The following is a 144,179-nucleotide window of genomic DNA, read 5'->3' as shown; positions in this document are numbered from 1 at the left end:
AGACACACCCATTGAACTAAAAATGAATGATAAATTGTGTGATATCCATTCTCTGTGAAAACATAACATTAAGAAATGCCCATCACTATTAAAAAACATGGGGTAAGTAACAGATAAAAAAAAGAAAATTTTTGGTTGGTGTATTCATTAAAGTAAAATAAAATTCATACGCAGTTTGAAATTTAAAGAATCATTAATATGTTCCTTTCAAACTACTCTTAATTCAGATCATGTATGATTGTCTTTTCAGAATCAGAATCAGAAAATTTTATTAATCCTGAAGGAAATTACTTATGTTACCACTTAACAACAGACAAGGGACATGATACACTAAGAGCAAGTATAAAGTAATCATGTAAATATAAATAAAGCATAATAAATTTAAGTATCAAACTAGAGTGCAGAATGTTGCACCTTAAGTTAATATTGCACATTCTGAGAACAAATAAGGTTATTCTTATGTGAAGAGAAGACAATTTATTGCACAAGAGCAGATAGTATGTTACACATTTCAAGTACTTGAAAAATGTACCTGGATATTCAAAAAAGAAAAAGGGTAACAGCTTAAAGTGTGGGCGAGTGACCGGAAAAGGAGTTATAGAGTCCGATGGCTGTGGGGAGGAAGGATCTTCTGTGACGTTCAGTGGAGCACTTGATGCTAGTCAGTCTACTGCTGAAAACGCTCCTCGGTCCAACCACAACACTATGAAGTGGGTGACTAGTATTTTCAATAACAGACCAAAGCCTAGATAACATTCTCTGATCTGCCACAGTTTCCAAGCTGTCTTGTTTTTCTCCTACCACAGAGGAAGCCTTCTGAATTAGTCTGTTTAGTCTCCTGATGTCTGCCACTTTAATGCTGCTCCTCCAGCATGCCACAGCAAAGAAAAAGGCACTGGCAACCACACTGTCATAGAATATCGGCAACATAGTGCTTTTACCCTATAAATACTACTTTTACAAAGAAATGCATTATAAATACAAATTAGTGTGTTGCTTTTAACTTCATATTTTTGATTGTGCATTGTAAAGTGTATTTTTATTTTTCTGAATTACTAAAAATAAAGGAATTCTTGATTATAAAGTAAAGAAGCCATGATTTACTTAAGTATAATTTCATTGTCAAATCTTTAAAGTTTTTGTCTTCAAGCTGAATCCTTGCAGTATCTGAGCCCTGAGTGTGTGCACACCGAACACGGCCAATACTTCAATCTTCTGATCGCACTCAAACACAAACTTGCACCCAGCAGAGCAACTGTGGGGTCCTAAACGACAAACCAAACACTATGTGTCTGTGTGTGTGTGCGCGCTGAGGTCTTCTGTAAGGGTGGTCCCTCAGCATGGTGCATTGAGAATTAAGATGGCTCATTAGGTAGGCCTGTCACATCACCTAACAACAGCAAAAAGTGTTTTTTCTGCTCCCAGATGGTGGCACTTTTGCCAAGTACTATTCATGTTTGAGAAGGAGGGCATCTCCACCTCCAAACCTTCTTCCTGACAGAAAGAATATTCCGGACAGAGAGGTCATCATTCACCTCGGAGATGGAAGTGCTGTCTGTCTCTCTGGCAATGCCACATACCTTATTCTGATCAATCATGATGGACATCTTCATGCAGCTTTAAAACCTCTAGCCTTATTTATTGATTATCAGCCAATTATCTGCCAAAAATCATACCAAAATTTATATTTCAGGTTATCAAATATTTATGATTTTTACGCATAGACATACTGCTGCTTTGCTGGAGAACTCACTCCAAAGATGTATGGGAGGCTAACTGGCCTTGACCAGTGTTATCTTTCATTTCTCCTTTAATTTTATTTAGGCCAGAGCAGGAGGAAACTAAACTCTTAAGTTGTATAAATTGAAAGAGTTTACTTTATTAAGGCACAATTGCCATTGTTTTCCAGTAATGATGATAACCAAGCATATGAATGTCCATAGTAAAATATGCATTATAGACTGATAAACTTAATATTCTTTTATACAGTATTTATATGAAGGATTTTAAGACTACAATCTCTGTAGCTTCCTGATTCAATAAAAAGCAAAGCGTTTTGATAAAGTTAAGATTTTACCAGCTTTCTGAAAAATAAATAGAAAACAATAATAAACTTTTCCACTAGGTGGCATAAAATCTCCAGCTAATGAAATCAGTTGAAAAAACAGCCTTTGTTTTCTTTTTTTTTTTGATTTACTTTATTAATCCCAGAGGGGAAATTGTCTTTTCGCATAACCTTTGGGGGTCAGAGCACAGAGTCAACCATTGTGCAGCACCCCTGTAGCAATTTTCCCGTTAAGGGCCTTTCTCAAGGGCCCATCAGAGTAGGACCCCTTCTGGCAGTAGTGGGATTTGAACCAGCAACATTCTGGATACCAGCGCAGGTCCTTATTTTATGCATCTCATTTCTACAGATATGATGAAATAAGTGAGGAGTTCCTTCTGAGGTTTCTTGCAGTCTGTCCCAGCTCCATGTGCTCTCTCTTCTCTGTAGTTTATCACAGGCTACGTGAGGAAAGGATCCTTCACATAGTAACACGCTGAAGACCCCATTTGAAGGGGTGAGGGATGAACGAGATTTACATTGAAATCATTGTGTTTTAGAGTACTGTATTCAAAGTGTAGCCTAAATGAAATTTCGATGCAAGTACACAAGTCCAGCAATTGCAATAAAGAATAATTTAAATTTATAAAATAAAAGTAACAAACAGGTAATAAATGTTTCAGAAAAGTTTAGAGTGAGTTTCAAATGTGTCTGTCTAGTTGCTATGTCTCTGTTATCCAACAGATGGCACAGCACAAACATTAGCATTGCCTTTACAAATCCCATACCAAACACCATATAACAGAGATACAGCAACCAGACGGACACACTGCACTGCAAACATTAACACTGAATACGTACAACAGAGAGTAACTGCCAGACAGACAGAAATCAGCTCATCCACCTTAATAAAAGGACAAGTGTCCGTGTGTGTGTCTGTGTATCTTTGTGTCTGTCTAGCTGCTGTATTTATGATATATGTTACTTGGTATGGGATTTGTAAAAGCAGTGATAATGTTTGTGATGTACCATCTGTTGGAATGACAAACGCAATTAATTTTACTACTTCATGCATTAGAAAATACATTCCAATAGCTAATATACTGCAAACATTTACACTATGGTCTAAATTGATTACCCAGGCTTCAATCTGTCTTATATGGTTAGCACAGCTAGTTCCCATATAAAAAAATAAGACTTCCGCCCATCCAGTGTCCATACCACGATTTCCAAAAGTATCTGATGAAAAAAGGCAAGTGGCTGATATAAGATAATAAAACGCGTAGCGTTTACAACAGGGATGGAATGTTTAATATCTGATGAAGAAAGGCAACAAAATGCATAAAGAAAGAGAGATGTAAAGCATACACAGTGAAGAGAGGTTCATAAATGCACAATGTGGTCAAAACAGATAGACTTAACATTAAGCTTCATTTAATAAATGGGTAATATTTGAGTAATAACAGTAAATGAAGAAAGTTAATATGGTAAAATGCCACAATGCAGTACACAGTAAAAGTTCACAAAGAAATAACAGTACACTTCAGGGAGAGGTTCAGTAGCCCAACTGCTAAATGCTGGCTTTCTAAGCTAACAATTAGCGTTCAAGTCCCATTGTGGAAAAAATTTTTCTTTAAAGTGTCATCTTCTTAATAATTAGGTTTTTAGCAATCGTAAACCTTAGTACTTTATCAAAGCAGGGTCTTTTTAAAAGTGTAAGTTTCAATGTGATACATATGGAGTCCCTTAAGTGACATTATAATTGGAGGAAAAATGTTAATGGAAGAAATAATATTTTTTTGACAAAACTTTTTTCTCTCGTAAGAGTACTTCTGGCTGACTCACAATCACTTGGTCATTCCCAAAGTAGAGAGCACAATCAACGAACAACTAGACCAAAACAGAAGCAGGTAAGCACAGCATCCAGTTGACTGAAATCTTCTTCTTGTTCTTTTGGCTGCTCCCATTAGGGGTCGCCACAGCAGATCATCTTCTTCCATATCTTCCTGTCCTCGTCATCTTGTTCTGTCACACCCACCACCTGCATGTCCTCTCTCACCACATCCATAATCCTCCTCTTAGGCCTTCCTCTTTTCCTTTTGCCTGGCAGCTCCATCCTTAGCATATACTCAGCATCTCTCCTCTGCACATGTCCAAACCAACACCATCTCGCCTCTCTGACTTTGTCTCTCAACCGTCCAACTTGAGCTGACCCTCTAATGTACTCATTTCTACTCCTGTCCATCCTCGTCACACCCAGTGCAAATATTTGCATCTTTAACTCTGCCATCTCCAGCTCTGTCTCCTGTTTTCTGGTCAGTGCCACCGTCTCCAACCCATATAACACAGCTGGTCTCACTGCCGTCCTGTAAACCCTCCGTTTCACTCTTGCTGATACCCGACTGTCATAAATTACTCCTGATACTATCCAGTTTACTGAAATACTGCTTGATATTTCCAGGTTCCCACAATTCTTTGTGTAAGGGAGTGCTTCCTGACGTCTGCCTTAAATGCTCTTCACCCATAAACTTAAAGAATGTTGCTGGATCTCCTTTATCAATGCCTTTGATGATTTTAAAGACCTGAATTAAGTCCCCATGCAATCTCCTCTGCTTGTCACTAAACAGGTTTAATTCTCTGAGTCTGTCAGAGTAGGACACTAACCCCTCATGTCCTGGGATGCACTTCATTGCTCTTCTCTGCACAGCTTCAAGTGCGACTATGTCTTTCTTCTGGCATGCTTACGATGCTACAGTGCATCAAACCACAGGCTGTACTCCATTTTTCCTTAAGTTTGGTTGCGTTCCAAGTCTACCAGTGGATGTCATGTTCAAACAAGTTTTACAGGATCATGATGTATTTGATTATAGTACTTATGCAAAATCTTTATTCTCTGATTTGCAAAATGCAACTAATACTGATTGGTGGCATTCATTTCCTGAGCAACATTATCAAACACAACGGCACAACAGAAGGATGAAAGGTGCCTACCTCAGAGTTGATAATTGAGTGCTTGGAGCTCACAAGAATGAGCAGGGCAAGAGAAAACTACCTGACAAATGGGAAAAGCACGGCATGCAAAATCGTGGATGGAAATCCCCAAACTCATCTTTACAAGATTGAAAATGAAGCGGGGCATGAGAAATGAGTAGATAGCAACTTGCTAATGGATGTGAGCTTTTCCTCAGTAAAGCTCTCAGAGGCATATCCCAAAGTGTCTGAGAATCATATAGTAATTACATGCTCATGCGGGTCTTTTGGAGAATGCACATACAGTTCTTTGTCAGACGGTAACTTTAACTCTATTAATGGTAAGGCAGATCAGATCAGCCACAAAGGTACAGGAGATGTTCTTCAGATGCCAATGCCTGGAGCTCTAGTTTGTCGCTTACCTGTACCTATAGAGTTGTCTGATGTCCAATTTCATGCCTCAGCTCTCTCATCTGACAAGTTGAATCTATGCAGAGACTTAAGCAATCCTCTGATACTTTGAGTGTAGAAGCAGCCACTCCAATTATACAGCGCGGTTCGCCAGTATTTCCACATTCTCCTTCAGGCGTAGAGCCACACTCACATGCTACTCACACATTTTTGCCCCTGGTTCTATTAGTTCTTTTAGAATAAAAACTAGCAGGGTGGTTAAATCTGTCTATCGACTTATTGCAACCATGATCTGTAGGGCAGGTGTTATTGGGGACAACGCTTGTCAATTGCAAAGTATTGCGCCGGCACCCAATGCTCTATGGGGATCTTCAATCCCGCAAATGTAAAGTTTTTAAGATAGTGGTAACACCAGTTTTGACATATGGAGCCGAGGCGTGGGAAGTAAAGGGAGAGCAGGAGAAGATGTTAGAGGTGGCAGAAATGAAAATGTTGAGATGGATGTGTGGAGTTACAAAAATGGACAGAATAAGAAATGAGACAAGCAGAGATACAACAAAAGTGGCAGGGATAACTCAGAAAGTACAGGAAAGGTGATTGAAGTGGTTTGGACATGTGATGATGACAGACAAAGAATATGTGGGCAAAAGAGTGATGGGAATGGAAGTACAGGGGAAGAGAAAGTGAGGAAGGCCAAAGTGGAGGTGGATGGATAAAGTAACAGAAGATCGGAAGGAAAAGAGTCTGACTGGGGAGGAGGTGCAGGACTGGGCTCTATGGGCTCTAGGTTGAACAAGCGCATCAACCCTACATAAAAGTGGACAAAGATGAAGAAGAAGAAGAAGAAGAAGAAGAAGAAGAAGAAGAAGTATGTAATGTTTTCTTTAATAAGCTGCTCCAAAGCTTCTTCTTCTTTCAGCTGTTCCCGTTCAGATTTGCCACCGCGGATCATCTTGTTCCTTATCTTTCTGTCCTCTAATCTTGCTCTGTCAAAGCTGCTCCAAAGCTACCAAGCTAAATTTCTGTACATTAAGTACTGGTAAATAAAAGAGGTTCTGATTCTGACTCTGAAAAGCAAAGAAGGTCAAAGACACAACATTTTGGCTGTAAAGCCTTTATGACTTGTGCAACTGAAGAAAAGACCAGGTAACAGGTATAGGAGAAGAAGGAGGAAAGAACACCAGGGCAGACAAAGGTGAGAAGAGGTGAGAGGAGGTGAGAACAAGCTACCATTAGGGACGATGTAGGGAGAGATTAAAAACTTAGTCATTAAATGGAGAATTATACAATCCCAGGCTGAGAATGAGCTCAGATTCTTCTGTTTTTCTTTGAAAGGTGTCTTTGAAGCCCTATGAAAGAACGCAAACAGAGAGATCACTGTGCCTATGATCAGGGGATGGGAAGTGATCTACAACAGGCCTTGTAATGTCTTTGATGTGCTCCCTGAAATGGCCTGCTAGCTGTCTCCATGTCTCAACTATATAGGTGAAAACTAATGTGTAAATTAGCAATATCAGTGGTTCATGGAGGAAATCCTTGCTAACAAGGAGAGCACATGCAAACTCTCTTCATAACGCAACCCAGACAATAACCAGGCTCCAGTAGTCCATGAGGCATATATTCTACCTTTTCATCACCACTCAAATCTAAAATATTTACGCTCATTTTATAACTATGATAGATTCTTGTCTGCAACCATGCCTTTGTCAGCACATGAATCCAGAAACATTGGAAAATTGCCAAAAAAAGAAAAAAACTGAACTTGAATAAAAGTGTAGAAATATATGTCCATAGCAGAATCATGAACTACTGAGTCATATAAAGGGACAAACCTCTTATAGCATACCATGGCCTTTGAAGTCACTGGAACAAAGGTACAACTAAATAAACCTGATCAGCCTAATGATGTGTGTGTGTGTGTTTGTGTGTGTTTGTGTGAAATTATTGTATTTTGCAACATTCGATGGTACACAGCAACTTTTGAGATCATCTTTGGCAATCAGCCACACTAACCATTGGAAAATATTTAGGATGGGCTTGTCTTAGTTTATAGTACATACCCATGACTCTTCAGTATCGGAGAAGAAGAGACGTCTGAAGAAGAGCAAAAGCCAGTTACATGACTCATCAATTCATTTAATGGATCGGCTTTGACCAAACTGGGTGTTTTATGTTAACATTTTCTGCCATTTCTGTTATTCCAGTGGACAACGACTAAATTGTAGCACTTCACTGGTTATGAAAACTTAAAAGAGAATTGATTGGCCAGTCACTAATTCACTTAATAAATAAATCAATCAATTTTCACTAAGTGTATTTTCTGTAACATTTCTCACCGCCGACAAGCTTAAAAGTATGCTGATGGTGCAATTAGTAAGAAATACTAAGAAGAAGTCAAATCACTGGGGTAGCCAGTCAGTCATTGGTGAGTGGAGGTCAGTCAGCACTCACATTTACTTGATGGCCTGTCAATTGTAAAGCAAAATGGAACAAATGGAACCTCAACCTGGACTTGAAACTTGAGGCATCCTGACTCTTATGAGAACTTTTAAAACCACTAAAAGGAAGGTGTTGCTTTTAAAGACTTAGGAACAATAGGTGGCTAACATTAGATGATCTTGACTGTCTAACAGGCATACTGTATATGGTAGATGCAGTCTAGATGGACACTATAATGAATGACAGCTTCATAACTCAACAGCAGAGATCTGATGATCATTAGCACTCACACAGGAAACCAATGTAGATAAGCCAACTGGGAAATGTTAATACAAATGTATGAACAACAATCCATATAACATATATAAAGGAATTTTTGGAAGTAGTTAATAATGATTAATCACAAAACATATTGACAACCTACTGTCCATTAAGTGAGCAAGAAATGGTGACATAGCAATGTCTAGGCAGGGATACCACCTGAACCCCAAATACAACTGCAAATACACAAAAGTAACAGGACCAGTATAGATATAAGAAATCTAACAGAACTAGGGGATATTCAAGAAACACCGCTCTTTGACATATTATAAAAACCACACTTTTGATTAAGAAGAATTAATTTGCATGGCACATTTCATAATATTCTGACATGTATGGACAAGGGTGTGTGGGACCCTACCCAGTACACAACGTCATCAAGTGCTACTGTGAGCAGTACAAGGAAAAGTGAAACATAAAGTGGTGTATCGTGATTTTCTCAGCTGTGTAAGTAAAGTGAATCACTCAAATGGCATTTAGAGGAGGAATTATCTCATTTCACCTGAATTTCCCTAAAAGAAATTCTAGCTTTTGCCAGTCGTGGACAAACACTATTATTTACTGCTTATTGTGAAGCACCACTGGCACCCAGGATTACACATACACTTTTTCCATTCTTGGGTATTCAAAGTTTGCATTTTTTTCAACTAAGGGTAATTATCTTATTATTTTTCAGTCAGTCATTTTCCAACCCGCTATATCCTAACACAGGGTCATGGGGTTCTACTGGAACCAACTCCAGCCAGCACAGGGCACAAGGCAGGAACAAACCTCAGGCAGGGTGCCAGCCCACTGCAGGGCACACACACATACCCCCACCAAGCACACACTAGGGACAATTTAGGATCACCAATGCACCTAACCTGCATGTCTTTGGACTGAGGGAAGAAACCCATGCAGACACGGGGAGAACATGCAAACTCCACGCAGGGAGGACCCGGGAAACAAACCCGGGGCTCCTTACTGCAAGGCAGCAGCGCTACCACTGCGCCACCGTGCCACCCTTTATCTTATTATTGCATATTAAATTACCATGCTTTTTAATTTTCTTTCTTTCTTTCTTTCTTTCTTTCTTTCTTTCTTTCTTTCTTTCTTTCTTTCTTTCTTACAGTGGAGAGATGAACCAGATCTCCTTACTTTATACTTACAACCCCACCTCAGAGAAAAGATAGGATGGTATGGAAAATACAAATAAAAACAGAAGGAAACTTTTACTCGTCAAAGGCTAATCTTCAATGGCTTGTGAGACTTGACAGAGATTCTGGTGTATGTTTAATTTAAGAATCAACTTTGTCACAAACTTTGTCACAAACATTTCTCGTAAAATTCCATAGGAGAAATAGCTTTAGACAGAAAGGAGACATGAGATACAACTGAGGTAAAAGGAGTCAAAATTGAGAATTTAGTTAGAAAAGCTTGTTAGGTTTTGTGTGATCTCTTTTTAATCTCTGTGTTAATTCTTTCAAGATTTCATATTTTTTTCATAAAGAATGAGTATGATCTAATTGGATGGCAGCAACATAAATTAGGGCAACTAATAAAATTATTCAGAAGCAAGTGCTACATTTATACAATCACATGAAAGTGTTTTATTACCACAATCAACTGTCCATGCATTTTAATGTGTACTGTAATAGGTACTATATAGGTTCCCAACCCGGCACAAAGAGACAGGGAGGCACACGTAAAAATAAAACAAAGATTTATTGTCTTCACCTGTGGGGCACATCTTCCCCGTGTCCCACAGGCACAGCAAAGTCCCACTAAGCAAAAAACAATAACAAAAGGCACCAATCCCCCAAGGCAACCTCATCCTCCTCCTGACTCTGGCTTCTTGAGTGGTGGCTGCTGGCCCCTTTTATCAGGCACCCGGAAGTGCTCCAGGTGGTTGATTGCCGAGTTCCGGCTGCACTTCTGGGTGTGGTGAAAAGGCTGCCCACAAGGGCTCAGGAGTCCCTGCTGCAGCACCCCCTGGCGGCACCTGCAGGACCCAACAGGGCTGCACCAAACTCCAATTTCTATTGGAGCCCTGCGGGAAACCGAGGCACCGCTCCAACCCAGGGGGGCTGGCATCTAGCGTCCAGGAGGAGGTTTTGCACAGTCCATGGCTGCTCCCCCCTGAATATATAGTGAAGGGACATACCAGCCAGGCATGGACCCTGGCCGTTCGCCACAGTACACAATGTAAATATTTTCAAATTGCAACAAAACCAAGACATTGCTCAGAGTGCAACCATAATAAACCTGATTAATCAAGGCAGTCACATTATCTCTACAGTTTTAGGCCACAAAATAGAACTCTAATGTTCTAATGTTTACACAAAAACAGTGACAGACATTTTAGGATGCGTTTCCTGCTTAGGATATCTCATTTTATACTCCTGAAGGGCTACAACCTAAAAATGAGAAGGAGGGCACACAAAATGCTTTTGTTTTTGGTCTATGTATTTTGAGTATTAAAAAAAATAAAAAAATACACAACAAAAATGTTAAAAAAACCTACTCTTACTCTGCTGGCATAGCTCTCTTTCTCATGGGTGGGGGTTGATGTGTTTTGAACCTAGTTTTGTTAAACTTGGCTTGCTTGTATGGAATGTTATTTGATTTTAATTTATACTAATAAAAGGCAAAGCCCTCACTGACTGACTGACTACTACTCACTCACTGACTCATCACTAATTCTCCAACTTCCCGTGTAGGTGGAAGGCTGAAATTTGGCAGGCTCATTCCTTACAGATTACTTACAAAAGTTAGGCAGGTTTCATTTCGAAATTCTACACGTAACGGTCATAACTGGAACCTACTTTCGTCCATATATACGGCCATAGCCTGCAGCTCGGTTGCCGTGTGAGGCGGAGTTGCGTCCCGTATCATCACGCCTGCCACGTAATTGAGTGCCTGCTCATATAAGGTAAATATTCGCGGGTGAAGGACTGTGCTTATGCAAACGAAGATGAGATGGTGAGGGAGACACGCTGCCGCTACATATTCGCGGGTGAATGACTGTGCTTAGCATATTCATAAGTGCAGCTACTGCGGAAACCCTCTGATGCTGCACAAGCCTTTGTACACATATCAATAGGAAAGCAAAGTGTAAAGCTTAAGTTTAAATTACGTTCATAGACACGCTGCCGCTAAATATTCTCAGGCAAATCCATAAATTAATACCGGGAATGGCTGTTAAACATCTTAGATTCACGAGTACCGATTTGGGTAGTGATCACTTCGATGAATGAAACCTGTTCAAAAAACTCATTACACAATTGAGAAGGAAGCAAAAGAATATGAAGCAAGTGACGCATACAAGCATATTCATACGTTCAGCTACTGCAGTAACAAAGCACGGTGTAAACCTTAAGTTTAAATTAAATACGATATTCGCGAGATACAAGTTTAATGAGAAGACACAGGGTATAAACGAGACTTTGATCACTTTGTAACAGAGTTAAAATTGCTGTAACGGAGTTAAAATTGCTGGTGAAGGACTGTGCTTATGCAAACGAATAGGAAAGCAGGTTGTAAAGCTTAACTTTAAATTAGGTTCATAGACACGCTGCCGCTGGTGTTTGTCATGCCTAAGACGAATATGATATTCGCGAGATACAACTTTTAAGTGCCGGGTCTGAGCTAACATTAAATAAAGCTGTGGACATTGCTAGATCGCACGAGATAGCACAAGCACAGCTGAGAAGCTTCGATGCATGTAGTCCAAGCGGCTCACGTGAACTGAATTTGAAGGATTGGGAAAAGTTAAATTAAGTTCATAGACACGCTACCGCTAAATATTCGTAGGCATATCCACAACTTAATACTGGAAATGCCTGTTAAACATCTTAGATTCACAAGTACCGATTTGGGTAGTGAACACTTCAATGAATGAAACCTGTTATCTTTACAATGGTTGACAAACACGGAATGTAACTTGAACACAACACATCCTCCAAATACGACCCTGATTGAAAGAAATAATGATAATCAAATCCTTGATGACAGCAACACTCATAACAGTCACAAAACAATTACATTGACAATCATGTTACGTTATTTTTAAAATGTTTCCTTTTCTTTTTATAACTTCTTTAACACACTACTTCTCCGCTGCGAAGCGCGGGTATTTTGCTAGTAAAATCAATAAAATGCAAAAGAGTGGAGGAAGAGAGACTGGCAGGACAGTGATATCTATGAATTATGTTGTTAGACTTAAGTGCAGCATTTGACACCATTGACCATTCTATTTTACTGAACAGGCTAGAAAATGATGTTGGGCTTACAGGCACCGTGCTCGCTTTGTTTAGTTCTTACTTATGAAATTAATTCCAGTATGTACAGAAATGTGCTAACAGGACTCCATCATTATACACAGAAGTTCAATATGGTGTCCCGCAGGGCTCAGTACTGGGACCTTTACTGTTTTCACTTTACATGCTTCCACTCGGATCTATCATTAGGAAACATAATGTTAATTTTCACTCATATGCAGATGACACCCAGTTATACCTTTCATTTATATCAAAAGAAGTTTCTCTGATGTTGTCTTTAATTAGTTGTGTTAGTGAATTAAAGGAGTGGATGGATGAGAACTACTTGTCTTTAAATACAGATAAAAAAGAAATGTTAATTGTTGGAGGGAATGACGCTGATCACAACAATATTTTGTCATCATTTAATTCAGTTGGAATCCCCATTAATTTCACTGAATCAATCCGAAATCTGAGTTATCTTTGACTCTAGCATGTAATTTAAAGCGCATATTACAAAGTTGTCCAAATCATGTTTCTTCCATCGCTTTCTAAACAACAACAACATGTATTTATATAGCACATTTTCATACAAAAAAAATGTAGCTCAAAGTGCTTTACAAAATGAAGAATAGAAAAATAGAAGACACAGTAAAAAATAAAAATAAATCAACATTAATTAACATAGAATAAGTAAGGTCCGATGGCCAGGGTGGACAGAAAAAACAAAAGAAAAACTCCAGACAGCTGGAGAAAAAAATAAAATCTGTAGGTATTCCAGACCATTAGACTGCCCAGTCCCCTCCGAGCATTCTACCTGACATAAATGAAACAGTCCTCTTTGGATTTAGGGCTCTCATGGAAGGACTTGATGATGATGGTCACGTAGACTTCTGGCTTTCAGTCCATCAATGTTGGAGCATCATGAAGCTTTGAGTAGGTGGTGGTGGCGCACCACAAAGAAACCGGAAAAAGAAACAGAAGAGAGAGTTGGGGTCAGTACGGATTTTAGAGCCACCATGAATAGTTATTATGATGAATTGAACATACAGAGTATCAGGATTAAGCTAAAGTGAAGTTAGGAGAAAGCCATGTTAAAGTAATGTGTTTTCAGCAGTGTTTTAAAGTGCTCCACTGTATTAGCCTGGCGAATTCCTATTGGCAGGCTATTCCAGATTTTAGGTGCATAACAGCAGAAGGCCGCCTCACCACTTCTTTTAAGTTTAGCTTTTGGAATTATAAGGAGACACTCATTTGATGATCTAAGATTACGATTTGGAATATAAGGTGTCAGACATTCCGATATATAAGATGGAGTGAGATTATTTAAGGCTTAGTAAACCATAAGCAGAATTTTAAAGTCAATTCTGAATGACACAGGTAACCAGTGTAGTGACATCAAAACTGGAGAAATGTGCTCGGATTTTCTTTTCATAGTTAGGATTCTAGGGGCTGCATTCTGCACGAGTTGCAGTCGATTTATGTCTTTTTTGGGTAGTCCTGAGAGGAGTGCGTTACAGTAATCTAGTCTACTGAAAACAAAAGCGTGAACTAATTTCTCAGCATCTTTTAATGATATAAGAGGTCTAACTTTTGCTATGTTTCTTAAGTGAAAAAATGCTGTCCTAGTGATCTGATTAATATGTGATTTAAAATTCAGATAACAGTCAACAATTACACCTAAGTTTTTTACTTCCATCTTAACTTTTAATCCTAATGCATCAAGTTTATTTCTGATAACCTCATTGAATCCATTATCACCAGTTACTAAAATTTCAGTTTTCTCTTTATTTAGTTTGAGAAAATTACTATTCATCCATTCAGAAATACCAGTAAGACATTGTGTTAGTGAATCGAGAGAGTCGGTGTCATCAGGTGCTATTGATAAGTACAGCTGAGTGTCATCAGCATAGCTATGGTAACTCACGTTGTAACCTGAGATAATCTGACCTAACGGAAGCATACAGATTGAGAAAAGCAGCGGACCCAGGATAGAGCCTTGTGGAACACCATATAGAATATATTGTGTCTTTGAGTTGTAATTACCACAACTCACAAAGAATTTTGTCCCTGCCAGGTAGGATTCAAACCAATTTAAGACACTGCCAGAGAGGCCCACCCATTGACTAAGGCGATTTCTAAGAATATTGTGATCAATGGTGTCAAATGCGGCACTCAGATTGAGGAGGATGAGAACAGATAAATGGCCTCTGTCTACATTTACTCGCAAGTCATTTACTACTTTAACGAGTGCAGTTTCTGTGCTGTGATTTGCTGTAAAACCCGACTGAAATTTATCAAGAATAGCATGTTTATTGAGGTGGTCATTTAACTGCATAATAACTGCCTTCTCTAGAATTTTACTTAAGAATGGCAGGTTACAGATGGGTCTAAAATTTTCAAAAGCAGAAGGGTCAAGATTATTTTTCTTGAGCAGGGGTTTAACTACAGCAGTCTTAAGACAGTCTGGGAAGACCCCTGTATCTAATGACGAATTTACTATGTCAAGAATATTGTCAATTAGCAATATTTTTTTTTAGCACGCCTGATACTTCTTTGATAAACAGGATTCTGAGAAATTAATTCATGCATTTATTTCTAGTAGGATTGACTACTGCAATGTGGTGTTCACTGGCTGTTCAAACTGTTCTTTATACAGCCTCCAGTTAATCCAAAATGCTGCTGCAAGAATTATTACAAGAACAAGAAAATACAAACACATAACTCCAGTTCTTAAATCCTTACACTGGCTCCCGGTTAAGTTTAGGGCAAATTTCAAAATCCTCCTTTTAACATATAAATCCTTAAATGACCAAAGTCCGGCTTACTTGTCTGAACTGATCATGACTTACAAACCAGAGCACACATTAAGATCTCAAGATGCCAGTCTGCTTAGGATTCCAAGGATTAATAAAATAACAGCGGGAGGTTGAGCTTTTAGTTACAGGGCCCCTAAACTGTGGAATGGTCTGCCTGCTACCATAAGAGATGCCCCTTCAGTCTCAGCTTTTAAATCCCGGCTGAAGACTCACTACTTCAGTTTAGCACACCCTGACTAGAGCTGCTGATTAACTGTACAGACTGCATCTCTGTTGTTAGTCATTAGCACTAAAACATAAGTAACAGGATAGTTATAATTAGATACTAACCCTCACCTATTCTGTTTCTCTTCTCTGTACTCAAATGTGGTATTTGGTGCCACGGCCCACCTGCCAGGTTGTTTTGCCTGCCTATGGTAAAGTCATCCCTGATGGAGGATCGCAGGAAGAGTGGGAAAGAGGGGTCCTTTCATCGGATTGACTGGCCCAGCACTGTTTCAGCCGTGGAATGGCCAAATGGGGGAGGCAGCTTAATGGATGAGGTCTACAGGATTCTAAAAATATCCAAATCTTATTATGTGATATCATCTACTGTTAAATTCCGCTACGTACTTTTAAAATGTTTATTTGCATACTGTATTGAGAATTTGTTCTGTTCTGTGTATTGTATTGTATTGACCCCCTTCTTTTTAACACCCACTGCACGCCCAACTTAACTGGAAAGAGGTCTCTCTTTGAACTGCCTTTCCCGAGATTTCTTTCATTTTTTCCATACTGAGGTTTTTTTTATGAGTTTTTCCTTGTCTTCTTACAGAGTCAAGGCTGGGGGTTTGTAAAGAGACAGGGCCTGCCCATTGCGGCACTTCTTGTGTGATTTTGAGCTATACAAAAACAAATTGTATTATATTGTATCGTATGACACCCAGTTTCCAGAAAGCCTGACCCTACTGGTCCACCCCAGAATATAAGCAACATGAAGACTGGAGGTTGGTGTTCATTTGGGAACCGGCTTCTTAAGAGGACTGAACCTCCATGGGAGAGTCATTTTTATTTGTGGGACACACAGTCCTAAACATTTTGTTTTACAAACTCTGACTTATATTTGGAAGCAATAAAAATCAGTCATTAAACAGGATAAAAGGTTGGGCCCCCAACCATTCATATGACTATTTATCTTGCCTTCTACAATTGGTAACATGGATTGGATGATAATAGCAACACCAGGGCAGAATATTTTTTAGACGTTGGAAAATCTGAGCCTCTGGGGTGACTTTGCTGAGATCTCTGCTGAAACTCATGAGGAGACAGTGGTGAGAATATTGGGGTTTTTTTTTTCTCAGGTGAAAAATGTGAGACGTGTGAGACAAAAGAACATGCCTCCATCTTATTTCTTTATGATCTCATTGTTGTCTAGGAGAAACCAGATTGATATTAAGGAGATCTCTTTTTTTATTCCTATGGGAAGCAGAGATTAGGAAATTATAATAAATGATCTTTTCAACATATTCCAAAAAAAGTTTGGACAGTGAAGAATTTACCACTTATCACATCACTTGATAAACGCTTAGGTACAGAAGACACCAATTTTTTGAGTGTTTTTGTGTTTCATTTGTCCTATTGTTCTTGCAAACAAATTATACAACAGTATGGGGTCTTCGTTGTTGTATTTTGTGGATCAAAATATGCCACACATTCTCAAATGGGGACATGTCAGTACTGCAGGCAGGCAGGCCAGTCGAGCACCTGCACCCTCTTCTTATGCAGCCTTGTCTTTACAATGTGCATAGAATGCTGTTTTGCATCGTCTTGCTGAAATATGTATAGACATCAGTGGAAAGAGATGTCATCTTCAAAGCTGCATTTGTTGCTCCAAAATCAGTACGTTCTTTTTGATACTAGTGGCACCTTCACAGAAGTGGAAGTTCCCTTGACCAGAGCAATGACACAACCCTAAATCAACACAGATGCTGGCTTCTGGACTTGTAGATGGTAACAATCTAGATGTTCCTTTTCTTTTTTGGTTTGAAGGACACAACCTTTTCTTCAATTTCTTCCAAAAAAGACTTAAAATATGTATTCATCCAACCACAAAACAGTTTTCTACTGTGTGATGGTCTATACCAGATGCCCCCGGCATTTATGGATGCAACAATGCATAGTGTTACTTGATAAAGGTTTGTCAAAGTCTTCCTGAGTCCACATGGTTTGTTCACTTAATGATGAATGATGTTTTTTGATTCAGTGACATCTGAGGGATTGGAGATCACGAGCGGTCAATCTTTTCCACTGTCAAAGGTGAAAAACCCAAAATCCCCTTCTATCCATCTTTGAGACACATTGTTTTTAAACTTTTAATGATTTTCTCATGCGTTTGTGGGAAAACTGACAATCTTTGTTCCATCTTTGCTCCAAAAGGACTAGATTATCACAATCAACCGTTGAACATCTTCCGTTTCTACTCACATAATTATTTTCTATTTAAAATTCATCATTGGCCCTACACTGCCTCATCTTAACTTTTTTTTGGAATGTGTTGCAGGCCTTCAGTGTCAGGAATGGTTGTATATTTGAGAAAAAATGAAGATGAGCAAACTAAACATTGAATATCTTGTCTTTATACTGCTTGTTAAGAGTGTCTGATTTAAAGAGAACATGTTGTAGAGCTGAGCATAAATGGAGAAAAACTAAACTAACTATCCATTATGAGATATTGAAGGTTAAAATAACAAAATACAATAACACTGTCCGTCTTGAGAGGCGCTGCTATATATCTATAATTATAAATAACAACGCTAGTAATCCCAGAGTCTTATTCTCTATGATTGATCATCTGCTAAACCCAGGTCACTCAATGGAATGCCTCCAGAATACTTCCAGTGAAACTTGTGAGGCTATTGCTTTATTTTTTAATCAAAAAATTAATGATATTATAAATAATAAAGTATATCTCCCCAACACTGCACATCCTCTTAAGCCCCAGTACAGTACTCTGTTATAAACAAATTTAATTCTTTCACCAGGTTAGATTTACCTGATTTATATAAAATAATTTCTTAACTGAGACCCTCCACCTGCGTCCTTGACCCAATACCAACAAGTTTTTTCGAAGAAGTATTGGGCATGCTAATTGATAGTATTCTTTATATAGTAAACTCCTCATTAGATACGGGGGTCTTCCCAGACTGTCTTAAGACTGCTGTAGTTAAACCCCTACTCAAGAAAAATAACCTCGACTCCTCTGCTTTTGAAAATTTTAGACCCATTTCTAACCTGCCTTTCTCAAGTAAAATTCTAGAGATGGCAGTCATTATGCAGCTAAATGACCACCTCAATAAACATGCTATTCTTGATAAGTTTCAGTCTGGTTTTTAGAACAAATCACAGCACAGAAACTGCACTCGTTAAAGTTGTAAATGACTTGTGGGTAAATGCAGACAGGGGCCATTTATCTGTTCTCATCCTCTTAGATCTGACTGCTGCATTTGATACAATTGATCACAATATTCTTAGAAATCACCTTAGTTAGTGGGTGTGCCTCTCTGGCAGTGTCTTAAATTGGTTTGAATCCTACCTGGCAGGTAGAAAATTCTTTGTTAGTTGTGGTAATTATACTTCAAAGACACATGATATTCTATATGGTGTTCCACATGGCTCTATCCTGGGTCTGCTGCTCTTTTCGATCTACATGCTTCCATTAGGTCAGATTATCTCGGGGCATAACACGCAACTGTATTTATCAATAGCACCTGATGACCTCGACTCTGTTGTTTCACTAACACAATGTCTTACTTGTGTTTCTAATTGGATGAATAGTAATTTTCTCAAGCTAAACAAAGAAAAAACTGAAATTTTAGTGATTGGCAATAATGGATATAATGAGGTTATTAGAAATAAACTTGCATTAGGATTAAAAGTCAAGACACAGGTAAAGAATTTAAGGGTAACTGTTGACAGTGACCTGAATTTTAAATCACATATTAATCAGATCACTAGGACAGCATTTTTTCACTTAAGAACTATAGCAAAAGTTAGACCTCTTATATCTTTGAAAGATGCTGAGAAATTAGTTCACGCTTTTGTTTTCAGTTGACTAGATTACTGTAACGCACTCCTCTCAGGACTACCCAAAAAAGACATAAATCGACTGCAACTAGTGCAGAATGCAGTCACTAGAATCCTAACTAGGAAAAGAAAAAACGAGCACATTTCTCCAGTTTTGATGTCACTACACTGGTTACCTGTGTCATTCAGAATTGACTCTAAAATACTGCTTATGGTTTACAAAGCCTTAAATAATCTCGCTCCATTTTATATATCGGAATGTCTGACATCTTATATTCCAAACCATAACCTTAGATCTTCAAATGAGTGTCTCCTTAGAATTCCAAGAGCTAAACTTAAAAGAAATGGTGAGGCGGCCTTCTGCTGTTATGCACCTAAAATCTAGAATAGCCTGCCAATATGAATTTGCCAGGCTGATACGGTGGAGCACTTTAAAAAACTGCTAAAAACTCATTACTTTACATGGCTTTCTCATAACTTCATTTTAATTTAATCCTGATGCTCTGCATATTTAATTAATTATCATTACTATTCATGGTGGCTCCAAAATCTGTACTAACCCCTACTCTCTCTTCTGTTCTTTTTCCAGTTTTCTGTGGTGGCGACCTGTGCCACCACCACCTAATCAAAGCACCATGATGTCCGTACATTGGTGGATTAAAGGCCAGAAGTCCACGTGACCATCATCATCAAGTCCTTCCATGAGAACCCTGAATACAATGAGGACTGATTGAGGTCAATTATGTTAGGTAGAATGCCTAGAGGGGACTGGGCGGTCTCATGGTCTGGAACCCCTGCAGATTTTATTTTTTCTCCAGCCGTCTGGAGTTTTTTTTCTGTCCTCCTTGGCCATCAGACCTTACATTTATTCTATGTTAGTGTTCTCTGATTTTAATTCTTACTTTGTCTTTTTTCTCTTTCTTCATCATGTAAAGCACTTTGAGCTACACTATTTGTATGAAAATGTTCTATAGAAATAATGTTGTTGTTGTTGTTATATGTCAAAGTGAATTCTGAAGTTGTTGTTTCATGTTTTTATTTCCATTTTCCATACCAACTCGTGTTTTTCTGAGTTGGAATTATAGGTTAAAGAGTATTATGTAAAAGAATGGAGCCGAAAGAGGCTATAATAATCTTCATTTTGCTCTGCTGCACCTTCCTACATTGTCTGAGGGCACAAAATGCAAATTCCTTTATAAATATACGGTACGGTCACTTGGAGCCACAAGTTAAGATTTCCAGGCATTTCAAATGTGACATACTCATTGACTTAACTGTGTGTTGTTTTCACCCCCAAGCACCCTTTGGCCTTAACTTCAAGCAACTTCACAAATGACTTTACCGTGCAACTTGCAATTACTTAGTTTCATGAATTTACTCATAAATGTCATAACTTATATGGGATAGGTTCAAAAATACAAAATGTCCGTAATAGAGTTTTATGAATGGCAAATATTGTAACATCCTGTGTGATGCTGGGGGCGGAGGACTGGAATTAGTCTGTTTACGCTGATTTCTGGTGAGTGGCCCTAAAAAGGACCAAGGGTCAGATTATCTCAGGGCACAACGTGAGCTACCACAGCTATGCTGATGACACACAGCTGTACTTATCAATAGCACCTGATGACCCCGATTCTCTTAATTCACTAACACAATGTCTGACTTGTATCTCAGAATGGATGAATAGTAACTTTCTCAAGTTAAATAAAGAGAAAAGTGAAATCTTAGTGATTAGCAATAATGGATACAATGAGGCTATTAGAAATAAACTGGATACATTAGGATTAAAAGTCAAGACAGAGGTAAAAAGCTTAGGGGTAACTGTTGACTGTAATCTGAATTTTAAATCGCATATTCATCAGACCACTAGGACAGCATTTTTTCACTTAAGAAACATAAGTAAAGTTAGACCTCTTATATCACTGAAAGATGCTGAGAAATTAGTTCACGTATTTGTTTTCAGTCGACTAGATTACTGTAATGCACTCCTCTCAGGACTACCCAAGAAAGACATAAATCGTTTGCAACGAGTGCAGAATGCAGCCGCTAGAATCCTAACTAGGAAAAGAAAATCCGAACACATTTCTCCAGTTTTAATGTCACTACACTGGTTACCTGTGTCATTCAGGATTGACTTTAAAATTCTGCTCATGGTTTATAAAGCCTTAAATAATCTCACCCCATCATATATATCGGAATGTCTGACACCTTATATTCTAAATCGTAACCTCAGATCCTCAAATGAGTGTCTCCTTAGAATTCCAAGAACAAAACTTAAAAGAAGTGGTGAGGTGGCCTTCTGCTGCTATGCACCTAAAATCTGGAATAGCCTGCCAATAGGAATTCACCAGGCTGATACAGTAGAGCACTTTAAAACACTGCTGAAAACACATTACTTTAACATGGCCTTTCTATAACTTCAATTTAACTTAATTTAACTTAATCCTGATACTCTATATGTTCAATTTCCTCATAATAACTATTCATGGTGGCTCTAAAATCGGTACTGACCCCTACTCTCTTTTCTGTTTCTTTTTCCGGTTTCTTTATGGTGGTGGCCTGTGCCACCTCCACCTACTCAAAGCTTCATGAGGCTCCAACAATGATGGATGGATTAAAAGGAAGAAGTCTACGTGACCATCATCATCAAGTCCTTCCGTGAGAGCCCCAAATCCAAAGAGGACTGTTTCATTTATGTTAGGTAGAATGCCCAGAGGGGACTGGGCGGTCTCATGGTCTGGAATCCCTACAGATTTTATTTTTTCTCCAGCCGTCTGGAGTTTTTTTGTTTTTTCTGTCCCCCCTGGCCATTGAACCTTACTCTTATTCAATGTTAATTAATGTTGATTTATTTTGTTTTCTTATTGTGTCTTTTATTTTTCTATTTTTTATTATGTAAAGCACTTTGAGCTACTGTTTGTATGAAAATATGCTATATAAATACATGTTGTTGTTGTTATTTGGATTCTTTAGTGTTGTTTCCACCCACCACTAGAATGTTCAGTGGCAAGATATGCTCCAAGCTGCTTTGTCCCTTTGTCCCTTCATGCACGTTGCCTGGATCCACCTTACAGTGCTCATCTGGGGTCTGAAGTAATCCATATAACACACTGTTTTCCCTGCTCTCTGTGAGCTGATCCAAACCCAGGGCCCAATCTGAGTCTCACTGGCAGTCAAACATTTGAGACAATGAGCTTGAGCTGCTGAGAGATGCATCCAAAGGACGCACTGTTTAGAAGCTGAATCTGTAACCACACCCCCCACCCCGTTACCTAATGCTCATTGGCTGTTTTATAGTGGGCTTCTCAAATTATTCTGTCCCATTCAGGAAGTCCATGTCCACCTTTGGAGCGTGTCCCTCTCAGTGTCAAGCACGCTAGAAAACAAATTGTGCAAGATAGATACTGTTTGAAAATGGGACAAAAAAGTTATGCCTGTTTAATAAGCATTTCTTAAATAAATGAGCTTGGATATTTATATGTGATTCTTAATCAAGAGTTTCACAAAGGAGCATAGTGACTTGAGTTCACTTGCCAGCCAGATCCCTGAATGTGTAACGTTTGCCCTGTCCCCATCAGTTATTCCACATTCTTTCCACATCCTGGAGACATCTAATTTCACCCAATGCGAATAATTCATTACCTCCCCACCACCCCATACAAGCTTGTTTTACACCCAACAAGCTCTGGCTCCCAATAACTGTGTAGTAAAAAGAAGGTGCAGTGGATGAATTGATGAAGTGTGGATGTGTGGATGAGCATCCCGAGTGATAGACTCAAATGCCAAAAAGTGGTACCTTCGTTTCACTGTAATTCTACAGGGTTGGGCTACAATTGAAATGACCCTACAATGGAAAAGCAGGTTTAGAAAATTAATAGAATAAATGCAGTGCTGTTTCCTTTTTGAGTTTTACATTGTTTTTGACCACGGAGGAAGGGCCATTAGGACATTACTCCCTAGGAAAGACACTGCATGCAGTACAAAGTGTCTGACTAATATGTAGACTCTGAAGTAATTGTATATTACATTGCAAATTTTGTCCTCCATCCATCCATTATTCAACCCACAATATCCTATCTACAGGGTCAGGGGGTCTGCTGGAGCCAATCCCAGCCAACACAGGGTGCAAGGCAGGAAACAAACCCCCGGGCACAGCGCCAGCCCACTGCAGGACGCACATACACACACACACACATACCAAGCACACACTAGGGACAATTTAGAATCGCCACTGCACTTAACCTGCATGTCTTTGGACTGTGGGAGGAAACCGGAGCACCCGGAGGAAACCCATGCAAACACGGGGAGAACATCAAACTCCATGCAGGGAGGACCCAGGAGGCGAACCCGGGTCACCTTACTGCGAGGCAGCAGCGTTGCCCACTGTGCTACCTTGTTTCTAAAAATAATTCTCATATGTATTATGATTTAAAACATAAGAATATTGGAAATTTACCAAAACGAGAGGGAACCACTCAGTCTGTAAAGATATCGTTTCTGACCTTAGTCCTAAATTCACATCTGCTTAATTTTTACTGCTGTGCTCAAGGATGTGACACACACTTAAGCTGGCTAGATTTACTTCATCAATGCCTTTGAGGAATTTGAAGACCTGGACTAGATCCCCATGCAGTCTCTTCTTCTTGAGACTAAGCAGGTTTAATTATCCAAGTCTGTCAGAGTAGGACATGGCCTCTTCTCTGCACAGCTTCAAGTGCTGCTATGTCCTTTTTGCAGCGTGATGGCCAGAATAGCACAGAATACTCCAGATGGAGTCTCACCAGTGAAACAGTGTGTGTGTTACCTTACCGTTCATTTTCAATATGTAATATTAAAGTTTTGTACCGAGGCTGAATTTCTGGACTTACCAGTTTCTGCATATTTTCCTATATTCAATTCTGTTTTTTAATGACAGTGCCTTTTCCCTTCCATTTCCAAAAAAAAACAAAATATGTTTGGACAACTGGCTTGGATAAGGGTTTTTAGTTTGAGTGAATGACAGTAAGTGAATCCTACACTGGTGTCCTATATAGTTCCCAGAAACTGCTGGGATAGACTCCAGCACTTCACAAACCTGTTATGGGAAGCAGGGTTCAAGGAATAGATGGAAATAAATATTACAATTGTTCAAGCACATCCTCCTCACTAAGGCATCAGCGCTGACCAGAACCACTTTAAAAACGTCACTGTCACAGTCTTGGAGATCTGTTTTATCTATTTGTTTGTGCATTGTTAGACTTCTTGTGAGTAAACAGGAAAGACTTGCAGAAAAAAAGTAAAGATTTGTCAGGAAATTAGAATTAAAAGCTCCCCTATGGTAATGTTTCTGGAAGCACCATGGGGTTGTGTGAATTTCCTACAGGATGTTTAGTTTTCCTTGATGAAATGACTTTCACCCCCTTTTCAGTATCCTTCATTGTTGTATACACTGGAGTTGCGCTTTTGTTTTGTGCCTGTAAGTACAAGAATGGACCTTATTCTTATCAGCCAGTGAGGGAGTGGACGATGTGTCGCCTTTTAAAGCAAATTGCAGTGAAACATTAGGAAGATTGCTGCACTGGGTCATTTGAAAAGCATGTCTCCCTTTCCTATTGATATAAATAGTAAATAATGCTTCTTTCTTGACACCACCTAATAATTAATTCCAATACTACCATAACAATACATTTGCTGAAATATTTGATATTTATCTTTTTTTAAAGAAGGTTCTCTCTTTTTAGGGCTATAGAAAGAAAATGATACTCTCTGAAAAACATGTTTAGGGCATTTAATACATTTGCTGTAAGCTATGCTCCAGTCACCCTTTCCTTAAAGTAATTTTTATATAATAAAGCTAAAAAAAAAGAGCCTACTGTATTTTATTAGCATCAGGTAATGAGAAGTCAAACAAAATGACACCATTTACTGGTTAACTGAAAAGATGACAATATGCAAGCTTTTGAGGCAGCTTAGGCCCCTTCTCATTACATCTATTATGGCTAACACATTACAACACCCTGCTAAAACAGACATACATATAGCATCAGGTAGAAAAACAATCAGCTCTGGACACAACACTTGTCCATGGATATATATATTGGCACAAGAGGCTGGGGGTCAGACCCAGCTGGGATGCCTGGAAGGACTGGGAGGTGGTCTATACGTTCCCCGGGCGACAAAGGAATCAACCGCCCTAGATGTTGAGGGGACCATGGGAAAGGAGCAAGGAGGCTCAAACCCACTGGGGCCCGTAGCCACTGCCAGGGGGCGCCCCAAGCGTCGTGGAGCCGGGAGATCAACACTTCCGGCACACCTGGGAAGGTGGAGGAAGGACCTTCCAGGAACCCTCAGAGTGCTTCCAGGTGCAAGGGCAACACTTCCGCCACACCAGAAGTGCTGCTGGAAGAGCTTCATTAGGCACCTGGAACACATCCGGGTGGAAATAAAAGGGGTCGCCTCACTCCAATCAGAGAGCTAGAGTTGGGAGCGGGAGCAGGATGAAGCTCCCATGAGGAGAGGAAAGGCAGCCCACGGACATTTGAGAGGAAGGCCCGTGTTAAGGGCGTTTGGTGTGTAGTTTGGGTCTGTGCTTAAATGAACGTGTGTTTTGTCTGATGGTGTTTGGACACTCACTATATATATATATATATATACTGTATATATATATATATATATATATATATATATATATATATATACAGTCACAGAGTAGGGGGCAGCCAAGGGGCCTAAAAGAGCGTGACAGAACAACAGATAGGGGGTTATGATGGAGCACTAACACCTGTTCTCTTTTTTTCGACAGACCAAAAGAAGAATAAAAGTCTCACTCACCACATTTTTATGACACTAAATCACTTCTGGCTCCTCCCGTGATGACTCCACTTTCAGTTCCTTCACCAGAAGATGTAATTTCTGGTCCCTTTCCAATGACTTCACCTCCGTCCTCCTCTGATGACATAATTTCTGGCTCCCTGCCAACTCATTTACACTTACTTCGTACTACATTTCCTGTCATTTCTACATAAAGGTCCCGACATGAAGAACTCTGGTTGTCACTTGTATGTTTCTATACACTTTAACCACTGTATCAGTCCTTTGTGTCTAGTCTGCCACCAAACGACAGTATATGGGGAATTTCCCCCAACCCTTGAACTTTTGAGCTGTATATATATATATATATATGTGTGTGTGTGTGTGCGTGCGTGTATGTATGCTAGTTTGTTTATTCATCCAGTTTTTAACTTACGCTTTTCATTATCAGGTCATAGGACGAACCAAAGACCATTCATGTAGCACTGGATAATGTGCAGGACTCAGGATGACAGGATGTCAGTTCATAACCGGGTTTGGCCATTATTTTACAAATTTCTTGAATATGCTTTTCCTATTATACAACCAGTCATAAGGTGGAGACCCACCGTGTGAAGGATGCCATTTCCTCGTTGGACTTAATGATGCACAAACTCTCTTTTACATTTGGTCAATTTAGATATTGCAATAATACGATCATTTTGGATGTGTGCGGTTATCCGAGTACTCAACACCACAAAGAGACAATGAGCCAAAAACATTAATATCAACTTAGCAGTAGGCTTGGAGGCCAAGAAAAATCTAAAGGGACATCTCAGACTTTGAAGTGGGTTTAAAACATTCTGAGGGAAATGAAGCTTAGCACCTGTGATTTAAATAAAGTTCTTCAGACAAAAATAAAGGTTTGGGGACCGTCCCCGTATATTGTCGGCGAGACAACAAGCAAAAATGATGATTAAAAGTCTTGAAATACAGTGAATGAATGATTCAGACAAAATTCCGTTTATATCTAAATGACAAAACATGTGACAGGAAATGGTTGGCAGTCTGGAAGCTTTAACAGGAAGGGACGTCATCAGGGTTGGCCGGAAGTGATGTCATCAGGGATGGCCGGAAGTGATGTCATTGCGGCCATCTTGAAAAGGCGAAAGTTGATTTATTATTTCCCATCTTGGTTTCTGTTGGCAAAAAGAGTTCAGGTAAGCACCACGTGACAACCCCTTATCTCACGATGTTTCACTCACCTTTAGCCTCTCTGACTGCCTCCTAATCGCACATGTGTAACATGACCCCCCCCTCAGACCAGACCCCTCAGGTCGGGTGACCTGCACCGCAAGGTCGTCGACACGAGAGAGAGCATCTGCGTTGGCTTGCAAGGAACCCCTACGATAAACGACACTGAAACAATAAGGTTGTAACTCCAAAAACGACCTAGTGATGCGTGGGTTTGTCTCACGATGAAGGGACATCCACTGCAAAGCGGCATGATCCATCACCACCGTAAACTCACGTCCCAATAGATAGTATCTCAGAGCCGTAACAGCCCATCTTGATCGCCAAGGCTTCCCGCTCCACCGCAGCATACCAGGGGCCTCATGTATAACGCTGTGCGTAGAACTCGCACTATAACATGGCGTAAGCACAAAAGCCGAAATGTGTTTACGCACGGAAAAATCCAGATGCAGGAATCTGTGCGTACTCCAACTTCGACGTTCTTCTGCTACATAAATCCCGATCAGCGTGAAAACTAACGCTCGTGCACGCGCATTATGTAACGCCCCAAATCCTCCCAGAATTACGCCTATTTGAATATGCAAATCAATATAAATCGCCCTTAAGCGCAGCCTTCTGTGAAAAGACAATGGGAAAAGCACGGGGAAAATATAAGAATTTCAGCGAATACCAAGTGGAGGCAAAGGAAAAGCATACTATTTGTTTAAATAAACCGTGGTATAATCAACAAAATGAAGTTGATCGAGTGACATAGCGTGTTGGAGAAACTTGAAAGCTCACATTCACAAAATCGCAGTGCCAGAAATAAAAAAGAAGTCACATATCAAAGTTGCCGTGAAAAGAAGAGTTGTAAGCCCACTGTCTGAGTGTCATATGAAAGCTTATTAGGGTACAGAGAAAAAAGGCACACGGTGGGGAAAAAGCACGAATTGTCAACTTCAATCTCGACATTTCCACTTTAATCACGTAGTTTATTTTGTCATTTAGTAGAACATTATAAACTTCATCTTAAAATCGTTTAATTAACCAGTTTCTCAAATCACATTGTAATTAAAGTAGCACATTAAATGCTTTGTTTTGTATTTGATCTTCTACTCGTATGTGATCTATGTGTGTGAATCACTACTTGCTTCTCAAACTGGCTCTCTTCCTCCAACTGGACACAGAGTCCATTAAATTTGTGATATTACAGCTCTCTGAATAACTAAAATACTGAGATGTATACGTGATGTCATTTTCATGATGATAGGAGTTAAAGCACGTTATTAAACATGTGTTTCATGAGCCTCGTGCTCATGACAAGCATTTATCTTTTGTCGAAGTTTGTCGCTGCGTTTTTAGCTGTGTTGTTATTTTCTCTTTCTGTTTTATATTCAATATATATTGGCGTGGCCGCCCAAGAGTCCTTGCTTTTCTTTCCCCAAGTAACCGATCACCATAAAATCAGCTCTGTAATAGACGTTAAGCCATCTGTAAGCTTAGTGCCGATTCTTCAAAACGTTTAAAAAACATTGAAATATCTTCGTAGTACATGTTTAATTATTCTATCCTTCACGACACTCCCAGTGAAGAATATAGATTATTTAAATGAAGTTAAAGTTTTATGTGTATAATTTAACAAACATATTTTGCTGCATTTCACCTTAAAAATGATATAGTCATCATATGTAAATACGCTTTATAAAGTGGCCCAGGTTGTGAGATATTATAACTGTAGTGCAAGTTCACAGTGGGGTGATTGTACTTATAAGTACAAACCGTTCTACAAGGAGCAATTGATTGAGTGCATTTAAAGTTCTTGGGATTAAACTGTTTCTGAACCGCGAGGTCTGTACAGGAAAGGCTTTAAAACATTTTGCAGTGGCTGAGACAGCGTGTCCTTGAAGCTGTATACCAATAATTCTCTTTCCGATCAGCTGCTGCTGTGATTCACACTCAGATACAGTGATATAAATACTCCGAGTCGTGCAGTGAGAGCAATATGGAAAAAGATGATCCGCTGTGGCAACTCCTAACGGGAGGAGCTGAAAGAAGAAGAAGAAGAAGAAGGAGAAGTGAGAGTAACAACGCTAAAGCAGTTATGGTATTTGGAATACTATGGCTGTTCCCTGGACCATTATATTGTTACGAGTTAATTACAATCAGATGCATTACACTAATAAACAATATGCGGTTAGTTTCTGTGTATTTATAAAGCCGCGTCATGAAAATAATGAGTAATCACACAAGAACAGTAGCATTGCTTTGTCGCTGGGTGCCGCCAGTTTGCAAAACCGAGCGGAGAACTTGCGTACGACAAGGCATGAGGTACCATCGAAAAGTGCGTGGCTTTACGCCAAGTGTAGGTTTTATACATCGCGATTTGAACGTGGAAAAGTTCTTACGCAACATTTCTGTGCGTACGCACCGTTTATACATGAGGCCCCAGGTCTCTCGTTCCAGCAATTTCCGGCTAAGGTACATCACGGGGTGTTCAGCACCATCGACGCACTGACTCAGCACGGCACCCAATCCTGTGGCCGATGCGTCGGTCTGGAGAATAAAAGGAATAGAAAAATCAGGAGATTTTAACACAGGTGCTGACGTTAGGGCCAACTTTAGGTCACAGAATGCTTTATCAACCGCATCATCCCATACCACTTTCAAAGGTGCTTGTTTCTTTGTTAAATTAGATAAGGGCGAAGCAATTTCAGAGAAATGCGGTACAAAACGGTGATAGTAACCCGCTAACCCTAAAAATGCTTGAACCTGCCGCTTATTCATCGGACGGGACCAATTCATGATGGCATCAATTTTATTACATTGTGGTTTGACAATGCCCGCCCCCCCTACTACGTAGCCTAAATATTTGGCCTCTTTTAAACTGAAAAAAACATTTCTTAGGATTAATACGAAGCCCGGCTGACGCTAGTGTGGAGAGCACTGCTTTAACCTGCCCTACATGGTCCTTCCATGTGCCAGAATAGATGACAACATCATCCAGGTAGGCGGCACTATAGGAATTGTGGGGCCGTAGCAGTGTGTCTACCAGACGTTGAAAAGTAGCCGGCTCCCCGTGCAAACCAAAAGGAAGGACCTTGTATTGCCAATGTCCACTGGGTGTACTAAATGCGTTTTTTTCTTTAGCGGAGTCTGCTAAGGGAACTTGCCAATACCCTTTAGTCATGTCAAGAGTAGTTAGAAATCGAGTGTTCTCTAGCCGATCAAATAAATCATCTATTCGCAGCATGGGATACGCATCGAACTTAGAGACCTGATTAAGTTTGCGGAAGTCATTACAAAACCTCCACTAACCATCAGGTTTAGAAATTAAGACAATTGGACTAGACCAAAGGCTATAGCTTTCTTCGATAACTCCTAAGTCCAGCATTTCCAACTCTACTTCTGCTTTCTTTGCTTCCGGGAGCCTGTAAGGTCTCTCTCTGACAATCACACCAGGGTCTGTTATAATATCATGGACAATCAACGCAGTACGTCCAGGTGCCTCATTCACTACTTTGGGGACAGACAAGATAGCGCCTTCGAGATCTTGTCATTGTTCAAATGTTAACTTGGGACCAAAATTTAAATGGGCACATGACGTGAAGAGAGAACGAGGTTGTCCAGAGACAGATCCCTGTCCAAGATCCCTGTCTTTCCATTTGCTTTAATAAATTAATGTGGTAAACTCGTTCACTCGGTCAACGATTAGGTTGTTTCACCAAATAGTCCACGAGTCCTTTTCTCTCTTTTATTTCATACGGGCCCTGCCAATGTGCTAATAATTTTGAGTTGGAGGTTGGAACAAGCACCATGACACGATCACCCGGGATGAACTCCCGAATGGTGGTATTTCTATTATAATAATGAGACTGCGCTGCTTGTGCTTTAGCCAAATTGTCTTTTAGAATAGCTCTAATTTTCTCTAGCCTATCGCGTAATTGCTCAATATATTCAAAAATATTTGAAGTAGGGAGGACCTCCTCTTCCCATCCTTCTTTTAACATATCCAAAAGACCTCTGGGTTGTCTTCCATACAATAACCGAAAAGGAGAGAAACCTGTAGAGGTCTGCGAGACTTCCCTGTAATCAAACAAAACGAGAGGAAGTAACTGATCCCAGTTTCTTCCATCCTCGTTAACTACCTTACGTAACATCTGTTTTAATGTTTGATTAAAGCGTTCTACCAGCCCGTCAGTTTGGGGATGATAGACCGACGTTTTCAGATGTTTTATTCGGAGTAATCTGGCTATTTCCCTGAACGTCTCTGAAGTGAAAGGAGTCCCTTGGTCTGTTAAAACCTCTTTGGGGATCCCAACATGAGCGAATATCCCTACCAATTCCCGTGCGATGTTTTTTGTATTAGCTGAACGCAATGGGACAGCTTCTGGGAAGCGAGTGGCGTAATCAACTAACACCAAAATATATTTAAATCCTTTTAACGAGGGTTCTAATGGTCCTACGAGGTCGATGCCGACTCTTTTAAATGGGATAGCAATAAGGGGAAGGGGAACAAGAGGAGCTTTTGTCCTTCTAGGAATCTGGCGAAGTTGACACTCTGGACAGGAAGCGCAAAATCGTTGGACCTCCTCATTTATTCCCGGCCAGTAAAATCGGAGCTTTATTCTCTCTAAAGTTTTATCAGAGCCTAAATGGGCTCCCAGAAGATAAGCATGTGCCAATTTACACACTTGTCGCCGATAAGTGTGTGGTATTAGCAACGATGCTCGCACTTCACCCCCATGCTCTGCCACTCTATATAGCAGATCATTTTTGAGTACAAAGAACGGCATCGGTGGCATGGGATCTAGGGTTGTATAACCCTCGGTGGATACAATAACATTCCTAGCAAATTTTAAGGAATCATCGTTCCATTGTTCTCTTTTAAATGAAGAAGGAGTTAATCTAAATTGCGAAGTTAAGGTTTGAATTGGGTCTGGTGTGCCCTCAAGGGGCGGGGCATCTGCTTACACGTCCTCCACGTTAGCTGTATCGGCTCCCGCAGAGGACGATGGGACATCGATTTCTTCACACTGGGTGCTTGTATCAGTCCGTGCTACTAGGGGACATGGCGTGGAGGCAGTCAGAACAGTATTTTCCATGACTAAGCCTAAATTTCTCACTGGTACAGTTATGTTTTTACCGCTGTTAATTTTATTCCCGTCTCTTCCAAGTATAACTGGAAATGGGGGTTCCGGTAATACAGCCATGTTCATATTCGTCATATTTTGATTCACTGTCACCACACATCTGGCTGTCTTATAATACCGGATGTCCCCATGAATACATTTGAGACTAGTTTTTAGTCTAGCCCACTGTTGCAGTAAAACAAAACGAGCAGCAACAATAGAAATGTTACTCCCGGAATCAAACATTGCTCTTACCTTTCTGCCATTGATGATAACTGCACCTGTGTAAGGTAAAGATAAAGGGTTATTCACGATGGCACTATACCTTTCTCCCTTCACCAATGAACTGTTCATGGGCTCGCAGGGGCAGTTAGGAGACAGGTGTCCAACCTCTCCACAGTTGTAACAGCGGGGTAGGTTAGCTGGTCTGTCCCTTCTACGGACGGCAGGTTCGGGAGCTTGTCGGGAGGGCTCAGGATCTGCCCCACGTGCCTGTTGGGTTCGGCGAGAGAACCGTTCTGATCGACCCAATTTGTAAGCCGCCCAATGATGCTCTACAATCTGGATCAGGGTGTCCATGTCTTCAAAACTATGAGGGCATGCACAAAGGTCTCACATGCGAGTAATTCGGCCATCTTATGGGAGTTATTAATGTCTGGCAGTAGCCATCGACATACCTTACCCCAAGCTTCAAAGCCCTGGGTTCGTATTGGCCTCTCTGGGTCAAACTGCCACTCCCTTCATTCCCTTGCCTGCTGTTCCGATGATACGCTGTAGCGTTTGAAGACCTCGAGTTTTAGAGCGTCATAATCAGCAGCCTGCTCCTCGGTTAAATCATAGTAGGCTCTCTGCGCCGTTACCTTCAGGTAGGGAGCAAGTTGGTATGCCCACTCCGACTTCGGCCATGCGTTCCGTTTAGCGGTACGCTCAAAAATCAAAAAATAAGTTTCAATGTCGTCTGATTCAGTAAGGGGGGTCAGTGCAATGGAAGGTGACCGAACGACCTCCGTCCGTACTCCCGCTACAGCACGAGCTTCCGCTTCAGCCAATTGGGTCTTTGTCTCATCCATTTGAATCTTCAGGGTTTGAAGGTCCCCCATGATGGTGTTCAAAACCGTGTTTAGGTTCTGTTCTTCAGACATCTTCGAAAAGGATCCTGCCGGGCTACGCCAATTGTGATTTAAATAAAGTTCTGCTGACAAAAATAAAGGTTTGGGGACTGTCCCCATATATTGTCGGCAAGACAATAAGCAAAAATGATGATTCAAAGTCTTGAAATACAGTGAATGAATGATTCAGACAAAATGGCGTTTATATCTAAATGACAAAACATGTGACAGGAAATGGTTGGCAGTCTGGAAGCTTTAACAGGAAGGGACGTCATCAGGATTGGCCGGAAGTGATGTCATCAGGGATGGCCGGAAGTGACTTCATCGCGGCCATCTTGAGAAGGCGAAAGTTGATTTATTATTTCCCATCTTGGTTTCTGTTGGCAAAAAGAGATTCAGGTAAGCACCACGTGACAACCCCTTATCTCGCGATGTTTCACTCACCTTTAGGCTCTCTGACTGCCTCCTAATTGCACATGTTTGACACACCTAAGAGGCGGTAAACAGTCATGAGGTATAACAACTTACACAAGTCCATGCATCCATCATATGGATTGATCCCAACAATGTGTCAGTAACAGAAAATTCTTTCCTACTCAACAGCATACTAGCTGTTAGCCAATTACCTATAGGTCAAGGACAATAAATATGTGCCGCATTAATGAACTATAGGAGATCAGTATAAGTATCAAAATCACAAAATCTTACACTGAAGAACTGAACTAGACTCATCAGACAAAGACAAAACGCCAATCACCTCGTGTATAACACAATCAGTGAAGCTGCATTGTTGTGAGTTTTTATTTTGAAATTGTGCCCTTCAATACTGTGAACGATCTGAGAAAACCAAATTGCACATTAAAATTCCTTCAGAAAAGAAGATGCCATCCATTCTTTTTCTAATCTGCTCAAACCAGTTTAAGGTTGTGAGGTTTTATAACCTAACCTAGAAGTACATGGGAGGAGACAACATTGATCTGTCACCACCTCGCACACACTCACATTCACTCATTCTTTGCCAATTGTGAGTTGGCAGTTGACTTAACGCATATATTTGTAAGATGAAGAATACAAAACCCCCTCAGACACAGGAAGACCACTCAGACTCCACACCCACAGAGACCAGCCATAGAGGCAAAGCCAATACACAAGCTGTGAGGCTGCTGTGCTAATCATAGTGCAACCATGATGACCTGAGTCATTCAGGATTATTTCTTAACTTTATGAACATTTGCTGTGGTGTTTAAGTTTGATTTTGTTTTTTTTTAATGAATGTTAAGTGTGTCCTCAAACACTAGAGAATACTTGTACAATGCAGTTTTAACATAAGATGTGTGATATGCAGAGCTAAAGGAGCATGAGTTATATATATATAAAACAGACAGCAATAAATTACAGAATAAACTCCTGGAAATGATTTTAAAATTTAAAAAAAAGTTAAGAGATACCAAAGACATCTAGAGGAGCTGGACATCCATAGTGGACTTCTCATTTTAATGCCAATGATCCTAATAAACTGTATGCCAGTTGTGTCAAATAATGCACCATCTTGTTTTGTGTCCTGCTATTAACATCTTGGAGGTCGGAAGGATGGTGTTGCTGACAGGTCAAAGGCAGTCCTACAGAAAATCTTCTTGATCAAAGTCCTCCCTTCTGCAGAAGAATGTTTTTACCGCTGTTAATTTTATTCCCGTCTCTTCCAAGTATAACTGGAAATGGGGGTTCCGGTAATACAGCCATGTTCATATTCGTCATATTTTGATTCACTGTCACCACACATCTGGCTGTCTTATAATACCGGATGTCCCCATGAATACATTTGAGACTAGTTTTTAGTCTAGTCCACTGTTGCGGTAAAACAAAACGAGCAGCAACAATAGAAATGTTACTCCCAGAATCAAACATTGCTCTTACCTTTCTGCCATTGATGATAACTGCACCTGTGTAAGGTAAAGATAAAGGGTTATTCACGATGGCACTATACCTTTCTCCCTTCACCAATGAACAGTCCATGGGCTCGCAGGGGCAGTTAGGAGACAGATGTCCAACCTCTCCACAGTTGTAACAGCGGGGTAGGTTAGCTGGTCTGTCCCTTCTATGATAAACAGATGATAAACAGTAAGTTCCTAGTGTTACCTCAAAATCTTTCCCAGATGTCTTTTGAAAATCACCCCACTGTAAGGTTGGAGACAGACCCCATCCATAATGTAAGGGACAAAGACACATTTTCTTTGATTTACCCCTCTGCTTCACAGTTGAAAATTACAAATCAAACAATTTTGACATTGGGACTAAAGTGAACATTGCAAACTTTAATTTATAGCTACTTACTTACATTTAGGAATGACAACACTTTTTATAAACAATGCACCATAATGTTTAGGGACATGTGACATCACAGGTGTTTGTGATTCCTCAGATGAGTTTCGTTTCATCAATAGTGCAGGCATGAAATACCAAGGCTAAAAAAAATCCAAAGAATTCTTTAGTAATTTACCCATTGCATAAAAACTGTTAAAAAACAAGGAACACTGACCTATTAAGAAGAAATGTCATGTCAATTGTAAAGTAAATTATGTTTCCAAGTTTATTAATTAACTAGCTCAGGGCTACATTTGTAGCGAATTATTTTAAATTAATCAAATGAAAAAAGACTTCTAACTTTCACACTATTATATGGCATCTGCAAAAGAATGCCATGCTCCTGCAATACATGGGGGATTTTGACAAATGATGGGCACCTTTTTATACAAAACAAGTCAAAATAGGTCATTTGATAAACAATCATGCTAATGAAAAACTAATTGATGGAATTTTTTAGAGAAATGAAAGTTGAATTAATTTATTGCACATAAATTTCTCTGATAGCACACAGCCCAAATACATGCAGGTTAGGTGGATTGGTATGAACAAACAGTTTCATTTAAAAATGAATAGCTCAAGATAGTGTTTATCAAAAAAATATAACATGCAATCATGATTTCATTTCCAAGACAAAAAGCATAGAATAGCAAAAGAAATTAGACATATACAAATCAGGGGTCGCCAAGTCCAGTCCTGGAGGACCACCATGGCTGCAGGTTTTTTATTGTAACCCTTTTCTTAAGGAGTGCGCAGTTTGTGCTGCTAATTAACTTCTTGTGAATTCATTTTAATTGACTTGCTTTTTTAAGATTTGCTCCCCTGACTTTTTTCATAGTTCCTCTGAATTGCTTCATTTCTTTCCTTAAATGGCCCCCAAACAGAAATTAAATGTGAAGTGAGGGAGCCAACAGAAGACCAACTAAGTGAGGGCCTCAAACTCCAAACCAATTTCACTCCAACTAGCTGCTCAATGAGATGCCAGTTCTTGTTGTTAATTAAACCCGTTCTTTAATTTTGTGGCTTGTTGCTGCTCTCGTGCTCCATTAGCAGACATTTTCGAAATTGTTGTATTTCTCTTTCTAAGAGCTCTGTTACAATGTTTTGGGGACCTGAGGCCTTAATCTTTCTTTAATTTTAGGATATTGTACTTTGGACACCAGTTGTTTTGGCTCATTTTGTATCGCATTATTGTTTGGCTGCTAATTAAGGAAAAAGGAACAATTAAGTGGTCTGAGTCTTCAAGAGCAAGTCTATTAAATTAGTTCAAAAGAAGTTAATTAGCAGCAAAAGCAGGTCACTCATTAAGAAAAGGGTTAGAATGAAAACCTGCAGCCATGGTGGTTCTCCAGGACCGGAGCTGGCGACCCCTGATATAAATAAAAGACCTGTGTGTTTGTGTATGGAGCTATCCGTTCTGCTCGCACTCAACCACAGCCACTAGATGGCGCATGCATACACTTGTCAATTTCTTCTGCGCTTGCATGCACCTCACTTCTCACTACGATAAACCTGTGTGCAGCAAACGCCTCCCCACAACAACAATGTCATGCTAATGACAAACATGAAGAGATAAAATGTCGAAATAAAGCCATTGCAGCGGTAGGGAAATACAATCCCGGGTTCCCAGATTCCCATACATTTTTCATTCCCGCATTCCTGGGAATGAAAATGCTGTAATTCCCGGGAAACCGGGAACGGCCAAGTTCGCATATATAGCGTGTAAAAATCGATCAAGAAATAACAGAGTTATAGTTGAAAACTGAAGACTTCATTGATGTCTGTCAGACAACAGCTTTGAACAGCAACTTGAAATTGCAATGCGTCAGTCTGTTGCATCCGCATTATCTGTGCCAAGAAACTTGCCATCACAGAATGATGACAAGAAACTGGATGCATCAGTAACAGCTGAAATGGCAGTGTTTCACAGCAACGGCAAGCGCGGGCGTTGTTTAGAACAAGTGTGTCTGTATCTGATGACTGTGCTGCCTTCTTCAGTGGAGGCAAAGTGTGCTTTCTGCATGAAGTACTCTCTCACCTGGACGACCGCACGCTGGACAAGTTATGCTTTCTATGCTCTTATTACAGCAACTAACTAGATCAGGGGTGCCCACAGTTTTTCAGCTTGCGAGCTACTTTTAAAATATCCAGGTCGAAATGATCTTCCTACATTAAAAGTATATATATTCGCCTCAAGCGCTGACATCCGAGGTTCGATTCCCGAGAGGGGATGCAGTGAGTGTGTACGCCTGATGAGCCCAGAATTAGGGCGAAACACGTGTCGCGTACTCTTTGCATTATTTGACAGTAAAACTGTTTCAACCTTATATCTTTACTAATAAAAGGCAAAGCCCTCACTGACTCACTCACTCACTCACTCATCACTAATTCTCCAACTTCCCGTGTAGGTAGAAGGTTAAAATTTGGCAGGCTCATTCCTTACAGCTTACTTACAAAAGTTGGGCAGGTTTCATTTCGAAATTCTACTCGTAATGGTCATAACTGGAACCTATTTTTCTCCATATACGTTAATGGACTTTAGCTCAATGACCGTGGGGGGCGGAGCTGCGTGTCACATCATCACGCCTCCCACGTAATCACGTGAACTGACTGTGAACGCAGTACGTAGAAAAGAAGGAAGAGCTCCCAAAGCAGCGCTGAAGAAAAATGCATACAAGCTTATTCATAAGTGCAGCTACTGCGGAAACAAAGCACGGTGTAAACCATAAGTTTAAATTAAGTTTATGGACACGCTCCCGCTGCCGTTTGCCATGCCTTTGTCAAATACTTTATTCGCGAGATACAAGTTTAATGAGAAGACACGAGGTATAAACGAGACTTTGGATCACTTTGTAACAGAGTTAAAATTGCTGTAGCGAGAAACTTTAAATGCTGGGTCTTAAAAAACATTAAATAAAGCCGTGGACATCGCAACATCACACAAGAGAGCAGCTCACGTGAACTGACTGAACGCAGTACGAGTGATCACTTCCATGCATCAAACCTGTTCAAAAAACGCATTACACAATTGACAAGGTAGGAAAAGAAAATGCTCTGAGCTGAGCTCCACAGCTAACGCGGTCTTGCGGAAGCAACTTCGTCACGCTGTAGTGGGGCTACATAGTAGTAATAGTGTTTGTGTTCGTACCACGTGCGTCTTGTTTCCATCGTCCCGTTTACTGTCTCTGTGTGTCAGTGAATGCCGTCCCCGATGATGGAAGGAGATCGCAGCTCCAAACCTGGAAAACACCGGTTTTCAATTAATCAATTACGTTTGTCACAGGACTATAAAAACAATCAAGAGAAGAGGAAGAGAGAGGAGACAAGGAGATTTTCGATATACGACCACAAACCACCTGTACCTGCTGTATTTCACATCGCGCATTTCCATCCAGTTTGTTTTTCATTCCGCCGGACTCACTCCAACACCCTCATCACGAGAGACCCTGAGGTCGGATCATTTTCCACCACCGTCGAGGATACACGGTGAGGCTGTTCCATTTTTGTTTCCGGGAATTACAAACACTTCATATATCGGTTAGCCAGTCATCTGCAATCAGGACAATTGTTACTCGGACTCAAGTTCACGACCGTTCATTTCCGAATTTCATCCATTCGTTTTTGGTATTTGTGTTGTTTGTTATATGTTACAAGGGCAAGGGAGGGGTAGTTATATTCATCTAGGGATTTGTCACGGTGTTGCTTTGGTCGAGGGATATTTATAATTTATTTAGCTTTTCTGTTTCATTTAATACATTTTATCAGTTTAAGTTTACATATCTGTTTTGCTTTTGTGCTTATTTCCACTGTCGATTGTGGGGGAAAGGTTTAATTTGTTAAAGGTACGGCTTGATTAGATTCAACTTCAGCAATTAATCCAGGCCACAGGTCTTGGAGGTGTAGCTGCCGGCCGGGTAAGGGGCGGCCGTTACAACGCTGCCACCAAATACTCACAGAAATATCCACAAGTTAATACACACGCTGTCTCTAGAGTTTCTTCAAACTCTGAATGTATTCCTCGTATCACCGTTATACCCTCTGATCTCCCATTTCAATTCAGATGCCTCCAATTTCCAGTAAGGCTCTGATGCGCGATGACAAGTAATAAGTCTCAGGGACAGACCCTACAAAAGGTTGCCATTGATTTCAGGCAAGATTGCTTTTCTCCTGGACAACTATACATTGCATTCTAACTTTACACCGTGAAGCATCAGTAGGCCACTTACCATAATAATTACACTATTAAGTACCAATTTCAATAAGAAAATAATTTACTTCTAAATGACATTTTAATATTAACAACATATAATACACAAAATAAGATCAATTAACAAGATACTTGCTCGCCCAGAATGTCAGAATTTCTTATACAAACATGTCAGTGCCAAACAATACCACAGATTGATTTTGGCTGGCATTGACGGATAACCTGGTCTGACAGAAAATTCTTGTTTGCCACTCCCTAGAATGTTTTTTTTTCCATTTATGTTTACTAACTGCCCCAAGTTATGAAGCCTTTCACCCACTGCCTGCTTGCACACTTGACTTGGAAAATTGTTTGTCATACATTTCACAATCAAAGGATCTGAGTGGCTTAAGGAAACCAGGCTGACCCAAATGAGGTGTTTGGATGAAGTGGTGGACTGAGGAGAGACGCTTGTACCCACAGGCCTTTTTTACTCCTTCTCTAAATTTTCAAGATTATAATGTAGATATAAGTACAGTATGGGATTTTAGTTTTCAAACTTGAGAGCAGCTCTTTCTTGGTAAATAAAATGCAATCTACTGGCCCCTGCCCATAATAACTTTGTAACGCACTACTCCTTTCCGTTCTCAGACTGCCAGTATGTCATCATAAATGAAGTGAAGCCAAAACTCAGCTTCCTGCTCAAATATGAATTAATAATTTACATTCAGTAAACTGCAAGTTACAGTATATTGGCCCATACAGTAGGTTAAGCCTTTGCAACATAGGGGATGGACAGGCATTCCTGCAGGAAATCGGGAAGATCCCTTACCCTGACTGGAGGCCCTGAGAAAACAGAAAAGCATCCCGGCCAAGACAGGGAAGGAAGTCGTAACCTGGACAAGGCTGCCCTAAGTGATGGATGGACATCCCAGCTGGACGCGATTCCACTACCTTCTATGATGGGGATAAAAGAAGAGAACAGGGAAAGACTGCCACAGAGGGATATTTATTCCCTCCGGCGATAGATGGCAGCAGCCCTCCATATTGGCGCCCATTCGTGAACCAGCAGGGAATGCCAGGAGTTGTAGTCCGGCAGCACAGCTGTGCTTGGTTCCATGGGTGCCATAAGGGGGCACTGCAGGGAAATGTGCTCTCCAACCTATGGGACTTCCATATGCCCCTGAATTTCTTCCATCGGGCAGTGAACCTGGCACAGCAAGTACTACCGGGTCCTCAATAAAAGGGACCACACTCCCTTATCCAGGCGAGTTGGAACTGGGAGGACGTGGAGTAACACTCGACTGGAGGGGGGTAGTGTGGTGGTGAGAAGAGAGCTATTGTCGAAGAGAGATTACTTGTTTTTTTGCTTGTGCTTACAACTGTTTGGAGGTATTGTATAATAAAACCACCCACTATTTGAACCCGGGACTGTGTTTGTGTGATTGTGTTTGTGGATTGCTGACACCCTGGTTCTACCAGACCTTCTAATCTCACAGCTACCATGTGACTGGGTGGACAGAATTACACGACCTGCTTTTTTTTTAAATGATGCAAAAATAACCAACAAAAACTGGCGCTTTGCCAGCTCAACAAATAAAAGCTTCTGAGTATTCTTTTCTAATTTTAAGCAAAACTTTGTCTCTTAATTTATCCAACATCCCATTCTGGTTTGGCTTGTTTCAGTGCCAGTGGGAGAGACGAGACACTACTACTATACGTTATCATTTAAAAACAGCAAGCCAAAATGATCTCCGTGCACACCACACATCATTTATGAAATTATCTCCATCCATCTTTAATGACCGAAAATGCATATGACGTAGATGTTGACCTACACTGCACAAGTGGAAGAATTATCATTAACGAGGTAGTAACACTGGCTACAGGAGTCATCGAAAAACTGTAACGATGCCTTTTGCACAAGTCTGCAGCATTCAATCTGTACAAAATGCAATTCAGATGCATACAGGTAAGCAACACAACCAACACAACTCTTCTATATTGGACTATGGTTTTCTTCCATGAAGAGCAACCAATCAAGGAATGAGATGATGTAATCAACAGGATCCAAACAGGGTAGGGTTACATAAAAAGCACAAATTAGAATTTTAGAAATCTACGTTCCAATCACATTGCAACACTGAGCAGGTGTTTTCACAAGTATACAGTCATGTGGAGAATTTTAAAGCATATTTCATAGGTTGACAACGCCAGGGTAGTGTGGACAAAAGGCAAAACTGGAGACTAATGTCCTCATTTTTAAAGGAAGATAAAGAGGCGTCATACAATCCTGTAACAGATAAAGAGAGATCAGAAAGTGGATGAATGTATGAATAAAATCTGCAACAGGAATAAGAATAATAAAACCTTTTTTGGATAGATATTTTAAATGTTTGATTTAAATATTAACAAAAAATAAATGTGCTATTTACTTTTATTCATTCATTCTATTCCCAGCCTCCCAAGAGCCTTACAGCTGACTATCAACCTAGAAATATAATTAGAGTATTTGTAGATGCTGACTGCACTTTCTTTGTATAACACTATAAATTGTAATTATAATGTTGCACATTTGTCTTTCTTAAACATTGGAATCATTGGTTGATAGTTGTCAGACAGTATTAGCAACCTTTACATTATGTTGGCGGGCAGCACGTTGGCGCAGTGTGTAGCGCTGCTGCCTCACAGTTAGGAGACCTGGGTTCACTTCCCGGGTCCTCCCTGTGTGGAGTTTGCATGTTCTCCCCGTGTCTGCGTGGGTTTCCTCTGGGTGCTCCGGTTTCCTCCCACAGGTTAGGCGCATTGGTGATCCTAAATTGTCCCTGGTGTGTGGGTGTGTGTGCTCTGAGGTGGGCTGGCACCCTGCCCGGGATTTGTTCCTGCCTTGTGCCCTGTGTTGGCTGGGATTGGCTCCAGCAGACCCCCGTGCCTTTGTGTTAGGATATAGTGGGTTGGATGATTACTGACTAACATTATCTTGGCATAACAAATATGCTGCACACCTGGATATTTTTTTTCTTAGAGGTTCACTTGTGGTTCATGGTATTTAAAATATGTTTAAAGAAGGAAGAAACTAAAAAATAATTTTCCTCTTAGACTTGTTGGTTACGGTTTCCGGGAGGATTATAGGTAAAGCATTGTGCTTGCGCTCATGTAAATTAGTAAGGTGCCAATAATTGTAAGGTGGGGCAGAGGAGGGGCAGGTAAAGTAATGTTATATTGCAACTTTGGTACAAACAGAACACTAAGAACTGTAGGTGAGCCAAACTATCAAGACCATGGCAGTGCTTCTTGGTTTCTGCGCTGCTTGTATGCTGCTTTCCACTGGTAAGACTAACATAGAAAAATATTTGATACTGACTATTTCATTTTAGGCTTTAAAAGGAAAGACTAAATGCTTCATTGAATTTTAAAGCTCTGACTCCTGCTTAATTTTAAACATTTCTACTATTATTATATAAGATTTCAGCCTCCAGCTTAAAGTATAAAAATGTTACATTTTAATATTTGGATTTTAATTATAAAGGATATAGAACATTTCAGTATGCTTAATTGATTCATTTTCAATCCAAAATGTTCAAATCTGATGCCACATCTCAAGCATGGCTTCCTAATGTTCTTATGATTCTTAGTCTCTTTGCCTTTAACATATGTTTGAATTTCTCATTTATTTATTTAATTAGTTGTGCTAGTGGCATTTGTGGATTAATACTTTACAGTCTAATTTGAGTGAGGCTTTTGGGTGTCTTATGATATTATTTCTTATTTGTTTTTCTTATCTGCAATAGCACTGCTTGAATACCGGGAAGACTGTCCAGTTTGTGAATTTATTTGTCTCTGCTTATTGTTCCCCTAAAATCTTTATTTTCTATTTATTTATTTATTTCCCGACCTTCAACACTCATACATTTAATATAATTCTTTACTTACGGTTTTATTTGAGTTGTGCTTTTGATTGCCTTGCAATGTCATTTTTTCACAACAAGATATTTATCACAGTTACTTTCTGGTTTATCTTTATGTATTTGTGTTGGTTAGTAATGGAACATGTAGTGCATTATTTCATTCATGGTTTATTTCTTTAATGATGGGAATGTCATCTGCTCTTCTACTGGATGTGTCAAGAGTTGTATGTTTGTGTAGCTCACAGTTCTACTTGTGACATACATGACCTGACTACCCAGGACCTGCTGTTTAATTGTCAGCAGCCATTGAAATCTTTCAACATTATATATTCATTTCTTTTCTTAATTTTTTTTTTTTATTCTACCTCACGGTCTTATTCTTTAAAGCGTACAGACACAATCACATTTCTCACAAAATAGTCTATATATAATATACAGTGATCCCTCGCTATATATCGCGCTTCGACTTTCGCGGCTTCACTCCATCGCGGATTTTAAATGTAAGCATATCCAAATATATATTTTTCGCTGGTTTGCGGATTTCTGCGGACAATGGGTCTTTTAATTTATTTTACATGCTTCCTCAGTTTGCTTGCCCAGTTGATTTCATACAAGGGATGCTATTGTCAGATGGCTGAGAAGCTACCCAATCAGAGCGCGTATTACGTATTAAATAAAACTCCTCAATGATATATGATGTGCTTCCTGCACGGTGCTGCGCACACTTCATAGCTCTAACAGCCCGTATTGATTTTTGATTGTTTGCTTTTCTCTGTCTCTCTCACTCTCTCTGACATTCTCTGCTCCTGACGGAGGGGGTGTGAGCACAATGGCTGTTTGCTTAGAAGATACGGACAATCCTCTAAAAAATGCTTAGTTTACTTAAAAGCCCAACAGCCCTATTGATTTTTGTTTGCTTTTCTCTTTCTCTGACATTCTCTGCTCCTGATGCGCGCACTCCTTTGAAGAGGAAGATATGTTTGTATTCTTTTAATTGTGCGACGGAACTGTCATCTCTGTCTTGTCATGGAGCACAGTTTAAACTTTTGATTAAAGGGTGTTATTTCATGTCTAGAGGGCTCTAATAATGTTAAAAAACGTATTTAGAAGGTCGAAAACATCTATCCAACCATCCATCCATCCATTTTCTAACCAACTGAATCCAAATACAGGGTCACGGGGGTCTGCTGGAGCCAATCCCAGCCAACACAGGGCACAAGGCAGGAACCAATCCTGGGCAGGGTGCCAACCCACCGCAGGGCACACACACACATCCACACACCAAACCACACCAGGGCCAATTTAGAATTGCCAGTCCACCTAACCTGCATGTCTTTGGACTGTGGGAGGAAACCGGAGCACCCAGAGGAAACCCACGCAGACAAGGGGAGAACATGCAAACTCCACGCAGGGAGGACCCAGGAAGCGAACCCGGGTCTACTGCGAAAACATTAGATTTATAAATAAAGAATTCTACTTCGTGGAAATTCATTTATCTGTCTGGAGCGGATTAACCGCGATAAATGAGGGTTTACTGTATAACTGTGCGGAGAATATTTATAAACAGTGTGGGATATATAAATATATAAAAATAACCATACAAACATATGGTTTCTACTTCGCGGATTTTCATCTATCACGGGGGGGTTCTGGAATGCAACCCCCGCAATCGAGGAAGGATTACTGTATACAATAAACTTGCAATGGACACTAGGAATTATCTTATCATGACCTGACTACCCAGGACCTGCTGTTTAATTGTCGGCAGCCATTGAAATCTTTCAACATTAATATATTTATTTCTTTTCTTAATTTTCTTTATTCTACCTCATGGTCTTATTCTTTAAAGCGTACAGACACCATCACATTTCTCACAAAATAGTCTATTTATAGTATATACAATAAACTTCTACAGCCAACACCTGAAATTTCATGTTTTAACTGAAGGCCACTAAAATATCTTAAATATTTTCCAAATGGATTCAGATTTTTCTCTTTACATAATTTAACAGTTTTTAGATACCTAACCTCACAGTTTTAAACTGTTTTTATTTTGACTCCCCCCCCCCCCCAATTACACTTTACACAGTTTTTATAAAGTAAATCTTGCCCCATAGCTGTTTAGCTAACTTGAAGATTGTGTACTTTTTTATTACGTATATACAGACTGCATTCCAGTATCTAGAGTGAAGAATTAATTTTGAATGGAGATCATTGCCACTACAAAGTGTTTCGGTCTTTATATTTTGCACTTGCTAATTGCAATTAAAGGAAAATGAAGCTCAGTACCAACTCTAAAGTCCAGTTTGGAAGTACAGCTGAGTCTCACATAATAAGCGAGTTTAATGAGTTTAATGAGTTTAGTACACATTACTGACTATTATTTTGTAGATTACTAATGTAAATGTCTAATGGTAGCTTGTTGACATATTGGGGGCACTGATATTGTTATCATCCTAGTTGTCACGATAATCATGTGGATGACTTTCTCATTACTTTTTCTAAATAAATGGTTTCTTGTCTTCTATGCTCTAATGTTTTCATATCCACTGTGCTCTAATTTTGTCATATCCTTAATATTGTAATTAGGTGAAGCAGTTACATTACATTTATTTAACGCCTTTCCCCAAGGCAATTTACAACATTTGAGACACAAGCGGCTCCATTTCCTTTGCTTTTCCAATTGGATTATGGTGTCAGTAGTGGATTTGAACTCAGAACCTCAGGTGTCAAAGTTCAAAGCCATAACCACTACACCACACTGCCAGTTATCGATTTGATAAGTTTCGTAGGTGTGTCTTGTAATACTTGAGGTGTGAGTATGAATGAAACCTGAGAGAGAAATTCTGCTGTTACGCACACGGACTTGCCTCGCCTGTGAGTGTGAGGACATTGGCCTTTAGCTTAGCTAGATGGCTGATTACTAATCTGAATAATTCAGGTTTGGGTCTGGCCAGTAGCATTTAGCTGGTGACACCACAGAGCAAAATGTTCTTCAGAAACATTGTACATAATCAACATTTTTTGGTTAAGTGTCAATGACTCTGACATCAGACTGACCTGGGAGTGCCCACAGCAGCTTTGAACTTCTCTTCTTCAACATTAAGTGCTTCAGCCATCTCCATGTCTGTCAATGTTTTATGCACTTTATATTTGCAATCTTTTACCGATGTCTAATCAATGTACATAGCAAGGTTGTCCTTTTGTTGTATTTCAAACAGTGATTTATAGGCATTGACAACACTAGGAATTATCTTATCATTTTTATTTCAGAAATTATATAAGGTTTTATTTAGTAGTTGATTATCTAACAACATTGTTTTCCTCTAAAATGAATGATTACTGGGGTAGTGTGGTAGCAGCGCTGTCACCTCACAGTAAAGAGACCAGAGTTCATGGCCTGGGTCCTCCATGCATGGAGTGTCAATGTTCTCTCTGTGTCTGAGTTGGCTTCCTCCCGCTGTTCAAAGAAATGCAAGTTAGGTGAATTGGCGACACTATTTTGACCACAGGGTTTGTGTGTTTGCCTTGCAATGGACTGGCACTCTGTCCAGGGTTTGTTCATGCCCGGTGCTAGCTGGGTAGGCTCCAGCACCACTTGAGCCCCTGGTCTGGATTAAGCAGCTTAGAAAATGACATGACATAAATAATTACTGTTTCAACCAATCAAATAACATTTGTTCTTCAGTATTGTAAAATTATCGAAGCATTGCTTTTTCCTTCCAGTTGTCACCTTTAATCTGATTTGTGCCCTTTTAATGATCATGTTCAGAGTTTTTTCAGGCATCTGATAAGATGTCAAGTTTGACTTGAAATGCCTGTACTGAATGTCTTAAAATAATGAACATTTGCTGTTCACAAATGCATGCATTCTTATTGTTCATGCTCCGTTACATTCTTGATTTTTAAAATGCAGGGTGCACTTAACTATTGTTCCTTTGTACGTGATTTTTGAATAAATCCCCAGCATGCCTTGCAGGTATAATATTTTTGTTTAATATTGCAATGAAGTAGGCTTGTATGAATAGAGCAGAAGCATGAACTGCCTATGATCAGTTTTCTAGAATTAACTGATAGTAGAGAATTATTTAAATTCAATTTGGGGATTGCAAATTCAGGGGCATTTTGCAATAATTACCCTCATATGAGGGAAAACGTTTGTTTTCAAGGTTAGCATAAGGGTTATGGTGAAGATGCCCTTGTTGATACCACCACCCCATACTATTGCATTATATTGAGTCTTTGTATGGATGAATGTATATTTCAGATTTATAATTTGTGTACCTGGGTGATAGTATAAAAAAGTCTATCTAGCTAAGATAAGGTGAAGTAAACTGCAAGTGATTGTCTTTCATGGCACATGTCGAGTTTGGCATTAAGGATTCACCACTATGGCAGGTCTTTACTGCAACAAATGTGTTTATTCAACATATACTGTATATGATTACCTTCGGATGGGCTTTTCCATACATGTGCTTACTTAATTATAGGAAGCTGCCTCTCCATCGCCATCAGAAGAATGACCTTTGACATCTTGAATGTTGAAACTGCACCACAGCATACACATGGCGAGTCTTACATTATTAGAATCATGACATGCTATTATATTCAGCTACACTACGAAAATGATTCTCTGGAATATCACTGCTTAATCTCCATTTCTGCTTCACTGAACTGAAGTTTTGCTTTCTGGTCACCTTATGCTTAGACTATCAAAATAGATCGAGGTATTCAATGTGCAAGTCATTCTTTGCAGTCAATTTAATTTTTCACTGGAATGAGTGGGTTGATGATACGTGTCAGGTTGGAGTTGTATAACAAAAAAGCAACTCTGAGAAGCTGAGACACGAACATAAGTCTGGAGAAGTGAGGAGATGAGAACACTCTGTGGTGGGTGAAAGCAGCAATAGTATGAGACACAGAGAAGAGAATAACAAATTAATACAGTAAATACATTATCAATGATAATACATACATTATTTTTAATACACTAGCTGTCCCCTACGGCTCTGCCCATATAGTACTGAAACAGGACAAACTTTAAAAATCAATAAAAAAATTAAAAAAAAAATGTAATTCTGGCCAAGCACAAGGATCAGATGTTGGCACTGACTCTGATTGCGTTCAGCTCTGATGGGAGAGCATGTGGCCGTGATATCTCTGGCAATCTACAGCTACCCTCTAAAACACACGTAGCTCTGATCTATATCTCAAAAACGTCAAATGTTACTCCTTAACAATCTGTAGATGATAATGTTTGACAAACAGGTATCGCTAGCTAAGTGGAGGCAAGGTATGCTCTAACACATGGCGAGAGGTACAGCGACTTGAACGGAGGCTGGTGCTTCAGTAAGGAGGGACCTGCCCCAAGGCCCTGTGCTTCTCTCTCCGATTCATGCAAATAAATTGAAACCGCAAGTGAACTATGATACTTAGCGCGATGAAAGAAGTCGCAAAATCATTCGGAATGTTCAAGCAAATTATAGAAAAGAACCCGATCTAAATCTGCTAAGTAGTTCTCTTGTGAAAAGCGGACAGACAAACAGACAGACAGAGGATTTATATATATATATATATATATATATATATATATATATATATATATATATATATATATATATATATATATATATATATATATATATATATTATTAATTATATATATATGTGTGTGTGTGTGTGTATGGATGATATGTGCTGTTTCAATCCCTTTAATCATAAGGCAGCAGCCTGGCTAATGGATCAAAGACATCAGCAGGAACAATTCAAAGAATACAAATAAAATCAGGATTGACAGGAGCAGAAGATTTTGATGAAGAAATCCCCAAACTAAAAAACTAAGTAGAGTTCAGGGCAAAGAGAGAAAAATACAGAGACAAAGATGGAGTGCAACAAGAATGAGAGCAAAGTGGGCACCTCGGTAAAGACATGTTTGAAGGAATTGAATGAGAGAAGATGAAGGGCTGTAGCTGAGCAGCTGGTGAACATCACATTATGAAACAGTTCTTCTAAATAAGATATTTGTTGTTAGCATTGCTATTTAGTTGAAAACCACAGGGATTCCTTACTCAAAACTGATTTAGAAATAAATTAAAACTGTAAGCACCACCATCCTCATTGTGACATAATAAAATAATTACGTTTGCTTTTGTGTGCTTTAATTATGAAAAATTAAAATGCATGTAGGATTTTAGCGCTGTTTTCATTGAATTTCTTATATTTCTTTTTCAGCCTCCTGCCTTACCTGCTACAGCTGCACCCCGGACAACAAAGGAGTATGTAATTCAACACAACAAGTCTGCCAACAGCTGGACACAGTGTGCGCTTCTGCTAGTCTTACAACTACCGACGCTTCATGTAAGTCCTTTGAGGTGAACATAATGAAACTGACTGAAAATGAAATGCAATGTCAAAGTTGACTACCAGGACAATCATTGTGGTTCCCACACATATCAACTTCCATCAAAAAGAAACTCGTTCCCTTTGGAATTATTCTGAAGTTAATCTTTGGCACACTAAATGTTTCAGCTTTTTGCTGTGTAAAACCCACATGGCTGTACTGCTACGTATCATAAAAAATTAGTAAATGTAACCCACTAAAAATCTGTCATGTTCAAATGCTATGGTTCCGAAGTTCTGGATTCAATTCCATGCTCAGTTGTTGGACCTTATAGAATCCCCCTGTGCCTATGAGGGGTTTTCTCCAGCGAATGATTTTCCAACTCAAACCTCAAAAGATATGCAGGTTAGATTACAAATAATGTGTGTGAGTGTGCTGGGAGGCCCAGCGGTGGACTGGCACCCTGCCCATGACAGTATCGTGTGTTTTGCCAAGTTCTGGGTAGACTCGAGTTCCACATGATTCTAAATTGGATAAAAGTTTGTTTTCAAAAAGCTAACCTGTTATTCACTTTTTCCAGCCATACAGGTGAACAGTTTCCAGCTGAAGACGTGTACAACACAAAGCAGCTGTTCAAGTCCAGTTTCCATAAACTATGGAAAAACTCGGGTGATTCTTAACTCACAATGCTGTGCCTCTAACCTCTGCAATGCAAACATCGTTCCAGCACCTTCAGGTAATTCAATGAAAGAAGTCCAAACTGTTTTACTCTACCGTCATTGAATTCCTAAATGAAAAATTAGCGCTCAGTGTAAGCCTCTGCCGCCATACAACATTAAACAATGTTATTCTGCATCAAATATTCTCCTGGAAAATACTGCATTATTGTTATTATTATTATTATTACAATTATTATTATATAGCCAGGGGACTAACCCTAACGCTAACCATAACCATCCCCGGGAGTGTTCTACTAACACCTGCTCAATTCTCTTCATCACTCTAAGATAAGGATTGTCACCTTATTATTTATGTTCAATTACATTTCCACAATGACAAGGTGCTCCTGCACTATCCTCTGCTTGAACACCCCATGGCAAGTTTCTAGGTCTTTACAATTGATAAATTACATAACATAAAAATAAATTCTATGACCTGAGGCTCTTGACCAGCCCTCCACTGCCACACATCAAATGTACTATCTGTGTGCATTTGTAACTATACAGAGTGAACTAGGGAAGTGTGTACAGAGTGTACTAACTCTGTGAAGTGCCTTGAGCATGGGAAAGGCGCTATATAAATAAAATTTATTATTATTATTACTAGGGCTTGTGTGGGTGAGCCTGGTAAATGCAGAAGTGCCACTCCTAACTGGTATGAGCCCAAACAGTGACTCAGAATAATTCAGTTCTCTTATAACTCTGCTGGCAAGCAGACTTGTTTTTCCTATGTTACAGGAAAGGCAGCTTCAAATTATAATGCTATATTATAATAAGTATACCACACATAAAGGCTGAGATACCTGACATTGCTCAATAAATGCAGCACTTAAAGACATATTTCATGTTTTTGAAAAGTGGAAAGACACTGTCTTTTTACTTTTAAGATAAAGACTAATATAAACAATGTTTTGCTTTTCAACCATTATCCTCTACATGTCATTCAAAGTCATTTTGTAACCTGCTTAGTCATGTAATTAAATAAAAAAAATGTCAAGATCATCATAGTGAGATAAAAAAGCAGCTCACTGGAAACAGAATGAATCATATAATTATGAGGCCACTAGTACTGAAGTTCTGCGACCTCTGACATGATTTATTTCTTCTCTCGTCATATAAGTGTCATAATGCAGACCTTCAGCTGGAGTCCCAGACATTCCTCTGCGTGTGATGTCTCATTATCATCTTAACCTTTCTGATGTTGTCTCTTGCACAGTATACCAGAGCAGCATTCCCAATTCACTGCTCTGCTGCGCTGATGTCAACTGCCAAAGCATCGTCCAGTGCGTCGACAATGAGAACCAGTGCTTCACTAACATTCAAGGTGAGCAGAAACAAGACTAGTGCATCACTGTGCTTGTTTTCAGGTTAAGGCATTGAAGTATTTTGTGTGTTTTTATTTGCCAGTTGTATCTCACTTGAAAACTGCAAATATTGAGTGTTAATTTTCTGCTTCATCTAGTGAGCTTAACATTGTCAAATTGTGAAGAAAGATTAATCACCCTGGTTATTCAATGCATCCAACACATCTTCTCTACTCTTTTTCCTGGTCAGGGTCCAGATCTTAGCTGAATGGCTTGAGTTATGTTATGCTAAATCAAATGACAAAGACATGCATGATGGGAGAATTAACATTATTAAACTGGCCCTAATGTGTGTTTGTATTTACCCTGCTATGGACTGGTCTCCTGTCCAGGTGTTGGTCCTGCCTTGCACCTGATGATTGCTGGGATAAGCTCCAGCTGTCTAGCGATCCTGCCCTGGATCGTCAGCAGCTTAAGCAAGAGAAGGATGGATGGATAGGTTAATTGAGGGATTTGGAAATTGTAGAGAGAGAAGTGCTGCTCAGATTAAATAAGATGAAATCAAACAAAATCACCAGGCCCAGATAATATTTATCCTCGTGTTTTTAAGGAGGCTAGTGAGTACATATATAAACCCTTGACACATATTTTTAGGAAGTCACTGTGCACTGGAGAGATTCCAAAGGACTGGAAAATGGCAAATATCATCCCATTATATAAAAAGGGTGACAGGGCAGATCCAAGCAACTATAGGCCAGTAAGCTTAACAAGCATCACAGGAAAATTAATGGAAGGAATTATTAAGGATAAGATTGAGCAACACATGACAAGGACAGGAGTTATTCTGAACAGTCAGCATGGGTTCAGAAGAGGGAGGTCGTGTTTTACTAACATGTTGGAATTCTATGAGGAGGCAACAAAAGGATACGATCAAAGTGGAGCTTATGATATTATTTATCTGGACTTTCAGAAAGCATTTGATAAGGTGCCACATGAGAGGTTGGGCATCAAGTTAAAAGAAGTGGGAGTTCAGGGTGATGTTTTTAGATGGGTGCAGAATTGGCTCAGACACAGGAAGCAGAGGGTGATGGTGCGAGGAACCTCATCAGAACTGGCCGATGTTAAGAGTGGTGTTCCACAGGGGTCAGTGCTAGGGCCGCTGCTATTTTTAATATATATAAATGATTTAGATAGGAATATAAGTAACAAGCTGGTTAAGTTTGCAGATGATACCAAGATAGGTGGATTAGCAGATAATTTGGAATCCGTTATATCATTACAGAAGGACTTGGATAGCATACAGGCTTGGGCAGATTTGTGGCAGATGAAATTTAATGTCAGTAAATGTAAAGTATTACACATAGGAAGTTTGAATACACAATGGGCGGTTGGAAAATCGAGAGTACACCTTATGAGAAGGATTTAGGAGTCATAGTGGACTCCAAGCTATCAACTTCCAAACAGTGTTCAGAAGCCATTAAGAAGGCTAACAGAATGTTAGGTTATATAGCACGATGTGTGGAGTACAAGTCCAAGGAGGTTATGCTCAACCTTTATAATGCACTGGTGAGGCCTCATCTTGAGTACTGTGTGCAGTTTTGGTCTCCAGGCTACAAAAAGGACATAGCAGCACTAGAAAAGGTCCAGAGAAGAGCGACTAGGCTGATTCCAGGTCTACAGGGGTTGAATTATGAGGAAAGATTAAAAGAGCTGAGCCTTTACAGTTTAAGCAAAAGAAGATTAAGAGGTGACATGAGTGAAGTGTTTAAAATTATGAAGGGAATTAGTACAGTGGATCGAGACTTGTATTTTAAAATGAGCTCATCAAGAGCACGGGGACACAGTTGGAAACTTGTTAAGGGTAAATTTTGCACAAACATTAGGAAGTTTTTTTACACAAAGAACGATAGACACTTGGAATAAGCTACCAAGTAGTGTGGTAGACAGTAAGACGTTAGGGACTTTCAAAACTCGACTTGATGTTTTCTTGGAGGAAACAAGTGGATAGGACTGGCGAGCTTTGTTGGGCTGAATGGCCTGTTCTCGTCTAGATTGTTTTAATTCTAATTCTAATTTTGTTATATTGTAATCCCTCTGGGTGGTACATTGGTAGTATTGCTCTCTCACAATTTCAGGAGTTTCAGTTTGATTTCCTGCCTCATCACTGTATTTATTAAGTGTGTAAGATCATTCTCATTGTCTGAATTTACTTCATATAGATTCTTTAATTTTCCATTCCACATTCCAAATACAGGGAAGCTGATGAGACAAGTAAGTACAGTTGCCCTTCAATGGACTGACAGGGTTGATCATTACCATGAATCCAGTGCTGCCGGAACTTACGTTAGTCCCCCAGGACCCTAACATTTAACGAAGGAGGTTTGCTATACGTATAGAGAGCATTTACAAGGTGTTGGGGTCCCTTCACTCTTTGAACATTTAATGTTGCGGCCTTAAGCTAAAATCTTTTAATTTCATTTTTATCCTGATCAAGCAACACCCAATACCCTATAACAGAAAAGTGAAAACAGAAATTTATGGAAAAAAAGATAGAAGTACTCAGGCCCTTTGCTCTGTTATTTGAAATTTATCTCTGGTGCATCCATTTCTATTGATCGTTGTTGAGATGTTTGGAGTCTACCTGTGCTCAATTCAATTGAATGGGATTAGGAAAGGCACAAAACTGTCTGTAGAGGGTCCCACTGCTGACAAAATGTATCAAAGCAAAAACCAAGCCATTAGCTCAAAGGAATTGCATGCAGAGCTTAGATAAAGGACTTTGTTGAGGTAGATATTTTGTGAAGGCTAAAACAATACCTCCCACTGTGGCCTCCATCATTTTTAAGTGGAAGACATTTGAAACAATCGCTACTCTTTCTAGAGCCGGCCATCTGGCTAAACTAAGCAATCATAAGATAAGGGCCTTTGTAAGAAGAGAGACCAAGAAACTCATGGTCACTCCGTTTGAGCTCCAGAGAACTTGCGTGGAGATGACAGAAATGTCTAAAAGGACAACCATCATTGGAACACTCTACTAATTTGGGTTTTATGACAGATTTGCTAGTCAAAGGACTCTTCTCAGAAAAAGACAAATGAAAGTCACATGGAGTTTGCAAAAAGGACTCTCAGACTGCAAGAAAATAAATTCTCAGGATTTTTGAAACCAAGATTGAACTGTTAAGCCTTATCTCTAAGTGTAACATCTGAAAGAAACCAAGCACTGCTTATAACCTGTGCAGTGCCATTGCAATGGTGAAGCATGGTAGAAGCAGCATCATGTTGAGGGACTGTTTTTCAGTGGCAGGGATGGGGAGACTACCCATGGTTGAAAGAAAGATGAATGAAGCAAAGTACAGGGATATCCTCAGACTGGGCCAAAGGTTTAACTTCCAAAAGGACACAAAGCAAAGACAACATCGGACAACTCTGTGAATGTTCTTGAATGGCTGCCCAGATCCCAGAGCTGAACCCAATTGAAAGTCTCTGGAAAGACCTGAAAACAGCTGTCATCCAATGGTCTCAGTCCAACCTCACAGAGCTTGAGAGAATCTGCAGAGAAGAACAGCAGAAAATCCTCAAATCTGGTTATGTAAAGCTTGCCACTTCAGTCCCAAAAAGACTCCAAGCTAAAATTGCTGCTAAGGGGCTTCAACTAAGTACAGAATAAAAGGTCTGACTACTTGGGTCACCGAGATACTTCAGGTTGTTATTTTTAATAAATTTATAACAAATTCTAAAAACCTCTCTTTGCTTTGTCATTCTTGAGTATTGAGTGTTGCTTAATGTGGGAAAAATGAATTTAAATGATTTTAGGATAAGGCAACTGTATAACAAATTATAAAAAAAATGAAGGGGCCTAAATACTTTCTGAAGGCACTGTGTATGGATGGACATTTTCAGAGGGAAAAGCAAATTTTGAATGGTTGTTCAACATATAAACATGTCATGATGACCTGAGAGCACCACTACCACAAGTACTGCAAGGCGAGGCAGGCAGGCTGTGGTCTGCAACTCCATGGAAGCACTGATGTCCTATTCTTTATGCTACAATTCCTCAATAAACTAAATCTTCATGGTGTGTTTATCGTCTTTTGTCTACAGCTGCTGCAGGTGGACAAACCTCAATCAACGTGGGCTGTGCTACCCAAGATATATGCAGCATGGAGTCAGCTCTGGTTCAAAGAATGGTAGCAGGGCAGACAACCTGTTGTACTGGAAACTTCTGCAACAACAGACGAGGTACTCTGCCACAGCAAAATGATTATTTTTTTGGATCTCCTATAGCTGGCTTAAACAAATGAAAAATAAAAATAAGTTTAAAATTTTTTTTAAAAACATTTAAAGTTATGCCAGCTGAAGGTTGAGAAGATGCAGGAGTTTGGGGGCTGAGGATTGTAGAAGTTGGTGATTGCACAAGTCATTTTTGTGATGCACATCTCTGGGTGATTTATATAGAATAAGCAGCTGCAATCAAGCTAAATCCCATCTGCCAGAGTGGGGGCTCCTGTTCATTTATTCCCTGGTGTTCTGCCTCTAGATGCCAACTCCAGTCCCGGAGGTCCCCAGTGGCTGCAGGATTTACTTCAAACCCTTTTCTTAATTAGTGACCTGTTTTTTCCTGCTAATTAACTTCTTTTGGATTAATTTCAATTGACTTCTTTTTTAAAGATTTTGTCCTCTGAATTTCTTCATCATTCCTCTGAATTGCTTCATTTCCTTCCTTAAATGGCACCCAAACAGAAATTAAATATGAAGTGAGTGAGCAACAGAAGACCAACTTAGTTAGGGCCTCAAACTCCAATCAATTGCTTAATTAGGCGGCAAGTTGTTGTTAATTCAACCCGTTTTCGCTGCTAAATAACATCCTTTTCCTTCATTTTGCTAGCCCTGTTTTTAAGGACTCAGTCCTCTGAACTGATTGATTAATTAAACCTGTTATTTAATTCCATGGCTTGTTGCTTCTCTCATTGTGCAACAGTATACATTTCCAAAATTACCAATTTTCTCTTTTCTAAGACCACAGTTAAAATGTTTTGTGGACCGGAGCAGATCAACATTCCTGAAACCTTCACCTTTCTTTATTTTCAGATATTGTATGATGGACACAGTTTGCTGGTCCTGTTTTGGCTCATTTTGTATCTCATTATTGTTTGGCTGCTAATTAAGGAAAAGAAACAATTAAGGGGTCTGAGTCTTCAAGAGCAAGTCAAATAAAATGAATTCAAAAGAAGTTAATTAGGAGCAAAAATGGGTCATTTAACAATAAAGGGTTAGAATTAAAACCTGCAGTCCGGAGTTGGGGAACCCTGCCCCTTGAGTTTTCCCTTCCAATTCTTGTCATTTTGTATCTAATTATAAATACTTTACTTCGCCCCATGTCTCTGCTGCACCTTCCATGTCTTTTTTGACCCTACTCTGACCCTCCGTTTAGCTGCCTAAGATGTCAGATATTTCACTCCAAACTTGTTTTATATTGAGCCACCATTTGCAAGCAGCAATGATGCTAAGTTTTAGAACAGATGACATTCAGGATGTTTTTATGGATTGGGCACAAACTACTTTAAATGCAATCCATTAAAGTTAAATGGACAGATCCAAAATACATGGCAAGGTGAATAGATTTTAGAAGCTGTTTTCCCTGTTCATTAAATGGGAGAAATGTAGGAAAAGTCAAAAACATTTCATCCTGAACAGATTAAATTTAAAGTACATTTCCTGATTTGAAACACAAAACTGGCTTAAAATTGACTGGAAGACGTCGTAAAGGTTAAAATTTGAATCAGTTTGGACATTTGAATGGTTAACTTCTGGAAGTGCTGTTCGTCAGCCCTCTCTGATGTTAGGTTCCTCCGGTCTGATCATATCAGCATCAGACCTTAACCAAAAAGTCCTGGCGCCACCTTCCTAGGTTCCTGACTAAGGAACTCAGACTAAGATGTGGCTTGGTTATCTGACAGAAAGGACACTTTTACAAGGTGCTTATAGGTTGAGATTTTGTCAATTTTGACTACACTCTTTGTACAGATTGATCACTTTGAAATAGACTCTAATGCTTTTGCAAAAAATGACTACTGTTTAATGGACATTTATACAGTTTATAATGAACATTTATGTTTTCTTTGCTTATTGAGTTCTCCTTTTAAATTTCCTCCTTAGTTACACCTTTGACATGTTACCAGTGTGTACCAGACCTGACTGGCAAGTGCAACATGACTACAAATAAGTGCAGCACTTCAGACACAAACTGTGCTTCGGCCACAGTGATCACTTCAGGATGTAAGTTTACATTTTTTATGTCATTTGAAGAGAAATGGTAAAAAGAAGGACAAATTATTCTAAAAGCAATAAAATGAGCAGCCCATTTGTGCCAAAATGTCAAAGTACCAGAATCTGTCCAAATTGAATAGGAAAATACATGTAAAAATCACTTAATGTAATTATAGGTGTATGGAATAGAAACTAGTTTGGTCTTTTGTTCTATAATTGGACTGTCTGGTACTTTACAAAGCTTGTATTGTAATACAACACTTTACGTGACATAAGATACTCTTTCGTCTGTAGTCACTCATGTAATTTTATGCTCATTTCTGGTCTGCAGTTTTGGGCATTTTGCACTCATAATACAGAAGTGGTGTGACTAGCTATGTGACACTGAAAGACCATAACCTTAATCTTCATTACATATGCCATGATAGATAGATAGATAGATAGATAGATAGATAGATAGATAGATAGATAGATAGATAGATAGATAGATAGATAGATAAAAAAGTGTATTTAATTTGATACAATACTGATCTGCATTGTTATTCGAATTTTTCAAGTAATTGCAGGAGTACAAGAAAAGGGACTGAAGACATGTACGATACCAGTCGGCTGTGATGGTCCAATATCCATCAACACTGGAATTGTACGAAAGACGGTGACTTCACAATGCTGTAACACGGACCTCTGCAACAGTGGTGCTCCATCTGGTAATGTCACAATACCTTGGATCTTACTAAAAAGGCAATTCTTATTTCCCTTCTTTTTATATTTGATCCAGTATCTTTGGTGTCCAGTCTAACAGAGAAGCTTAGTTATGGTTTATCATCCTTTATAGACCCAAAACGTTCATCAACAGAGAGGCCAGACAGTGCTTTTATAATGCCGTCTTTAACATACAACCTGTTCAGGGTCTGGGTCATGGAGGGCTTAAGCCATTCTTGATGTGGCAGGAAAATCGAGGGCTCCAAGCACCACTCACTCTCACTGTAAAACCAGTTTGCATTTACCAGTTAATCTGACCAGCAAATCTTTGCAGGTATGGAAGGAAATGCAGAGTACCAGAAAAATCATAGGCCACGGGAGTCAAACTAAGAAGTGAAGTAGCAACACTAACTACTGTGCCACCATTATTATATACACAGTGTAGAATGGCGCAGATGGTAACACTGCTGCCTTGCAGTAAGGAGTCCTGAATTTGCATCCTGGGTCCTTCCTGCGTAAAGTTTACATGTTCTCCCAATGTCTGCATGGAGGTACTCCAGTTTCCAGAGAAGTCCATGTTAGGTGAATTGTCAGTCAGTCAGTCATTTTCTAAGCCACTTAGTCCTGGCAATGATATATTGGCCCGTGTATGCGTGTGTTTGCCCTGTGATGGATTTTCTCTCACATCTCAAAAAAGTGTGGGTTAGCTTAATTAATACATAGAAACTGGTCCACTGTGAGTATGGAGTGTGCTACACCTGATGGAACTGGGATTGTCTTTTTCTCTCAGTCAGCCTGAAAATGACAAAGCAGATTAAAAAAATATTTATGTTACACTTTATAGACTTTAAAAATGTGCTTTTTCTTTTATTTCACAATTTTGGCCAATATTAAATATATCAAAATCTAATGAATATATATTTTTTTAACACAACTGTTACACCTTATAATATATTTCTTGTACATTAATCTGCCTGTATCTTTTCATCAGACTGGCCCAGAGGGCGGCCCACTATTTAAATATGCAGTTTCTTAACTATTAGTTAAGGGGTGGTCTTCTGCATTATCCACATTGAATCCATTAATGCATAGATGCACATCACTATAGGTTCACAGGTTGGGCGCATGCACTTATACAGCGTGTTGCCACATCCACCACATGATGAACCACCTCGGAATCCCAAATTAGGACACAAGTGACACCTCAGCACCACGCTAGTTTGAATGGAATGCCACAGAACAGCGTCTTGAGTGCCATTCCTAAAACCAACCCCCAAATATCCCCTTGCAAGTTGGAAGACCTGCTTGATGGGCTGCATGAAGGTTAACTTCATCCCCATCACCATGACCACTGATTAAAGTTTAGATCACAAAATGAAGCCATCACTTTTATAAATGCCCATTATGATCATTTTGAAGATGTGTATTTCTTTTCACATACAGGATATCAGGATAGCTCTCCAAATGGACTTCTTTGCTGTAGGGATGAAGCCTGCATCGCCTTTGTGAATTGCCTTGGAGCAGAAAACCGCTGTGTGATAGCTAAAGGTGAAGTGCATCATAAATTTAAATTTAAAATGAACAAGAGAGTGCCATGTGAGGATATCAAACTGAAAAATTATAATGTCACAAAAGAATTAACTTTTCTTGACCTGTTATGTGTCTGATAGGTGGTGTTAGAGAGGGGCCAATTCAGTGAAAATCTTCAAAAGGGAAAACTAGATAAGCTGCCTTGATATGAAATACAGTTTGTGCTAAACTAAATAAATAAAAAGCTATTTATAAAATAATTAACCAGGTGCCAACAAACATCAGGAAAACAAAACATCTAATATATTGTAAAGGTGCTGACAAGTTGCATCATTGCTGGGGATGTCACCAACAGCATTAACTGGCACTCCATCGTGTAAATGAGCAGCTTGTAATGCCAACTGCAAGGAAGCCAATAAAAATGGCAAGCCTGTCAAAGCTGAAAATGAATTCAGACTGGTGTGGCAACAGCAAGTGGTCCATCTAAGGGCAGACAGCTACTTAAAAGGGCAATGTAGAGAGCAGGAATCCATTTGGTGAGTGTGTGTATGACACTACATTGGTATTAGAAATGGGATAAACCCCAATCTGACTTACTAAAATGCTGTGGACACCCAAAATGGACTTGCAGGACTCTTCTGAGGAGCTACTGGAGAATTGAAGCTGAGATGTTAAGTCTGGGATGAGAGTTGCAAGATCAACATAGGAAGGAAAACAGTCAAGAGATTGGTTACATATGCAGCTCCTTCATTTTGGAAACTCTTTTCCATCTGCTCAGATCCACTGCCTTGGGTGCATGGCCGATGGCAGAGCTTTGGTGCTATTGGAGGTGGGGAAAAGTGTGGTAGATCGAGTTGCAGGTGAGCATTGTGAGGCAGCCAGGAGTAAGACTGTGCAGAGAAAGGACGAGTTAGATGGTAGGGGCCCGAAAGAGCAGCAACAGAGGGAAAGTCTCAAGAGACAGAATGCTATTTCCATTGACATTTCAGTGAACAAAGACAGCCAAAACAACACTGCAGCTGCAGACAAAGAGGTCACCTGTGAATGACTGATGGACAGATCGCTGCACAGATGTTCAGCGTTTCACACCTCCGCTTCATTGCATGACAGCAAAACGCACAAGATATCTACAATTTCTACAAAATCATCACTGGCCACATGATCACAGTGAAGAACCATCACACCTTTTCAAAGTTGCAAGGAGTTAGAAATGGGTCCTGGGAACAGCTGACTTTGACGGTAGGGCTATGTAATGGCGCTGACAGGTTGCATTAGTCTGGGGATGAATCATCAACTATGCGAGGTGGCATTCCAACATGTAAATGAGCAGCTTCAGTACCGGCTGCAGGGGAGACTATTAAAACGGCCAACCTACCCAAGTCGCTTATGAATTCCAACTAGTGTGGCGCTAGCCAGCCATCCTCTTAAGGACACTGAGCTATCTAATAGAGCGATGTAAACAGCAGGAATTTTATTTCATCTATATATATATCATAATTTTTTATTATTATTTTAGCTTTTCATGTGATTATTCATTCCCTAATTGTTTTATTTATTTATTTAATTTATCACATATGGTATTTCATACTTCCATACTGAAAAATTAATAAAAATAATAAAGGAGCACCTAAGAAAACAAGGTGACCACGTCCCTTCCTTAAAAAAAAAAATACGAGTGACCCCAGCCTCTCGTGTTCTTATTAAAATAGGGGTTTAGGATTATGATGAAGGAGATGGCCGAGAATGAGAGCGGTCACATTTGGGTATAATCCAAGTCAGTTAATAAACATCTGACAGCACGGCCCTCACTCTGGCTTGCTGACTAGAACTTCATTTAAAGATCTCTAGCCGTTTTACCTGTCTAAGATAGGTTGATATCTAAGTAAGCAACTAAACTCAGCATTATTAACATTTGTAGTGCACCATTTATATAAAATGTATTTTGTAATGCATTTCAGAATAAAATACACTGCACTTGTCATTCCAACAGATAGCATATCACAAACATTTGTAGAATAAAATGCATTACTACAAACATTTGTGATGTGTCATCTGTTGGAATGACAAATGCAATGCATATGTCTTTGTTAAATGCCATTTCATAAGGGGTTCACAAAAGCAGTGTTAATGTTTGTGATGTGCCATCTGTTGCAATAAGAGAGGCATAGCAACCAGACAGACAAGGTGGATTCTTACTTTCATGTGCCTAGTTTAGGACATTTCCTAGAACATTCCTTCCTGAGTGCCAGGGTAAAAAAAAAAAAAAAAATTAAATAAATGATCAGAAAATGTCAGTGTCATCGTATAATGTAGTGAACATCATTCTGGAAGTTTAATTTGGAAATTTCTGAATGCGTTATTCTCTGTTCACTGTGTGGCATTCTAGTAATGAATCTTTCTCTGTGTCACCAGACACTGTAACAGGTGTCATCACTAGGGGCTGTGCAACTAGCAACGTATGTGGAATCCAGTCACCTCTAGTGGCAAGTGTGGTGACAGGAGATATAAAGTGCTGCACTGGGAACTTCTGTAACAATGACAAAGGTAAATATGTTTTGTTCTCTTTATGCTTTATTTTCCCTTTTACACACACATACTTCACTGAACCATTTAGTTGTTGGAAGAAGAGTATTGCGAGTCTCAGTTTACTCCTAGTGGAATTCTGTATCATTGTGCCACAGAGCCTGCAGAAAATGCATTTAGGCAAGAGATTTATACAATAGTTATCACAAAGTAATCTATCTATCTATATATAAAATATTAAGGATTGTGACATAAAAACATGTTTACCACGGGGCCTTAAACTTTGGTCTTAATTAAAACCTTATGATGTGATAAGTGGTACTGTAGCAAAACAAATTGCAAGGGCAGGCTACACTGGCAAAGTAATTGGGCTTCAGGTCCTTTTATGGCAACTGGAGATGTAGGCACATGCAGTGGCTGTCAGGAAATGAAAATTCATGCAGGCTCCTGACATGGCTACAGCATGCAATATATGCTGAAAGTGAAGCACATTGCACAGGCCAGTCAGATGAGCATCAACTGTGGAATACACCATGTAGGCACAGAAAACATGGAGAGCTGTCTGCACACATGGAGGTCTACAGGGCCTTTATAACAGATCAGTTGTCTTCATTTCAACCCAAAGTCATACACTGATTGCAAAACAACTTCATCCACACTGTTATACTGTGAATAAAAGATCTGCAAGATCACCTCAGTGTCAATCCAAAAGCAGTAGCCTTTTCACTTATGACAAGAAACAAGAAATGATAAGACAGCAGGACACTGGTGCACATATCAAACTGAGGGTGTCAGTCTGAATATAGAGACATTGAGCAACTTGCTAACACTGTGGCCCATTGCCATCCTAGACAATGTCTATGGAACAAAGTACATGGGCTGAAATCATAGAGCATTTCTCCAAAGAATTCCATGAGAGCAAGTGGGGAAAAAGAAGCACATGAACCTTCTTTTTCTGAGTGTTTCCTAGTAGCAATAATAACAGCAGTAACGAACAGGGATGGCATGGTGGTACATTGGTCAGTGGTGACGCTGGGTCTGATGAAAGGTACTTTCCTTGGGGACCTTAAACACTTTGTCCTTATTAGCCTAGGGGAAGGGTGGTGTCTCTACTCAAGGTTTTAGGTGAATTTTAGGTTAATAGGGGGTTCACAGTTGACTCAGTATGAGAGAGTAAAGTTTGCTCATACCATGCTGCTTGTTTTCTTTTCTTGTATTTATGTATGCAAGATGTGCCCTAAAAGTAAGTCAAGCAGCTGCTTCCTCACTCTTCATGCAGTGGCATCCCCACCAAATTTTCATCACGAGGGCCAGGAAAAAGTTTGAAGTGGCACACTAGCATTAATGCATGTAACTGTCTAATTGCTTCATTCAGGCCCCCTGTTTTTCAAAGGGTTTTTCAGGCTCCCTTGGTGACACCACCGTCACCATGTGACTTTAGACTTTATCCTTTTTTTATGGCCTCTGACTACTGGATAGTCTCTGACCATCCTGTGACCCTGAACTGGATTAAGCGAATAAGGGACTGTTGCATTGCAATCTTACATAAGTCATTTTATAAAGGTTATGGTGTTAGATTTTTAAATTTAACAGCAGCATAATGATAATCCTATGAATTTCATTAAAAGAATACTCCGCCCAAAAATATATTTATTTCATTTTCTACTTAGCCTATGTAGTTTTTTATGATAGCCTAAGAAAAAATGTATATCACCTTTTCATGAAGAGCGAACGAAAAAGGTTTATGATACAACAGAACCCAATGGTGGCCAGGGCTGTACCACAGCAAAGGATGGGAAAAATGTTCATGGAAAAAATTCTCATGTTATTCGTGTTGCATAATCCACATGTCTCTCATTCAGTTGTATGCTCAAAACATGTGAAACACATGCATTTTTTGCTAAAATATTATTAATAGTTATGTCAGGAAAGATCTGTGTACAACACAAACAAAAAAGTTCTGTGCCATTGAATTGAAGACCCACTTCTGCCCCTCATTCATTGGTTAAAAGTCTTGGCTTCAATTCAAAAGTACAGTATTATGGGAATGCCTTTATGTGCTGTATGGTGATTTTTTCAGAATTAACTATCAATGATATTTTAGCAAAAAATTGCAAGTGCCTGGCACATTTTTGAACATAAAACTGGAAGACGGACATGTGGATTATGTGTCACATATAATGTTACAATTTTTTTTTGTTTCCATGGATGTTTATCACATTGTTCGATGCTACACAGCACTAGTTACCATTGGGTTTTATTATATCATGAAAACACGAGATTAAATAGTTTTCTCGACTATAACATATAAGTAACATATAAAAAAAAAATATGATTTTTTTGGGTGGCGTAATCTTCTAAGCTTTATGATGTATTTTGAAGCTTGACTCTACTGCTAGTCAATACCTGTAATCTAAAAGCCAACATTAAGAAACAGATACTATAACATACTAGTGACAACTTTTGGCTTCATGTTATTTAGATGAAAGAATGTACCTTATTAACTTTTATGAAATACAAGAACTTGTTCTTCTTTCTTTTTGGTATTTTTCTTTTCAAAAAAATTCCGCATATCTGCTGATGATTGTCTATGTTATTTCACTTTCATTGTTCCTGAAATGGGCAGACTTTTTTTGTTTGTTTTTAATACATTTATTGTATGTGTGTGAGTCAGAGCTTCATTTCCTTGTATCTGATGTCTCTTTTGTTTTCTTAGTGTTTAGCCTCAAGTGTTATCAGTGTCAAACGGATGCCAATGGGACCTGTATAGAGATGCAACAGACGTGCAGTGCCCCTAACATGACGTGTGGCTCCCTAACACAGCAAATCACTATGAGTAAGACCAGAATTTTTTATCTCATATATCCAACGAAAATCAATACACTTATAAGATAGTCAGCATTGTGATATTTGCTATATTACATATGCTAATTATGTGTAGTATGTTCATACAAACATAATATGGATACCAAATAAAAGACGCTCAAGTCTGCAGCATAGGAAATGAACAAAATGACCCTGAGATCAAAGCAAATCACTCAGCGTTAATACACTTCAGGCCTTGAGAAATTCAACTTCCACAAAAATATTCCTTCAAAAGTTAAAAACATCCTCACCAAACCATCCTCAAATGTTTTCAGGAACCATAATGTGGGAAAACATACTGAATTAATAGTTACTTTGATCTCACTTCAAATATCACTCTCAATATCACTTTCTTTTGTGCCTTCTGACAGTGCAGAATCTAGATAATCAACAACATGCAAAATTTCTCTTGATGATAGTGACTGCTTATATTTGAAGCTGTACTGTAAAAAAAGTTGACACTCGGTCCATCTATTTGCAGCCATCTAGAAAATAAAATCAAGAAACATGCACTAGGCAGCTGGAATCGATGCTTAACAATGCTTTGAGCCTTCTGTTCCTTGATGTCGACAACTGCCTTAAACATGACTTATTACTATGTATATTTATTAGCAAACATAATTTTGGAGCATACATGTTCTAATGTTATGAAGGAGAGAATTGTGCAACAGACAGACAGATAGAAAGAATTATTTTAGTTGTCCCAATGGGAAATCCTTTCACAGAGGCTCAAAAAGTAGTGGTTAAGGCTTTGGACATGAAACCCTGAGGTTGTGGATTTAAATCCAGTTTCTGACACTGTTTGACCAATAGCAAGTCACTTGACTTGTCTGTGCTCCAATTGAAAAAACAAAGGAAATGTAACCAATTGTATCTCAAATGTGTAAGTGACCTTGGATAAAAGTGCCAGCCAAATAAAACTAGCCCTAACCCTAAACCTAACCCTAGATAGATAGATAGATAGATAGATAGATAGATAGATAGATAGATAGATAGATAGATAGATAGATAGATAGATAGATAGATAGATAATTAAACAACAACTCCCTCCTCAAAAACACATGAGACGACTTGGCTAATAATAACAAAGAAGTCCCAGTGAGGCATTATGCAGGCTGTTGGTATAAAGGAGCTCCAGTGTTGTTTCTTGACACACTTCAGCTTAATAATTCATCAGAGAGAGGATGTGCATCATTGTTCATAATGGCACTCAGGTTTATTTTATTTCTCTCCTTCACTACGACCTCCAGGTGGTCTACAGTGCATCCTATAACTGAGCTTGCCTTTTAAATTAGCCTATGGATTCTGTGGGCCTCTCTTGAAGTGATTTTACCAGCCCAGCACATCACAGCTTAGGGAATCGCACTTCCCATCACAGAGTTACAGTACAGAACATGTAGAGAATGTCACTATCTTTTCATTTAACAAAATGCTTGTGGTGTTACAACTTTTCCACAAATGTTTGATTTTTTTTTAAATCTTCAACTGTTGAAAATAATAATCTAACAACTGATCATTTCACAAAACAGTTCTTAATTGTATTGATAGAAAGGATGAAGGAATATTCCTTTACTGACACTAAAGATGATTAAGAATTGAAAAAGTAGTAATATCACCGAAATACTGACTTAATCCAAATGGATATGATGAAAATGTAAACTGTCCAGTCTTCAGTATTGATCAAGCTGCTCTGATAACAGAGGGCTAGTTGGCACTGAAACTTTTTCGATTAACAAAATTATTGTTTTCAAATGTGATGGCAATAATGTTAGCTAATGGTAGTGAAATTCACATTTGTGAGTTGAGAAAGACCAAGAATACACAAGATTAGCATAACAAGAAGAAAGTTAGTTTTCTTTTCAGTGCTCTGATTTTGGAAAATAATTTTGTGATATGGAGATAAAAAGACGACTTAAAGCCCAGTCCACACTAACATCACTGTGTACAGTACTAGACTAATGTCTCTCTATTTCAGTTTAATTTAAAAGCTTGGCAACAGTCTGACTGCTTCATGGATTCTTATTTTAATCTCTAAACATCCATAATGTACATAACACTTTCTTATCTCTTAGGTGGGTTAAATAGGACTACAAAATGGAGAACATGTCTAGCAGATGCAAACTGTGGTGTTCCTGTCTCCTTCAATAATGGAACAAGTCGAATAACGCTTGCTTCAAAATGCTGCAGTACTGACTTGTGCAACACGAATTATGTTCCAGGTAGGGTTGAAATGCTGATTGCTGTTTTGGTGAAGTGTAGACTGAATGGTGTCTGTGTACATCGTAATACAAAGCTCAGGGCTCAAATCATCTGAATTGAGTCTGTATGTGCGCTGTACAATAAAGCCTGATTCTGCTGCCTGTCCTGAGACTCCAAGTACCTTCTTTGGGACTGAGGGTGCCTGTGTTGCCTAATCTGCTTCAACAGTGGTTTGAATGGGTGTTTTGGTTCATCTTTATGTGGAATATATGCAACATGTCGTACATATTTTTAAAAAGTGCACTGCACCTCCACAGTGATGTAAACAAGAGGCATTAACCGAATTGATTTTACTGGTGTACAGGCAATTACTTGGATAGCACAATCAGTCCTTTTTGTTACGGGTTAATGAAAAGAAAATGAAAAGCGAGATCCTCTACAACTCTGCTGAAATGAGAGCAGACAACGAGAATCATTTAATGCAACATTCTGAAATGGGTCATGGGAGGCAGCATTGGTTTATACCCACTTGGGTCCAATTTAGAATTTTTAATTATCCTAATGTGTTTTTGAGATGTGGAAGGAAAACCAGATATATAATAAGTGGAGAATGTGTAGACTCAACATAGACAGTCAATGGGTTCATAATCTGAATGTGAGATGCTGGATTTGTGAGGCAGCTGAACTAACCACTGCTACCAGGAATTATTTTACTGTTGTAATTAAAATAATCTTTTTATAAAGTAACCTGTATTTGAGAAAGCATGCAGATTTTGTTTTTGACATTTTCACTCATTTTTCCAACCACAGCGTACACAGACAGTAATCAAAATGGACTACAGTGTTGCAGCAGTGATTCATGCAGTACAACGGTGATGTGCCTTGGCAAGGAGACTGTCTGTGCAACAGTCCAAGGTGAGCGAGGACCAAATGACATGTTTACTTTAAATTTTTATTAACCTAGCGGTATATTCAGATTTCTTTGTTTTGCCTTTTTAATATGTGCATGCTCTACATATTATATACAATAGGAAAAAAAAGTTGGATTTTCAAACTTTGTTTCTAAATAAAATATACAGGCTTTTTAAAAGGTAATGTTTTGTGATTATTTATGCTTTTCTTATTCATTTACTTTAAGATCAGAAAGACGGTGTTCTTATTGTTCAAAAAGGATGTGCAACCAGCAATATCTGCACATCCAACTTTGGACAATCCCAGTATCTGCTACCAGGACAGATTTCCTGCTGCACTGGACTCCTCTGCAACAAACAAAGAGGTACTGGATTATGCTTCTTCTGTTCTCTATTTTATCACATTAGATGAAAGAAAAATTGTTAAGAGATTAGTTCTTCTGCTTTTTAGATCTATTACGGCCTAGTCAGTCTCACATTGCCCACATGGAATTTCAATGAATTCCCTAAATTCTAAACTTGTTTAGTTATTAGACACCTCTGTCTATGCAACGTGTCCCACACAAGTCTGGTTCTTTATTTGTGCCCAGTGCTGCAAGAGTAGGTTCTGATGCCCAAAACCTCGCAATGGAAAAAGTGTGTTTAGAAATGGAGGGATAAAATAATCAGAGTCAGTTTTTCAAAGTATGCAGAACCTAGCTGTAAGCTGTCTGTGATCAATGGGTACCACATTTAGGTTTGGCTCCTACTGTATCTTGCCTGTGATGCTGCTGGGATAGATATATATATATATAGATATATATATATATATATATATATAGATATATATATATATATATATATATATATATATATAGATATATATGGTGTGAGAGAGTTTCTAAACTCTTGTGGGATTCCACTCAACTGGATAACACGTGGAAGAGTGTCCCAAAGCAATCGCAGTCTGCCATACATATTAAATATATATATATATATAAATTTTTAATAAATTTGCAAAAACCTCAAGTAAACTTTTTCATGTTGTCATTAATGGGGTGTTGTGTGTAGAATTCTAAGGAAAAAATAAATTTAATCCTATATATATATATATATATATACACATATATATATATACACACACAGAGAGAGAGAGAGAGAGAGAGAGAGAGATGCATTTTTGTTGTATCTAAACTAAAAGTGTTACTGATACGGGATTTTTCAGACATTCATAAAATGCCTTACAAAAATGTTTTTTAGTGCTTAGCATGTTAGATCAATGTCCATTCTTTGTTTTGTTTTTTTTTTTTACTTCCAGTGGCCCCTCTGCAATGCTATCAGTGTTTTCAGGGCAATGGCAATTCCTGTGAGGAAAAAGTGGAGCAGTGTACATCATCGGCAATGTTCTGCGCAAGTGCTACAGTTGAACACCATCTGTGTAAGACATTTTTTTATACCTGCACCAAGTATACAATATGACATACAGCCACATTGACAATCAATTTGTAAAGAAAGAGGTTATATCTTCAATAATATATAAAGATTATGAAAAATTGTTTCATACACAATATAGTCTAAAGACATGGGGATGTAGTCACATGGAGAGGCAAGCCCCTAAATGGGATGGTACTGCAGACAGGCAGCCAATTTAGGGGAGATGTATCCTGGATTGATAAGGGTCTATTAAGAGACAAAGAAGTGGATGTCTAGGAAGTAGAGATGGTGTGGTCTCAAATTACTACCATTTGTCAGTGCCATACCTATGCGTTGCTTATGGTGTATGAAGGGTTTTTGACTCTTTACACAGCAGATTGACCAAATTATTGAGGGGTTCTTTCCCTGAGATTGGCACTAAAGATTTTCTTAATTTTGAAAGGAGGATAAATTAAGGATGAACATGACATAATTAGTGAAGTTCAGGAAGAGGTACTTGCCTACACGAAGAACAGACCTTCTTGGAGTTTGAGACAAAAAGAAGGGCGGATACCATCTGAATTGTCAGGGGAGCTGAATAACAGTATGTCTAACAGTATATGAATAAATATAAAATACAAAGTTGATTGACTTAAATTCAGCAGGATGGTACACATCAGTCAGTAGGTATCCGCTAAGAAACAACATTTACATATATCAGTATTTAGTGGTAAACTCCAAAAAAAAACCTAAATATCCCAAAATCTCAAAAATGCTTTGACAGATTTGATTGGAATGAAAAGTATCTTATGGGAAAGAAAAAAGACATTTTAAAGAACATACACCAGACTTTTAAGAAATAGGAGTAGCTCTCTAGTACACCTTTTTAGCAAGTTCTACCCAACATTCTTGAAAGCAACACTGGAGTCAGGGTCTGGCTGATATATGGACAGGTGGCAGCTTCAAATACAGAAACGTACAATATGTGACTTGGCATTAAAAATGCAACAGCTCAAATAAAATTTGCCAGTTGTATCATTTACTTTTGAAGTTAGCAGAAAAATGAAATCAAGAAATCACGTCTTTATCTGAATACCTTTTTAACTTTAACTTTTCCCTCCACCCAATTCTTCCCTAGCAAATACATTTACTTTTAGAGAAGATCGAAAAGCATGTGTAGAGCCAAACATTTGCAATCAGCAAATCTCCTTCAACAATGGAACACATCGCTGGGATACCAAAGTGAATTGCTGCACCAAAGACTTCTGTAACAGTGAAACTGCTCAAGGTAATCATTAGCAAATGTTTGGGAAACTTGCAGAAACAGCTAAATAGCAATTGGAAAGTTCTCTTATTCAGGGCCTAACAATTGATATATGCATAAGAATTACAAATATACTACTTCCAACATTTTACTAAGAAGGCACGCATGGTTCCCAGTTCCTCTTAAATGGGAAATACATTTTTCCTTCTTCCTCTCTATTCATGTGAACCTTCAGTATGAGACTGTGATTCAAAGCACTTTAGAATTTGAATTATTTAACTTCCTCTGAACTTTATGTTCAAGGCTCCTAAAGTAATTATGCATGTTCAATAAGGAAGGGAGGGATGAATAAAATTAGGGTAACAAAACAGTGTGTCATGCCTCTGACATGGAAGTGAAGTTAATAGAAGGAAACTCTTCTCTTACACAGCATTCAGTTTACCTTGGAGCTGTTCAAAGTGCTTTCACTGGCCTTCAATTTCAGTTTGCCATGAAGGTCTGTCAGGTTTTCAACCTGGGGACAAACAGCACAAGGCATGCGGACACCATAGGCAGCACACAGGGCACCACAGACCCATACATAGAAAGAGACCCTGTCATTGTGACAGTTGATACTGGTAGGCATGGCACACTTCGCAAATTTTAGGCATATGGAGTGATGAACCAAATACAAGTAAGAACTGGGCTCAAGACAAAAAGCTATCATAGATGTGGAGCTAATCTATTACCTGGCGCAGTCACACATAACCGCAACACCAAGATAATTTAGAGTCACCAGTTTACAATAATAAAATTCCCCATACTTTGAGTTGGGCATTCCCTGTAAAATTTTCATTACTTTCCATACCAAATAAGAAGCTCTTAACTTGTTATGGCATTTTTACATTTGCTCTTGCCTCAGGGTCAGAGTTTAACCTGAACTATCTACCACCAATGTGTGTTATTTCTCTCTTTCAATGATTCACATTTTTCTTTCTTTTTTTTTTAAAAAGCAATTTACTAATCATCATGGAATTGTTTTTTCTAATTTTGTGCCCCTACAAAAGCAAGCCCCCAAATACTGGATTTTAAAAGATAATGATTTACGAAAAAGTACACAGGATGGCAAATATGATATTTAACCAACTTTACCTTTTTTCCCCATTTGATTTAGTTGCCAGTGACAACTCCCAGAATGGACTGGGATGTTGCCAGAATAAAGCCTGCACAAACATTGTCACATGTATGGGAAATGAAGATAGCTGTGCGGTGATGGAAGGTAACCAAACTCTCTATTCAGATACTTTAGTTGTATAATCACTTAAACACTTCACCCCAAACCCTTTGTGTATGTTGTGTATGAAGGAAACTGGAGTATTTTTCAAGTTTCAACTGTTATATTTAAAGAGAAACCCACACACACCTATTATCATCTTGTGATTCTACTAATAGAGGATCATGTGATGTTAGAGAATGTACCTTATTGATTCCATACTTGCTTTTATATTCAAACCTGCTTAGTTCACTGGAAAGCGACAGGAAGTTGTTTCAACTTTTTTCTTTTCTAGGTGCTTTCATAGTGTGTTGAAATTTGCAGTATGGAAGGTTACAGAGAGCCACAATTCAAAAATTCCAGGGTTAAGCAGGTCAACCAATTTGGTGATCCAGAGGATCGAGGATTCAATTATTGTAGGGAATCAAATGCCAATGTGCAGCAATAATTCATGCAACATGAAGATAATATTTTGGTACAACAAACAAATCAATGTCTAACTAGGAGTTTCACCAAACTTTTTATATAAAATGTTTCTCAACATTTCACCTAGCAGAACCCAAGAATTACATTTTCACAGATTTACTTAGCACAATCATGTAAATAGACAAGCAATGCAAAATAAAAAGGTAAAACAAGCACTGCAACATAGTAATTAGTACTGATCGGCAAAATTCAATGAAGCATTTTGAACAGCAAATATGCTGCGTTCACCAAAATATTTTCCTGGAAATTCACTATGAGGCTGACGTAGAAAAACATTTGTTTTCTTTTCTCCAGTGCACCATGTAGTCAGCCCCCCAAGAACATAACACTGACTCCTGTAGTGGGCCAAAATTTTGTGGAAAATGCACAAATATATTTAAACAGAAAATACACATGAAGAAGGAAACTAGAAATGTGTCTGTGTAATCGTGTCTTAAAAGTAATGATTTTTTTGCCAATGGACTTGTATATGATCTGTATGTTAATACGCGAGTCTAGCCTTCAATAATATTACCCAGTGTGCTGTGCAGTTGATGCAACCAGGAAGGAGTGAAGAATCCACACGCTTTATTATTGTGCTTATTTGGTAGCAACAGCAGCCAAGAACAAGCAATAGCAAAAAAAAAATAAAGCTGTACTTTTTGGTTCGAGAGAGGCAAGTACTGGTTATTGGACCTGTGGAGACCAACATTTAATGAATTTATGATTTCTGTCTGCAACAAATGATATTGTTCTGATATTTAATTCTGTTAATTTTGTCTCAGGGAGGCCAACACTGCTGCCTGCTGACCTTTATATGTTTAAACAAACTGGCAAATTGTTAGAAAGTGTGGTGATAATACTGCACAGTGTTCACCGAGGACCAGCTTTCAAATCAGAGCTGTACTCATGGCCCATGTACAACTTTCACCCAGAAATTACCCATTTAAAATTGTCTGCTGTGGGAGCCTGATCATTTAGTGCAGTTACTCCTAAACTATGGAACACTTTCCTCTTTGAAGTCTCATTACAGAACATATCAGTACTATACCTTTATTAGGACCTAACAGTTTTATACTTCAAATTAGTTATTTTGCTGCTATACAGTTTTATATTTACCTGTTCATGTCTGATGTTATTAATTTTTATACTGTGTTGTGTTTTGTTATCCCGTGATATTCTCTATATATTTGCGATTTAATTTAGGTTTGGGATAAGGAATTAAAAAAAAAAAAAAATTTTTGTACCTACATTTTCATCAAAACTTCCAGTTTTTCCAGCAATGCTGGTTTCAAAACAGAAAACAATGCTGAAAACTGGAAAATTGTGTGACAAAGTCACACCAATACTAACACTTATTTATGCACAGATAGTGGAGGAAACTAAACTACACTGAAAAACTTCTCTTCTCACTTATGTGTTGGCTAATTTACTATTCCAAACTGACAGTAATAGGTGGTGAAGATTACTGTAAAGTGAATCCTTTGTCTTAGAAATACTTTAATGGGGTTTGTTCAATGCTAACTCTAACAGTTATATATGGCGCATGTTGTTTCTCAGGACTTTATATGAAGAAAATGTCAAACAGTAATTCCATCATTAAAAAACAAAATTATCCATTTCACAGAATAGTAACAATAGCACAATGTCTGTGATACTAACACTTTATGTGATATTAACATCTAATTATTTATTATCCAAAAACAATTAACATGCTCTTTTTTTTTTTTTTTAGATCCAACTACAGGTGACATTTTCAGAGGTTGTTCAAGCCGGAGCCTTTGCAACATCAACTCATCTTTATTGCTTGGCGAGTTGGCAAAAACAACTTCCTGCTGCAGTGACAACTTTTGTAACAGTGCCAACCAAGCTGGATTTCACAGTTTACTATTTTTATTAACTTTTATCACTTTTCTGTTCACATACTGATAAACTGTGATTGTTCGGTTATGAAGGTGCTATTTATGATTTAACTAGTAATATTTATTATACACAATACTAAAATAAGCCATGTTCTCAGGTCTTGGAATTTTTCAAATCTGTTAACTCGTTCCCTGCACTTTCTACTTGATCAGATTTGTTTGTAGGGATGTGCCTCTAACTCCAGTGGGAAAGCTTCTTTAAAAATAAATTTGTTACCTGTTATGGAGAATCAATGCATCTCTTCTAAGCGCACCTCTTGATTATTTCAAAGATATAGGATCTAAATTTAAAAACAGTACAAGTGATTTTGATAAGTAAATGAATGGCTAATAAAAAGACAAGACACTGAACAGCATATGTAACAAACTGTAGTTCACTGAATGCTTCTAATAGCTCATCATAAAACGCTGCAGAAAACTTTATAATGCTGATGAAAAAGTGCATGTGTAAGAAGTGACACAAGTCCAGTGCCTCAATTAACTATGAGCTGAATGCACTTGCACCTTTCTAGTGATGCCAATTGAATCACAATCTTAGACAGAGAGAGAGAGAGAGAGATTAGGCGCACGCACTGATACAGTACATTGCCACACCCAAAACATGTCAAAACAACTTAGGATCCCAGATAATGACCCAAGTGCAGCCATGCAACGGGTGACAACTCAGCCCCATACTAGTTCAGATGGAAAATGGAACAGTGTGAGGTATTTTATGGTGGCTGGAGTGCCAATCCTGCCACCAACCCCCAAGTTTTTCCCTACAGGGCCTACATGCAGGGCTAGATGCAGATTAACATCATACTCGGGAGGAAGAAATTACAGATTAAGGGCCTTACTCAAGGGCCCAAAGGAGTAGACTCACTTTTGGCATTTTACGGGATGCGAACCGCCAACTTTCCGATTGCCACTACAGTTCCCTAGCCTCAGAGCCACCACAACCTTAGATCTATTATAAACACATCCTACACTAACTAAAGATGACTTCATTTTAATATATATTTTTTGGATACTGAAAAAATGGTAACCTTTTATTATCACCCTTCCAGATTAGTTTTTGAATATACAAAATTTACCGTGTCTCTATTGCCATCATTTTTAATACCACATCACATATTGCTTTTATTATACATAATGGCATCACATGGGTGCATTTGCAGGCAGTGTGGCATAGTGGTTAGTTAGGCTTTTGGACTTCAAACACTGAGGTTGTGGGTCCAAATCCCACTACTTACACTGGGCGACTATGAGTGAGTCACTTCACCTGCCATGTGCTCCCACTGAAAAACAAAAGAAACTGAACCAATTGCATCTCCAACACAAGGTGCCTTATACAGCAAAACTCTTCTGATCAGTACTGTAAAATTCAAAACCACATATTACTAAAAACAAAATATAACATTGAAGTGGCTTGGTCTTCTGCCCAAGAGCAATATCAAATCTTCTTAAATCATTATTTATTTTTCATTTAAATTATTGTATTACTTTATTGCATCAAAATGAACTTTGTAAAATGTATTTATTTTATAGGGTGTTTAACAATTGTTAAGTGTTTGTATTTTTCATTCACAAAGACAAAACAGTGTTTTTCACATTTAAACCATTGTAATTGCTACCAATGTACCCCCAGTTTTTTATTTAGTGCAGATTACAAGTTGTTTGCATAGAAAAAAACTCAACACTCAAAGTAACAGTAATAACTTTTAAACTTAAGAGGATTTTACAAAAATCTAGAATACTTCAACACAGTTCCCTTGCTGCTCTAAATATTTATTATATTAACATTAAAAAAAAAAGTTTTTGTTAAGCCAGTATTGTTTAACTGTTTTACATTGTTAGCAACTGCTTTATCAAAAATAATTGGGCTCTAATTAAGAATTTTGGTTAGGACAAAAATCTTCAGTTGGTGTGGCCCTCCAGGACTAAACTTGAGGACCCCCCTGAACCAATGTGTAATCTCATTACAGTATACTATTCACACATTGTTCCCCTGCTGTACTGACAAGGACCAGGCCAGGGCAAAGATACCAGAATTATTGGGAGCCCTGGAATCCAAGCATGACACAATTTAATTATCCTATAGATGGCAGGCATAAATTGGTCTAATACTGTAGAATGTCCAAGATTGTGACAGTTTTGCAGATGTTCACCCTGTATGTAATTTGTACAGCAGATGTAGATTTGTGAATAAAGAACACTATACAAAAAGAGGATGCTGACCTGAAATTAACATAATACATTGACAATACGATATGAACCGAGTGCAGACAGCTAGAGAGGAAAGTTGTGTCAGAGTAAGAATAATTTTATTTGAAGCATATTGGTTTTACAAACAAATTGCCACCCTCATTTTACAATGAATTGACTGTTTAAGCTACTGAGATACAAACTGTTTACACTGAATTGCATAATATTCCCCATGTTTTTTGTTTGCAAATTAGTTTTCATACATGCATTATGTTAATTCTACTGTTTATAAAAATTATTTTTCATATCAAAGTAAAATGTGTTTCAATTATGTTTGTATGCTCAAAAGTGCAATTATTTATTCTTTCATAAATTGTCTTTTACCAAAACAAAACTTCTAAATAGTCATGACAATATTAAAGCACTTAGTAGTTTCTCTAAATTGCAATTATAATAACACTTTGTTTTTTAGCAGCACCATGTCTGTAATAAGTACATCCTAAATATCATGGTCCCATCCTAAATATTATGGACATTTTACAAGTTATTTATCCAATAGTAGCAGCCATCATATGGCTCCGATTACATTATGTTTTGAAGATTCACCAATAATTAGCATTGTATTTTTTTTTATTGTAAAACATAAAAATATAATATTTTATTATGTATTACAAGTAGTTGTGTAATTTGTCAGTGCTCTGGACATGAAGTTTGCATGTGCTCCCTGTATTCACAGGGGTTTCTTCCAGGTGCTCCAATCTCCTTTCATACTCCAAAGACATACAGGTCAGGTGGAATGCTACATTGGCCTTAGCGTGTTTGTTTACCCTACAATGGATGGACGCCCTGCCTTTGGCTTGTTCCTGCCTTGTGCCTGATGCAGGTTGGGTGGGGCTTCAGCTTTTCCACAACCTTCCATGGATAAGTGGATTTAGAAAATGGATGGTGTAATTTTAAACCATTAGTTTCTCTAACCCTGTTTTTAATGATTTGGATTAAACACAATTTGTACAATTCATAAACCAGTCCTAGATATGCATGCCACTGATCTAGATCTATCTTTCAATGTTATTTTCAGATGGTACCACCTTAAACGATTAAAATAGCAAAATGAAAATCTGGGTTCTATATTGTTCACATTATCTTACATCCTATAATACTCATGAGTGAGTGTGCTTATTTTTTCATGCCAATGCACCGTTTCAAAACAGTACAAATCAAACATTTCCACATTAGGCACTGGATTTTAAATAATGTTTACTGTGATCTGTGTAAAGTAAGATTATATTAAATTTAGTTCTCACTAAAGACAAGCTATACATAATTTATTGGCTTCATCAGCAATACATCCATCTCAACAAATATGCTTAACAAATGTCAAAAATTCTTGAACAGTGTGATTTATGAGCACTTAGTGCAAAGTCCTCTGGCTCTGCTGCAAAGCCTTTGCTGCCATTGACCACCTTTCAATCCACTGTTGAACTGTAAGACCGTGTCTCCTTTCTTCTGGCAAGGCAAACTGAGCAGGCTGTTCCCACCTACAAAGAAATACAGTGAAGTGTGAGTTAAGTAGTTCAAAGAATTGTTCTTTATATAGTTACCTTGTAAATTATACAGAAATATTACAAATCCATGATTTAAAATGCTTACCTGTAAATAAAAAAAAATTTCAAAGGTTACTAGCTTAGAGAGTTTCCATGCCTCATATGTTTCATAAGCGTAATGCACGTTTATATAAATACTGGCTGTTCTAACCAACATTGCCTAGGACAGTAATAAAATGTGTTAAATAAATAAAAAACAGCTCTAATGCTTAGAACCTGTTCATTTTGGCAAAAAAAAATATTTTTATTAGTATTATTTAGCATCTAATGCGTCTGAGCTTATTAAAGCCCTTGCACAATTCTACCATGAAATTAAGTATGAAGTGAGTTTGCAGCAAAGAGCCATTCATACAACAATAACACTAATTATCTCAATAGTTCAGTTCAGTTATAATATTGAAATGCTATACAACATATACTGTACTGTAGAATGCATCACAGCCACAACACACAACTCGATTGCTGAGAGACAAACAAGAAGAGCTATTGGCCAAGCCTTTCTAAAAATACAACTAATCGATACCAGTTTTGCATTTTTCCCCCATTTATTTATCAGAGAAAAAAATAAAATATCATCACCAATAGTTCTCTTGATAACTTTTATGTTCTATTCAGCATAGCAAAAAAAAAAAAAAAATCCTATAAAAAGTCAAGTTAATTACGGCAGTTGCAATTTAGACATGAAAATCATGAAGATTCTGGTACTGACATACAATATCCTCAAGAAAAAAATGATGCAGTCTCACCAAAAAGACATTACACTACAATGAACCATCCTCACAAACCAGTATGCCTCATGTGAGGGTGTGAGGGAGAAACAGGTCATTTCTGCATTACTATCAATGGATTAGGCTCTGGTAATAATAACATGCTCACAAAACAATAAAACACACACACTAAAAATGAAGATCTGTCAACATATTTTGTAACAAAAATTTTGTAAATATTTTATTAAGTTATACTAAGAGACAAACTTCTTATTTATTCTGCAAAAGAGTGCCATCTGGTAATTGGTTCCTATAGAGATACAAATAACCAGAATGATTTAGGTCTAAAATTGCTAACCGGCACTGTGACTGTAAAAATAATCATTTTACAGTAGCAGTCAATAAAACAAAAGTAAAGCAAAACTGTGCAACATTTAGAGATTTTTTCCCCAATTTCATTCCATAGGATTTCAACGGGTCTCATTAACAATTAATAACTAAAGGTGAGACTCTGTGATTATAAATTATGCTTTATAGAGGAACTTTACTTTTTATGTCATGCAAATTAACAATACTTCTTGTGGCCTCTATCCAATTTGCAAATGACTATTTTGCATCTACTGATTGGATTTTTGAGTTTTAAAAAAATAAATTACTGAAAAAAACACCTAAATTCACTTAAATAAATGGACAGTAATATTTACAGTGTACTGAATGTTGACATCCTTTTCCAAGAAAAAAAACCAAAAAAACAGTGCCAATTATCATGGTGTCTAAATATCCCTTTTTCTGTCTTCTTTCAGACTCTTTGGAGGTAGGGACAAATGTTATAATTCTGCTGCATCAACTTCCAGGTCACTCACCCATAAACATTTATTTAAATTAGTTCAGGTGGGAATTGAAGTTTCTTGGGGATAAAGACAGACACATTTACACTAACTGTATTAGTACATATCTTAGTGTAAAGAAAATCAGATGGACTTAAGACAAATCTCAGATAAACAGTAAACGACGCATAAAAAACATTTTACACAGAAACAGAAAATATTACATAGGTTTATACATTTTGCAGTGACTGGGTTTCTGAACAACGCCTGGAAAACTACATACAAGTGTGAGAAGTCTCAACGCTATCTAAATTTACCTTTTGCAATGCAATCCTTAAAATCAATAATATATACTGCATATATAAGAATGTTAATGAATTGTAAATATATGAAACATGTATCAAGTTGTGTATTTAAAAGCCAACGCCTCGGAGATCTTTAAAACTCAATACTTTCAAAATACTGGATAGAGAGAAAAAGACAAGTTACTTGAAACAACAGGACCATTTTCAAGATTTGCCTATAGGAATTCTGCATTGTTAGTTTAGCATAATCAGAAAGTAACTATGGTTAAAATTTCAATTAGTGAAACAATATGACAGGGAAAAATATGCACAAGGGAAGGTTCAGATGCTGCTTATATATATATACAGAGTAAGATAAAAAAAAAAAAAATCAATAAATTCCTATTAATAACAGAACAAAAGCTGACTGAAACATAGCTTGGTATAATGGTTTATAACATAAATATACAGTAGGTTCTGCGGAGTGTTATGATGGGCTCATGTAAAAAAAACTGCAAACGTATCCTTTAACATAAACACCAAACACATTTATTGTAAATCAAATAAAAGGACTATAAACACTGCAATTGGACTAACCAATGAACAATTGCTTTCTTCACTTCTGCTCCATATTCTATACACTGGGAGCTCTGCTGCGAGAGACGCTGGACAGTTGGGAGGAGTGTTGTGACCAGCTCCTGGTCTTCTGCTTTCACTTGATCAAGAAGTGCTATATACAGGTGAAGAACAAAAAGTAAAAAATAAGACATTTTTGGCAATTAGGTAATTCAAACATGTTTGGTTAAACTGGCAACTAACAGCCAATTTTTGCAGGTTGTGGTGATAGAGAGAACATTTTAGTCCGATATTATAATGCAGATGAAGTTTCTGATATAACAGGTGCCTATGGTGACCAACAATAGTCAATAATATAAAAATATCCATATAAAATCTCACATTACTTGTGTTGCCTTATACACTTGTTCAGTAATTCAGTCAAATGCTGTCAATATTCCATTTTTTACTAAACAAAATTGTTAAACTTTCTATAAAATGCTCTCATGAGCTAAAATGAGACATGCTCAAGCGTGCCCAAGCATGTAAACTGAAGACCCACTTCCCATCTTATTCATTGGCCGTGATGAGTCAAGCCCAATATCCACTTATTCATTGGCTAATACTGTGCTTCACAGTATCAAAGGTATAAGGTTCACCGAGAGATGTATACAACTAAAGATTAAAAACAAACTAAAAAGTGAGTAAACATTATCAGGAAGTAAATATGGCTTGTACTTGTGCATACTAAAATGCTTCAACAAGCATGTCAATTTACCTTTGCACTTTCACAGACTGCCACTAAATAATCCCACGGCACTCAGCTGTGGATATGAATATAATTTTAATTATGCAGGGCGGGTCTACAATTCCAATGCCCATTTGCATCTGAGGGGAATCTCATTTTAATTTTCTGGATGGGGTTTACTTAAAAATATTTAACCATAAACCACACAGTGTAAATATAAAAAATATATATATATTTTTGGTTGGAGTAGTCTTTTAATGTGCCATTGTTAAAACTGGAAAAAAAAATCTCTAGGTTGCTCTTATACATCATTGCTGATAAAAGTGTCAGTAAAATATATAATAAAGTGTACTGGATGATTACAGTCCCATGTACAAAGTTCAGTGAAATTCTTCCATGCATGTGCTAATCGACCTATTACACGATAGACTAATGCACTTCCCTCTAAATATCCAGTGAACATGTTAAGCTCAGAAATGCTTACCTTGCAGATCACTAGCAGGTAGTTTTCCTTCCAACTGTTTAATTTTCTGCAAACATTTCTTTTTCATGTTAAGAAAGTACAACAGCTCCTGATGCTCCCTCTTCAAAGCTACGGCACTGAATATCAGCTTTTCTGGAGCCTGGTAACAGAAGTATAGGAGATATTTCTTGTAATAAATGACACATTAAGGTCAGGCATGTTTTAATGGGCATTGCTCAAAAAATACAATACTATACATGGCCAATGAAAGATATTTTGCAATAAAGAAGTGATCTGTGGAAGTAAGAACAGTTTTCAAATTGTATCGCATTAATAACATCTTATAATAAAGAGTAATACCTATCATATTTTATATACTGTAGTATTTGCGTAGTTGGAGTGTGTCACTGCGAGGATGAAAGACTAATGCAAAAACCATCCACATCTAAGGAACTGGTTTTGTACCAGCCACCCTAACCTCAGTGAGATACATTTTCTTGATTATCATTACCATATACAATCTAGCCAGGCTATATCTGTACATGGCAAAAGTGCTTACATAAGTCAACAACATAATTTTTCTCATTCATTTGTTAAGCCTGCTTACACTTAATTTGGTCTTGTTGCATCAGGCACAAGGCAAGACCCAGTCCTGAACAGGGTACCAATCACCGTAGGAAAAAGCCATACACAAAAAAGGCCAGTTAACATTTGCCAATCAATTGAACTGCAAGTATAATAGGTACTGGAGGAAAATAAAGTAACCATAGAAAACCAGCACAAACACGGTGAAGTTGAACAAACTTTTACACATGGAAATAAAAATTTAAAACATAAAATAAACAAAACCCAAACATACATGATCTAAATAAAAGAAGATAAATGAAAAAAATCATTTCATGTACAAACATGATGCTATCTAATTCTCTAGCACGAGGTATGGCTTAGCATATGCTTAGCAATGAGAGCATTATAATATTTCACATATCAATTTATTTACCATATAATGAGCAAAGTGTAAACTCTGGCATAAACTGTCAAAAACAGACTTTTCATAAGGTGATGGCATATCTATCCGGTAAATGGAAAACTTATGTGCTGGAACCAGTTGTACCCTTAAAAAAAAAAAAAATAAATAATTTATTTATTGCGTTTAAAATATTTACAGTCTTAGAATAAACAATATGTTATCCACAAATTAATATAAAAATTAAATGTATGAATTCACTATGTATACATTATTCATATATGATATAAAATATTGCATGCAAATATTTAAATTGATGTTTATTATCCAACCTTGCCATGTTCATTGTAATCCATTCTAAATACACTGAAAACTCAACATCAAATACAATAGTTAAATCTTACTCTTCAACTTACTCTTCAAGGCATCTCCTGGAAAGTGTTGTTAATGCAATACCACTAAACTGCCGAAGTTCACGGCTTACTGAGTTTTGATGTTCTCCAGCGACTGCAGTAAACTCCGGGTGGTGTCTCTGCAATTTTTCCTGAACAAACAACTCTATCTAAGGAAATAGAAAAGATACAATTTAACCAAAACATTGTATACTAAAAAATACAATGGTATAGACACCAAGTTATTCAGAAGGAATAATATGGGGGGGGGAAAAATAAATAAAAAGATTACAGGGAGTACAGCAGTTTTACTTTTGAGAGCACATTATATGTTTTTATCTTTGCTAACCATTAAAAAAATGACTGAGGTGAGTTTCTTATTTATTATAAAGGGTACAAAGTGAAAATCATTTAACTCTACATTTGATCTTCTGTCAAAAAACCGAATTACTCTATCAAATGCTATTTTTATTTCACCGATTGATTTTTTTACATTCAACTGGCTTGGCCATATTGAAATTCCAATTAACAAGTCACAAGGATTACAAGGATTCAGCATTTATAGATAAAGATACAGTTGCTAGACATTTTATTCATGATAACAAATTAGCATATCTTTACCATTCAATAAACTGTTGCAGATATGAAAAGGTTACCTACTTGGCCAAATTTGTTATAAACTTTGCTTCCAGTCAACAATGCCTGTTTGCTTAAATAGTGGTGAACATCCTGTAAGTTGCTATGAGAAAACTTTTTTTTCTCCGCAGCATACTTGATAACGTTTGGTACGCATACATATGAATGACACTAGCAATTTTGAAAGTGTCTGTTTACTTCATTTTATTAGGATTATGTCCCCAGTGCTTCTAAGCATACTGCACATCTACTATGATTTTACCCTAATATCTGACCATATAATCACATCACCTCACTTTATCATATACAGTTAAGAATAGAGAATATGTATAAATGTTACTGTCATTGTAAAGAGAGATAATTCTTTTAACCAGCCTTTCTAATACAGGTGCCGGTCATAAAATTAGAATATCATGACAAAGTTGATTTATTTCAGTAATTCCATTCAAAAAGTGAAACTTGTATTTTAGATTCATTCATTACACACAGACTGATGTATTTCAAATGTTTATTTCTTTTAATTTTGATGATTATAACTGACAACTAATGAAAGTCTCAAATTCAGTATCTCTGAAAATCAGAATATAAATTAAGATCAATGCAAAAAAAGGATTTTTAGAAATGTTGGCCAACTGAAAAGGTATGAACATGAAAAGTATGAGCAGGTACAGCACTCAATATTTAGTTGGGGCTCCTTTGGCCTGGATTACTGCAGCAATGCGGCGTGGCATGAAGTCGATCAGTCTGTGGCACTGCTGAGGTGTTATGAGAGCCCATGTTGCTCTGATAGTGGCCTTCAACTCTTCTGAATTGTTGGATCTGGTGTATTGCATCTTCCTCTTCACAAAACCCCATAGATTTTCTATGGGGTTAAGGTCAGGCGAGTTTGCTGGCCAATCAAGAACAGGGATACCATGGTCCTTAAACCAGGTACTGGTAGTTTTGGCACTTTGTGCAGGTGCCAGGTCCTGTTGGAAAATGAAATCTGCATCTCCATGAAGTTCATCAGCAGCAGGAAGTGCTCTAAAACTTCCTGGTAGATGGCTGCGTTGACCTTTGACCTCAGAAAACACAATGGACCAACACCAGCAGATGACATGCACCCCAAACCATCACCGACTACACTGGACCTCAAGCAACATGGATTCTGTGCCTCTCCTCTCTTCCTCCAGACTCTGGGACTTTGACTTCCAAAGGAAATGCAAAATTTACGTTCATCAGAGAACAGAACTTTGGACCACACAGCAGCAGTCCAGGCGAGATGCTTCTGTCTCTTGTTCAAGAGTGGCTTGACACAAGGAATGCGACTGCTGAAACCCATGTCTTGCATACGTCTGTGCGTGGTGGTTCTTGAAGCATTGACTCCAGCTGCAGTGCACTATTTGTGAATCTCCCCCACAGTTTTGAATGGGTTTTGTTTCGCAATCCTCTCCAGGGTGCGGTTATCCCTATTGCTTGTACATTTTTTTCTACCACATCTTGTCCTTCCCTTCGCCTCTCTATTAATGTGCTTAGACACAGACCTCTGTGAACAGCCAGCCTCTTTAACAATGACCTTTTGTGTCTTGCCCTCCTTGTGCAAGGTGTCAATGGTCGTCTTTTGGACAACTGTCAAGTCAGCAGTCTTCCCCATGATTGTGTAGCCTACAGAACTAGACTGAGAGACCATTTAAAGGCTTTTGAGTTAATTAGCTGATTAGAGTGTGGCACCAGGTGTCTTCAATATTGAACTTTTTCACAATGTTCTAATTTTCCAAGATACTGAATTTGGGACTTTCATTAGTTTTCTGTTATAATCATCAAAATTAAAAGAAATAAACATTTGAAATACATCAGTCTATGTGTAATGAATGAATCTAATATACAAGTTTCACTTTTTGAATGGAATTACTGAAATAAATCAACTTTGACATGATATTCCTGCGGTGGGTTGGCACCCTGCCCAGGATTGGTTCCTGCCTTATGCCCTGTGTTGGCTGAGATTAGCTCCAGCAGACCCCCCGTGACCCTGTGTTCGGATTCAGCGGGTGAGAAATTGGATGGATGGATGGATGGATATTCTAATTTTATGATCGGCACCTGTATATGTTTATATTAGTAAAAAACATAAAATGACCTGTTCAATTTCATCCTATCAACTTTTGCATGGTTTTGCCAAATAACATACCAAATGAATGGAGTTATCTAGTAAAGGCACACAACATTCATAAATCGGGGTTAGTAATTTATATTAACTACCTGAAAAAACAATTACATTAATTTAAGCAGTTGAAAAATGATTTTTGCTTTAAAAAAAAAAAAAAAAAAAAACATTTAAACATTATGAGTAACTGTTTTTGGATATGCTATAGTGTCAATCAAAAAAAAAAAATACACACACACACATATATATATATATATATATATATATATATATATATATATATATATATATATATATATATATATATATATATATATATATATATATATATATATACACACACACACACAGAGGGTGCAGACCTTTAAATATCTGGGAGTGCAGCTGGATGACAAATTGGACTGGACTGCCAATACTGATGCTCTATGTAAGAAAGGTCAGAGCCCACTATACTTTCTGAGAAGGTTGGCATCCTTCAATATCTGCAGTAAGATGCTGCAGATGTTCAACCAGATGGTTGTGGCGAGTGCCCTCTTCTACGCGGTGGTGTGCTGGGGTGGCAGCATAAAGATGAAAGACGCCTCACGCCTGGACAAACTTGTTAAGAAGGCAGGCTCCATTGTAGGATTAAAGTTGGACAGTTTAACATCTGTGGCACATATATACATACATACATACATACATACATACACTCACCTAAAGGATTATTAGGAACACCATACTAATACGGTGTTTGACCCCATTTCGCCTTCAGAACTGCCTTAATTCTACGTGGCATTGATTCAACAAGGTGCTGAAAGCATTCTTTCGAAATGTTGGCCCATATTGATAGGATAGCATCTTGCAGTTGATGGAGATTTGTGGGATGCACATCCAGGGCACGAAGCTCCCGTTCCACCACAACCCAAAGATGCTCTATTGGGTTGAGATCTGGTGACTGTGGGGGCCATTTTAGTACAGTGAACTCATTGTCATGTTCAAGAAACCAATTTGAAATGATTCGAGCTTTGTGACATGGTGCATTATGTTTTTCACTTTTCACACCATTCTTTGTAAACCCTAGAAATGGTTGTGCGTGAAAATACCAGTAACTGAGCAGATTGTGAAATACTCAGACCGGCCCGTCTGGCACCAACAACCATGCCACGCTCAAAATTGCTTAAATCACCTTTCTTTCCCATTCTGACATTCAGTTTGGAGTTCAGGAGATTGTCTTGACCAGGACCACACCCCTAAATGCATTGAAGCAACTGCCATGTGATTGGTTGATTAGATAATTGCATTAATGAGAAATTGAACAGGCGTTCCTAATAATCCTTTAGGTGATTACACACACACACTATATATATTATATATATATATATATATATAAACTTTCAAATAATGTTTTGTAGTTGCCTAAGTTGACTATGTATATACAGTAGATATGCATATATGATGTATCAGTTTTTTAAAACTATGCAAAGGAAAAGAAAAATACAAAAAACAAAAATACTTACCTCTGCTTGCACTTTCAGTAGCTCTGATTTGGCTGAGGAGTTCCCTTTTATTAAGCCCCGAATCTGTTCTTGCTTCTTATCCTTTTAAATAGACAAGATCTATTATTTACATTACATAAAACTGACTTCTCTACCAAGTGCCAATAAATATACCAGATATTTGTAATGACAATTGATTTGCAGTAAATAAAAATAATGACTGACCCATCTTTGTTATATAGATCAAACACGCTAACAAAAAAACTTTATATTTAGATTAAAATTAGTGTTTTTTTGAAAGACCTTGTCATTCAAGGTATTCAGTGCACTACATCTCATTGTGTGTATCAAAGTAGGTTTTCTTATGGTTGAACAATACAATTACCTTCTACATTTCAGAGATTTTTACATTAAATGAAAATGCAAAAACTAAACTGATATGCAAGTGTGTGTAGGTTTCTATGATCTCAGAAATCATAAAACCAAACTTCAGTTAAAATATAGGAGCCATCTTCGACTGTGTGTCTAACCATCTTCTGTATATATAGTCTTCATTTGGATCTTGATCTTTGTTTGTCCGCAAATGAATTAGAAGAAGCACCAGATGGCAGTAGAGAGACAGCTAAAACATAGGCATTGCATTAAGAATCTCCTCCAGGCTTATACTACTGAAGACTGTAGTACTCCAGTCACACCTCAAAACACAGACATTCAAACTAAATAAATTGTTGTGCTTTAAATTAACTAAAGAGATCTTAATTTAGATCTTGATTTTTGTCTGTGAATTCCATGTATGCATAGACCACCTTCCAGTTTAGTACTTTGTTGTTACTCACGGATGTCAACAATGTGCCGGAATAACGAAAGGGGTGGTGAACAGTGTTACGCTGGTTAGCTCCTGAGGCCTGGGTACAGAATGAGATTGCAGAAGATAAAAGGTACGTGCCTACGTAACATATGAATGAAAGAAAGACAGTGGATAAAATGAATGACAACGTAACAGCACGTTCCGGAAATTATTGTTACGTTCTAGCCGGCGAATGCTGCGCGTCTCACAGTTGTACCATGGCTTGCTCACATGTCAGTGAAGTGATCCCTATTTATGCTTTAAAGAGCCTGGATACCTATGTGTCCCCCTTTTATAACTGTTGCTCCATGTATATTGCCTTACTCTTTGGAATGCCAGAAACCAACCTGCGAGATTGGAGAAAGGTTGAGAAGACATCGTGAGAGTAAACGATAGCGTCGTGAAAAAGAGACGGACTGTGAACGGACAGAAGCAGAAATGCTCCTACACCACCACATAATTACTATTCGGACAGTGATTCTGAGTAGGCCGTTCCTATTGAATCAATGTCCAAGGGTTTTCTTTTGTAATTTTATTTCCCTTATAAAAAATCATAATGCTGTGCGACGAAGGGCCCAGTTCACGACTGGCAGCCGCGTTTAAACACGCGCAACGTAGCTGGGCGCACATGGCTAGTATATTGATAATGTGTTAAATCAAAACACAAAAAAGCAAATTAGTTTATATTACAACAAGGTCACTCTGGTATAATGTCATAACTTTTCATCGTTAAAAACTTTGTAGTTAATGTCAGAACATTTATGAAAACTTACAAAACATTAGATAAGATTCTTTTTTGTTTGTGAAGTCCACATCCCACATGCTGCCTCACTGAAGTGCAATCAGCTACACCTTTTTCGCAACCTATTTTTTCCTTTCTGTTTTAGTACATAAAACACAAAACACCAGACAGACAAATTTATCTTTGATTTGCAAGGCTCAAAACACGCATGTTCCTTACTCATTGCCACTATATTCTATGAATTGTACTTTCAGATGAGCAATCAGTGGTTGTGAGAGTTCTCCTGCATACACAGTATGCCCCACCGTGGAACAAAAAAAAAAAAAAACCTGGTTTGATTTTACCATACTACTTGGTCTCAGTTGTTAGGTATGTAACATTTGGCAACTGAGCAGAATATCGACTGCCTAAGATTATGTAAATTAATGCAGTCATTGGAAAAATAATTTAATGCAACAGCCATGTTGGGGTTACTTGGAATGATAGTCTTATAACTTTAAAATTCCAATGAATTTTTCATTTGTTGAGTGTCAGATATGACAACAGAATCAAGAAAGACTTAACATTATTCCTCATTCATATCGAAGCTTGTTTTTTCTTTTTAGGCATTCGTTATAGTAAAACAGTTTAAATAGGTTATTTCAATAAACACATACTGTAAATGTGAAATGGTCAGGTTTTTTAAACAACTTTAGATGAATTTTACAGTAAAACAATAGTAGGAAAAGTATACATTAACTCAGTAGAGCAACTTTTGGAAAAATACATCTGCTTATTAATACAAAAAACTTGATATTCCAAACAGTCTATCCTGCTGTTAAAGCTCAAAAGCTCAGTGTGGGTTTTTGTATATTTTTATATACACAGAATGTAAATAAAGTCAAGCGGCCAAATTCATAGTTTAACCAAAAAGTTGAAGTGGCAAAACACGATTGCTGTGCCAGATTTAATTAAAAAAAAATTCAACTGTTACTGAGATACTGGAAGGCATAAAGTTGTAACTTTAAAGACAATATACTGTATTTACAAAAGAAAAATCTGAAATTTGGCACTGCATAAAAACATTCAGATATCAAATGTTCATAAGTGCTTGATGAAGAAATGCAAGTTAACTTGTTTTATATTTAACCTAAAATCATATTAATTGGTACAACTCACCAGTCATATACAGTACGAGCCACCAAGTGTAAAAAAATAATTAATCATGACTTTTTTCTACCTACTCTCTTAAAATCTAGCTATGTATGTAAATACAGAGGTCTGTTATAGGGTGTTCAGCAGAAATTTGGAAGACAATGGCAAGTTGCCATGGAAAACGTTTGAAAAGCACCACTATTGAGTAAAAGGAGAATGCTGAAATAAACAAAACTTTCGAACAAGCAATAGCGCTGTACTGAAAACCATTAATAATGATGAAGGTAAGAGGAGAACGTCCAGGGTAATTCATGCTAACAGAAAAGTCACAAATACTCAAATAATGAGTCAATATAATAATGGTAAACTAAAGGGCACTGAACTAAGATTAGCGACCGTAGTTGAGCCTTACCACCAGCTGCCTGAAGCTCATTATATTTTGCCACTTATTCTGTAGCTTTAATAGGGCCTCTTCTTTATCCTTGGCTGTTTCTATCAAGTCTTGGCACTGCTTTTGCAACCCGTCCCTCAGAGCCTTTGACATTTCCAACTGCAGCTCCAGATCAAAAGCAGACCTGTACAAGAATACACACTTAGTAAAATGAACATTGACATTCTATGAATTTTCAGACTCTAGTTAAAGACAAAAAACTAATCAACCGAAATGATTTCAAACGCATATAATATTTTAGAAATACATTTTTAGTTTTCAATAAATTTTAAACTGGTAAAATAAAAAATACTACCGAGACAAGTTGACCTTCTCAGAGTCCATTGATAACTGCTGAAATGCTTCTTGCTTCTTTGAATTCAGGATGGATAACAGTTCACGATTGTGGGCATGTTTTGCAGCCAGTTGCATATTTTTATCATGGACATTGTTCCAGCCTTCCTTTAAATAAAGACCATAGAGAATAGTAAAGTTTCATTCAGTTTAATTTTATACAAAATAATTTAGATAAAAGTATGACAAATCTCTTTTTTTGCATATACACTGTGGGATACAATTTTTTTCTTCTCATGGTAGTTTCTCTGAAAACAGTATACCAGAAACATTGCCTAGTGATTATTATTTCACTGGTTTTCAGGTAACATTTGGATACATTGTATGGCCTATGGACATAAACAAAAATGGTTAAATAAAAAGGGATAAAAAGCATACAGTAAAACTATTTACAAAGAAAGGGTAGCTTTTGAAAGTGTCTAATGGACACTAAATCAGTTTGACATATTTTAAATTTCCCAAACAAATCTGAATTCTGCTTTCATCACCCAGTCTAAATATTCTTCAGTTCTATGATTATGAAAGCAAACAATATGGTTACCACATAGTAAATGGTGGCTGTTGAAGGTTATAATGGGGAAACTGATCTACTCTCTTCTATGCTTACTGAATAAATACCTCGGCTCTTTACTGTATTAAAGTGTTCATATAATTTACAGCAGACCTAGACTACCCAAGACAGACATTAACTGGTTGCATTTAGTTCAGAATACAACAGCAAGAATCCAAACCAGAAAAAGAAAATCTGAGCACAACTCATAATATCATTGCTTCAAAAGCCCCTTATTTGGTCACAAATTGGAAAACTATCATAATTCACCTAAGAAATATTTTGGTATGCATTTAAGGAGAAAAATCATGAAAATGTTTTAAAGAGTATGTCCATTCCATCCTATTTTTCCCGTAATACTGTTTCTTGTCTAATCTTATCCGCTTTTACTCATCAACTAACCTGAAGAAGCAACTTTACAGAAGGAAGGAAATCATGTTTGTTTGAAACATCCTGGAGATGCTTGCTCTCAATGCGAAACCTAAAAAATTGCAAAAAAAGTTATTATTTTTCCATATTAAATTACTGGAAAGGGCAACACTGGCCAAAAAAAAAACTGCTTCTAGCCATTACTACCGTCTTCAAACAAACACATTCTTATGATATATGTATAAAGCATAAACTTACCATTTAAAACCAAGTAGCTGATCAACCACTATTGGAAATGCTTTTTCATTAAAGTCAATTATGCTTACATAAACATCAAAATATTTTCAGATTACACTAAAACTTTACAACCCATTGATGATGCTCAGAGGTAAGGAAAGTTGTCAAAATAAAAAAAAAGGATCTGTTGATTTAATGAAAGGTACCTGTGGGCTAAGACAATGACACTTGTGCTAAAGGTTGAAGAAAAGGCCTGAATGTGAAAGAAGTCTGGCAGATCTGTGGAGAATTAATTTGTGGCAGCGTCAAAGTGATTCTGGAAAATCTTTTAACAAATTTTGAAGATTAGACTGAATAGTTCTGAAGCTGCTCTTAAACTGTGTTGCTAATACATCAACCATAAACATTACTGGAAGCATGCTCACTGTCCTATTTGAACAATTATTTAGTGAAAACATTTCAGAGGTATATGAGATATGAAAATAAAAGTCCTAGATATTTTTGGAACTTCTTATTTAATTTACATATTGATATTGTATGGATTGCAGAGATAGTACCTCCGCATTTGTAGATGAGGACAACTAACAGCATACAGTGGTTTCTAATACCAGGGATGTCATACTTTACTGCCATCCTAACAAATGTTTAAGCTTGAATGTGGGAAAGAAATCTTTAACAAAATCTCAAACCTCTAGTTTCAAGCGATAGTAAAGGTTAAGTTTTGCTGGTGAACCAGTGACTTAATTGTTTGTTCTTATATATATATTTAATGTGCTGAATGTGATTTTTAAAAGAGAGCATCCCAAGACATCATGTGGTGGACAAAAGATATTAACAAGCTATATGAGCCCTTAAATTATTGTCATGTGAAATATGTTCAAAGTGAGTGCATGTCTTCAAGGGTATGCTTTTTCTTTCCTCATGTTTATAATTTTCATGGATGTGATAGTATGGTGTTATTAATACTTACATAATATTGTGTCAAGAGATTCAAGGAATATCTCATTACCATTTGCAGTTGACTCTGTTCAACAGATATTGCCTTACTAAAAGCTACATATGCCACCAAACAGCACCCAGTAGATAGCAAATTGCTTGAGATGAGTATAGGCACTTCCAAAGAAAGCTTATGTAATGGTTCCCTATGACAAAAGTCTTGCTCTCTGCAGGTTAAGGCTATCTAGCAGATATAAGGGGAAGAATTTATGTTCATGAATGAAGGCTGAAAATATAGCCCAGGGGGTTTGTAGTGAGTGGTGGTGAAGAAACCACCAAACTGCTGAACAAAACGCTCAACTTAATTGTCAATATATGTTTTCATTCCAATCAATGGTCAGGAGTTTTAGATGGTGACAGAAAGTGAGATTATATGGGCATGACATATCTAAATCAGAAGATGTGTGTTTCAGCTTGGAAGGTCAAATTAGTCACTATCCTGTTGCTCTAGATTAAAGGTATCACGTTGTGTTGTTTTGGAAACCTTGGGGTCCTGGAGAAACAAGAAGTAGACCTAGGGGGAGACACTCTCTCTCTGATAATTTTGGTGCTATTAAAAACTTTACAGGACTAAAAGAAGATGAATTTGTTCAGTTCAGCTTGCTATCACAATGAGATTTAGAAAATTAGATGATATTAGCAAAATAGCTCAAAAAACTACTGACAATTTTTAAATAAGACAAATGCACATCAACAGTAAATGTGTTCCTCTCCAATTTCAATTAAACCCACAACAAAGCCTGTAAATAAATGTTCAGTGGTTTTAGATATTGGTGAAGTGAGGGTGTTAGAGAAAGAGTTGGAGGGGGAGAGAGTTGCAGCATGACTGAATTGATTCTGATACTCAAAAATAAAAATACAATTTAAGAGATTATATTTACATAGACTTTTTCATTCACGTAAACCTTTGTTAGCTGTGATGTATTAAAAAATATATATAAAATTCATACCTGAGTTTTTCTATATCTCGGGAGACATCGATATCTGCAGTCTTCTGTTTCAGAAATTCCTGTCGTAACAATGCCAAATGCTCCAGTGCTGCCAGCAAATGACTGGGTGGGTGAGAGCGAATTAGGTCCTGTTAACATAAACACTGAAATATTCAGACTCATCATTCAGCTTTATTAATATTAAATCTTTAACGACTAGATGTTGCAATTTTTATTTTAAAATATTTCTTTCAAGTATATACAAGTACAGGCACAACAGGTTAAAAAAAATGGTTTGTAAAAGGAAACCGAGTCACAGTTTGTGCATTTGAAATCTGTTATGCGACGCAGACTTGGCTAAATACCATTCAGATGCTTGCAAGTCAATCAGACAGGTGCACAACTGAAAATACACAGGGTTCTATTATACATGAGGAACAATATTAACTCTTACCCATTTTAGAATATGATGCAATTACAATGAAAGCACTTATTAGTATGCTTTGAGAATGACTTTCAGTAAAAGTTGGATACATTTTTCACAAAAATTAGCATTTATTTAAAACTTTATGAATGGTGTTAGTATACGGGAAACTTCCAAATCAGCAGTTTTCTGTTTCAAAATTTCCTGTCATAACAATGCCAAATGCTCCAAATGACTGGATGGGTGACAGTGAATTAAGTCCTATTAACATAAACACAGACATATTCCAACCCATTGTTCAGCTTTTATTAAATCTTTAATAACTAGATGTTGCCTTTTTTTTACATTTATATTTCAAGTATACAAGTACGGGGTCAATAGTTTTAAAAACAATGATTTTTAAAAGGAAGAGGAGTTGATCAGATAATGCTTTTGAAGTTTATTATGCAAAGCAGACTTGGCTAAATACAATTCACACAGAGCTCAGTTATACATGAGGAACAATATTAACTCTTGTCCATTTCAGAATATGATTTAATTATAACCAAAGCATTATTAGCATGTTTTCAGAATGACTCAGAAAAGGTTGGTTGCATTTTGTGTAGAACTACATTAGCTTAATAATAGCTCTGTTTGAACATTAACTTAAAGCTTTATGAATGATGTTAGTGTACAGTAATTCTCTCCTTAATGTTCTACTCATTCATCTCAAGCTTAAATAGTAGGCTGCAAGAGAAAGATATCATGATGAGGAGTACTGGAAGGTGGTTGGATAGCTTCATTCTTCATCTTTACTTTAGTTGTGCGTGTATTCACTGCAAGAAAAATAAGAAACACACACGCACAATATGCCCCCTAAAACAAATGTTTGCAACTTAACCTGTATAATATATTAACCAACTGAATTTGTCATAATCATGAACAGTGTAATCTAAACTAATCTCCAATCATTTTCTGATAATTATAAAAAAATTAAACACAATGTTAAATAAACTGCTTATTTACAATATACATACCTCGACAGCACTAAGCCAATGTTGAAATGCTGCATTGCGCTCTTGGTGACTCAGGCTGTGCAGGAAAACAAACAGAATTCACTGGGGGAAAACATATATTTTGGTAGCTTGTATATTAAAAAAATATATAGTTCCACCTTTTTGTGCAGTTTATATTTTATTTGAAACCCAATACAAGACCTAGTGTAAAGGGCTCTAGTAATACAGCAAACTTTATATTATGGATTAATGTAGCTTCATAAGCACTATGATTAAAACTGTGATCACTCTATTATATGTAAAGATAATCTAATTATTTAGTGCATTCCAATGTAATATAGTTAGGCAAATTTTTTGTTCATAAACTGGCTTTTGCATCTTGTCATACATTGGGCATAATATTTATAGTACTGAAAAAAATTATATGGAATTGGATAATGCTAACCTACACCAAGATTGCTGAAGACTAGAGAAATCTATTTTTCATATCTGTTTTAATATTAAGTTTTCAATACAAACAACAAACTTGCAACGATATGCTAAACCATTCAAATAATTAGTAGAGAATATCAAAAGTAACAGATTATCTCATCTATCCATTTTGTAGCCTATCCAGTATCCAGTGCACAGCTGGGGTACTCCGTGTCATTCCCAGCAAAAATGAGCACAATGAAGGAACTAGACAGCTTAGTATGCTTATCTTGGAGATGTCAGAGTAAAACCCTCACAGACACAAAAAAGAACGTGCAATCTCTACACAGGCAGCGTCTGGGCCTGTATTTAATATCAACAACTGCTGTACAGATTGTTACTGTTACAAATATAAATATACCAAGAACTATTTTTCCTTGCCATTTGTGTAGCAACATTTAAAGCAGGCATATGATTTAGATACAATAAAACTTTGTACCACTTAATGTACATATTTTAATATGGATGCCACCTCCCTAAATACTTGTCAAAAGTGTTGTTTTATTTTTTCCAACTGAACATTCAATATCTAACTCCAATAACCAAAAAAAGGCATGCAACTTGCAAATGCAATGATTATGAGTACTTATTAGCAGTTAATACCATACTAAACATTTGTTTTATTATTGTTTAGGTTCATTACTTCTGCATCTCTTACTAGACATATCAAAGCACTTTGTTCATATCTTTTCAAGTCCAAAGCAAATAATTTATAGAGTAGTTTATCTACTGCATAACATGAGAAAGTCTTAGTCAAAAATGCCATCGTAAAGAGACATTTAAACCTGAAGGTAGTCTTTTAGCAAATCTATTGGAATTAATTGATAAAAGTTTAGGTCAAACAGTTTACCGTTTGCACGAAGGAGCCACTCCCAACTCGCTTTCCAGCAGTGTATGAAAGAAATTAAATCTCTCCTGACAGATTTCCTTTACTTCACGCTAAAACAAAAACAAAAAGAAAAAGAATATTCTGATTTCATAAAAGATTGAGGGGATTGTGGCTGGGTTGAAGGGTGCAAAATTATCATTGACATTAGGTAAGTTATAGTGTTTAAGTTATTAGAGAAAGAGCAATAAGATGGTTATTTGATAAATATAAGCTTTATCCTAATCTTTTATTTATTAGAAATTTCAAACCCTTATGCATTTAAAGTTATTCAAAACACAATAGTAATTCGTATTCAATACATTTTTTTCTTAAGATAAAGATTTTAAATTTCAGCATAAAAGTTACATTTTATCTAGAGAACTTACCAGAACCTGGGGCTCTAACCCTACAGATGGAATGCTCAAATTTTCTTCAGTGTGATTCTTTCCAAAAACAAGTACTACTTCAGCCTTCCTGAGATACAAGAAACGAAAAATAAAATTTAAAACCCTGTAACTTAGATCTACCTCACATGTCTAATTTAATTAACATTAACTTATAAAGAATTACCTTGGCATGGCAATACTAGAAACAATGATTACAATGTCCGATTTAGAATGCATGCAAAATGAAGTTGCTGCTCAGAGTAAACATTAACCTAATGTTATTAACTGTTGTGAAGCACAATTACTGAGAAAACAAACACCTGAAAACTAATAAAATATTAATGTCAAAAAATCCATTCAAGAGAGAACATCACAATCCATCTTACCGAGCAAGTTCTTCCAAAACTTGGCTATGATTATTTATTTTGTTAATGTAAGTGCTTAGCTTCTGTCGATTCTCGATGCACTGTTCTGCAAATGATCTCAGCAGAATACTTCTCTTTCTGGATTCAGTAATTTGCCTCCACATGTCTTCAACAGATTTCTCTGTAGATGATTTAGTGATGTAAAAAACATTTTTTTTCCATAAAAAGTGTAAAACAAAGTAATTTTTTAAAACTGTAAATTTTCAATCTGACCATATTTTAAACTTAACTGACAAAAGGAAGATGTAATATTTTCCTAATTCGCTTACCTGTGCCGAGAACCTCATTTTGTGCCAAAGCAATCTGAGAATCAAGTTGCTCTAATTCATCCCTCAGTTCCTGAACCTCTCTTTGCATTGCTTTTCTTCGATCAGCCTGATTATAACATTCTCCTTTCTTTACCTAAACGTACATATGAAATGTTACTGACTTACTCTTTAAAATGTGCAAAATAAACAAAGTGAGACTAACATTCAGATTTTTAATATCTCATAGGAAAGAATCATTGCAAAGAACAAGAATTATCAAAGCAGTTATGCATTTAAATTTGGGTATCTCAACCCAAATTAAATAGATGAAACATTATGGGCTTTGAAGATTCAGCACATAGTTAAATATTTGCTTTTGTAGCTAAGATGCCATAAGGTTCACATTTCAAACACCACCAGATATTAACTGTGCAAATGTATGGTAGTTTTCTTTTAAGTATTTTATACTTTACTATGTCCAGTATGATCAAATATTTGCCTTTTCAAATTAAATTTTACATACAACAAAGCATAAAACTAATCAGGATTTATTTTCCACTTTAGGAAAAACAGACTAGGAGAATTTAAATAACAAAGATCTCTCCACCTTTACCCATAAATAAATGTGGTAATAAATGCAAGTGTCCAGGCCAGATTTTTCCTCAAAACCCTTCACTCTCATTGCCAAGTCTTACCTCAAGTTTTTCCAACTCCCTGTACCTTTAGGAGAGTGTTAAGGTAATAATAAATAAATAAATAAATATCAAATACCAGGACAGGATGAACAAAAGGAGTAGACAATTAAACATTCAATAATTTAAATATATCTATTGGACTAAATCCTTAAGGAATACCAAAATAAAACAATATTTCCATAAACAAAATAGATGCTTAGCAACATCTAAACTATTTTATGAATGAGTATAATCATAATATTGTAAATTAAATAATGTCCAGAAAGCTTTCTTTCAGGTCATTTTAAATTCAATAAATTCAACACGTTTCATTATTGTTTTAAATGGAAAAAAAGAAATGTACGATTAGTTTTTCCTCAAACATATACACATCCTCTTTTGCTATTTTCTTTTCAGAGTAAATATGAGCGGAGTTTTTAAGAGAGAAAAAAATGAAAGAAAGAAAAACGTTACATAATGCTTATTTTAAAAAAAAAAAAAAAAACACACACACTTTACACTAATGGAAATACTCCATAGACCAAATAAAACTGTATCTAAAAACATTTTGACTAGAAAGTATGATGCACCTTAGCCTGATCTCAGCTACAATAAAAACATTTGTATACAAAATGAAAAGGTACAAAGAGCACCAGAAGCGAGCCTGCAACGCATCACATGAAAGCAGCATGCAAGCCGTTTACAATATTTACAAAACAAACACTACAGAAAAGGCTAGTCAGTCCGATTCTGCTCTTACAGGTCAATGCTGCTTAGCTTATTTATCTTGAGCAATTAGTACATGCAGTTTTAGGGTGAAAACAAAATTCAGCTGAAAACAGCACAAAAACAAGACCATGAAGTATATTTGCTAGAAAAGGTTCAAGCTCACAGAAATCGTGACATGCCTTAAAACAGATTTAACAATGCTGTTCATGTTATTTTAATTAATTTAACTACCCACTGTTACATTTTATTAGTTAGTAAGACAAAATCCATGTGTCTATCTTTCTTAACAGGGATAAACCTTTACAAATGGTAAAAGAAATAAATAGAATTTAAACATCGTACACACAGCATCAAAGATCCCCTAGAAAGGATACCATTGTAAATTCCCACGTATGGTTTTTACATTTCTGTAATAAAGGAAAAAAAAATTACTTCAGCATGAAGTTGATCATTACAATGAATTTATACTAGAAGTGCAAATGCATACAACTTAAAGGAACTGGATTTCAATGGCTGAGACAGTTTTTCTTTTACCATCAAGCTATCGACATCTACAACTTAGGAGGTACAAATTGTGGTGCTAAAAGATGGGAATTTTAAATTCATCTATACAAAAGGCAAAACAGATTTTCTTTCAAAGCTTTTAATCTTCACATTTTTCAGTTCATTTCAGAAAGCGAGAAGCTAAAAATTGCTCAAGAACTATATTTTATTAAACCTAAAACTTAGATAATGCCCAATGACAGAATTACGAAAAATACATTGTATATGTGCTTGCAAAGCTTACTTTTGATGGTAAACATGCCGAGTAACATACTTCCAGATGTCCACACCTTGGCCAAGACAAAGCCTAATACATAAAAATGAATAAATTACACATAACAAAGGTTAGAATACAATTAATCTTTATGACACTTTAGTCAAATCAGTATATTTTGTATGTTGGTACATACTGCACACTACTTTCACCGTTTATCTACAGCTAGAGTCAAACCTATTAAGTGAACGACAATGGTTAATTCACATAAGTTAGTGTTTAATTTAAATACAAAATTTCACATACAGTAGCTAGAGATAATTGAAGATTATGTTTTACCCACTACAAGCTAAGATGTTAATGGAAGATCCTTAATGCTCTGATATTTTCCTCTATTTAGACATTAGCATGATCTCAGATTGTGACAGACAGCTAGGTAAACACTATTACAAACTTAAAAAGGCATCCAGTTTGTTAACCGCATTAATGTATGTCAAAAGCAGATGCTAGTGAATAATTATTATTAATTATAAAAATAACAACATATAGAAACTTTAAGAAATGTAACCAAGCCACTTATGCTTTAAATGAAACATCGTAGACAAGGATTTTCTTCTTCGTTTTGTGTGCATTACAAACTTTTTCCTTTATTTTTTTTGTGAACTGCTCACTTTGAATTTCATTAAAACTTTTAAAATGAAGTCACTTTGACCGTAAAATTTTTTGTACATAAGTCATACCAATTGCACGAGCTTTTCAAGTAGCAGTATTTTGATCTACAAGTATTTTGGAAAACCTCAGCAAATGAAGTTACACCCAACATAAACTGTCATTTTCCACAAAAAAAAAAAAAAAAGCTCCACTCATATCCCTATTAATTATTGTTTTAATTTGATAGGTTAGAACAAGTTGCATCTCATTAACACTGCTTTTTTTCTAATATTATTTCTTTAATTTAACACAATATATAAAAGAACAATAGTTTGCACTGGAAACAGCTCAGTCACTTTCTGTTAACTGAGTAAAAAGGTAATGTGAAACAATACAGTTAAATAACCTTTCTCCACTATCTTTGTTAAGATCAAAGTAGGAAAGGAGATCCAAGTCTGATATGTTGCTGCAGGATCCCTCAGTCAAAAAAGCATAGGTCATATTGACAAAGTTTAACTGACCAGAATAAAGAGCCACATTAACTTGGTTTGTACTATAAAAATAAATTAAGGTTTGATATTCAACGTTTACCTTTTAGTACACACAGATCAATTAAGTTAATAAAATGTATCACATTCCTAGAACCTGAATGTTACATGACTCCAGAAATATAACCTCTTTGGAGTCGGAATTTTCAATGCATTGCTACAATAAAAAGAGTATGGTTAAAGTATTTTTATAAAATAATGATAGGCAAAAAAGTAATAAAGTGGTACCAACTTTCTAAAAAAACTGTCAGAAGGCATCTTGCGAGCAGGTAGCTGGAACTCCTCAGTAACCCAGCGCTTTAGTTCCTGTGGTAAACTCTTCACATCCATCCTAAAAAAAGAACAAAGCCTTCAACGGCAAAGAATTTATGAGTAGGAACATACTGAAGAATCTTAAAATGTGTATGAAGGCTACTAAGTGCTTAGCTTTTTAAAAATCTAACAAAATTTACCTTTATAATGATAGCAGTAGTAGGGTGTTGTACCGTGTTAGCCATTATGAATGTAGAGAAGCGCCAAGCAAAATGATACCTTTTATTGGATAACTAAAAAGATAACAATATGCTATAATTATTGTAATCTTGTTAGTTAGCTAATAAAAGGTGTCATTTTTGCTTGGCTTTTCCCTTTATAATGATACAAATTATACTCCCACAAACAAACATACATTTGAACATTTGTATTATTTTGCTTACACGACACTAAAATAATAAAAGAAAATGTTAAATTTAAGCACCATTCATGTTCTTTTTGGCATGAGATTTCTCAGAAGGCATAATATGACTTATGGACTGAGCTCTATAAATACAGCAATTAGCATAACATTGAATGTGCTTCAATTGAACAATTTTAACTCAGCCTGGTGACAGTTTATTTTTTTAGTAATCAGAAACAATCCAAATTTAACCAAGCCAAAACTCGATATCAGACTTTCATTTGCAGTGTACATAATCCTTACAAATGAAATTAACTAGTTTCAAAATAATTAATTTAGGCAAGCTTTAAATTCTTTATAAAACTATAGAAAAGCATCTTTTACAACAAGGAACAAACAATTTTACAAAGTCACAATAACACCTGAAGTCCATAACTATAGTATTACTTAATTATTTCCCAAACATCAAACACAGAGTACATGTCATTTTGATATCATCTATAAATATTACACTTAATGTGTTTGAATTTTACTAGCAATATACTTTCTCAATTTAAAGAATAGAAAAACAAATCAGTATTGCAATGTAAATTACGCTTTTTCATCTTAATGAAACACATCTGTACGTCTTGTTTACTAACTGTACTTTAATCATTTGTGTATTATTTGAAACCTTACAGTTATAAGAACTGTCTCCAATTTAACAGGCATTATGAAAAGTTTCACAATGTTATATAAGAATCATGGCACAAAATGCTGCCATTTAAATGCTAAAATACTTAAATACTAATGAAGCATCCTTTACACTGATGTGACATAATGCATCACTTCCAGATTTAAAATGACATGGTCACAATTAAATTCACCAAGAAAGACAAATGCCCCTCATTCTTGCCCTACTGACGTCACACCAACAGTACACTTGTCGAAAGATGACTGAAAAAAAAAAAAATGCTGGACAATATTAGCTCACTGTGCTTTCTGTCCTAGCACAGACCTTAATGATTTTAAACATTTACTTTTAGTTTCTTGCCCTGCCCCGGGTTTGTGTCCGGCCTTGCGCCCTGTGTTGGCTGGGATTGGCTCCAGCAGACCCCCGTGACCCTGTAGTTAGGATATAGCGGGTTGGATAATGGATGGACGGACTTTTAGTTTCTGATTCAGTGTTTAGCTCCAACCATTATTTCATTTTATTTAGCAGCCTATTACTTCTTTCAATCATTAGAGCTTAAAACATCAATTTCTGTATGTTTTAACTCTTAACCAAAAATCACACAGGGATGTATTATTCTTCTTAAAAGTTATTTTAATATTTTTCTGAATGTACGCGTAGGACAACGAGTTTGCAAATACCCATTTACTGAATCCGCTTAATATAGTTTTAGAATCTCGGAGTGTCTATCCCCGAGCCTGTCCTGGTAGCGTCAGACTTTAGTCAAAAACTCACCCTGAACAACACTACGGTCCATAGTTGCCTTCTCACTCAACCAGACTAATCAGAAGGAACTTAATAATTTTCAAGACAAGACTATGGCAAATAAAATGAAAATCAAAATTTTACCAGTAAAGTGTTAATCAACAACTGTTAAGTTATGAGATCTCCTTAAAGATATAATTATCACGTAGCTGCACTTGTTTTGGTATGATAAAACACACACTTTGGCGATTTGTCCACAGGGAAAGCACAACCTGCAAAGTAATTAAAACTAAACAATTGTCTAAATGTCTCAAAATAAACAACGTGTTAAAAGAAAAACTTGCAACCGCTGTCTTCTTTACTAGCCACCATTCTAATTAATTTAAACAACCTTCACAAATAAATACATGGCCGTTTAAGTAGAGGTGTTACTAGTTGAAGCAAGGGATTATATTTTTTCCCTAAAATTACTGTTAAATGTTTCATTTCGATTTACTTCTAATAAAATCACTGATGTGATATAGGTGGAGGGGTTCAGCACCACCAAAACTCTGATTTAATGCCCAAAGCACTAAAAAGGCTGAAAGACTGTGGTGATCCTCTGAGATGATTCAAGTAAAGCATTAAATAATATTTTTCATCGATTTAGTGCTTTTCCCATGCCGATATCTATTTTAAAACTTAACCTGTATTGTATGCACAGTTGATAGAACACAGCAATCCTCTGACAAGATAGATGCACATGAAAAAACAGTTGGTAGTACACCAAGACTACCTCGGGTTTAATACATTTGAATATACGGTGTAGCGGCTTACCTACCGCTTACAGAACAAATCACACTCGTGTCTTATTTACAGACGTGACAATAGACTGCAGCTGCACCTCTACACCGAAGTAACAGGACTTCTTAATAGTTGCAAGCTTACAAAAAACTAAATTCATCTTATACCGTTTATGTAGAAAAATATTTAGATGCATCCAACTAAACAAAACACGTTTCGAATATATTTCTTCATTAAATGTACAATTATGCATTATAATCGAACATTTTATTGCCGTAAAAAAGGAAATTTTCTTGTTACCTTTAAAAAGAAAACAAGCATAAAGTCCGGAAAGCTGACTTTGTTTTCTTCTAAACTTTCCTCATCTTCCCGCCGTCAGATCCGGAAGCTGAAGTGTTGTATTCTGGGTAATGTAGTTAAAAGTGTGTGCTGCTGGTGATTGGTTGTACAAAAAAATGACTGAAAATTAATAATAGTTGACTAGACAGATGGAAAACGTGGCATGGTCGATGTTGTATATAATTCAGTAAAAAAAAAACATACTACCTGGAAAAAATGTCAATCAAACCTCAAAATCTGTGAAGTTTTAAGATCAGGGCTCGCACTGTGGCACAGGGCAGGGGACGCGGCTAGGGTATAGGGATAGGGTTACAGAGAGAATCATTACTAGAGCACTCCCCTCTCTACGGTTTAGTGCAAGATCTAAATGCGATTCTCTTAAAAAAAAAAGTTACAGTACTCTCCTTTACGAACGCCTAGCCAAATACGCGCTAACGCTCTTTGCGCAGCTCACTCAATTTACTCGCGTAATGCTTGATTCTTTAAGGTACTGCATAGAAATCAGGGTATGAACGAAGTTTCACGCAGAGGTGCCTGTATAAATAAAATATATACAATGATTTACCAACCTTTTCTAAAACAATTTTTGTGTCGGTGGCATGCAGCCTCCCGAAACGTAAACGATAGTTACTGGACGGGCGCAGGATGATTAACCTGTGATGCGATAACTTTACTTACATCCATCCATTTTCCAACCCGCTGAATCCGAACACAGGGTCACGGGGGTCTGCTGGAGTCAATCCCAGCCAAAACAGGGCACAAGGCAGGAACCAATCCCGGGCAGGACACACACAAACGGGGCAATTTAGAATTGCCAATGCACCTAACCTGCATGTCTTTGGACCGTGGGAGGAAACCGGAGCGCCCGGGGGAAACCCACACAGAAACTGGGAGAACATGCAAACTCCACGCGAATCCGGGTCCCCTAACTGCGAGGCAGCAGTGCTACCACTGCGCCACCCATCTTTACTTACATCTTTTACTAAAACATTTTTTCTCTCGGTGACTTAATTCTCAAGCGTATGGCATACATCCCGAAAAATATATTATCGCTACTAGAAGGGAACAGGATGATTAACTTGTGATGTCCCAAAATTACTTCTTATCCATTATCAGTGTACCCGTCTGTTCTTTACATGCCATCCGTGCCTGCAGCCTTCTAAATAATGCCATTGAAGCATAATTAAAATGTGCAAGATCATTTCTCAAATTATTGTCCCTGAAAATACCTTAATTCTGTTTTTCTAGATATGGAAATTTAAATGAAGAATATTGTATTTAACAAGATGTTGTGCCTCGTAAGGGTTGAATCTTGATATATAAAATAAATATTGAGATTTACGCCTTTATCCAACGCGACTTGTAACATTTATGATACAATTGGTTTCATTCCCTTTAGAACGCAAGCAGGTCTAGCAACTTGTTTACGGTCACACAGCATCAGTACCAGGATTTGAACACACAACCACAGGATTTGAAGTCCGTAGCGTTAACTACTAGGCCACACTGTAGGAAAAACACATAATGTCAGAAATGCTAAAAGGCATTTTAATTATTATGCTTCATGTGGTCGGGACTTTTGAGAACCGAAAATGGTTCTCCCATGATATCGCTCTGAAAAACCAAAATCGATTATTTTTAAGAGTGTATGAACAAATCAAATGTCTTCCACGACTGCTGTTTAGATCGCCAAGACAAGATGATCGCTTCTGTACGTATAAGGATATTTTCCATTATTTATCCTCAAGCTGTATTACTCAGATCTAAGAACTTTTCAACATCGCACCGCATTTATTTTAAAAGGTTTCAGTTGTTACTGAAGTGCACTTACTCCACATCATGTTTCAATCTAAAATCACACGTTCAAACCAACGAATCAATCAATCAGGATATATCTTCAAGAAAGTCAAGAACTGAAATATCCTATAAATATTTAGGACCCACCTCTCCATTAATATTTCATTTAGCCACATAGGTGTATGCCAGCTTTGGACTCTTTGTACATGTATTTTCATCCATTTCTTATATCATATATTCTGAATTTCACCTTTGGATTAATAATGTTTATCTGATCTAATCTAATATTTGGCCCTGGGGTGGTGCAGTAGTAGCAATGCTTCCCTGTAGTAAGAAGATCAGGGTTCATGTCCTTTTTCCTCCCTATATGGAGCTTGCATGTTCTCCAGGTACTCTGGTTTCTTCCCAAAGACATGCAGGTAAGGTAATGATGGTGTTAAATTGGCCTGTGTGTTCACCCTGAGATGGACTGCTGCCCTATATCTAGACTGTTTCTGCGTTGCATCTTATGCTTAGTGGGTTAGGCTCCCAAGACCCTGCTCAGTTTTAGGTGGGTTTAGAAAATGGATGGATGGATAGGAGTTTGCCAGTAGTTTTCTATCCAACTCTGAAATTTTAGTTTTCACATTAAAAGATAATCCTAAATGATACTGTCAAAATGTTTGAAGAGTAACATGTACTGTATAAGAGTATGACTTATGTGCTTTGCTGCTCCAGGTTTTCTTTATCACATTTTGAACATCAGCCCTGAACTCAATACAGGAAAACATTGAACTTCCGAAATGTAGAAGGTCACTCTAAATGGCACAGCTGTTTCTTTTGGACTATACTACTATTTTACTCACTTGTCTTTTTCCTGACAATAAGGCTAAAAATAGACACCGAGAGAGATCTTAAAATGTTCTATTAATAAAATAAAAAAAAAGAAAAACACCCAACACCCCCAAACATCAAAACAATGAAAGGTTCTCAGAAAGAGGAAAGCCTAAGATGTTAACAGTTATTGTTCTCCAGCTCACTGGATTTCCACTGTAAGACCAGAAATAGCTAAACTATCAAAACAGCCCCTTCCTAGCAATTAATACAACCTGTGAGGTAGAAGCCTGCCAAATTGAAATGGCTGTGGAAGGATGATTCTTATGACAATTGTTAGTGGATGTGTTGTAGAATTTGTGTAGTGTGTTTCATACTGCTGGACCAACAGGTCCAAATATCCATCAGTTTGTAAGTTCATCCATCTATGTTCTTTCTTGTTTAATTCAACTCAGTGTTGTGGGGTGCCAGAGCCAATCCAAGCAACACTAGATACAGAGCAGAAACCAGACAGACAGGACACAGTCAAGAAACGCCTATATTCAATTATTCTGGAGCAATACAAAATCACCAATTAATTTTACAAGCATATCTTTGGGATTTGGAAGAGAAAAACATGCAAATACATAGGGAAACTTTGAATTTTACACAGACAGTACCTGGACCAGCATCCACACTCAATATTGTGGATCTGTTAGGCACAAAAAAATCACTATGACATCGTGCTGCTCTGAAACAAAAGTGAGGCACGTAGGGTTCTGTGTAAATATAATTTAATAACAAGTATGCTTGTTTTTATCCCACTTTTACCTATCACCGTACTGGAATTACTCTTGAACCCCACCCTTTGCCTTGTGGGTGGTGATGTGAGCCTACAGCTCTATATTATGTGGATCATCCTCACCTGGGGTTAGAGTTATAAAACTTGCATATGCATTAAAAGAGATTTGAAATGTACATAATTAGGTTTCCACACAAACATCCGTATTTATAAAAGAAAACCTGAATTACGTGCATATATTTATAGTAACTCCGACCATGATGTCCGCAATATTTTAGAAACACTAGGAAATGACAACATTAAGTAGGAAAATGCAGCTTAACCAACTAAATGATGATTCATACAAATAATAAATCATATATCACTGAGTTGTTATTAGAATATGTGTTGACAAGACAAACATAGTACATCTCAAGGGATGAATATGATGTACTGACTGTATTTCAGTCTCTGTTATAGATGGCCAATGCTGCATATCTGTACTGAAGGACTGTTTTGGTTTTCAGTTAGTGTAAATCGGATACCTTTTATCACTTCTCAGGAAACCGGCCTACAGGTCAGGAATATCTCAGCCAAGCTTTGCTCCATCATGCCCTCTGTTTTGGAAGCCATTAACTGACTATACCAATGTCTGGTTCTCCTAATGTAATTGGAGCATTTTGCTGCACTTGTATTGCAATAAAGGCGCCTAGCAAGAATAACACTTGTTTTGTTAACTTCAAGCAGTTATATTCCACTAGCTGAAACGCCCAGCATTGCCAGGGAAGAAAATAGTGTTTTTTTATTTTAAATGTTTGAGAAAAATATAATAATAAAAAACACAACTTTAAAAATAAAAATAAATTAACAACCAATGAAGACTCACTAATGTGTTTGTCTTGTGGTCTTGTATGTATGTTATCATCCAGTGGACGCTCGGAACCAGCCAACTCTATTTAATTTGAAAAACAATAGGGGTGCAGTGGTGCTCAAACATAAAGAATGCTGGCAGTCACCTGCAGTTCACCCTCTGGTGGTCATTTGGAGTGACAACTGGATGATAACATGCATATATGACCGCAAGATCACCCCCCACCGTACCCAGAAGAGGGTGGGTTAGGGTTGATTTCTCCCTACAGTATTTAAAGTTGATCAATGAGAAACATGTGTAGCAAGTGTCACAAAAATCACTCCATCCGTTCAGAAGTGATGCTGGAACATACATACAGTACATACACACATTGACTTTGATATATATAAATTAACACCCAAGTCATCTGTTATGCCAAAATGAGACTGATAAATGTTGTGGCTTAGTTTCCTAGGTCAATCTATGATTCATTAATTTTGAGGCAAAGTAACATTGGAAGACAACTTGCTGATGGTGTTCTTTGCGGTTCCTGACTTGATCATAAGGTAACTTGCTGAACCCTCAGTTTTTTATGTAGCCTGTACCATTCATCGTAGCAGCCGTAATATCATTACATGTGCCAAGTGATAATGGCTACCCATTCAGACACTGGCAACTTTCACCTTTCCCTGACTCCAGAACACAAGGGAGAAAGTGCTATAATGCTGCACATAATCTTGCATTCTCAAGATAACGAGCCAGATACTCGTTAACGCAGGTTGTGGGGTCTCGATGCATCAGATGGCTCCACTAACCAATGAAGTCCTGCAGCCTTGTGATTGCATATGTATCAAGTTGTTCAGTGTGATTCATATATGGTTGCTTTAGGACAACAACCATGTAGGGTATATGACATGTTTATGTATGCACATTTAAAAGATGATTGTGATTTATAAAGGTAAATTTCATAGGAATGTAGTTTTATACATCAGAGTTTTTGGTATATACATTTTCCTGTTTTAAAGTGTGTGCACAAGTTTTCATTCTTTAATCAATACAAAGTTTTATAAGTGAGACCCCTGGCCATCAGGCCCTTACTAGCAAATACCATTCCCAGACTCGGGTCCTGGAGTGATTCTGAATATTCCAGGTGTTCTCTTCTATTTAATTAGAACTTTTATGAGGTTCGGTTATAGGCTGCTGTTTGTCTGGCCACTCACATTAGACCAGTGAATTAGATAGATAGATAGATAGATAGATAGATAGATAGATAGATAGATAGATAGATAGATAGATAGATAGATAGATAGATAGATAGATAGATAGATAGATGCTTTATTAATCCCAAGGGGAAATTCACAAATTGTCGGCAATAACACATATCTCCAAGTGACATGGTCCTAAGGGACATTAAGCAGCACAGGCCCCTCTGTGAGAGGATTGAATTTTAAAGAAGTAGCTGCTTTTCCAGATTCATAGGAGCATGCTGAGTTTGGTTGGGAGTGTATTTGTAATGCCACTTGGGCACTCCCCACTGGAAAAGACCAAAGAGTAGACCTAGGATATACTGAAGGGGGCTTTATTCTCTTGACTGTTCCCCAGGTGAAGTTGCTGGGGACAGAAAGATATGGTCAGTCCAGCTCAGCATTTTACTACCATGAACCTTACCTGGAAAAATGGAATGAAAATGAATATGGTATTATAATAGCAAAGTAATTTTATAAAGTCAAGAAAGAAAATGTAAAACTTTATTTATTTATTATTTTAGCCTTATTTTTCATTATAGTCCTACTTGCGTAAAGAGCCCTTACATCATTCCACAAGTTTAATGCTTTTTATTCCCCTCCATTTTGTCATTGCTGAAGCTGATGGACATTCCAAATGAAATCTATCAGACTTGTTATTCCACTTGTAAAATTTTACACTCTCTGGTGTGCCTTGTTTGACAGATACAACTCATTCTGGCTGTATATAACATTATCATTATGACATGTAATGCACTGTTAATTATATTTTCTTTTGTTATATGAATGGATGTAACACAAAAAAGAAACTCCTAGCAGCAACATTATCTGGCAATCGCGTTTAAGCTTGATTAAACTTATTGTTCAGATGCTACCAAGATTAATTGAGTTTTTTGCCCATTTTCACAAAATAACCCTCCTGTTATACTGTAGTATGTAATAGCAAAGCTGAGTCAACATGATTATATCTTGACTGTACAATGCAGTTTGAGTTCTGGCTACAGGCAAAGCACTTCTTATCATACCTACTAGCAATGTAGTCGGTATGATTATTATAAGATTGTGTTCAGAAACCGAGTTTTAGGTTTACATTTTGAATTGCATTTGTACTTCTCATCATAACACCTCAATAGGTATGGGTCAGTGTGTTATAAATTCCTTTTTGCCTTTAATAATGAAGTTCCCAAAATTGCATCTACTCTTTTTATATGCTTACTGACACAATTCTATTAACACTCATATAGTCAAATAATATGACCAAATCACTTGGAGATACTGTATTCATTTGAGAAGTCCTTCATGCATTCTTAACATTTATTTCATTTTATTTTATTCAAGCAGACAGCAGCATGGTGAGTGACACAGAGGTTAATGCCTTTTCCTTTTATAGTTTAGGAAGACTGAGTTAGAACCTTGGTCCAGTCACAGCCTATTTCAAGATTGCATGTTCTTCCAATGTCTGTTTGGGTTTATCCCCAGATTTCTCTAATTCAAAAACATGCATGTTAAGTGGTATGATTACTCAAATTGGTGAGTGTGAATGAGATTGTTCGTGAGTAGGCCAAGTGATGAACCAAGGTTGGATGCTGCCATTTACTCAAGGATGCCAGCCCTGCAGTCCTCCGTGAGCCTGAGCTAGATAAGGACTGTGGACAACTGATGAACAGGTGGATTTTTTGTGTCACTTTAAAAAGATTATTTTCTAAGTGACCTAGAAATCTCATTGCTTTTCTGTACTGTTAAGTGGGTACTGAATGTCACCATTACACTTAAAAAAAAGTGTTTTAAATATCAGTATTAAAAAAATATACCATCTAGCTCAGGGGTCCTCAATCATAGTCCTGGAGGGCCGCAGTGGCTGCAGGTTTTTGTTCTAACCCACTTGCTTAATTAGAAAGCAATTCTTGCCAATAATTTAATTTCATGGCAAATTAGTGCTTTAACTCTGCTATGTCAGGTCATTCTCATATCCTAGATTTTCTTCCCTTTTCTAAGGATATCATCCAAAGGATATGAAGCCTAAAATGGATGAGTAATTCTAAGTCCTTCACTTCTGACATTGTGTACAGCAATACAGGTGCGCTGCAGGGGACTGTACTTTCTCCGGTCCTGTTCAATCTATATACATCAGACTTCCAATATGACTCGGAATCCTGCCACGTGCAAAAATTCGCTGATGACACTGCTACTGTGGGCTGCATCAGGAGTGGGCAGGAAGAGGAGTATAGGAAGCTAATCAAAGACTTTGTTAAATGGTGCGACTCAAACCACTTACATCTTAACACCAGCAAAACCAAGGAGCTGGTGGTGGATTTTAGGAGGCCCAGGCCCCTCATGGACCCTGTGATCATCAGAGGTGACTGTGTGCAGAGGGTGCAGACCTTAAAATATCTGGGAGTGCAGCTGGATGACAAATTGGACTGGACTGCCAATACTGATGCTCTATGTAAGAAAGATCAGAGCAGACTATACTTTCTGAGAAGGTTGGCATCCTTCAACATCTGCAGTAAGATGCTGCAGATGTTCTACCAGACGGTTGTGGTGAGTGCCCTCTTCTACGAGGTGGTGTGCTGGGGTGGCAGCATAAAGATGAAAGATGCCTCACGCCTGGACAAACTTGTTAAGAAGGCAGGCTCCATTGTAGGATTAAAGCTGGACAGTTTAACATCTGTGGCAGAGCGACGGGCACTAAACAAACTCCTGTCAATCATAAATAATCCACTGCATCCACTTAACAGTGTCATCTCCAGGCAGAGGAGTAGCTTCAGTGACAGACTTTTGTCACCGTCCTGCTCCACTGACAGACTGAGGAGATCATTCCTCCCCCACACTATGCGACTCTTCAATTCCACCCGGGGGAGTAAATGCGAACATTAATTTTATTTTAATTTTTTTCATTTTTATTACTATTTAATTTAATATTGTTTCTTTGTATCAGTATACTGCTGCTGGATTATGTGAATTTCCCCTTGGGATTAATAAAGTATCTCTGCGTGCTCTATGCATTTACGTTGCTTATTTTTCTTTTTTCTTATTTATCTTTTTAACTCTTTATTTCCTTATCTTTATTCCTCTTGTTGCACTGAGCATGTATATGACAAAAGAATTTCCCTCGGGATAAATAAAGTTCTTATCTATCTATCTATCTATCTATCTATCTATCTATCTATCTATCTATCTATCTATCTATCTATCTATCTATCTATCTATCTATCTATCTTTCTCTTCACTTTCCTTCCAAGTATTTAATTAAACCCAATAGTGCATGATAAATACACACGGGTGTAAATGGTAACAAGCTAAATGGAGAAATGCTGGTCTCTTGTCATTTGCATGTTATTGATAATTAGGAGCTTTTGAAAACCAAGAATACAGCTGTTTAAAACTAAAATAAGCAATAAGGGTTCAAATTTTTAACAAGCACGACAACTAAAGTGAAGCAGAATTGTTACTTGAGCAATAAGTGCTTCTTATTAAGCAACTGGATTGGAACAAAAACCTTCAGCCACTGCGGCTCTCCAGGACCGTGATTGAGGACCCCTGATCTAGCTTATAGCTTCTACTACTGGTTACTGCCTTTTTAGATCTGGTTTATGTATGCTCAATAAACAGCTGGATGGACCGAATGTCTTGGAGGCAAAGTATGTTATCTAAGTTATTACAACATTTTGACTGCTGTCTTTAATTCTCTGTTATATTTCTCTTTGAAAGGAATTTGCTTGTTATTCTTATGCTTATGTAAAATCTGTAGAGTCTGAGGAATGTTTGGTTCTAATCTTAAAGACAGTAATTTAGATCACTTGATAACACTAACCTGGCTTTCTGTGATTGTTTGAGTGAGTAAACCCTGCTATGGACTAGCATTATTTTAAATTAGATTAGATTAGATTCATTTTATTAATCCCATGGGGAAATTCAGATGCATACAGCAGCAGAAATATGAAAAACAAGGATACAGACTCACAGAACAGATAGAACAATCAATCAATCAATCAATCAATCAATCAATCAATCAATCAATCAATCAATCAATGTAACAAATACATTAGGTGGAAGCACTGAATTGCCTGAGAGCAGTGGGTAGAGAACACCCCAGAGACACTTCTTAGCACACCGTGGTGGAATGAGTCAGTGGCTAAAAGTACTCCATGAGAGCACCTATTAGAGGGGATGGAGGGGATTTTTCATGATGGTATCCAATATTGCCATCATCCTCTTTTCCAGCTTCCAGTGTGTATAGTGTTTACCCTGTGATGGACTAAGCTTTCCCGATAAGTTTGTTCTTAACACCTGGTTCTTATTTTATGTCCTATATAATGGGGTTTTGCTCTTCTGGAAAAAGGAACTGAATTTCCCCATTTCTACACAGACATTTGTGTAATGCAAAATCAAAACAAAATTCAGTGCAAAGAAGTAAAAAAAAACTATATAAAAGGGATACAAAAAACATGTAGGAAACTTTGAAAATAATTGAGAATTTTAAGTTCCTTGATTACTGGATCTTTTTTCTTAGCTTTTTGATACCAAAATTTGCTTACTAGTTAAAGTTGTGTGGTGGTATTTTTGGGCCCAAGGCTACACTGTGTCTTAGCCACTTAATATTCTAATTCCAATGTATTCCGTAACACTTTTAAACTTTCTTCTCCTTCTTTTGGCTGCTCCCATTAGGAGTTGCCACAGTGGATCATATTGGTCCATATCTTCCTGTCCTCTACATCTTGCTCTGTCAAAACACTTTTAAACTTTAAATAACTAAATATTTCATTTGAATAATAATTTGCACCTACACTTTTGAGAGATGCCATATCAGAACCATTTTTGGTTTCCAAAAGAACCATCCACACAAAGTTTACAGAAAGAACTTCTGTTTAATTAAATTCATAACACTTTCCATAAACAATGATGAATATTTGAAAAAGAGATTTGTGAAATAATAATGGGCTCATTATTTTAAAAGGGCTCTTACTGCAGGCCATCACACAGGCAAAGTTCAGGTTTTCTTGATCTGTTAGAATCCTACTGAATAGCCTACCATACATTAAACAATTCTGGTTTGTTGTTTTCAAAGCCCAGATAATCAATTTTGCATGTGAAGAACCCTTCACAGAATTAAATGGTTCTTTGTCAAGCAATGAATTTACAAAGACCCACACAAACCAGTGGAGTGCCTTTGCAGAACAGATACTTTTAAGAGTGTAGTATAGGCTGCTGGTTTCTTTTTTATTATTGACTAGCCATGTTAAAGTTGTCTGTGAAGGACTCCCTGTTTAAACACGGCTGCCAGTCGTGAACTGGGCCCTTCGTCGCACAGCATTGTGATTTTTTATAAGGAACGGCCTACTCGGAATCACTGTCCGAATAGTAATTATGTGGTGGTGTAGGAGCATTTCTGTTTCTGCCTGTTCACAGTCCGTCTCTTTTTCACGACGCTATCGTTTCCTCTCACAATGTCTTCTCAACCTTTCTCCAGTCTCGCAGGTTGCTTTGTGGCAATCCAAAGAGTAAGGCAATATACACGGAGCAATGGTTATAAAAGGGAGACACATCGGTATCCAGGCTCTTTAAAGCATAAATAGGGATCACTTCACTGACATGTGAGCAAGCCACTGTACAACTGTGAGACGCACAACACTCGCCGGCTACAACGTAACAATAATAATTTCCGGAACATGCTGTTACGTTGTCATTCATTTTACTCACTGTCTTTCTTTCATTCATATGTTACGTAGGCACGTACCTTTTATCTTCGGCAATCTCATTCTCTAACCAGGCCTCAGGAGCTAACCAGCGTAACACTGTCCACCACCCCTTTCGTTATTCCGGCACATTGTTGACATCCATGAGTAACAACAACGTACTAAACTGGAAGGTGGTCTATGCATGCGTGGAATTCGTGGACAAACAAAGATCAAGATCTAAATGAAGATTTCTTTAGTTAATTTAAAGCACAACAATTTGTTTAGTTTGAATGTCTGTGTTTTGAGGTGTGACTGGCGTACTACAGTCTTCAGTAGTATAAGCCTGGAGGAGATTCTTAATGCAATGCCTATGTTTTAGCTGTCTCTCTACTTCCATCTAGTGCTTCTTCTTCTAATTAATTCACGGACAAACAAAGATCAAGATCCAAATGAAGATTATATAGAGATCTATAGATATATAGATATATGTGTTAGCTAAAATTGTATTTAAGCTGACTTGTAAATCATACTTATCTAATCATCCTTATTTCTATACATTTCTTGAAGCATTGGCACTGAATTGCTCAGGGTCCCGTAGTGTGTCGGCCTACGGCCTTTGTTCACTGTACTCTACACTTTAGCCATATCACCAAGGGACCATAATGGCTGTCCAAAGTAGATGATGCAGTAATTTAATTAAACTGAGGTCACTTTTTAGCAAAGTGATCAAGGCAGAAGATATCTTGTTTATATATTTATTTTCACACTTTGAAAGTAAGTATTCATTTTAACCATTTGGACAAAAAAAAATCAAAACAAGCAAGTAGTTTAGCTTGACACTTTACAGCATTCTTCAGACAAGACATTCTAATACTCTAGAAAGGCAAATACTGTCATGACTGTGCAACTCCAGTTACGTTTTAGAATTCTGTCAACTGTTTTTTATATTTTTATTGTGATGCATTTAAACCAACCTTTTAGGTTGCATGTGTTGATACAGACATCATGGTGATGTAGTCATTTAGGGTTCATACAGCGGTTCTCAACCTGTGGGGTGGGCCCCCTTAGGGGGGCGCGAAGTAACAAAAAGGGGGGTGCGAAGATGTGAAAAAAAGAAAACAAGAATCAAAAATATGATAAATACATCTATTGAAACCAAAACAAATGAACTTAAACTACATTCTGATACTAGAACAATAAATATAGAGTTAGATAAATGTCGATAAAAGTTAAGTAGGTATAATAAAATATGCATCTATGATATATCATTAATTAAAAAAGAACAAATTGGTATTAGTGGGCTCCTTTCAAAAAACGTTAGGGGGGGCGCAATTAAAAGTGTTATAAAAACTCAGGTCACAAATACTTAAAGGTTGAGAAATGCTAGGTTAATAGCTGTCTTAAAATTGGCTCAGTGTCAGTGTGAGTATATTCATATTCAGGGCTGAAGTGGACTGACATTCCACCCAACCTGCTTCATGCCTGTCTCCCTATTTTTAAATTATTTCCACACTGATATTACCTAACATTCCAAACATTACTTGAGTATCCTGATACTTACATGCACAACAAAAAACTGAAGCATGTAAAAAAGAAAAAATATGGATGGTTCCAATAAATAATAACTGCTTGACAATGGATAAAATGTATTTAGTACAAAAATGTTTATTATCTTACATTTTCTTTTTTTTAATTACTTTTCACTTAGAAATCTATAAAAAATTCCATCTCTATAAATTTCAGGTTAGTGCTTGAGTTTCTTTACTATTAAAGCAATTATTTACACAGCATATAAAAAATAGCTGCCAAAATTAAGAATCCAACTTCATTTGCAGCACTGCAGTATCAACCAGTCCTGCATTTTATCAGTGCAATTAAAGAAGCATAACTTCTATTGGATCTTCTCTCTAATCTAAATATGACAGGTTTTAGAAAACAACAGAAAAAAAACTAAATATATATATATGTATATACAGAATTATAAATAGGTTACAAAAACAGACAAAATAGGAGGAAATGTGTGGGAAAAATAACATGCTTAAATGGCACAAACATTACAGTATATATTGTTATACAGTATATTTACAAGTATTTACATTTGTAATTACTGTATGATATGCAAGATAAGGAACTGCTATTCCCACTCTACAGGTTAAAAAAAGTAATGTCACAATTCATATTAAAGAAATAATATTTGAGTCTTTTAATAATAGTATTGCAGTGTAAAATTACACTGCCTCTGGTTTTTAGATCTAATTTCTTTGAAAATCCACATCCCTTTACTTTTCTTCATTTGTATTCAATTTTTGCATGAAAAATCCATTTCATTTTTTTTCTTTTATATATTGTGACTATGCATGCCATTTATCTTCTGATCCAGGGTCATTTCAATTCAATAGTTAGTTCAGCAGCTGCTTGGTTTATCCAAAAATGATATGTGTTCACTATTTAGACTGAAGTGCTTTTGTAGTGTCAGGCCTCGGTGAAGGAAGAGGATCCATTTTCTCCTTTGTGTGGCAGTTTTCTGTAACCAAAAAAGATTTTACACAATTAAGCCCCACATGTCTTTAGCATGCTATGCATTATGGGTGCACAAGTGGTTTAATAATGCTAAAAAATAGGGCAGATTCATTTTTTTCATATTTCAGTATTTAATATGGGTAATGACACATAGAATTAACTGTAAAAGATTGTAAAATAATTAGAGCTTACAGTATATGAGTTATTTACCAATTTTTAAAATAGATCATTGAGAAAACCAAGTACTATTCATCAGTTACACATGTTGATACAGGAAACAAAAAATGAACTGGAAACTAAAACAGGCAATATTTTACCCCAAACTAAAATTAAACATCATCTCAACTAGAAACTCCAGTACCCTTGGACAGCTGCACTATTTCTCATTCTAACTAAGGCTAATATTAACTTTTCTGTGAAATTCTTCCTTAATTGATGTTTTTGATCCTATTTTCTGGAATTAGAATGTGCCTGCTGTGTGTTATTTAACTAAATCATCTGTCTAGTTTCAGTTTAATGTATAAGACTTCCGTTCTGCCACTTGAACGGTCATGTCAAATGTTTTATTTTGTTATTTTCTGTTTGCCAGTTTTTCGTATGACATCGATTTCAGATACACTGTACATTATGAATGCAAGTGAGTTTTTAATTAGTTTCTGATTTTCTTCAGATAATACGATGTCATCTCCACTGGCCACAGCATATCATGAAACTGACATCCTTCCAGCAGTAAGACATCTTTATTCAAGTAGTCACAAGATACTGAAATATAGTTCCCTTTGCTGAAATGCCTACCTGGTAAATATTTCTTCACTCTCCAAGTTAAATTTTGGGAAATGTGGATTCATCCCTTTAATATATACAAAATTATTTAACAGCCACCTCTCTCAAATGCAAAGTCATGTTAAACTTATATTCCTACATGACTTTTATTGCTCTAACATAGTGATATTTTAAAGCAGAGGTTAAAAAGCCTACTACTGCATGATATTATCATTCACTCTATTCAAATCTCTTGCTTCAATACAAAATTATTTAAATTTAATGGCTTGTTGGCCATTTTCCCCATAAGACCATTTTTGTAATATCTTGTAAATTTATTGAAATCTAGTTATCTTACATTAAGACAACCCAATGAGGAAAAAAAACTTAATGTTTAATCTCACACTCAATTTGCAGACTAGCTACTCTGCTTCCTACAACATAAATAACTCCATCTGGACTGTTGTTGAAAATTTTTTTTTTTCTTTCTAGTGGCTTTCAATAGACCTGAAACTAAACTATATATATAATTTATTGCCATTATTTTTTAATCTTATGCTATACTATGAACTATTAGTTTTATTATTGTTGTTGTTGTTAGTGATAGTAGTAACATTTACTGTATGTATCTGTGTATAAATTATTCAACAGTACAATTCTACATGTTTTTTGAATATTGATTTTTAAAAATGCATATTTTAATTTTTTTTCTGTGCTCCATTAACATCTATCTATCTATCTATCTATCTATCTATCTATCTATCTATCTATCTATCTATCTATCTATCTATCTATCTTCATTAAATGGGATTATCGCTCTGTTTTCAGCTCCCAGGTCATTTTTTGTGGAACACTGTACAGAACACAGCCTGTAAGTGTCTCCACCTTTACTGCTTTTGCATGCAACCTACTCAAATTGGGTGAGAGGAGCCTTGTCACATGTCATCTCACACTGTGCCCCATTCAGCTGTTTCGAGACACTTCCCCGTGGCAAATTTAGCCCTTGTAACTTCACTTCACTGTTCAAGAAGATACAAATAACAAATGCAAGCAAAGAAGTGAGTAAGCAAGAAGTTGGAAGGAAAGCAATAGTACAGTTCATGATATTAAATGGATAAAATCTCTGGAAAATAAGAATGACATATTTTGTTTAAAAAAATAAGTGAAATTGTTAAATTAGAGATCAGGAGTCAATCAATTAAGCCTCAGCTTTACAGCTAACTCTTTTTCATACCTGATAGCAATCAATGGTTTTTCTTCCTTCAATTCCTTTATAGGCTCTGAAGCAACAGCTTCATGGACATGGCCTTTAGCCTGCTTATAGTGATTTTCACTTGAAAAATACAGATTTATGAATACTTTTCCTACATTTAACTTCCTATTAACAAATACTAGATATGCCTGAGGTTACATATGAAAAGAAAAGGTCTGGTCTTTGGTTTTAGTTTTTGAAGTAAACATAGCATTATTATCTAGACTGTAATCATGACAAAGAATCTCCAAAGTAATTTAAATTTGTGTTGTTTTAAGGGAAGTAGTGGCTAAGAAGTTCAACTAGCAGTTACATTTCCCACTACTGGCCTTCTGCTTGACTGTAAGTAGGTTATTGTGCTCCTGTAAAATGTTATACTAGATTATGAGTTTCTCATGGATGACATTTCAAAAATTGATGCTTCCATTTTGATGTCTGAGCTGAGGCAGTTACAAGAAAGGAGTGATAAAAGGTTTTATGAGTGATGGATGAATGGATGAGAATTAATTTCTAAATTCAATAGAAGCTGCCTGTTGGTATCTTTATCTTGATTGTGTGAAGTGTGTTTTTGAAAATGATTATGTATGTGAATTTTAATATTATATCCTGTCACAACTAGAACAAAAAATGAAGGACTCTGTAACAAGATGGATGTGTTCACGGTTATGATGGTGGATATAAGATGGATGACAGCAAAAGAAAATATTCTTTTAAATTAAACAGTTTATCCATTCATTGTGAGACAGATGACTGGTACTACACACACCCTGCTCTTGGACTTTGCAAAAATATTAGCTTCTTACTTTGTGAATCTGCTGCTTCCTTCAAAGTCATGCTGTTTGGCTCCTGGTGGTCTCTTTCCAAAAACATTGACAGCAATGCACATCATCATCCCGCAGTGATTGGTGTAGTAACACGCTGTGTCCACAGCAATAAGCAACACTAGAAGTATGACCATGACAATGGCCACAATGCCCCCAATGCCCAAGCCTTTCTTTTGAGATACAGCTTTCAATTCTAGAAGAAAATAGGACATTTAAAGATCCATAACTGTTAGTCTATTTCTTTACTCAAAGTATTTAGGAATTTTTAATGTGACTTTATTGTACTTTTGTTTGCACCAGAATAAATTAGCAATATAGTAAAAGTATATATTAATAACATTTAACCTTTCAATGTACACATATTGAAATTAGCCTGGGATTCTGTTTTATAGGCTTGGTTTAATTCACAGTTCTAATAATATCAGTTATCCTTTTGGCAAAGAACCAACAACCTACAAAAAATCAGCATTCAATTACTTCAACCTTGCAGTCATAACTGAAATTATTCTAACACTTAAAAAAAATAAAAATAAAATAAAATTTATGTAAGAATGTTAGCATACAATTGATTATAATGCCATCATAAAAAAATACATTTTTAAAACAACAAATCCTGCTTGGCTAAAGGAATTCAAACACTGTAAAATTATTAGATAGCAAAGATTTTCCTCATTTTAATTACAATTTTGTAATAGGTTATGACATTAAATGTCTATTAGTAGAAATGAGCTATAAGTTATCATCCAAAACCCATTCACCTTTTTCCTACTTGGATCCAATTTTTGAAATTATTTGAAGCCAACATTGAAATGCTGTAGAGATGCTACATTCAACTATTTAAAGAATTTCAGCAAATTGTCCTAAATTTACCCATAACCAGCTTTCATCTTTGCTCCTGTATCCATGTTGAAAACCATGTTTACTGTACTTAATTATAATTCTAATAAAAAAAATGCTTTGAAAAACTTTTTATTATGTCTCTTTTTCTTGAAATTCTTGAACTGAACATATTAAACGATTTTCTCATTCTTCATCTAGCAATTCATACCCTGCGGTGCTCTAATATGTCTAGCACTTTTTCATTTTATAATATGGACGTCAAAACAATAAACAAAACCTGCTTATGTAACGTCACAAATCTATTTTGTGTTCTTCCATTAACAAATCCTCATAATCTTCATTAACTTGCCCTTCATACAGCTTACTATGTAACCCATCATCCTATTAGCACAAAGTCTTTTTGTGGATAGTTCCTGAATTTACCTTCTCAGGGTTCCCACTATGTAATTTTATGTCTATTTACAAAACCTTACATTAATTTAACTAAATATATCCACATATATGCCCATAAAAAGATATATCATGTATTGTACAGTTAGTGAAATTAAAAAAAAGTTAGTTACATTTTTATATGAGTAATTTATATAAAATAAAAAAAAGATGCAGCCCCAACTATGAACATTCTGAAACACTTTTGTTATCTCCTAATTAGGAAAATGTTGCCCATACCCTAATCAGCATTACTCTGAATGTAAGCCAATTCTGCTCCTATTTACACACAACACTCTGAATCCCTGCCTGCTGTACGTGATGATAATCCTTGCATGGGTATTTGCTTTTGAAATGCTAAGTACATTATATTATACCCAATACTGCTGTCAAATGATTTTGTTTCTTCATCATAAAACTCCATCACATTAGTGAAACAAAGCATTTACATTCCAAACTCATGATGGCTATCTACTAGCACTCCTGTACTTCATATCTCTTTCTTTATTTGTCTTTTATATTTCATTTATTTGCTTGTCCACATTTACTGCAATATAAGATTTCAGAAAGTGAAGTCTGTTTCAAGACAAGGCAGAAAACAGTTTTGAATGTGGCAATAATCCATAGCAGGAACACACTCACGCACACTGAGCCAATCTAGATTTAACAATCAAAATAATATATTCCTCTGATGTGTGAACTACATAAAGATTATCAATGTAGATATATGGTTCTCATTATATCTAGTCTGGAATATGCCCAATATCATGTTATTTTGTAATTATTTATCGCAACTTACAAGTGATGATAATTAAACTAATTGCCTTGCTAGAATGGGGCACTGCTGTTAGTGTCCAGTCTTCATTAGAAACTTTAATAACCAAAATTCAAACTGTAATTGTTAATAACCCCTTCCCACTCCACCAGACTTAAGCAGTCTTACATGTTAAATCAGAAAATAATTGCTCTGTCTGTTAGCTAACCTTGTGGCATGTTGAAGTTGTAAATTGATGGCTTGGATTCCCCTCGGTTATTGACAGCCCTGATTTCCACTTCATATTCTGTGTTCCATTCGAGGTCTTCAAGGATGACAAATTTAGCTTCAGGGTCTAACCTCAGCTCCTTCACATCCTCATTTCCTGATACCTATCAACAGTCAAAGCAGTTATGTATTACGTACAGGAGATAAGTATCCCAAGGCATTGTGTATCAACAATGACTGAATATTTAGTGAGAGTTTCAACCAATCTAAAAGAATTTGGATTTGTAAAGCCAAGACTACAGATTTTTAGTCTAACATTTAGCTCATAGTTTCATCTATAGAAGCTTACCACTTCAGCCAAATTTGACCAAAGTCATGACTTCCTAAAATTACCTGATGCTTATATAGAATCAGCTATGCAGTTTTAGTATTAGAAATACAGAATAAAAAACTATAACACATTAAGAAGTCTTTACAGTTAATACATAACATAAAAAGTAAAGATAAGAAACTAATCAGTTTCTAGATTAACCACTTATTTCGTGAATTACATTTTTTAATTGATTAAGGTGTAAAACTACTGGTTCTGCAAGTATATCATTTGCACTCTTTCACAGGAGAACTGTTTATTCCATAAAACCTTTAAAGTATTTATAGTGTAAAATACTGTGCTATTCCATAGGTTGCTTATTCCTATCAGTCCCTTCATTTTCTAAGCCTGCTTTTTTCATTTTAAAGGGGATCAGAATCTATTGCAGTACCACCCTGCCACAAGGAAAGAAATAACTCAAATGGGGCATCATTTAAATCAAAGAGCACACTTTCACACAGACACACACATGTACATTCACTTGCACTTTGGAAATGTAGTTATCTGCTTATAAAGAACCCAGATTGTTAGGGTAGAGTAAGACAAGAGAAAACATGCAAACTATATCCAAAGAGTTAATGAAGGTGACAATGAATCCCAAGCCCATTGCATGTTTAAGGTAGCAGTGTTAATCGGTGTGCCATCATTCTGCCCTATTCTGAGCCAATGTCTATTATTTTGAAAAATAACTAGCCATTTAGTGAAATTAAACTAAGTAATAGATAGAATCTTTAAAATATTCTTCACTCTAACTAGAGTAGGTTTATTATTCAATTGAATAATTAATAATAATAATAATTAAGTACTAAATGATTTCTTCTTGTAAATTTTAGCAGGATATTTTTTTATTATATTATAAAATAAACAGGATTTTCTTTAAGTAACTAATTACACATCTAACCATTCATCTCTAAATCAAATCCTCTTATTTAGCTGAGAGTTATGGAGGTTGAAACTTATCCAGACAGTACAGGACTCAAGAAGAAATCTGGTCCTGAATAGGGTGCAATTGCACCCATAAAAGGCTTTCCACCAAACTTAAATGTACTTATGATATAAGAGAAAATGAAAACAACAAAATATATTAAGTTTTCTTTTAATTTGAGTTCATTGCCCCAATGTAGATGTAGTATTGCCCCCAGCCATTGTTGGGACTGGCTTCCATTGTCACGTGTTCCCTAAGAATGATTACATGGAAATCAGAATAACAGGGTTGCTGGATATAAATGGCATGGTCCATTATGCTGGCCCATTAGAAAAATAATAGGATACTCACTGCGTGATAGCGAACAATATAATGCTGAATGGGAACTCCCCCATCTTCTAGTTGCTGAAATGAAATATTGTAAGAGTTTCCTTCAACTGTGCCCTCAGAAGAAAACACAGGCTTGTCTGGTTCCCCTGTTGAAAGACCAATTTAAGCACTCAATACTTTGCTCTTTGGTATCATGCCTTGTCATTTCTTAATCTTATCTCATAATTGCTACATTGTTTTAGCCACTGCACATTTATTTATTTATAATTGAGAGTGACTCACTGAATCCTCATTATTACAGTAGAGTATTTTAATACTAATCTCACCCATTAGTAAATATCTACGGAAACAGATTGTGATGAAAAAATATATTTTATTTAACAATTTGTCACGTACACATGAGAGTTAGATTATCTTTTAATAATAATCTCAAAGACATTTTTGTTACTTTTGGTATATTAATTATGAATAAATATATTGTAAAATTAGCTTCAGTATAATCAGAGGTCAAAGTTTCAGTTGAATTCACTGCCAAAGGGAGTAAGACCCTATAAAGAGACACCCAGCCACTCTTCTTAACTTGATATTATAGAAACGATCAACTAATGCCAATATTACTGATAGGTTGTGCAATTGGGAAACCAGTTACCTTCTGCAGGTTGATATGGGAAGCCACAGGATGAGGAGGGATTGATGGGGCCAGCACAACAGTGGACGAATGAAGACAGTGCAGTGGAAAAGATGTCATCAAAGCAGAAGATGTTGGATGGGAAATCACATGATTGCAATGAATGATGGAGGTGGAGATGAGCCAAGGAAAATGTTCAGAGAGCATTGAGAATAAAACATGAATATGGAGGACATCATTTGATTAAATACATTGAATAACAGACAAACAATTACTGAAACTACAAATCTCTCATGCATTTCATACTGAATATGTAGTTATTATCTATCTCCAATATATTACAATTTATTACATCATTTGTTAGCAGTGACAACAGGCTATCAGAAATAAATGACCTCCAGATTTGGAGACTACAGGAATGGATTTTTATCTTAAAAATAGTTATTATTTTAGATTTTAGTAGTGTAAAAATACTAGTATGCAGTATACATAAGTAAAACAAAATCATTGTTTAGATTTGATATTTTCTGAATGAAAACATGGAAAGATTTTACTATCAGAGCTTTCTTTCAGATGTCTCCAAGCCTACTACAAAAACCAAAATGTTTTTTGACAGTTCGTAAAGGTGTCAGCAAAGTGTGCATTAATACATACGCAGTGCCTTCGTCTGTGCTGTCATGATTTCTGAGAATTTGCTTTGCCCAGCAGTGTTACTGGCTGACACTCTAACTTCATATTTTTCATATGACTTCAATCCAGAGATTCGCAATGGTTCTGTTAAAAAAAATAAAAATAAAAAATTGTATATTTGGCAAGATTTAGATTGCTTGCACAACAAAGAAAACAGGTCATGTAAATTAAGAAAAGTTCACAACTATTCATTATATGAAATAGGTATTTTTGTATTACATTCATGTAAAATGCTTGTGCTTTTGTTGAAAATATTGTATATGAGGCATGAAAAAACCCAAGAGAGATCATCAGTCACAGGGCACACTTGCTATCTCAAGGAAAACTTAATTAAAATCAAAGATACAGTAGATCTTTATGATATGTGAGAAGGCATGTGTGGTAAAACCTCAAAAATATTGAGAGAATGAGCAAACACCATGCGGGCATTGAGCATGAGTAGAAATTAACCTAAGTCATTGGAACTAAACCCTCAAAGAATAGTTAGCTGATGCATGTACTTCTGCTTACAAATTCACTTTTAATATTCTACATTTTTTTTATTGTACATGCTGTTACAGCCTTAGTTTTCAATTTGACGTTAGTCAGTGTTGGGGTGTGTGTGTCTGTAACCCACAATTAACTTATACAGGTGCTACCATTCCATGACTCTGAATTGTAAGCTAATTGAATGGACATGTAGATGGATGCTGTTTAGCAATTTTTAGATAGATTGATGGATAGTATCGCTTATCACATTTGCTTCCATATTACACACCTGCGGCTTTCACAGTTGTGCTGTCCCAGTCGTTCCGTCCCTTGTGTCTCCACTGCAAAGTGTAGCTGATAATTGGTGCACCCCCATCCAAAAGGCCAGAAAAATTTATTTTTAGAGAAGCTGGTCCAGGAATGACCATGACATTAACAGGAGTAGAAGGAATAGCTGTGGGAAAAGAGTCATGCCATAATTAAAAAAAAAAGATTATTTTACCCCTCATAGTCCAGATCAAAGAATTAACCAATCTCTTCAATGAAATGTATTTATTTAATCTTCTCCTTTAAACCCTTTTCTAGATGAATATACTTCCAATCATCACTTTTTAATGATGTAGTAAAATGATTTTGAAAAGTTTAATTCTGCTGCTTTATGATGAAGGATCTGAATTACCCCCTTGCTCTTTAACAGAAAGCTGTACAGCAGTTACAATAAGTTTATTAAAGAACAGGCATGCCATGGAGGTTTCTGGACTCCAGCAACCTTGTAATCATTTGAATATAAATTATGAATATATATTAAGAAAACAATAACTTATATATCATTAACTGAAGTGAGTTATTTGATTGAAGCACATGTTACTGGATATCTGCACCAAATAACAGAATAGTTCAACATCTCAACACAGCAATAGAGTGTCTGATCAAAGAAAGCATGGTACAGCTCTCTATAAGGACCACCTATGGAGTGAATTGAAATACTACACAATTATAAAAGTGCACAAGAAGTTGCCTCAAATGAAAAAAACAGGAGTATCCCCACACTAACCAGCATAATCCCACTCTGAAAGGAGGGGAACTGAAACTCTCCAGTCTTGAGAAAAGAAAGCTTTTCTTTAATGTCAAAGATAATGCAGAAGACGATCAAGAAGGATTTTTATATCTACATTTTAATATCTGGGAGATATTAATGAAAGACTGGTATGTGCATTCAAGATGAACACCAAGACATAATAAATCTTAAAAATGAAAATAAACTTCTTACTTTACATTCTTAACCACTGAAATAATTGTAAAGTTGCTCATCCTTTTGTTTTTTTTAAAAGTCATCTTGTTCACCATTTAAGCTAAGTGACTCAACAGTCTGCTTTGGATGTCCCCAGACCCTTTTAATAAAAAAAAAAAAAATTCCCCAAGGAATTTCAATAGTTTTGGAACCAAAGACCCTTTCTGTGTAGACATTCTTTCTACTTTCCACATTAAAGGCAGCTGTTAATATTAATTAATTATGTCCTCAAGTAGATGAAAGAGTTTAGCTTCATAAACTTTGTTGATGCCTTTCAGCATTTTTGTATCCCTGGACTACTTCCCCAGAAGCCTCCTTTCATCCATGAGCACCCATTTACCCAGATAAAATAGTTAAGCAAAAATCCTTTATAAAACAAATGATTAAAATGTAGCTAGCACTTAGTTAAATGAGGCAGACAGTATGCCTGTACTCCTAGCATGTGTTAACTGTAAGGCTTTATTTGAGAATGGACTTGACGTCATTGTGCAGAAGAGCACACTTACAATTATATTTTTGTACGTATGTATAATACCTGCACAAGTAAAATCTTTATGTTTTGCACACTGCCTTCATATTTCTTCATTTTTCTCTGACATTTGTATTGAAATCTTTTCAACAACTAACTAGTTTGAGGAATCTATATGGCATATTAGTGTGATGACAGAGAAAAAGCATTCAGCTAATAACATCTTAACATGTGATTTTAGCATTCATCACTGTAGTATTGCAGTGAGTCAAAGCATATTCTGGCAGCACTGGGCGCAAGGCAAGAACCAACCCACAATGGAGTTGCCAGTCCACACTTTTTCATATCGAGCCAATTTACAACTGTAGTTTATCTGACAGAAAGAGAAAATGCAAACTCTACACATGAATTATTATTGTTGTTTCAATATAATATGAAAGTGGGGCATTCAGTGGTTTTAACTACCACCACACAAGTCCGAAAACCTGGATGTTGCCTGTGTGGAGTTTGCAGGATTCACCTATGTGCTCATTGGATTGAATTGGGTACTCTGGTTTCCTTCTGTATCCTAAGTTCTAGTAAGTAAGATGATTAGGAACTGTTGGTTGACTGTCCCTGTATTAGTGAGTGGAACTTTGTGAATTAATACAGCTATTGTTGGACTGGCACCCTATCCAGGGTTCATTCTGCCCTGCCTAGAAAGCCTTTGACTTCCACAATCATATAATGGAATAAAGCATGTTTATGGAATTGTAATTCTGGATTATTGCAAAATGTCTATACTTACTAATCACTTGGATTGTTTTTGAATCTCTTCCAGCCGGGCTAGTAGCAGAACATGTGTAAGCTCCACCATCACTTGGGTTCATGTTTTTGATAGGAAAGCTGGCAATGGTGGTCCCATCTGCATTTTTCTTTTCATCTGATTTCTGGAATAGAAAAAATTGAGAGAAAGTATTATCAGGGAGGCAAAACTGTAATTTAAATAGAACTTTTTTATTGTTGTTTTCTGCTGAGGGGTTTTCTATTGCCTAAACAAATATTAACACTTTTAACACAATAATTTCATCTGTCATGGTGCATCCGACTGATTTAATGTTAGGGTTAAAAGTGTTATATCAAAGAGAAAAATTAAATAAAGCAAAAAGGTTCAGAATGCAAATGTCTTCTTGTTGGAATGCAGCTTCCCTTTTATTTTGATTATTGGACACATACTGTACTTTAGAAAATACCAAATAACAGGCATATGCCATCTTTTTAGAAAACTGATTAATTTCACAAAACATAAAACAGGTGTCTTACCAAAGTTTTACCATTCCTGGAAAAAATGATGGTTGGCAAAGGATCACCTGTTGCTTTGCAGGAGATATTGATGTTTTGCCCTGGGATAACAACTGCAGTTTCATTCAGCATAACCTTTGGCATCACTAAAGAGAAAAGCATAATAATAAAATAAGATCTCTCTCTTTCTCTCTGTCTGTTTTTATGTATATAAGAACACTGTAAATGTACAATATTTCATCTGCATCATGGACAATACTCTGTATGTATTTTATTTAAGTGTTGGTAGAAACCAACACAGAGTGTTGGCTCTGAAGCTAAGGATCTGCCCTGTAAGGTTGCCAGTTGAAATACTGCTACTGCCAGCAGGGATCATTCTCCATTGGGCCTTTTAGCAAGGCCCTTAACCTGAAAATTGCACTTTGGGTGCTGTACAATGGCTGACCGTGACCACTAAAAATCACACAAAAAGACAACTTCTCTTACTTAACATTTAAGAAAAGGAGTGGAAGGTAGCAATGCACAGAATTCACTCGAGCTCCATATGCGCAAAGCATACAATTACTCAACTTAAAATCTTGTATCAAGTACATCTGTCTCATTTAAGATTGTCCAAAATGTTTCCAGGGTAAGGCCCAACCTGTGAAAGTTGCTATCGAGCTCCAGCCTCATTGGACAGTATGTTTTGGGTGTGCACCAACTTAACATTATTTTGGACCAGGATCTTTAAATGCCTTTCAAACAGCCTTGGTGTCACAATCCCTCCTAGTCCACTAACAGCTTTGTTTGGTGGACTCCCAGATGGACTTAAAGTGGAGAAGGACAAATAAACTGTAATTGTCTTTAATACACTATTGGCATGTAGACTTGTCTTGTTCAACTGGAAGAATCCTAACTCTCCTCTTTTAAGTCAGTGGGCAAATGATTTTATGTACCATTTAAAATTGGAAAAAATCAAATGCTAATATTGAGGATCTGTGCTAAATTGTTTAAAAACCTGGCAGGATCTAATCAATAACATTTTAGAATAAGAATTTATATTGGAGTAAAGGAATTTCGCCCCCCTTTTTTTACTCTTAAAGTTTTACTCTGGCTGTTGGCCCTGTTCTCTATCTCATGGGTGGTATGGAATGTTACTTGCTTTAAATTAATTTAAAAAAAAAATAAAAAATTAAAAGTAAAGACAATCTCCTCACAGGAATTAATAAAGCATATCAGAAAAAGCTCTGCTTTCCCAGTTGATTTCATCAAACTGGCCTTTGGACATAAAACCTGTCTTTGGAAATTAAATATTGTAACATTTTGAAGGCGAGGCATTATAAAAAATCTGTAAGACACTTATTCTCATTAGACCATGTATAGAACCACATTGAATATTCCTATCCTAAGCTTTACCTGAAATGTTCAGCCATGTTTTATCACTGGCCTCTCCAAGCGTGTTAACTGCAACACAGGTGTAGTTTCCTTCATCACTTTTCTCAATTCCACGAATGTTTAGTTCACTTTTGTCAGAGTTAAATGAATATTTAGAAGTGTCCATCATCAGAGGTTTTTCATTCCTGAAGTGAAAGTGAATATATTTTACACAAAATAACAATTGCAGGAAACCAAGTGATCAACAGAATTGGCGAATGTCCAGATAATTGCCATCTCAGTTTAGTTTAAGAAACACACGTGCAAACATATTTCAAAATGAACTCATTCATTATTTATATTGGTCTATATAAATGCACATGGTGCAATATAATTTTATGTTATTTTGCTATAAGTTACCAAATTAAACTTTTATCAACCGAAATTGCATGCCAAATGTATCCCCAAAACCCCAAGTAGCGCAATTTATTTACACATTAGAGGGCAATAGAAAAGTAAGAAGTGAAGTAAAACTTAATAGAAGGTAAATTACCTCTTCCAGGTAATTGTAGGTTTGGGATTTCCATTTACCAAACAAATCAGGGTCAGGTTTTTGTTGGGTCCAGCAATTATGTTTTTCTCCTTCTGAATCTGTGCAGTGGGTGGTACTGCAATAAAAAAGAAGGCAAAGCAATGAACAACATTAAACAAAGCGTATGTATGGTGTGGTAAATCAGAAGAAAATCTATCTATCTATCTATCTATCTATCTATCTATCTATCTAGAGCATGTAATTACAGATTACTGTAAAGTTACCTGGTGGCCAAAGCTCTTTTATCTAATTAAATACCCATTCAGTATGCACTAATAAATCTGTATGTAAACCTGTTACTTATCCTGCCATGCATTCCAAATGTACAAATTCCAATTAAGCTGTAATTATTTTCTTTGTGCTTTGAAACAATGGATTTGAAACAAAAAACAAAACAAACACACAAAAAAACAAACTAATCATTCCATGTGCAGCAGTTTATGTGTGTCACAGTAGTTAGCCCTGCTGTTTCACAGTTCCAGAGTTCTGGATTTGAATCCTGGCCCAGACACAGCCTTTGCAGAGCTCACATGTTACCCCTGTGTTTGTGTATTTTATGTACTTTCCTCATACATACTAGGGAAGTGTATTTTGTATAATTTTCTGACTCAAAGTGATTGAGTTTGGGCATTTATATGTGGCTTGAAATGAATTGGCTTGTTGTCCAAGGTTGGCTCTTACTTTGGACCCAGTACTGCCAACATTAGCTCCAGTTGTCTATGATACTGACCTTGATGAATAAGACTTAAATAATGGAAGTTTTAAGCATTTTTGTTACACGTTACAATCACATCAATTTTGTGAACCCCAGGAACAAATTACAAATGTGTATTAAATTGTTCATATAATTCTGAAATTATATGCACAATATGTCAGGGGTGGCCATTAAATGAAGCTGCATCCCTCAAGTGTACAGTTCAATACTTCAGTATTTGGCCACATTACTCAAAATCAGTCTGCAAGGCCTGATTATTCCCGTAATGCACTAAACATTTTTTCCAGTGTGATTAAGTCACACTTTTTTCTTTCAAGATTTTTTAAAGAAGATCAAGAAAATGATGCATTTTTTTACCATTAACCACAACTGAGAAATCCCTAGACAGTTCTTCATTTCTCTGTTTAATTTGGGCTTTGCAAGTGTAAGTCCCAGAGTCCGTCTTGCGAATTCCGTTTATATGAAGGTAGCGATTGTCAATGACCTTGATCCTGTCTGTATTAAAAGAAGAGACCGAACTCTAATAACCTGATTACATTTAAGATATGATTTAGAATTACAGTACATTAATATGACTATAATAAAAATTAAAGGCTACCATATAGCATATAGAATTCTTGCTTTAAAATACAAACAAAATCTCAATAATATATTTACAGCTTAGACAGGTCAACTCATGTGTTCGTTGATTACTTTCTAAGGTAATGTTTATCAACAACAACAACAGTAACATTTACTTCTATAGTACATTTTCATACAAAGAGTGTAGTTTAAAGTGCTTTACAAGAAGTCAAAGAGAAAGTTACAAGAAAAAAAAAACAAATACGATTTGGTAAGAATAATAATGAATAAGTAACAAAGAAAACAAAATCCATACAATCTTATAAAACATTGATATGTAATTAATAGAAGGGCCACTTCCTTATACACAATATCATAATATGTGTCTAAAAACTAATCTGGTACTAAGATCAGATGGCTGGGGGGTTGACACAGAAAAAAAAACAAACAAAAAATCCAAAATTGGAAAAAAAAAGAAACTCTGCTGGTGTTCCAAGGCCAAAAGACCACCCAGCCCCCACTGGACACTCTACTTAATATAGTCATTTGAAGAGAAGTGGGCTGTAAGTGAAGAAAGTACAGATGACTATTCAAAACAAAAACAAGCTAACAAACAAATACACAAATAAAAACAGATATTTTGCCACTTTCCAAACAATTTTAATAAGTAGAGATAAAATGGAAACTTGTATATTTTTATATTCTGAAAGTGCGGTCATTCTCTTGTCTTGAGCTGCCTGACTACTTTGTTATAGTCCTTCCCCATTATGGTAGTAATAAACTCACAGCATAAAGTGGAAGGAAATAAACAAAACAAATGACACTCACATAACTTTTATATTTTTAATGACTTTACCACAACTTTCTCTTATTTATATGGTATACGCACCATCATTTTTTTTGGTCACATCAAGTCTGTCATGCAGCCAGATGATATCAGGAGCAGGAATCCCAGTCGCATTGCAAGAAAGTACAGCATTTGATCCTTCTAGAAATTCCTTATAGGTGTCTGTGTTTGATATAGAGATCTTCTCTGAAAGAAAAATAAGACTTTGATTTTAGCAAATTGTTCTGGAAAAAAACATGCATTCAGTATAGAGGAATTAATATTGATCTTGTGTGGTTGATTATCACTGCAACATCATGTTAAGGATTTCATAAAATCAATCAAATTTGTGGAGAAAAAATTTTGAATATTTGTCCTTGTCTGGAATGCTGGAATTACTTTGGCTTTTTAGTTTCAAAATTTTAAAAAGGCATGTCATAAAATTTCTGAGCATACACTTACTTTATGGATTGTGACTCCTGAGCAGAATGAGCGGGTGTTTAACATCAGACTAAAAAATCAGTAAACCACCAGTCTTCTGAAATATTAATATTTAATCTTAAATTAGTATTTATTGGTTACGTAATGATATGTGCTAAGGCCAAGGAACATAGTCAGCAAATATCAAGCACAGAAAATGAAAAAACACTTATAAATAAATAATTATATTGCTATACCTAACAATACACGATGAATCAGCCCAGCAAGACTGTGGAAAAACAAAGGACTTAGCCAGCTGCTATGTAATTGTAACACAGCCTAACAATCTACAGATAATTTTTTAATGAAATCACACACATTTACAATTATACACCTACACTCACCTAAAGGATTATTAGGAACACCATACTAATACGGTGTTTGACCCCCTTTCGCCTTCAGAACTGCCTTAATTCTACGTGGCATTGATTCAACAAGGTGCTGAAAGCATTTTTTAGAAATGTTGGCCCATATTGATAGGATGGCATCTTGCAGTTGATGGAGATTTGTGAGATGCACATCCAGGGCACGAAGCTCCCGTTCCACCACATCCCAAAGATGCTCTATTGGGTTGAGATCTGGTGACTGTGGGGGCCATTTTAGTACAGTGAACTCATTGTCATGTTCAAGAAAACAATCTGAAATGATTCGAGCTTTGTGACATGGTGCATTATCCTGCTGGAAGTAGCCTTCAGAGGATGGGTACATGGTGGTCATGAAGGGATGGACATGGTCAGAAACAATGCTCAGGTAGCCCGTGGCATTTAAACGATGCCTAATTGGCACTAAGGGGCCTAAAGTGTGCCAAGAAAACATCCCCCACACCATTACACCACCACCACCAGCCTGCACAGTGGTAACAAGGCATGATGGATCCATGTTCTCATTCTGTTTACGCCAAATTCTGACTCTACCATTTGAATGTCTCAACAGAAATCCAGACTCATCAGACCGGGCAACATTTTTCCAGTCTTCAACTGTCCAATTTTGGTGAGCTCGTGCAAATTGTAGCCTCTTTTTCCTATTTGTAGTGGAGATGAGTGGTACCCGGTGGGGTCCTTTGCTGTTGTAGCCCATCTGCCTCAAGGTTGTGCGTGTTGTGGCTTCACAAATGCTTTGCTGCATACCTCGGTTGTAACGAGTGATTATTTCAGTCAATGTTGCTCTTCTATCAGCTTGAATCAGTAGGCCCATTCTCCTCTGACCTCTAGCATCAACAAGGCATTTTCGCCCACAGGACTGCCGCATACTGGATGTTTTTCCCTTTTCACACCATTCTTTGTAAACCCTAGAAATGGTTGTGCGTGAAAATACCAGTAACTGAGCAGATTGTGAAATACTCAGACCGGCCCGTCTGGCACCAACAACCATGCCACGCTCAAAATTGCTTAAATCACCTTTCTTTCCCATTCTGACATTCAGTTTGGAGTTCAGGAGATTGTCTTGACCAGGACCACACCCCTAAATGCATTGAAGCAACTGCCATGTGATTGGTTGATTAGATAATTGCATTAATGAGAAATTGAACAGGTGTTCCTAATAATCCTTTAGGTGAGTGTATTTTTCCCCCCTTAGGACAGTTCTTCAGTTCATCATGGCTCAGAGTGATTCACACTAACATACAACAGGTGGTGAAAACACATACTATAGATTGGTTCCCAAAACTGAGTTATTTTCTTTTTCATATTTTCTTTCATAATGGAACTGCTTCTATTTTCAGAAAGAAATACAATTTGTCTGATTTTCTACAAGAAAATGAAATTCAGTTTGTCTTCTATTATTGGCTTGTTGCTTCTAAAGCAGTTCAGAGAGCTTTCATCCAAAAGACAGATGTGCCATCTCAGTCCAGTAAAGCACTAATGTTCTAATTTGGGTAATGCGCTGCCTTATACTTGCTGCTGGTGGAACTCAACATAAGTTATATGATTATTGTATGTTTAGTTAAATCAGCAAGCTGAGAGAAGAATGAATGAAAAAACATTGTAAGAGATGTAACATCCTTTGTTTCATGTGAACATTTGTTAATGCTAAAATTTGGAATGGACTACATTGTGGTACGGTAGTTAGTGATTCTGTGTCATAGCTCCAGGAAAAGTCTGATTGATTTATGGCTCAAAATTGGTCTGAATTAAGTTAGTGTGGGTGGTTGCATAGTCAGTATGATCACTACTCAGAATCGCAAAAATTGGTTCAAGAAGATATTTTGATAGATTAAGCATTAATATTGTAAGTTATCATAAACCATTTTTTTTTCTTTCTTTTGCTCAATATATTCATTAATGAAAACAGAAGTAAGGTTACTTACTGGTAACACTGATTGATATAGAGGAGACTTTCTCCTGGTTATCTTCAAAGATGCTTTTGCACTTGTACACTCCATTGTGTTTCAATTGTATGTTTGCAATGATCAGCTTAGAAGTTTCTTCATCCACCGTTTCTACCCGAAGATCATCATCATTGTCAGAAATTTCTTCACCATTAGGTTTGAACCATTGGAATTCTGCTTCTCCTCCCGAAACTTAGAAGAAAGCACAAAACCTGTTAACACATCTGACTTGTATTGCTATATTCCTAGCCTTTATCCTAGCATTATATAAGAAATATCTGCAAACTATGTCTTCAAATGAAGTGAAATATTTTTAAATTTACAATACAAATTAAACTGTTCATCTATATTTGATCATTATTTGTAACAAACAGTAAATTAATATACATTTGTTTTTGCTTCCCTCCTTTGCATTTTGCTGATAATACTGTAATATTAATAAATTGTACATACAGTGTATTCTTGCCACTGTAACCATTAAATACATTTTTCTCTATTGTAATTTGTCTGTTGTTTCTATAAATGTGCTGCACTGTATTAATAAATGTTTCGGTTTCTCTTTTAAAGAAACCACAAAAGGAAAAAGAATTTCTAGTTCTAGTTTACAGCAAAGAATAGCACATACTAAACAATTAGACTCAATGACACTGTATAAAATATTTAATTAATACAATGCCTTATTTTTAAAACCAAATAAAATCCCAACCTCTGCAGTAGATTGTCGTATCCGTGTAGATCTCAGTACTTGGTGGCGGAATGATAATCATTTTCTTAGCAGCATCTGTGAAAAACATTTATGATAATTTTAAATTGTTCACAAATGTATATTTCTACTTGAATCCTCAATCTTATCTAGAACAGTAAGCCACACGACAGTAGTGAATTCATTTTCCTCTTTATTACATCATGTCTCCTACCTCTTTTGCATACAAACAGTTTCTGGTTGGCAATGATCTAAGACTAATATGATACAACTGTTTTTTGTAGTGTTATTGACAATTCTTTGAAATATTTCTACTTTGAATCAGTCTGCTTCATCTGGACAGTGTACTGATCTTTCATCCTTGATGTTTTCAAGCCACTTTGGATGCAAAAGCACTTGACAGTTGAAGGATGTTCAATGTCTAAACATCAGTAACTGTAACCTCCTTAACGTATTGAATTTAACAGTACAATGAATTTTGAATAAACCACACAGAAAATGGTAATGTCTTTTACATATTTAAGTATATTGATTCTCTGTGAATATACATTAGTTCCATGGTGTAATTTTGGTGTTCTGTTCTGTTTTTCACGTATTTGCTGCTTTATTAAATTCTTATTCTTTATATGAATAGGACAGAAAATAATTGAACAGATAATGTGTTGTCTTTTAAATCAGAAGTTTATATATAGCAAATTATAAATGTCTGGGTTTTGTATGGTTTTCTCATTACCTCCTTTTTAAATGGGATTATGTGTCATCATCATCATCGTCATCATCATAAATTTTATTATTATTTAGATTTGGAAATGCATGAACTGTAATTTTTTCTTTAAACCTTCATGTATATATACAGTATATATATATACAGTATATATATATATATATATATATATATATATATATATATATATATATATATATATATATATATATATATATATAATGTCCTGCCAGTTATTAACACTCAAATTTTACAGTTCCATGTTCCAAGTTAAGGTTTCTTGAACCAGTTTGACAAATGGGCACAGTTTTCATAGAATATACATACAATATATTATACAAAACTAACTGGAATTTTCACAGAGTTCTTAATATTGCCATGCACATATTAAAATGAAAATAAAAAACAATATTTCATCTTTCATCTTGTATTATCTTTTGTTTTTTGTCATGTCATTTTCTAACCCACTTAATCCAGAACAGGGTCACAGGGTATGCTGGAGTCATTAGTCATGATTAATTTAAAGCACCTATAAATTTATATTAATAGTAGACTAAAATAGTTTCATTTAAAAAATATTTATATAGATAGAATTTTGTTGCATTTTTAAAAATATTATATCATATAATGGCTCAACTGTCCTCCTCAGCAGAATTGCAGCATTAATGTATGTTTATATTTTAAATAGTTTTCTTACCTAAAATGTGGTCATTTTACTGCCTTTTAATGCTATTATTCGCATTGCTCAATAGTCTAAAATACTGTAAATTTAATAACTACTGTTGAATTGCATATATCAATGTATTATTTTTGGTGATATTTGGTATCAATGTATTTTACTGTACTATTTCATATTGCTCAACAGCTTACTATATAAAAATTGGAACAATAATTGAGGTTGAATTTTTATATATTTGTTGAATGCAGTTTTGATGTATTACTGCAGTTTAACATCTCATATCAACTACAAAATATTGCAACATTGCTCAAAAAATGAAAAATTATAATAATTCTGTAGGGCATTATAAAAGTTACAAATTTACTTACCTGAATTGATTACCAAGATACTGATCCAAATTAAAATTCGAAGCATTTTTCTGTTACGCTGCACTTGCAGTTTCTGTTGCTTTGCAGTTTTTTCTGTTTGTGACTGAGAACTTCCTGATGCTTCAGATGTTTTCAGTTAAGTCCTGTGCTCAGTTGGTCTGAGAAGAAGGGTTTTATAGGAGTTTTCTGCATCACAAAGAGAGGATTCCTTCCTGCTAAACTCTTATCTCTAGCATCTCTGCACGTCCTCCATAAGCATTCACAACAGCAGGAGCTTTCATTTAAAATTATTTTAACTCCCCTCCCAAAAAAAAAAAAGAAAGAAATAAAGATGACCCTACCCTATCAGGCGCCAAAACTCCCCTTTCAGTCCCCCTGTACAGCATCACAGGATATGGTGGGTTCTCAACTCTAACAACATGAAGATATTTTTATTGTCATAGTAGAAAAATATCATGTGATTGTTTCCAATTATTTCAGATTATTATATATTTTATTAAATGTAGTTTAGACACATTTGGGAATGTACTTACAGTATATATCAGACAATTTGAATGATATTGAATATTATTGGCCATGCCTACCTGGCATTTAGGTCAATTAAACTACACTTAATATGAAAAACACAAACAAGCTATGCCTCTATGCAGCAAATTAATTTTAATAAATTACATGAGTGGTACGTTAATAATTAAAATGAAGGCACCATTTCCACATGAATGCGCTATGCAGAGTACTTAATTCACTCTTTTTCCTTTATAGAGCTTTTCTGTCACTATAAAATAGTGATGGGGCCAGTGAAACAAAGTGCAAAGACATGAAGGTTAGGTGAATTAGTGATGCTAAGCTGGCCCTAGTGTGTGCTTGGTGTGTGGGTGCGTGTATGTATGTGTAAGCCCTGTGGTGGGCTGGCGCCCTGCCCGGGGTTTGTTTCCTGCCTTGCACCCTGTGTTAACTGGGATTGGCTCCAGCAGACCCCCGTGACCCTGTAGTTAGGATATAGCGGGTTGGATAATGGATGGATGGATGGATGGATGGATTTCCACATGAATGTGCTATACAGAGTACTTCATTCACTCTTTTTTCCTTTAAAGAGCTTTTCTGTCACTATAAAATAGTTATGGGGACAGTGAAACTAAATGCAAAGACATGCAGGTTAGGTGAATTAGTGATGCTAAGTTGGCTCTAGTCTGTGTTTGGTGTGTGGATGTGAAGTGTGTTCACCCTAGAATAGAATGCCTTCCAGTCCGGGGTTGGTTCTTGCCTTGAATCCTATGTTAGTTGGGATAGGCTCCAGGCCTCTTGCAACCATGGTCTTGATTAAGCAGGTAAGAAAATGACATGACCTGCCCCAGTTTGGCACCCAAGTTTTGACAAAGCTGCTAAGAGTAGAAGACTAACCTTCATGGAATAAAGGCACTGTGATCAGAATGGACAATGATCTATATGGAAGCAAACAAGGAGATTATCCGGGTGTTTGGGTAGATAGGTAAGTGTCACATCATGTCATTTTCTAACTTGCTTTAGTCCAGACGAAGGTCACGGGGTGTGGGGGCAGGTGGAGCTGATACCAGCTAGATAGGTAAATGTCAGTAATAAAATTGGGACCCTCGCTAATATAAAAAGGACAAGGAAGTGAATATTTGAAACAGAGTGATGGTACAACCTCTGCAGTTCTAAGATGTGTCATAATGGTGGCTACAATGCTGGGATTTTGCAAAAACATAATGCAAGATAAGTAAAACATTAATTTTAGCATAAGGGTTGCTGTTTTGCTTTTTCATATTAATTTTTTATTATTTTGACACAAATACAATATAAGTTTTGTAAATGAACAAAAGAAATGATTTTAAATTAAGTAATTCAACTGATTTGTTCAAGTAAAGAATATCAAATAATGACCAAAGGTCATGGCAGGCAGCCTGAAGAGGAATTAATTAACATCTGGCAGGCAGTCAACAAGGGAAAGACGTTAATTGGAGACTCGTGTGCTGAGTCTTGGGGCCGGTGATTCGGAGCCTTTGATTGCAAATGCAGGGTTTGATCCTAACAAGTGGGTGGGAGCTGCAGTCAGTCTGCATAAACGAAGTGGCAGGAAGTTGAAGTGTCTCCTTTACAGAAAACGTCTGTTGGAGAGTTTGAGTAAGACTGTCTATGAAGAACGTGAGCCATTGTCACGCTGACTCCGCTAGACTGTGGGGCTGGCGGCACAGCTGAGACAGGCACCGGAATTGAAATAGCACACTTATAATATCATTTCCTCTTGAAACGGGAAGATCATTATAACTTGTTCAAACTGATGAATTACAGTTGGCTTAACTTTCTGTAATAAACAAACACTTGAATATCTGCTTCAAGTTTGACTGTCACTGTGCTTATTAGAAGCCTTATGGACTTGTCATGGGCACATAGCAAATTATGAACACTCACAATATTGCGTGCACTTGAAAATGAACTTGAAAATGAACGTTCCTCATTTTCCACCTCAAACTACTGACTACAAAGTTCCTTATTACACTCCTTTCTTTTTAGGTACCAGTTTTTTGGGTGTTTGTGAATTGCTAACCTGCTCTACATTGTTACCTAAGCACTCTGTTCTCTGTATTTGTACACTTTTGGGGGTGTGAAGTTATATACTGGTAGTTTTACATTCAGTGGTCCTTGGGCATTACGATCCATTTAATAATGTGAAGGCTTATGTGTAATCACACACAAAGAGGCCGGTTTATTAGATATATCTGCCCTTTCCAAGTAATTCAGTCCTCTGTCAGTAACACAATCATATGTGAAGGTGATGCTGTTTAGACACCGATGACCCATATGTTGCAAAATTCATTCATCCATCCATTATCTCCTAACTACAGGGTCACGGGGGGTCTGCTGGAGCCAATCCCAGCCAACACAGAGCGCAAGGCAGGAAACAGACCCTGGGCACGGCACACACCAAGAACAATTTAAAATTTCCAATGCACCTAACCTGAATGTTTTTGCACAGTGGGAGGAAACCATAGTACCCGGAGGAAACCCACGTAGACACGGGGACAACATACAAACTCCACGCTGGAAGGACTGGGGAAGCGAACCTAGGTCACCTAACTGGCAGGCAGCAGTGCTACCCGCTGTGCAACCGTGCTGCCCACAAAATTCAAAATTCATTTCAATGGGAAAATGAAAAACACTATGGAGTGGACGTCAAATCTGCTTTGATGGATTTATCAGCGCAGAGAGTCTGCTGGGGTCTTCAAAAAAAAAAGCACTACAAGAACAACAACAACATTTATTTATATAGCACATTTTCATACAAATAATGTAGCTCAAAGTGCTATGATTGTTTTGGAAATGAGCAGAGGTGGCCTTAGGAGTATGCAGGGCATAGGGGTGACCAAACCCCACGCGGGGCCGGTTACGTCAAACGCTGCTACCGGTATGTGTGAACTGTATAATCGTCTGCGCAAATTTAATAAAAAATATTTTAACATACACTGGATTTTCTCATTGCAAGTATTCATCTAAATTTTTACAAGATAACACACGGACTTTATCAAAATATAACAATATAATCTATTAAAAAAGTGCAATTCATAATTCATGACAATACCACGACAGTGCGAAATGCAATGCTGTGTCATGCGAAAATTAGCAGGGACTCTTCTAGAAAAGTACCCAAAGTGCAAGGATACTTTGAGTTTCGATATGCAGGATGTCATAGTCATAACTCACGTTGATGTCATGTCAGTCGGTTATCATTAGCGATACATGTTTTTGTGCATTAAGATTCGGACATGTTTATGGCCTACAAATAAATTGTGAGTTTCAGGAAGTGTGAAATTAACATAGAGGTATCATCATGAAATCTCTTACAGGTTTATAGATTCAGAGACGAAAATCCACTTTTCTTGCCTTCCGATTGGAAGAGTCGTTGATGACATCTTCTTAGTCTAATCTGGATGCAGTCTTTTTCTTTAGATAGGATCGCCAGACTGCCAAGCCTGTCTTGAGACATGGTTGATCTATGCTGGAGAATATAACTTAACAAATCTGCTCAAACAG

The 144,179-nt window shown here is 36.9% G+C and overlaps 3 protein-coding genes across 6 annotated transcripts; 1 reads left to right on the top strand and 2 right to left on the bottom strand.

Moving 5' to 3' along the window:
- Positions 1-43,301: 43,301 nt before the first annotated feature.
- On the top strand, positions 43,302-76,079 carry LOC120541739 (extracellular matrix protein A-like). The gene is made up of 17 exons (XM_039773639.1): positions 43,302-43,420; positions 50,230-50,355; positions 50,919-51,074; positions 52,274-52,381; positions 56,463-56,600; positions 58,518-58,637; positions 59,186-59,335; positions 60,774-60,878; positions 63,273-63,404; positions 66,100-66,219; positions 68,321-68,467; positions 69,258-69,362; positions 69,586-69,723; positions 70,656-70,775; positions 71,889-72,038; positions 73,168-73,272; positions 75,467-76,079. Exons 1-17 carry the CDS (start codon positions 43,372-43,374, stop codon positions 75,658-75,660), a joined length of 2,163 nt encoding a protein of 720 aa, XP_039629573.1. The 5' UTR covers positions 43,302-43,371; the 3' UTR covers positions 75,661-76,079.
- A 1,855-nt stretch (positions 76,080-77,934) lies between these two features.
- Positions 77,935-105,647, bottom strand: haus5 (HAUS augmin-like complex, subunit 5). 2 transcript variants are annotated; one of them, XM_039773638.1, is made up of 20 exons: positions 105,561-105,647; positions 102,638-102,736; positions 101,237-101,299; positions 100,824-100,856; positions 99,742-99,766; positions 99,068-99,200; positions 98,760-98,919; positions 98,374-98,461; positions 97,970-98,058; positions 96,670-96,724; positions 95,251-95,378; positions 93,101-93,179; positions 92,111-92,256; positions 91,777-91,939; positions 88,663-88,743; positions 84,409-84,554; positions 84,026-84,140; positions 83,047-83,185; positions 81,857-81,989; positions 77,935-79,375 (listed from the first exon to the last, which is right to left on the bottom strand). In XM_039773638.1, exons 2-20 carry the CDS (start codon positions 102,733-102,735, stop codon positions 79,249-79,251), a joined length of 2,001 nt encoding a protein of 666 aa, XP_039629572.1. In that variant the 5' UTR covers position 102,736; positions 105,561-105,647; the 3' UTR covers positions 77,935-79,248. The 2 variants fall into 2 exon arrangements, with proteins under 2 accessions (XP_039629572.1, XP_039629571.1); XM_039773637.1 differs by having other exon boundaries at positions 102,638-102,754; positions 105,561-105,644.
- A 12,734-nt stretch (positions 105,648-118,381) lies between these two features.
- On the bottom strand, positions 118,382-140,318 carry ncam3 (neural cell adhesion molecule 3). 3 transcript variants are annotated; one of them, XM_039773634.1, is made up of 17 exons: positions 140,130-140,318; positions 138,362-138,436; positions 137,635-137,847; positions 134,913-135,056; positions 133,820-133,957; positions 132,709-132,823; positions 132,198-132,361; positions 130,824-130,948; positions 130,309-130,450; positions 128,051-128,215; positions 127,258-127,377; positions 126,625-126,627; positions 125,997-126,121; positions 124,352-124,514; positions 122,079-122,292; positions 120,935-121,042; positions 118,382-119,265 (listed from the first exon to the last, which is right to left on the bottom strand). In XM_039773634.1, the coding sequence occupies exons 1-17, from the start codon at positions 140,173-140,175 to the stop codon at positions 119,214-119,216; spliced, it is 2,112 nt and encodes a 703-aa protein (XP_039629568.1). In that variant the 5' UTR covers positions 140,176-140,318; the 3' UTR covers positions 118,382-119,213. The 3 variants fall into 3 exon arrangements, with proteins under 3 accessions (XP_039629568.1, XP_039629569.1, XP_039629570.1); XM_039773635.1 differs by lacking the exon at positions 126,625-126,627 and having other exon boundaries at positions 140,130-140,317; XM_039773636.1 differs by lacking the exon at positions 120,935-121,042 and having other exon boundaries at positions 140,130-140,311.
- Positions 140,319-144,179: the final 3,861 nt, after the last annotated feature.

The sequence above is a fragment of the Polypterus senegalus genome, chromosome 12 (assembly GCF_016835505.1).
Source record: "Polypterus senegalus isolate Bchr_013 chromosome 12, ASM1683550v1, whole genome shotgun sequence".
Taxonomy (NCBI): domain Eukaryota; kingdom Metazoa; phylum Chordata; class Cladistia; order Polypteriformes; family Polypteridae; genus Polypterus; species Polypterus senegalus.
The sequence above is the reverse complement of the archived record's forward strand: the minus strand, read 5'-3'. Positions and strand labels throughout refer to the sequence as shown.

Excerpts from the sequence above, each read along its gene's own strand:
- LOC120541739 (XM_039773639.1), top strand. The coding sequence starts at position 43,372 with ATGGCAGTGCTTCTTGGTTTCTGCGCTGCTTGTATGCTGCTTTCCACT. Across the intron at positions 58,638-59,185 it reads CACAGTGATCACTTCAGGAT|TAATTGCAGGAGTACAAGAA; the intron begins GTAAGTTTACAT and ends GAATTTTTCAAG. Across the intron at positions 63,405-66,099 it reads CTTCTGTAACAATGACAAAG|TGTTTAGCCTCAAGTGTTAT; the intron begins GTAAATATGTTT and ends TTGTTTTCTTAG.
- haus5 (XM_039773638.1), bottom strand. The coding sequence starts at position 102,735 with ATGGATGTGAAGAGTTTACCACAGGAACTAAAGCGCTGGGTTACTGAG. Across the intron at positions 98,920-99,067 it reads AAATGAGGTTCTCGGCACAG|AGAAATCTGTTGAAGACATG; the intron begins GTAAGCGAATTA and ends AATCATCTACAG. Across the intron at positions 91,940-92,110 it reads GAGAAGGTCAACTTGTCTCG|GTCTGCTTTTGATCTGGAGC; the intron begins GTAGTATTTTTT and ends ATTCTTGTACAG.
- ncam3 (XM_039773634.1), bottom strand. The coding sequence starts at position 140,175 with ATGCTTCGAATTTTAATTTGGATCAGTATCTTGGTAATCAATTCAG. Across the intron at positions 132,824-133,819 it reads TTTCTCAGTTGTGGTTAATG|TACCACCCACTGCACAGATT; the intron begins GTAAAAAAATGC and ends TTTTTATTGCAG. Across the intron at positions 124,515-125,996 it reads ATATTGTTCGCTATCACGCA|GTATCAGGAAATGAGGATGT; the intron begins GTGAGTATCCTA and ends GACTGTTGATAG.